Raw genomic sequence first — 144,179 nt, forward strand, 5'->3', positions numbered from 1 at the left:
TCAGTATGTTCATTTTCGTAAAATTTTCGGTCATTTTCATTTGCAGTTCTTGCATTAAAAACTCCCAATAGATATGTTAATTTAGATTCGTCTGAAAAGGATATACCCTCTTTCTATTTCATTAAAAGCATCCTCAGATGAATATCTGAAATAATTTTGAGTGGTGTTTATACTACACCAAAAGACACAGGTTGACCAGTTTTAAATAAGGATTCTATACATTTGAACCATGGAATATGTTGACTTTCGGTATTGACAATTTCAAAAAAATTATCCAAGGTATCTTTAATCCCAACAATAATACCTCCTGAACGTCTGTTCAAGAACCAAATCATTTCCCATCTCTTCCATGCATGTTAAAAATCCTCTTCACTGCATAGGTCTAAACAGATATTCCTGTTTGTTGCATAATTGCCATGTTTGGTCTGTTTGTTGCATAATTGCCATGTTTGGTCTGTTTGTTGCATAATTTCCATGTCTAAACAGATATTCCTGTATGTTGCATATTTTCCATGTCTGGTCTTTGTCCATGGATTACATTCTTTTGATTACCGCTATAATCTTGGTTCTCTTGATTACTCTTTTACCAAAATATAAAAAAATTGACCAATAGAAATAAAGAACAGAATTAATAGTATGAAAGCGTCGACAAAAAAAAAAAAAAAAAAACACCGATGTTTGAGTTAAACTCTAAAATGACATTGTCATGTGTACCACCGAGCGTTTGTTTTAAAACATATTGTTTCTCATTTCTAAATATATGAATGGGTCCTTTTGGAGATTTTTATTCACTCTAAAGTTAAACTCTCCTCGACGTCAGAACAGTAAAACTTTTTTTATATAAACACAATTATATATCTATTCACTTTACTCAAAATTAATCTAACTTATTCAAAATCAACTCAATAGGTTTTACCTAAACCCTTAATAGAAACTTCTCACTGAGTATGCTCAGTGAGTTACTCAATAGAACATTTTGTTGAAACAAAATGAGCAAAGTATCATATGTAATTTTATTTTTACTTAATCCTCATGAAACACGATTAACTTAATGGTATCTAGACGATATTTATCGCTTAATGCGAGTCTCTCGTCAAAAGATTACTAAATGCTATATACTACTTCTCTTTAGAAGAATCCTTAATATAACACAATAAACTATATCGCAATTAAGACGATGTCCATCGCTATGCGAGACTTTCGTCTAAGCTCCGTGACCACCACATCAAAATGAAGAGCGAATTACTAATGGCAACGGCTTTTATAGGCCCAGGTCACATGACCTAACCATATATGACTGGATCAGTTGTTTAACGCCAAATGGATGTTTACAAATTGTCGACCATACCATTGTATTAAAAATGGTGAGTTTACCCCCTGTAAAATAAACTAGTCTAAATTATCGTATGCAAACAATATAACTAAATACCAATTGAAATTGCCAAATACAAACGTACAAACTTTAACAATGACATCGAATCAACCATGTACATCATAATGTATTAGTGGACTTATCTCAAAATCGTGCACTATTCCTTTCAATGACTATATAAAGAATGAACTATATTTAAATCTCCCGTGATGGTCTGCGTAATTGTTTACTTTTCAAATTAAAGGGATTCAACTGATGTATTTTGTTCACAATAGCGTCATATAAGTTGTCTAAATCTGAACATAATATTTCAATATTTTATTTTTCAATATTTTTTATTTGTTCGCACACATTTACAGTAAATAGTCATAACACAAATAATAGAAACAAAGTGTGTAAATTCTGACAACAACAACAAAGAAAAAAGGAAGATATAAGTGCATATGGTCTACATCTAGTTTGATTAACATAGGAACTTGCCGTGGTGGTGACTCGATTGTGTAGTAAGAATATGCGACAGGTGACAAAATACAGCGCAAGTAGACATCATAGAAAGAGTGGTTATAAATAATTACAGTATAATTTGGGGTTTAATATTAAATATTTTGAAAATCGAGTGTCTTAACATCTCATTATTCCAACAATTTAAAGTTAGTGGTCTTGACATTTACTGATATATTCAATGAAAGCTTTGAGGACTATTATTGAGCTGCTATTCAAAACAAATTGTATTTTTTTCTGTTAATGAGTTAAAGTTTTCATTATTACTTTTAAGCTTAATAATTATTTCTTTTCTATATGAATTGTAGGCTGGGCAATGAATAAAGAAGTGCAATTCATCTTCTATTTGCCCAGTGGTACATTTTGTGCAAATTCTGTTCTTTTGGGGGATATTTTTATATAGACCTTTCTCTTTTGCTAAAGAGTGGGCACTTATTCTATCTTTACAAATTGTTGACCTATCAGACTTGTATCTACAGACATCAACATTGGAAGGCCTTTCGTTTCGTCTATAGATAGTTTTATAGAAAGATAATTTATTGCTTTCACCTATACTAATATTTTGGTTTTGTATGGTTTGATCATGGAGTCTTTGTTCGATATCAGATAACACATTTTTGATATTGCTATTATTATCAATTAAGTAGTAATTTCTTTATCCATAATTTAATTGTTGTTATCCATTTATTTGAATCAGGGATATATGTATATATTTTGTTTACCAATGTATTCGCTGAATTGGAGATATGTTTCCAAAATTTTATTGCTAGTATTTTTACTTTCTGTTGTACAGGGTGTCTATTAAGCTCAATTAAGATAGCAACATTTGTTACTTGACTATGTATTCCTAAAATTTCTTTCATAAATTTGATGTAGAATTGTTCAAATGGGTCAGTATCATTAAGATTGCAATATGCACCCCACACTTCACTTCCATATGATGTTATTGACTTACAACTCAGTCAAACAGTTTTTCCAATAGACATCTAACATTCTTAAGTTCAATGGTTTTTTTTAATTTTTAACCAATTCTGTCAAAGCTTTTACTTTAAAGCTGCAAATTCTTTGTAATAAGTCAGTATTTACGAGTGTGTAGTCGACAACGCTACTTCCATTGTAGGTGGTACATGTATATTTACCATTAAGATCCCCTATTGTTCTTCCATTTAATATACGAAGACTTTCTTCTTTACAGTTGCTCATTGGCTTTTGTTACTTTGTATGTATGATTTTAGTTACTTTATGTTCTTCGTTGTGTATGTCTGTTTTCCATGTCGGGTCTTTGTCCCTGGATTGCATTCTTTTGATTACTCTCTTACAAAGGTTAAGAAGTAGTTTACCACTATTATTTGGATGCTTTTTATCCATGTTATTTCTAGGGGAGGGGGAGTCAAAAATATAATCATGATCATCGGGATTGGGGAGTTCTGATTCGTCAGATATGACAAATTCAGGGTTTAAGTTTGTGTACGCGTTGAAATCTCCTTGGATTACAATATCACCTTGAGAGCTATAGCGTTCAATGTCACTTAGGAGTTTGGAGTATACAACATTCAAATCTTGATTTTTCTAATATTAAAAAAATCTAATTTGTAATATTAGAAAATGAGTTTTTAATATTAAAAAATCATTTTTTAATATTAGAAAACACTTATTTTCTAATATTATAAATTCATTTTCTAATATTATAAATTCATTTTCTAATATTAGAAATTCATTTTCTAATATTACAAATTCCTGATTTAGTAATATTATTATATATCGCACATTTTGTAATATTACAAATTGAATTTGTAATAGTAGAAAATGAATTTGTAATATTAGAAAATCAGTCACATTTTTTAATATTACAAAATGATTTTCTAATATTGAAAAATCGTCATTGAATACAACAAATCCATTTTCTAATATTAGAAAATCAATTCCTAATATTCAAAAATAGTTTTTTTAATATTAGAAATTCAATTGAATTTTTAATATTAAAAATTATTTTTTAATATAAAAAAAGTGTTTTGTGATATAAGAAATCTAATTTGTAATAATAGAAAATAAATTTGTAATATCAAAAAAATAATTTTTTAATGTTAGAAAATGCTCATTTTTGTCAACTTTGGCTTGCCATAAAAAGCACTATAATAAAAGCAATGCAGACTAAAATTAAAAGCAGCTGAAACATCCTGCAGTATTGAATATTGAGTTTTATTAGTTAAACATATTAAAAGCATAACTATAAATCTGAAAGGGACAACTCTAGTAGGATACGTTTTTTTAACAAATGTACATGTACATCTGTATTTATAAGCTACAGTTAAAAGTGGACCCAAACAAAATGTTTGTGATTTAAGATTCTCAATCCAAAGATCTTTTTAAGTATTGAGTTTTCTATTTTTCTTTTCAAAAAAAGATTGTTTAAAGTGCTAGGACTAGAGCTATCCATCTATATAAGGTAAATAGCTGGTTTATTGTAAACTTTTAAATTTGTTATTGGTAGGCCTAGAACTTGACTGCAATTGACAAAATTTTAATTGACAGCTGATCATAAATCAATTTCTTCACAACACCATCATCTGCTAAAATAGAAAAAGGAAAACAAAACAAAACAAAACAAAACAGAAACAGAAACAAACAAAAACGATATGTGATTTTCGGAGAAATCTTCTGCGCTCCGTGTTTGACTTTCTTTTATAATTTTCATTCTTTTCTATCTCCTGATTGGAGATTTCCAGACACGATGATATCGAACTCCACATGTTTAAGGATTTAAATCTCAAATAAATGATATACAAAATCTGAAAAAGATCCATTGCAATTACTTTTCAGTAGAATATTACCAGTAGCTTAGTTTGATCGTACTACGTTTATAGAAGAAAACTTGTGGAACCGGCGATTGCACAACCACCCAGCATGGCGGAACATGCGGGACCTTCAGTAAGAAAAATACTTAAGATAACATTTTCACTTTACTTTTGTGTCTGTCAGTATCACCTTTACTTCACACCAATTCTTTTTCAGAGTGCTGAAGTACTGAAGAAATTTGCCCAGAATGTCTCGAACCCCAGCACTAAAGAACGTATACAGGTTTTGAGTGATGTGGCATTGTTTGTGGAGAAATCGGGTTGGTTATCTTCTTGTATTTAAAATTTTTAAATTTTTGTATTGGACACTCAATGTTTCTGTTTTAAGACACTGAGTTACAGGAGCAATTTCCAAAAAAAAATTGCCGAACTCAGTTTTTTGTTGAATCAAATATCAAACCCTTACAGCTAGTGAATGATTTTGTCAGTGAAACTTAACATTTGCATGCAAGACCGTTTAGTGTCTTGTTTTAACACTAAACATGCAGTATGCCCTCTTGAAACTGCACACCCTGATTTTTTAATATTTGCGGTGCAAAGATTTTTTAAAGGAACCAATGATCAATTTGTTTGAATAGTTTATTCAGATTAATATTTCACTTTTGATTTTGATGTAAGCAAACATTATTCTCAAACATTGACATATTTTAACAACAAATGGTATAGAAGATACGAAATTCTTGGATTGAAACAAACATAGAATATTGTTATTGTATGTGCATTAGGCAAAAAAAAAGTGTGTTTATGGTTACCTGACAGACCCTCATTTTATCGCCACGACGCTAACTTCTTTATCTGCAATTTTCTGAAATTCTGGAAATTCCTGCTTTTACCGTTCCCAGTACCAGTATTTATCATATTTAATAACAAGGCGGCCAAAAAAAAAAATATCTGACCTACTGACCCTATTTTTTTTCAGCATGTGACAGGAAACACACATTTTTTTTTGGGCTTAATGTTTTGACTTTTGAAAATGTATGTATATGATATTTTTGATACAGGATAAATGTATTGCAGTATGTGAATGGGCATGTTGGCATGGTTGTGTATACCATTTGAAAGCTTTTTTTTTCAAATATATACACTGAAATGTATGATGGGTCCAATTACTTTCAATGTAACTGATTAAATTACAATTACATTGCCACATGTACAATTATATTAAATTAATGTATATATCATTTCTGATAGGCTGTTTGGAAAATATAAGGCTTTGTGGAAAATATTAAATAGCATAGACAAAAAAAAAAAAGATAAAAGCGATATTTCTGTAGATACATTGTACAAGTTTTTCCTAGAACTAAATGAGAAAGAAAGCATTAATGAAAATGAAACTATTGATTTTGAAAATTTTGTTAACAGCATACCAAGTGAATTGTATGAATTACTTAATGATCCGATCACTGAGGACGAGTTAGTTAACAATATTAGAAATGTTAAAAAACACAAAGCCTGTGGAGTTGATGATATTCTTAATGACCTGTATACTTTGAAGATTTAGTACTCCATATAAGTATTGTACCAGAACTTTGGTCAGAAGGAATAATTGTACCTATTTACAAGAACAAAGGTTTGGCATCGGATGTTAAGTTGACAGTAATTAATAAATTAGTTGTGAGGTAATAAATATTCTATTCAAAACAATAGACTGTCCATAAAACAATGATGTATCCAATAGACCTACTGACAGTATGTTCACATGTATAGAACACTAGAATAAGCACTTTTTGTCATATCTTTGGATATTGTTCATATACACAATTTGAGATTTCTTTCTATTGTAGTCATATTGTAATAAAAAGTAATCCCAATTACAAGGTATTTGAAATGTAATTAATAAGTAAATTACATGTAATCAGTTTTAGGATGATTAATAATTACCATACTTACTTGAGGAAAATAATTGATTGCAGCTGATTACTGATTACACTTATCCCATCTCTGAATGGTATAAATTATTTCTCTTAATTATAATTTAGTGTTGAAACCTTGTATGCAGAACTCTTCCGTAAATGTGAAATTTATTTTTATGAAATTTGTCAGGAAGATTATGAGTCATTTGTAGATGTACATGAGGGAAGTTAAATATTATTTTGTTTCTTTGAAGGGAGGTAATTCATTTTAAGTGTTTAATATGATGCAAGTCCACTTTATATGAGAGGTTTGTATTTTTTGTTAGCTTGGTGGCAATACTTGTAGTTTAATTTCTTAATCATTTATTGTATTGTTATTTAAGTAGTAATCTAGGTAAGAATCATGCAAAATGTGATTCTTTTGAAGACTGGTACTTAACTATTTATCATTACAGATTTACCAGAGACTGCAGTGAAGGGTATTTTAAAATACCTTGTGCTGACCATAGGTACTTATCAAGATGCTAAGTCAAGAAGATTGGTGTTGGATGTCATCAAGGCCTTAACAAAGAAATTTCCAGCTACTGTAATGAAAAGTTCTGCTTCTGTTCTGGAACAAAAGTCATTGTTTTATACAAAGATGGCAAATGCAAGGTATAATACTGAGAACTTGTTTCTGAAAATCATTAGTTTAATGTTCATTATTTGATGACATAAATGTATAACACATGTATATGGTCATATCAGTTTAAATAACATTTAAAAAAAAACACTTTTAAACTACCTTCAGTGATACTAAGGTGACTGATTGTTGTGGATATTTTTGCATCTTTTGATTCATTGCTAACTGGCTGTTTGTCTAGTCTGGTAGTTAACTTTCCAGTTAGTGTCCACAATTTATTATTTTGAATTAGTTATTTAATTAAACTTAACCTTTTGTACTTTGAGCTTTAACACACATTTTCACGGTTGGCATTCCAATGGGAACAAATTGTGCTCCTTTACTTGCTGACCTATTCCTTCACTCTTTTGAGGCTGACTTTATAGCTGATCTGATCCAAAAGAAAGAATATCGTTTGGCTAGATCCTTTAATCTCAGTTTCCGCTATATAAATGAAGTATTATCTTTAAACAATCCTAATTTTGGGGATTTGATACATTGCATCAACCCCAAAGAACTTGAGATAAAGGATACTTCAGACACTGTGAAGTCAGCCTTATATCTTGACCTACACTTAGAAATCGATGGTAAAGGAAAACTATTTACCAAACTTTACGACAAACGTGATGACTTTTAATTCAGCATTGTCAACTTTCCTTTCATCTGTGGCAACATCCCTTCAGCACCTGCGTATGGAGTGTTCATATCACAACTCATACGTTTTGCCAGAGCTTGCTGAAACTACATAGACTTTTTTGTATCGTGCTAGAACTCTTAACAAATAGGCTTCTGGAACATGGTTATGTTGCTAAAAGATTGAAATCATCTCTACAGAAGTTTTATGGCAATCACAATGAACTTGTGGATTGTTATGGCATATCCATTGTACCATGAAAACTGATTTATTCAATGGGTCATAGTCAAAAATCTAAAAATAAGTCAACTACTACAAAGAGTCACAGTGATCGACTATTAAAGTCAAAATTTAAACCAGAGTGGTCAAAGATATTTCCATGCATATACTACAAAGATGGGGCAATGTACTGCCATGACTGCCAAGATGCTGGACTTACCAATACATTTTCTATTGGAAACAACACATTCCTAAAAGATAATATACAGAAGCACATCAACACTGCTGATCATAAACGGGCAGTCCAGTCCAAATCCATGAAGCCAGAATTTGAGCAAGGAGTGACTTCAGCCAATAAAACACACGAGTCAGATGTTACTAGCGCACTCAAAAACATATACTGGTTGGCGAGCAACAACTTACCCAACTCAATGTACACCCAAGTGAATGACCTTCTGATACATCATGTACGTGGTAGTTTATATGAAGTTATATTATTTATTAATAAAATAAAAAGATATATAAAGTAAACGTACATGAGACAAAAAACACGAAAAAATGTGTAATTGAAAGAAATTTTAATTTGATACACATATATAGTATAAAGTAAATGTACATGAAACAATGTATCTAAAAATTATCTAGCGATATCTGATTCAAGAAAGAAAAGACAAAATCATTTAAATTTCAATTTATAAACGATGAAAACAGGAAAACAACTTAATGTAAAGTAAATGTACATGAGACACTTATGGGAAATGGCAATTTTTTTATGTTTTTGTTGAAATTTTAACGTTTTTCAAAACACAATATCTTATGTTTTGTTTTCTTTTGCAGAATGTGGAAAGTGTCACCAACATTCAGAAGGCAAAGAATGCCAAATACACAATTCCAGATGCCATATCAGACTTCCAAGAAGCTTTAGTTGGTGTAGTTGATGAAGAAATAAAATCTGATTTGAAAAACTCTACGTTCTTTAGTGTAATGTTAGACAAGTCTACAGACCGTTCTACAGAAAAGACTCTTATGATTTATATTAGATATTTGAAAAATGGACAAAGTGTAACACGATTTTTATCTGTCTTTGAACTGTCTTCTGGTACTGCTGATACTATTTTTGAATGTGTTAAGTCTGTATTTAAATTGTATAATCTTCCTTTTCAGAAAAGTATTTCTATTGCTACTGACGGTGCAAATGTCATGACAGGTATCAGATCAGGTGTATCTACACGTTTCACAGAAGTAAACCCATACATTATAAAATCACATTGTATAGCCCACAGGCTAGCACTAGCAGCATCACAAGCAGCAAACTCAGTTCCATACCTTAAAAAGTACCAGGGTACACTGAATGAAATATACAAGTACATTTGTACTACCATTATTCATGCAAACACATGGCAGAGTTGAAATCAATGGCAGTAATTTTTGACAAGGCAGAGAAGAAGTTTCAGGAGGTCTTTGGTACAAGGTGGTTGTCCTTTGAAGGCAGTGTTGAGGCTCTGTTGTCAAACTTTGACATTCTAGTTGGTTGTTTGTTGTCTGATGAGCAGGGTGGTAATATCATAGCTTGTGGTCTTGTTAAGTTCATTTCTACTTTTGAGTTCCTGGCAGTTTCACACTTTATGGCTGATGTCATGTGTTTAGTTTGTAGGGTTAGTAGAGTGTTTCAGAAGGAAGATCTTACTTTCACTGTTGTTAAAGAGGCTTTGGATCCTGCTTGATCTGCTATATCTGACATGAAAACTACTCCAGGTCCTAGGTTGAAGTCATTGTTGTCTCAGGTTTTTACTGATGTTGAGGAGAAGGGTCATGTCATGTTCAATGGTAACTTGATCAAGTACAGTGCAACTCAGAAGTCCAACTTTGACAATCTTAAGGTGAGGTTTATTGACCAGTTAGTTTCTAATCTTCAGAGTCGTTTCCCATCACAGGACATTTTCAATGCTCTTTCTATCTTTGATCCCAAGTTGATTCCAGGGAAGGGTAGTCAGGAGCTTGTTTCCTATGGCAGTGGTCATGTGGATTTTCTTTGTAGGCATTTTGGACAGGACAAGAGTGAGTACAGTGCTTTGATCAGTGAGGTGCATTATAGAGAGGAATGGTCTATGTTGAGGCATGTTCTTTTAGGGTATAGAGGTTTGAGTATGGCAGATACTCTGTCTTCTTTGTTATCCAAGGGCAGTTTTTCTGATGACTATCTTAATGTTTCTAAATTGCTCTCTGTTTGTCTTCTTTCTGCTGTATCTTCTGTGGACTGTGAGAGGGGCTTTAGTAGGTACAATCTGATCAAGACCAGTCTGAGGAATAGGTTGAAGGTGGAATCAGTGAACACTCTTCTTAAGGTTTGTCTCCATCCTTCTGATATGGGTTCCTTTGATTTTAAGAGGGCTTTCACTTTGTGGTGCATGGCTAAGGACAGGAGGTTTATGCATTACTGATCAAGTAAACAGTGCTTTACATTCTTAGACACATGCCAGCAATAGTAGCTGATATATATAATTTTTAGATTTTTACACACGATAAGTATGACACAGTAACAAAGTATTTTTTTGCATTTTTTATTCATGAATAGTTGCTAATGTAGAAACTGTATGTTGTTATATATTTTTTATTAATATGAATTATCTGTTATTTATATACCAGTGCTGAAACAGAAATAAACATGTTATTATTTATAATATAGTTGTTATAAGTATATGTATATACATGCATGCGGATAAATTTGCAACGCGAAAAGAAAAAACAGTATTGAGATTTAGTCTTACGCAAAAGTGACTAATGGGTTGAAAATCCTGGCTAAATCCCTGCTTGATTACTCTTTGATTACCACTATAACCTTGGTACCCTTGATTACTCTTTCAAGATTATATATTTCATTTAACTAACCACCTAACCACTAGTACAATGGTGTACCCTACCTAGATATGTTGCTGAATTAATAGCTTTGTAAGTTACATCTAAGGTTTAGAAGTTATTGTTCTTTTCTTTTAATGTTATTTCAACCCAAGGGTATGTGTAATCACCAGACTGACTCTCTCAAGTCTACCAAGGGTATATGTAATCACAGACTGACTCTCTCAAGTCTACCAAGGGTATATGTGATCACCTGACTGACTCTCAAGTCTACCAAGGGTATATGTAATCACGAGACTTGACTCTCTCAAGTCTACCAAGGGTATATGTGATCACCAGACTAACTCTCAAGTCTACCAAGGGTATATGTGATCACCTGACTGACTCTTAAGTTTACCAAGGGTATATGTAATCACGAGACTGACTCTCTCAAGTCTACCAAGGGTATATGTGATCATCAGACTAACTCTCAAGTCTACCAAGGGTATATGTGATCACCTGACTGACACTTTCAAGTCTATCAAAGGAATTTGCGATCACCAGACTGACTCTCTCTAGTCTACCAAGGGTATATGTAATCACTAAACTAACTCTCAAGTCTACCAAGGGTATGTGAAATCACCAGGCTTAACTCTGTCAAGTCTACCATGGGTATATGTAATCACCAGACTGACTCAAGTCTACCAAGGGTATATATAATTACCAGACTGACTCTCAAGTCTACCAAGGGTATATGTGATCACCAGACTTAACTCTCTCAGGTTTCTGTGATACTGTTAATGTAGAATATGAAAAAGAAAACATTTTGTTTTTATTATTGATTTTTTGTGTCTGTTTCAATGTGCTTAGTTCATACATATATATGTTGTTTTTATAAGTTTGCTTGGTTGCAAATTTGTATTTTCTTTTTTCAGCCACAGCTCCTCAGGAGAGGCTCTCTATGCTCTTACATGGACCTGTGTTGTACTGACAACTGTCTATGGTAGCAAGGCACAGATATCAGAGGATGATACCAAACAGCTGGTAGGTTAAGAATGTTTTTGCTTCTTTTAATTTCAACATCATAAATAATTTAGCAAGGCTAATTTGTTATGATGTTGAATTTAAATAACATGAGTTGATATTTTCCGAGAGTAATTAATCCTATAAATCTAGTCTTAAACTGGCTGAAGATCATTGTTATTATTTACTGTCACATTATTATTTCAAGAATATATGGATAAATGCCTTTTTTAGACCCAGTGTATATGAACATGTGCACAATTACTGATTTTTTTTTACATTGTTTGAATGGTAAATACGAACTATATTGAATTGCAAATCATTAATATGACACTTTAAAAATACAAAAGGTTGACTTTCTCAGTACATGTAAAATGTAAAAACAGTTCCATTATATACTTATTTAAATATGTTGACACTGATTATATAAAATGGTAAACCTGTCATCATTAAGTCACATGGTAAAGTCTACCACTTTAGAAGAAATTCTTTGTGGAACCCACAGGTTGTAGATTGTAGCTCTCACTTGTAGATAGAAAATGTACTTTGGCCTGAAAAGAACTACAGTCAAACCTCGGTAGATCGAACTCCAAGGGACCGTTGTAATGTGTTCGAATTATCGTTAGTTTGAGAAATTGAAGTTTGTATATTTCCTGTTTTTTTATGTTGCTGGTCTGAGTCCGACTTTATTGTTAGAAATTGCTTACTTCTTACGAAGTTTTGTCAGTTAGTGGATCTTTTTCATTCACTTTCGGAAGATTATGTTGATTTGTGGATATTAAAAATGCTGTGTTCGCTCAGTACATGTATTAGAATTGTTATGATATAACAAATCTGCAACCTCTGGAACCTCTTATTTTGATGACACTTTAAAAAAAATGATGTGGGAGGGCAGCCTTTTTTTTTGTCAGAAGCAAATTAATGAAATTTTCTGTAAAGTATTTCATGATATACTGCTCAAGCTGATAAATATTTATTATGCAGTTCAGATATCATGCATGTGGATGAAAAGTTGTGTAGGAAACTCCATGGCATCAAAATCTTCCCAGTGAAACAATTTTGCATGATATTAGTGGCCATGTTTTAATCTATGTAAAATAACTGCATTTGTTGAAGCGTTTTGAACCTTCCTGTCAAGTGTGGAATCAATCCAGATGACAAATTTATAAAACCAAAACTGTTTTTCTGTGTGGGTTGCAAAAAAATAAATCAGGATTTTTTAATTTTTAATTTTTTGGCCACAGAATAAAAGTCGCTGATATGGGAGTGTTTTTGGGATGCAGCGGTGCCTTAGAATCTACACTATTTTTTTATAGCCTAATTTATTTTTATGTCAACCATTATAGGTAGCTGTACAATGTGGACTTGTTTATGGAGCTTTAGCTGCTGGTCATAAGGTTATCAACAAAGCTGTTTATAGGAAAATGAACAAAGTTTTTACATGTGTAAGTTACAGCTAAAGAAGTGTATGTCATTGTCATAAAAGAGATTACATTTAAAAAAAAACTCAAGATATAGTATAGTGAATAGTGGGGAGTTTTCAGGGGTTACTTATTTTCATGTTTTAAGTGGTCTGCATAAAAACAGCATAATAAATTCTGTGAAATATATACTCTGAGCTAAAGCGCTTAGAACGACACTTATCATTCACCAAAATTACAATGCCAAATTTGTATACATTTTAATATAACGCTAAAAATTTGTGTTTGAATTCTGGTAAGGCACTGTCAAAGTTGTCTCTGTGTCGTTGTTGTCTGTAGGCACTTATTATTCATGCTTTTGTTTGAGTATTAGTTGATTGCTCTTTATAGATTTTTATAACAAGGTTCCAAACCACAAAAGGAATTTTGGTATTGGTTGTGGGGGTTATGGCCCAAACTGTTTTAAATTAGGGGACAAAAGGGGCCCAAAACAAGTATTTCATAGAATTTAACTATGTAACTCCAGTATAACCATAGGTATGTCTATAATATTGTTCCACAATATTCAATACCACAAGAGTTAGACTTGGATTAATTTTGGGAATAAAAACTTGAACTTTTCAGAAATTAGGAACCAAAACGTATAGGGCAGAAACATGCATTTTCCTTATGTCCTGACAATAACTTGACTACTAGTAAATTAGTCTCTTAGAAAATGTATTACAAGATGCAATACCCCTAAAGAAAGACTGAGAATGATTTTGGGGGTAAGGACTTAAACCTTGTAGTAATTAGGGACCCAAAAGGGGTCTGAAACAGGCATTTTCCATATGTCCATATTGTAACTTGAGTTGAAGGGAATGAATCTTACTACAAGGTGCCATACCACAAAGGATTACTTGGATCAATTTTTGGGGTTGTGACTTGAGTCATATAGGAATAAGAGGCCAGAAACAAGTTTTTCTTGATAATTTAGGTCAAAAAGGTATGAATTGCTTGGAAATTGTACCACAAGGTGCCATATCCCCACAAGGAGTTTGGGATTGATTTGTAGGTTTTGAGTTCAATCATTTAGAAATAAGTGGCCAAAAGGTGACCACTTAGTTCTGGTCAGATTTTTATCACGTGTCAAATATCTGATTGTAAACAAATTTTAAAGCTGTGTCAGGTTTGAATGGTGTGTACATACTTGCCCGTATTGTTCAGGATTGGACCTCTGTAGTCATATCAAGCTGCACACTGCCAAGCATTTAATTTTCCTTAAAAGTACCAAAATTCACACCCACAAGAAAAAAACAAAAAAAACAAGCATAGTGTAATTTGACTATTTGCACTATTAGTATCAAGGAAAACAGACAATATTTTCCATATCATGCTGGACATTTGACTTGTAATTTTATTGAAATGCACTGAAAATGAACATTTCATTGGCAGATTACTCTGTCAAAAACCTCATTTTTCTAAGATTATATTGAAAAAAAATTGGAGCAAAGCCAATGATGCAGAGATCAAATAATGGTCTTTTCAAATAGAAAAAGTATCCTTGAGTGATATTTTATTGTCAGATTGGTGGGTTTTTGACATGCATGTTTCTGATTTTTCCCATTTTGCCTGATTCTTACAAATACTTACACAGAAATGCTGAAGTGTAACTGGAGTGGATCTTAACTAAAAGTACAAGTTTTAAAATGATCCAAAATATTAAGAAAATGATTACTGATTTAAATACATATTTACTACATCATAAATGACATTGAAACCTGTCTAATCTGAACCCTGAATAATCTTAAAACCTGTCTATACCAGACACCTGTCTATTCCAGTCACATTTTAAAGTCTCGCACAGAAAAATCCAACTTCCTCTATGTGTACCATAATCATTGGGTATGTATTTATTCTAGGCAGATAAAATGTTGGAGCTGTATGGTAAAATATTACAGTCTGTGGAACCATCTATGTATAACCTAGCAGCTGCCAGTGTACTGATGAAATATCTGTATTACATCAGAAACCAAGATCTTATCTCTAAATTCAAGGTATATATTTGTTGTTGTATATAGGTGAATGGATAAGGTAGTGACAAGTACTTTGTTGTTGTATATGGGTGAATGGGTAAGGTAGTGACAAGTAGTTTGTTGTTGTATATAGGTCAGTGGATAAGGTAGTGACAAGTAGTTTGTTGTTGTATATAGGTCAGTGGATAAGGTAGTGACAAGTACTTTGTTGTTGTATATAGATGAATGGGTAAGGTATTGACAAGCAGTTTGTTGTTGTATATAGGTGAATGGATAAGGTAGTGACAAGTACTTTGTTGTTGTATATAGGTGAATTGATAAGGTAGTGACAAGTACTTAGTTGTTGTATATAGGTGGATGGATAAGGTATTGACAAGTAGTTTGTTGTTGTATATAGGTGAATAGATAAGGTAGTGACAAGTAGTTTGTTGTTGTATATAGGTGAATGGATAAGGTAGTGACAAGTAGTTTGTTGTTGTATATAGGTGAATGGATAAGGTAGTGACAAGTAGTTTGTTGTTGTATATAGGTGAATAGATAAGGTAGTGACAAGTACTTAGTTGTTGTATATAGGTGGATGGATAAGGTAGTGACAAGTAGTTTGTTGTTGTATATAGGTGAATGGATAAGGTAGTGACAAGTAGTTTGTTGTTGTATATAGGTCAGTGGATAAGGTAGTGACAAGTAGTTTGTTGTTGTATATAGGTGAATGGATAAGGTAGTGACAAGTACTTTGTTGTTGTATATGGGTGAATGGATAAGGTAGTGACAAGTACTTTGTTGTTGTATATGGGTGAATGGGTAAGGTAGTGACAAGTAGTTTGTTGTTGTATATAGGTCAGTGGATAAGGTAGTGACAAGTAGTTTGTTGTTGTATATAGGTGAATGGATAAGGTAGTGACAAGTACTTTGTTGTTGTATATAGGTGAATGGATAAGGTAGTGACAAGTAGTTTGTTGTTGTATATAGGTGAATGGATAAGGTAGTGACAAGTAGTTTGTTGTTGTATATAGGTGAATGGATAAGGTAGTGACAAGTAGTTTGTTGTTGTATATAGGTGAATAGATAAGGTAGTGACAAGTACTTAGTTGTTGTATATAGGTGGATGGATAAGGTAGTGACAAGTAGTTTGTTGTTGTATATAGGTCAGTGGATAAGGTAGTGACAAGTAGTTTGTTGTTGTATATAGGTCAGTGGATAAGGTAGTGACAAGTAGTTTGTTGTTGTATATAGGTGAATGGATAAGGTAGTGACAAGTACTTTGTTGTTGTATATAGGTGAATGGATAAGGTAGTGACAAGTACTTTGTTGTTGTATATGGGTGAATGGGTAAGGTAGTGACAAGTAGTTTGTTGTTGTATATAGGTCAGTGGATAAGGTAGTGACAAGTAGTTTGTTGTTGTATATAGGTGAATGGATAAGGTAGTGACAAGTAGTTTGTTGTTGTATATAGGTGAATGGATAAGGTAGTGACAAGTACTTTGTTGTTGTATATAGGTGAATGGATAAGGTAGTGACAAGTAGTTTGTTGTTGTATATAGGTGAATGGGTAAGGTATTGACAAGTAGTTTGTTGTTGTATATAGGTCAGTGGATAAGGTAGTGACAAGTAGTTTGTTGTTGTATATAGGTGAATGGATAAGGTAGTGACAAGTAGTTTGTTGTTGTATATAGATCAGTGGATAAGGTAGTGACAAGTACTTTGTTGTTGGGTTATTCTTATTTTAATGCTGCCATTTTAAGGTGACATTGAAACTTAAAAAAATGTCATTTGTTAACCTGAAATCAGTCAAACAGATTTTTATAAAATCTCTGTACTTATAAAACTAAGTACATGTATTTATTCATTTTTAGTCTGTATAAATTTTAGAGTATTTGAAATAAAGTCTTGTTCATTCTTTCTTTATAGCCATTTATCCAACCATCAGGACTACGGACTACCTCTTTTTATATGTTTTTATTTTTCAGTGCATACATTTTATTTTGCATGATTTTATACCAGTTACATCAAGTATCTTTTCTCCTTTTCAGGACAAATTCCTAGAAATGTTTGTAAAGCAGTTGATGGGAAGTAGAAGTAAACCACCTAAAGAATTATTGGTACGTACAGAAATGTGAAATTTTTAATTATGTGATTCCTTTGATATTCCTTGCTAATTGAACAAGGCAATGACAATATGGTTAATACATGTATGTAGTTTAGACATTCCTATTGAGACTTGACTCATCAAATTTACATGTACATTAATTATAATGTATAGTATAACCATTGAACCTCACAATAAAATTCTGATGAAGATGGAAGATGTAATTTTCAAGAGGATAGAGAACTCCCATAACCAATGAGGTCTTACTAGTTCCTTTACAAAAATGTACATAAGTAATAACCTTAAAACCATCACATAGTTATATTAGTACACATATTATTGAAAGCCATTTCAACAACCACTTGATAACTTGATACATGTGAAGGGGAATGTACCAGTCCAAGATTACATTTGTACTAATTGGTTTTAAATGTTAATGTTTTCCCTATTAAGGTCAACTGTAAAGATGTACTGAGACATTGTACCCATGAGGATATGAAGAACCAGATGGTACCAGCAGCTCAGAAGGCTATGTTAAGGAACCCTGAAATTATCTTACAAAGTAGGTATATACATGTACATGTACACAGAGAATTTCAGATATAAAGGCCAATATATTGGGATCTAACAATAAAGTAGAAACTTTACCAAGTAGCTGGTATCCAATAGGCCAAGAAAGTGGGGTCTAACAACTGAGTAGAAACTTCACCAAGAGGCTGGTATCCAATATGCCAAGAAAGTGGGATCTAACAACAGAGTAGAAACTTTACCAAGTAGCTGGTATCCAATAGGCCAAGAAAGTGGGGTCTAACAACTGAGTAGAAACTTCACCAAGAGGCTGGTATCCAATATGCCAAGAAAGTGGGATCTAACAACAGAGTAGAAACTTTACCAAGAGGCTGATATCCAGTATACCAAGAAAGTGGGGTCTAACAGTAGAGTAGACATTTTACCAAGAGCTTGGTATTCAATAGGCCAAGAAAGTGGGATCTAACAACAGAGTAGAAACTTAACAAAGAGGCTGGTATTCAATATGCCAAGAAAGTGGGGTCTAACAACAGAGTAGAAACTTTACCAAGAGGCTGGTATCCAATAGGCCAAGAAAGTGGGGTCTAACAACAGAGTAGAAACTTTACCAAGAGGCTGGTATCCAATAGGCCAAGAAAGTGGGGTCTAACAATAGAGTAGAAATTTTACCAAGAGCCTGGTATCCAATAGCCCAAAAAAGTGGGATCAAACAACAGAGTGGAAATTTTACCAAGAGCCTTGTATCCAATATGCCAAGAAAGTGGGATCTAACAACAGAGTAGAAACTTGACCAAGAGCCTGATATCCAATATGCCAAGAAAGTGGGGTCTAACAGTAGAGTAGACATTTTACCAAGAGCTTGGTATTCAAAAGGCCAAGAAAGTGGGATCTAACAACAGAGTAGAAACTTGACCAAGAGCCTGATATCCAATATGCCAAGAAAGTGGGGTCTAACAGTAGAGTAGACATTTTACCAAGAGCTTGGTATTCAATATGCCAAGAAAGTGGGATCTGACAACAGACTAGAAACTTAACAAAGAGGCTGGTATCCAATATGCCAAGAAAGTGGGATCAAACAACAGAGGGGAAATTTTACCAAGAGCCTGGTATCCAATATGCCAAGAAAGTGGGATCAAACAACAGAGGGAAATTTTACCAAGTAGCTGGTATCCAATAGGCCAAGAAAGTGGGATCTAACAACAGTGTAGAAACTTTACCAAGAGGCTGGTATTCAATAAGCCAAGAAAGTGGGATCTAACAACAGAGTAGAAACTTGACCAAGAGGCTGGTATCCAATGGGCCAAGGAAGAAGATTACTCCTTGTTTCTCCTGACTTTTTTTGTTTGTACTGATGTTCAGATATTGAGAGGGCACTGCATTAATCTTAAGACTCTATAACATTTTAGGTGTCCATTGCAATGAAATTTAATTTTCTACAGTCAATATCTGTTTTCCAGGGGGTACCAATGATAAGCCTTTGCTCACAATATATCTTGTGATTCTTGCAGATGTGTGTTAACATGAAGAAAAGTTGTTTGATTTAAGGAGGGAGACCTAGGGTAAGGGACACAACTTGTAAAAATCATTGGAATGTTTGTATTTAGCATTTTACATCAATCTCATGTAAGCATCAAAGTAACTTGGATTGATTTTATTGTGTTTCAAATGAAAGCTTGATAGGCTTTGGTGAAATTGAATATGATACAAAAGTATTACTGATTTCAAGAATTGTTTCCCTTACCCTAGGTCTACATGTACCTCCTAAATGTACATTTGTATACTTTCATTATGTTTAAACATTGTATTTGAAACACATTTTGATATTACAGGTGTAGATTACATGATGTCAGGATTGTCTCTGGATTTAGGACAATATGCTCTGGATCTATCTAAAATCATTGGTAGTAAGTATACATTTATGAAATTAGTTTGAGTGGTTCTCTTAGAGTGGAAACAATTTATGAAAAAAAAATAGCATAGAAGAAAATATGTTTGTACTTAAGTAATAAATAAGTAAAGTGTATTAGTGTTGACTGTTACTGAAATGGTATGTTATGTTATTGAACTTCTGAAAGGTTCAGTTTTACTTCAAAGTGATGAACGTTCTGAATTTTTGAAGGTTTGAATCAATGGCTTCTTTTAGCAAAGCCAAAAGTCTACAATGAAGTGAGAAAGAAAAGGGTTAAAGGTCCTTGGATAAAAATTTGAGAATCCTAGACCTTAGACTGCAACTAATTTGAACCCATGCTATTTGCTTATGTTAATACTTAGAATGTAGTAGAAATAAAAGGAAAAAAAGGTCTTGTATTTAACCAACATTTATTTTACAGCTCAGTTTAGCTCTAAAGATGATAACACCAGACAGGAAGCTGCCCTGGCTTTCAGAAGCTTGGCTGAACAATGTAGTGACCATGAAGCTATAGAGAAAATTGTTACCCATTTATTTGGAGTACTTAATGGTAATTATATTTATAATAAAAGGTGTGATGTTCAGAAAATGTCAATGAGAAAATGGTCTGACTTTGATAAAACATGATCCTACTCTTTGACTACCTCTCCATCCAGTGGTCACCATTCATAAAGACACAACACATCTACAATGTAATTTTCAATTTACCATTAACTGTTACACCTTATTAAAAAAATGTGTTATTGTGTTCAGTACCAGCCAAAAATTGGCTTACTATGCCTTTGATCCAGTCTATGATAATGAAGAAAACGTTCTCTTCATGCAGGTTTTTTTTTTTTCAATAAAAATTACAATGAAATAATAAAAAGAGGGCAAGCATATACATTTTTTAAAAAACATTAACTTATAAAAATTCTTTACAATGGACCTACACACAGTAGGGTGATAAACATGACTGTTTACAACCATAGTTACTTGGTAAATTCTTATACAGTTAATGATTAGTCTTTTCCAGAAAAAATGTCTCAAGGGGGGACAGAATGCAGTTGATTTATTAATGTGTTGGTGGGGGTAAAATTTGAATTTTTCTTATAAGACAAATGTATTGCATCTTGATTTTAATGTGTTGATGGTACCCCTAAATATCATGGGTGTTTTGCCCCAAGGACACACTTTTTTATGGAATAGCCCTTAATTATTTTGCACTCTGCTAGTCCTTTTTAATGTATACATGTTTCAAGGCTTGCCATCAATATTCTATAAAATTTAAATACCTAACATGTATTTCTTTTCAGATTACTTCTACATAATTTTTTGTTATAAACCTTATTTAAATCTGGAGTTCAACCTTGCAGTCTACATTTGTTTGAACTTTTTTAGGTTCTGAGGGAAAATTAAGTATGGCTGACCAGAGAATAAGTGTCCTTCAGGCAATTGGAAATGTCAGTAAGAATGCTGTAAGTGGTGCAAACACAGTACAGAACCTGAGTACCAATGTATCTGAGAACTTCCTGTCACTTCTCCAATCTGAAGGTAAATTGTTACAATCTTTTGTTATCAAATTTGGAATATTAAAACATTCAGTGTTTTTGTAGAAATAGAAACAACAGAAAATTAATGTCTATACACCAAAAAGTGGGAAAATTTACGAATTTATACATGTAAAATCCAGTAAAAAATTAAGGCACATGTAGAACAGATATTTTTATGTGCAAAAAAGTTGAATGTGTATGACTAGATGTAATATGCAGGGTCATTTACCTAATGGTTAAATTAAAGTACATTTATGGTGTTAAAAACAATATGCACATGTTGAACTTCAAATCTCTACCCTTTATTTATATATATTTAAACATATTTACATAAATGTACATGTATTTTTTATGTGATATGATTACTTTCGACAGTCCATGAGGGTACCTTGGTACATTCCCTACAGATGTTATCTTTGTGGTGTACTAAGTTCTATACCTGTGTTCCTGACAAACTCATTCAATGGTTCAAGGTTAGAGATTGTTTAGTACTTAGGAAGTCTTATCATTTATTGATTAATGTATAGAAGTACATGTAGATATTTTAACTTTAAGATTTGAATACTTTTAATAATGTAGAATTACGTATTGTAAAGTCAGAAATTATAGTGAAAGTTGTGAAAGGTTTTAATCATTCTATTGTATGATATAATATTTACCTTCGTTGGCGTAGGATTTTTCACATTTTGCAAGTTTTATTACCAATATACATGTAACTGACCTGATTATTGTTATTAATGTATACATTGTATTACCAATATACATGTAACTGACCTGAATATTTTATGCACTTGACCTATTCTGGCTTAGCAGAACAAGTTATTTGTTTAAAGAATATGATGTGTGCATACACAGCTTAATGATTTCATTTTCATTGTGAAAGATCAAGATAGTTGACCTTTATATTTTCAATGTAAAAAGAAACCCTTTAAGTAGTTTATTATATCCATTTCAGAAAGGAATGGGGTTAAGGACATCTACATCAGCAGTAAGAAATTCTTACCTTCAGTGTATGAACTCAGCCTTCCAAGGTATATTTACTCTACAGTATGCATGGTGATTTTGGGTGAAATTTAATTTTAAAATGTATCTCCAGGAAATGAAGATAAATAATTTTAATTTAAACATTGGTTGTATCTACAGTATTCTTTATGTATTCCACTCATTAGTGTAAAATATGCCCCCCCCTTTTATACAAATGTTTTCAAAAATACAACATGGTGTCAATAAGTAACAACTTCAGTTCTTATGATAACTTCTTCCAGAAATTTCACCTGAAAAATAATCTAGAAACTCCCTATTTTAGTGTGTTTCACGTACCCTCTTCTGGAAATGAGGAAAAATTTTGTTGAATACACAGAAGATTACTGTAGTAGTTTGCATTTGAGGCTTATGTTATTTTTTAGGTGATACTATTCCTCAAGCTGTTGAACTGATGGATGTTTTGGTCCAGACTATTACCAAGGCAACAAGTCAACCTAACCAATCAAATTTGGTGTCTGAAGCTGTCACTGCATCCTGTTTGTTAGTCAAGTTGTCATTAGTTGACATTCAAGCAGGTAAAACATTATGCTATGTAGGCTTACTTTTGTACCTTCATAACCTTTTCTAATCTTTTAAAACATCTCTGTGGTACTTTAATGTCACGTGAATGGATACTATTAGATTATTTAATATTTTTTCAACGAGAGGGAGTTTCTCATGCTTATCTCATCGAGCGGCTTTGCCGTGAGACAAGATGAGCATGAGAAACTCCCATGAGCTGAAAAAATATTGAATAATCTGTTTATTGCTGTTTTGCTGAATTGTAAGGTATTAGTTTTTTATTTTCCGTTTTCCTGACCTAAATATGTAAGTTTTATAAGCGTCACAAATTCCTTTCGGGACTATTTTTCGGTGACATGCTATGTGACGTCACGTATGTTGTGCAGCAGTGATACACATCATTTGAAAAAAAAATCGCTTAACTATGACGGTCGCGGTTAAAATTTGTGGAATAATTTTGGATTTATCAATTTTAATCGGGTAAGTTACTGTATTTAATCATTTTCCACTGTAGACTGGAAAATATTGTCTCAAATTAGCCATTATTTTATATGCAGTAAACAAACAGACAGTTATTTGGGTTGTCAAATATTACTACGCTGTTGCTTGTATGTCACACGAGGACATAGAAACTGGCAATAATTTTCATTCTCACTCAACTGGCGTGAGATTGAAAATTATCGTATAGCAAGATCAAAGGGATTTTAAACAAAATAACGATAATCCATCATACTAAAGTACAATAAAACTGGGTATAGACTTCTAGATCCATAACCTAGACACTTCTATAGTAAATGTAAAAATGAAAGCACAAGTTTCTGATTCTAAGTATGTACTGTATTCATGATTTATAATATTTAATCTTGTATATAAAACTTCATATGCTAATACATGTACATCTACTGGCAATGCATACTTATTTTGATGACATGTATTTAATGCTTTCTTCTGTTAAATGTTGATTTTTCTATTTCATCTTTTTAAGAGTCTAAATTAGGACCATTTTGGAATGTAGTTCTGGATACACAGAAGCAGCTTTTCTTGAATGAGAAATTCTTGTCACAGGTTGGAGATGATAGTAAGTATTACTTGAACAAAGAAGTTTAAAAACAGACTATACCCTCCTAAATTGGCTTTGATAGGGCTATTCCATAAAAAGATATGAGGTACCTGGGAAAGGCACTTCTTCTCCAGCTGAGTCACCTATAGAAGCTCTATTGATGTTTTGTATTAAACTGTATTTTTTGTCAAGAGACCTAAACACCCACCCATATACAAATAATAAAAGTGCCTTCCCCCTGTCCCTCATATGTTTTACTGGAACAGCCCACATGCTACAATGTCAGTTCTGTTTTGAAAGATTTGTGTAAATACCTCAGGAACAGCTTTAGGTAATCTTTTTATAATACCATGTGTATATTTTTATGTACAGGTAATTGATGTGTTGTGTGGCTGTTCAGATCCTCATTGTAATTCGTATATGATACATGTAAACGTGTGTAGGATAGAATGACGAAAATATCGTAAGAATTTGATCCATAAGAAAAAAAAGTACCTGAAAGTCATCATACAGCATATTTCCAAATAAATGAAACATTTGCATCCTTTTCTGCCAATTGAAAAAGACATTCTCTCCAGGTAGGTGAATTGTCTTATAAAAGCAATATTCTTTTATACTTTCTGTTTCTGCTTTCAGTTTTGATGAATGTTGTGACCTTGTCTGAAAGACTGATCCTAGAATACCCACAGAAAATGACGGAGGCAGTCTCAAAGTAAGCCTATAAATCATGTAGAAGTTGGAACTTTTGGTTAATATTCAGAACAAGATGGAAGAAGTACCATTTGTAAAAGTCACAATGTAGAAAAAGACTAAAGAAAAAGATAATTTCTGTGAAAAAAATCCCTCTGTTTTATATGACAATTTATTGAAGTGAAAAGAATCAAAAGATGAAACAAGAAAGTTGTAGTTCATTAATTTTATATTTACATTGTTATGATTAATTATTATCGTAGTACAATTCATGTTCTAATTTCAGACCATACTATCGTGCCATAATATATTGTTTGACCCATAAATCACGACCTGTCAGACAAAGCACTGAAGTCACTGTCAAACGTCTCTTGTCTTTGCTTGGTGGGACATCTATCTCATTGGCTCTTATAGCAGAATGTGATCAAATTCTAGCCAGTCAGAAAGTAAGTATCACTGTTTCCATGTATCCATTTATTCCCACAGTAAACTGAAATCTTATTTTTATTTTACTTTTGAAATTAGTTGTACTGATGGCCTAAGATACATTTTTCTGTGTATACATATAATAATATTCATTAAGAAAAGAATATTTACATACAAAAATGTCTTATTTTTAATTGACATAAAATATTTATATTGTGTTAATGTTCTGGTGATTTTGTTTGTGTTAGTTGACATTTAGTTTCAAAACAATAACTTCAACATGTATTAGAATGAAGGCATCTCTATGAAATTGTACTAAAGAAAGAATTAAAATCACATTTGGGAGTTATTATTTATGAATATGGGTCCAAAAACTACTATTTTTCTAATTTCAGTAAAATTCTTTTGATCCCTATGAAAGTATACCACAATTTTCTACACCCGAAAGGGAAGTTAGGATTGGTTACATGTAATCAATGAAACAGTAACTACAATAAACATCACAGAAAACAGTAAAACTCCCAACTACATGTACATTGATTTTTTCTTTATTTATAGAAATTTTTTTTTATTAATTCTCCTACAAACCTTAACAAAATATTGTATCTCTGATAAGCTGTTTTAAATCAGTGTAAAGATTACTATTATTTCTTTTATTATAGTTCATAGATCCTGAGTTAATTGATTCTGAGAAGGAGAACACCCCAGAACAGGCCAAATACATTAAACCTATAGTTCTATCTCGAGCATTAATGACAGTAAGTTATGTAGAGAACGCTGATAGTAAGGATGCTGACTCCATTGCCAGGGCATCCCTTGTCCCAGCTCACCATCCATGTATTGGTAGGTATTTGTAGTAGAATGTCGCCATGTTAAAGTGATCTTTTCAAATAGTATGGCTGTATGATACATTGTATAATGGTTTGAATGTTGTAACTGTCAGTATCTTTATTAAAATATGTGTAAATATTGACTTAACAGAAGGTGCGGCTTCTCATGTATGGAAACTTGTTTTTCAGTCTCAGTTTTGCAATATCTGTCTGGGTGTTAGCTCATATGTCAAACTTCAATATTGTTGGCCTCTTTCATTCTGGACTCTGAATTGATATAAAAACTGTCATAATAGTAGAATGTTGCTAATTTTTTTTTTTGGTGATCTGTGGTAAAATAAAATAAAATGATCTATTATGACCACAGAAGGAACACTGAATCAACTTGTCTTTGCAGTTTATGCTAATGCGGCTACATGGACAGATATATTAGCTCGGCTAAAACTTGATGCCAGAAACTTCATCAGAAAACATCTGTCTGATTGTTTGACTCCAGTGATGACAGGAAAGGAGCTTTCTGAGGTAATGACTGTTTTGAAATTTTATGTTGAATACATTTTACTTATCTACCAAATCAGAAATGTATCACATAGTTGGACCTTCATATATTGAACAGATCTTTCGTAATATGAATTATCTTGATTTTATTACACATGTAGGTTAAGATAAACTAATTTTCTAATTGACTTCTGACAATTATCATTAATTAAAAAAAATGTTAACATGGCTTTCATTTGCTTTCAACAAATGGTATACAGTGTATGATAAAAAAAACCAAAACTGATCACTCTTAGTAGCAGCTTCTCAGCTGCAAATCACAATAATCTAAAATATCATGTGTGCAAGAGTGACTGGGTTTTCTTTTTACATGTATATTGTACATAAATATGAAATATGATATAAATACTTCAGTTAAAACTAGATATGATGTTTTACTTTCAAGAGTATAAGGAACTCTTTAGCAACTCTTGTATGGATTGCTCCAGAAACAGTGCTGCCACCTATGATTCAGTATGTGTCACGGTTGCTAAGCAACAGTGAGATGTCGACCATTACTAGAGATGACTATGGGATATTTTTGACACCAGATGGAGAGCTTTATGATAGATCAATGCTGGAAAAGTAAATTATATTATACTTTTATTATTATCTTGTTATAAAGATTAAATAGAATGTTATGAAATATCTAAAATTTTTCAATAACCATTCAAAATACATTGGACATATTAATTTTTTTTATCAAATTTGTCCTTGATATGGAATGTTTGAGTTAGTATGTGTTTGATATTCCTGTTATATTAAAATGTAAGAAGAAATGTTTATATAGCATAAAATACCTTCAGAAAATGAAAACATTGATCATAGTTACACAACCATTGATATTTAAACTGTTCTTCTTCTTAAATAGATATACATGTAGATTTTAATCAGAAGAGTTAGTCATGAGGCAACACTTAAATGCACATTGAAGCCTATTGTAATAGCTGTATTTGTATTTAGACATACTGCTTTATTGTTAATGCTTTTAGTGTGTTTAGTTGTAAATACACATAAATCTTCATAATTTCGTAGAAAAAAATTCTTAATTATATATATTAACCTTAATTTCATTTAAATGGACAATTATATTATTGCTATAGATTTGAGAAATCTGAGGATGCTAAACAGTCTAATATCAGAAGAGAGAACAAACTTTACTCCTATGCTGAGCAGATGGCTGAGATCGAACTTAGAAAGGTTGGTTGTTCTCAATTTTCTCACAATGGTTCATGTTCAGTTTCTGAAAATGTAAGAATCAGGCAATGGGTGATACATGGTATGAAAAGAACCCACAATTTTGAAAGTTTGATTTGACTGTTTGCACCATCAAAATCAAGGATCAAAGATAATATTTTCCAATACCACTTTGGCAAATTGAGTTATAATTTCAATGAAATGAAGTGAAAGTGAACGTTTCAAGGGCTGTCTCTGTCAATAACCACATTTTTCTAGCAATCTATTGAAACCTATTGAAAAAACTTCTGATCAAATTCAGTAATAATGGTAGTATTAAATAGAAAAAGCATCCTTGAGTGAAATTATATAGTTAAATTATGAGTTTCTGATATGCATGTTTCTAATTTTTCCGATTTTGCCTGATTCTTAAAAAAAACTTAAACTGAGAATTTTGTTTTTAATTTCTGAAATAAAGATGCTGAATAACTTTTGTCTGACAAGTAAAATTATTTCACTATTTCTTTAATTTTACATGATTCTTACAATTTTAAAAGATGGAGATAAAATAAGGAATATAATCAAGAGCATGTAAATTTTTACCGATTCGAATAAACTTATTGAAAGATCTCAGATTCTTTAAAATCTTCAATGTCTATAAAAAATTTGATGCACTACCATTTTACAAGTTGCATCATTGGATTTTAAAGGAAAGAAAATACACATATCTGAGTTTTAAATGGTTGCTTTTCTCTTAGCATATCACAATTTGCCCAAATGTTCATGATACATTTTCAAAAATCACTTCCAAGCCTCTTAACATGGACAATAAAACATGAGGTCCCAGTCCAGTATTTGGGTTATAACAAAACATTACTAAGATAACTGGTAGAGAATATGCTTCTACAAAGTGTTATTTTGTTATAAATTCCTTATTCTGGTTGTTTTTATAAGGAGTTGGCCAAGAAGAAAGGAAAGACGACGAAAGAGGCACCAAAATTAACGAAGAAACAGGAAGAACAATTAGAGGCACAGAAACAAAAAGAGGCCAAGATAAGGGCTAAACTTAAGGAGGTAATATTTCAATTCACAGTCCAGTTTTATAAAACTTTAATTGAAGGAGATAGTGTCTTTTTCTTTACCTTAATAAAGACTGTTTTTTTTCCCCATTCAAAATGAATGTCAAATGCAGTTGTTATAGTAAATGTGATACATTAGGTAAAGATTCTAGAATACAAAGATGCTCAGATCAAATGAATGTTAACTTAAGAAATTCAACTTTAAAAATTATAAGGATTTAACTGATAATTTTTTTTCAATAGAATTGTTGTTATACAAACAATTGTATGATTATAACTTTAAACAACATCTAACTTTTTCATTCTTATGCTACTGTCAAATTTTTTTTCGTGTACTTTTGCAGTTGAACCATGAGTTGTGCTGTGGTTGTCAGATATTAGAAGCAGCATTATCTGGAGATCGTCAGTCATTGTGTCGATACATGAAGGACATTTGTAAGATTATAGTGCCATTGTTGAAATCCCCTCTAGCTGCACCTCAAATCAGTGATGTATTCCTCCATCTTGGCCAAGCTTCATTTGATGATAAACAACTTGGTAGGTAAAGATAAGATTCTTGTATTATATTTAACAGATTTGAAGGGTCATTTTGTATTCTGAATACATGTCTTTTTGAAAAATTAATTTTTGACTGCAAGATAAAAAAAATCTAGTATATACAAATGAAATATCTAACAAAATACATGTTATACATTATACATTTTATATGTATGCATTAGATAAATTTTAAGCGAAGATGTAGTGTGAGAAGAGCCATTACCAACATCTACTGCAGTTGTCAATCTTACAGTTCTGCTGACTGAAAAAAATAAGAAACATCACTGTCCGAATGTCTTATCATAAGTGTTTGTAACAATGTCTGAATGTCTTATCATAAGTGTTTGTAACAATGTCTGAGTGTCCTATCATAAGTGTTTGTATCAATGTCTGAATGTCATATCATAAGTGTTTGTTTGAATAAAAAATTGTCAAAGGAATAAACATGCATTTCACTGTGCTTAGATTTCTATGTAAATATAGGTGATATTAAAGTATGGTATATTTGTAAACTATAGGAAACTTAGTCAGCAATGTGACATTGAGACTTCAAAATCCTGAATGTAAAGTCAACCCAGAATGGACAAGAGAGGTACCAGCAGCACAGGGAACCAGAGTTGTCAACCATCTTTTTGACCTATCAGTTTCTGATGATGACGATGATAACAAACTTTTCCCAGGGTTTACCTTCACATTCTTTTACTATTTATTGAGCTGTGTGTTGAGGAATGGAGGAGAGGTTGTATCCAAGGATTTGGATTGTCAATCTAAGGCTATTGTTCTGATATCAGCTCATTCTGAAATGAGGAGTGATGGAGATAATGAAAATGTAAGAACTAAGTTCCAAAGTTGGCTGTGTTAATGAACAAGTCTTCTTAGTGAATGTATTATATGATACTTGTTAGATTGTAAAAAAATGAAAAATCAGAACTTACTTACAGCTAGTTGAAATTGACCAGCTCCAACTTCAATACTAAAAAGACAGTGTCCTTAAGATTACACAGGTGTTCTGTGGCAATGAATTAGGATACATTGTTGTAATTTAGGACATATTTCTACCTAGAGAGCTATTTTAATTACTCACTAGCCTAGCTAGATTTGTATTGAAATTGGAACTGGTCTATTTCAACTAGCTATAAAGGTGTGTTTACACTTTTTATCATGTATAGAATCTCGGTTAAATGTCAGACACAATGTTTCTTTGTTCTTTTGATGATGATATTTTATACTATTGAATAAACTTAACAAAGTATCAAATTATTATCTTGTATTTATTTTTAGATGAATCCAGCTTTATTACCACAAGAGGACATGTTGAGACTCCTCCTGAATGTAATCTCCACTTCTGTATCAAAATTACAACAAATGGCTAGTGTTGGACTAACTGAGGTAGCAGACAGTATCTCAGGTGATGAGGGGTGTGCTCGAGCTACAGACAAGGAGGTAGAAATCTTGCTTGAGGCTATGAGATCACCTTGTACTGCTGCCAGAGATGCTGTGGTTCAAAGTCTGAAGTATGTGGCTGGGATATTACCTAATCTGGATGATAACTATGAGTTAGGTTTGAAGGTTGCTCAGCGAGTTTGGGTAGCGTGCTATGATAGTGATGAAAATGTACAGAAATTAGCTGAAGAGTGAGTAAATATTCTTTACAGTGCTAAAGGTATTTTAAATTGTTTTATCTGTAAAAATGATGCTTTTTTCACCTCATTTCTTACTTTTTAAACAGTTATTGAAGTAATTTTCTTTTGTTTTGATTGATACATTGTTATTATTTTTACTTCTCTCTGTTAAGTTGACAATTTTAAAAAAAAATTACGAAAAATTGAAATTGCTGTGAAAGTAATTATCTATTTTTTAGTTGTCACTATAATATTTCTAAAATGAACAATCTTCATGTAATTTTATTGACGTCAAAAAGTAAAGTATATACAGTTAAGAAATAAAACTCAAACATTGACATAATCAAAACAAAACAAAATGTGAAATTAATACTCATTGATTTTAATGTTTTACTGTAGTTAACACGTTTAAATGTTTTGATGTTTTGTACAGATTAAGAGAGAAGTTGAACTTAGAGGAGCCCTATGAAGATATGTGTACTCCACTGACAGATGATATTGTACACCCAGAGGAAACTATTCAGAAAGCTGCAGCTAAAGCCTTGCATAAAACTCTAGAGTGTCACCAAGAATATGTTACACCTACCATAGAACAACTGAAAATTAAATATGAAGAGAAACTCTTTGTAAGTTTTTTTCATTGACTTGGAAAGTAACTTTGGTTATTGCTTCATGCTTATTTCAGATGAAGGTAACATTAACTTAAACATTCAGACTTAAAAATCAAATTTTTGAGTGAAACATACAGCAGAGCTTAGACAGATTTATATCCCCTTTAGAGATTGTAAGAAACTGCTGGAAATTTCTTGTAAAACAGGAAGTCCTTAAGTAAGAATTAGCTTGTAATATGTGTAAGCAACTGAGTTAATCTCCCCTTCAAAACAATCTTGCATGAAGCTATGACGTTATCATGTACTGTTGAAAGAGACACCTTGATTCAGAGTCTGAACTAAGTGGCTGGGATATTACCTAATCAGAATGGTTACTTTAAACACATGATACATATTTTTAAATGTAGGGAGACATTAATTGATGGCAAAAGGAAAAGTTTTAGTGGTAGTGTTGCTAAGAAAAATACCATTGTAATGAATCAGAGTATCAATTTTATTACCTCTTTCAGTTGCCACCTCCAGAACTAGATACCTTTGGGCGAGTGATAGGTGAACCACCTCCGGACAACTGGCAGTCACGTTGTGGTATTGCATATGCCCTTGAAGACATGGCCCCATTAGTCCCTGAAGAGCTGATAGAAGATCTGTTTTCTTTCTATGTACCAGATGCTCTGGGAGACAGGGCACCAGGAGTAAGATCTAGAATGAGAGAGGCTGCATTGGCTGCTATTAATACACATGGAAAGGTAAGGGACAAGCTTTATCAGACCAATGAATTTCTTATATGAAAACATGTACATGTACTACTAATCTGTTCCTTTTATCTTATGTTTCTAATATCACAAAATTAATCTTCTCTGTTAACATTCTATATTAATGGAAATTAAAGGGTCAGATCAACAGATCCTAGCTTTCTTAAGATTCTGTTGTGATATCTTAGAACATGAATTGATTTTTTGATTATATTTATATACTTTATTATATTCAGGAGCATGTGAACAAATTATTACCAGTATTCGAAGAATTTCTGAGCAGTGCTCCTGACACTGCCAGTAATGATGCTGTCCGACAGAGTATTGTTATTCTGATGGGATGTCTGGCCAAACATTTAGACAAGGACAACCCTAAGATCAAACCTATTGTAGCACAGCTGATTGGTGCACTGTCTACACCATCTCAAGAGGTAACTTTTTCTAATACCAATTAGGGCTGTTTCATTAAAGCTTATAAGGTACTGAAGGGAAGGCTTTTTTTTTGCCTAGTATCTTGCCTATAGAGGCAATTTTATGCAACAAGGTAGGTGTATATTTCTTTCAATTTATGAAGAGTTTTGACAACCACCAATATATAAGCTAAAAAGTGCCTTCCCCATCTGACACTACATTTGTTTTCATGGAATGCCTTTTAAAAATATCACTATTATGCAAGAATTGAAATGATAAAGTACATATAAATGAGAAATGATCATGACATTTCCTAATGGCCTTGCTAACAATGTATATGTATAATGAATCATAAATTTTCTCAGCAAAAAACAAGGGATATGAAAACCTATTTTTGAAATTTTGCTTGGATTAGCTCACAAGGATTTTCAACACTTACATGTAAGTATGGTTATGGAGTCTGTGAAGAATAGTAATGAAACAACAAAATTCATTCATGTTATTGCCCTTTTTACCATTCTTTTGGCTTTTTAGGTACAACAAGCTGTAGCCAACTGCTTACCTCCCCTGATCCCAGGAATTCGTGCTGATGCCCCAGAACTGGTACAGAGACTTATGCAGTTGTTACTGGACTCTGATAATTATGGAGAAAGGAAGGGAGCAGCCTATGGTTTGGCTGGTCTGGTTAGAGGTCTGGGTATCACGGCACTGAAACAACAGGATATCATGTCACGACTGGAAGATGCTGTCAAGGACAAGAAAAATCCCAGGAAAAGAGAAGGTAGGGCCAACTTAGATGAAGTTTGTGTTTCTAACTCATAATTGCTATTGGTTGGGAGGTAATTGCTATTGGTAGGTAGGTAATTTCCCCAATTCACATTTTATTTTCCATGACAAGGAAGTTAAACAAAATACTTGACTTATTTTAAAGTATTATTTTTTGTTATCAGACATTGAAAAAGGCAATAGAAATCTTTGGGTAACACCAATTTTTCTGGTTATGTCCTCATTAAGCAATGTTTAAAGGTTAACAAAAAGACATTTTGGGGGGGTTATGACTTGAGATGGGGTTACAAAATGTGGGTACTTGCTTCTAAAAAAATTCTTGCTTTTTATTCGTTTGTAGGTATTTTCAATATTGTGAAGGTGAATAATTTACTTAACATGATTTGTGTAAGATGTTGGGAAGTACAGGTAGAATTTCTACGAAAGATTCAAACTTGTGGTAATCATGGTCAAGGAAAGCTGAGAACACTAACAGGACAATAGATGAATGATAAGTTAAACAACAAAGAGAAACTAAAAACTACACTCAGAATTAATCGGCATGAAGTCCACTTAAATTGGCAGGTGAAGTGCCTTGTAAGGGTGAAATGTTACTTTATATTAAAACACTACAAATATTTAAATTACAGGTGCCCTATTTGCTTATGAGATGATGTGTACCATGTTAGGGAAGCTATTTGAACCATATGTTGTCCATATTTTGCCACATCTCCTGCTGTGTTTTGGTGATAACAGTCAGTATGTCAGAGAGGTAAGCTGCAGTTACTTACAGATATAAAACACATCTCATCTTATATTGATTTATGATTTAATTTGAACAAAATTGAATGTTAAAGTATATTGCACATATACTTAAAATTGCAGATAGATATCCATTTTATGAACAATTATATGCACTATTCAGATCAATACTTACCTGTGGAACTAGATGGTTTACTGTCCAGTTATCCCAGATAGTGGCATAGAAGGCAATCTTAGAAAAGTTTATTTTTTCAATTAAAAAAATAGATACATTTCTCAGGGTTCCTTATAAAATTTTCAAACTGTCAATGTTAAAAATAAATTTCACTATGGCTCTTCAGATCCTAGGTTGGTTGGGATGAGTTATACATTGATTGTGATATTTCAGGCAGCAGACGACACAGCTAGAGCAGTTATGGGGATGCTTACAGCTCATGGTGTCAAACTAGTACTACCATCTCTACTGAAAGGTCTGGAGGAAGATGCTTGGAGAACAAAAGCAGGTTGGTATTTGGTGTCATATGTTGTCTTCTGACTTAAAATGTCTGATGCACTTTGAAGATAAAAATCTTTTTTGTTTATACATTGTGTAACACATAATTTTGATAAAAGGGGTACTAAATGTCTCGGCTTTAGAATGACAACTGTTATGAATGGATATAGACCATCCCCTACAAGAATGAACTTTTAAATCAGGGTGAAGAATGTTCCATTCCAATAATAAGGTACAAATGTGAATTTATTTACTCCTTTGTTTTCATGTGTGTATAAAAAACGACTTGATATTTTGTGTCATAGTCAATTTAATGTATTCCATTGTTCAAAGTTATACCAACAGGTTCTATACAGGGTATGCAGTTTTTTCAGCTGTTAGGTCTCCTTTTTCAGACATTGTGCTTATATACATGTAACTATAATAGCCAATTTTGATATACAGGTGCTGTAGAGTTGTTAGGTGCCATGGCTTACTGTGCCCCTAAACAGCTGTCTGCCTGTCTACCCAGCATCGTACCTAAACTAACTGAGGTACTGACTGATTCCCATACTAAAGTACAGAAAGCTGGAGCACAGGCTCTCAGACAGATTGGGGATGTCATCAGAAATCCTGAAATTCAAGGTTTGTTGTCTTTAAGTTTCATGTTTATCATTTGATACAAAATGGTGTAGTATTTCAATCAAATGATACAACTAAGACATTTCATAAAATACAGTCAAACTTCACTGGCTTGAATTTGGATGGCTCAAGCATCCGGATTTGTCAGAGTACGTAAATTCTCTCCTACATGATGTAAATAATCTTTGATTTCTCAAACACACCAACTGACTCGTCAGCCATTTTGTCAGTTTGGGTATTAAAAGGTATGAAAACAGAAGCCTTATCATTAATCAAAGTATCATTTTAGTTTATCACAGATAATATTTATGTCCACACCTGATGAAGTTGTTTTAATTTAACAAATAATACTGATTGAAGCTAAATACTGTGAAAGTACTATTGTTCGTGGGGTACCAATTTTCTTGGTTTTTGTGGATAGGCCAAACCACAAAATTTGGTTCCCAACTAACAGGAGATTTCCATTGATATGTATTCTTAAAACCTCAAAACCATGAATTCAAGAATCCATGAACTTGTGTTTCTTTCTTAGTCCACAAAAATTGGTATCTGCGAATTAAAGTACTTTCACAGTAATATTCCGACTCGTTGTGATGGAAGCATCAAGGATGATAAAATGAAAACAGATTACAGTCGACTCCACTTAATCGCATATCGCTTTATTGCATATTTCGGTTATTAGCATAATTTTCTCCTGCACAAAACCATTTCCTATTATTCTATTAGGGAAAAAATCGCTTATTTGCATAGGCCTTGCAGGTGCATTTTGGTTTATTGCATAGAGAATTTTGCCTCATCCAGGTAAAGACAGGTTTTCCCAATTCTATTTTAAGCCTTTGGGTCATAAATATGTCAATCATATTTATTGTTGTGCAAACTAGATTATCATCAATCAGGAGGTGTTAATAATGGATTAAAAACATAATGAACATAAAAGACAATTTAAATCCTTTCTAATTACATTGAAATAAACAAGCACCTAGGTGAACAATGACTTCTGACGACATGCCAAACATCACCTTATGATGCAGCTTGGGGTATTTTTTGTCCCTATTTAAATTCTTTCGACTACAAATGATTATCGATGTAAATTTAATTTTCTTTAATGAGCTGAACAGTTTTTAGTGAGCTTGGGTTACTAGGTATAAATATCAACTGAAAATTAAAAGTCATCATTCATTCAGTACAATGTCTAATGAAATTCAACTACCCTAAGGTGCCCCATACTATCCACACTTCATAGGAATATATCGAGGTCAATGACACGTATAATACATAACTATCAGTGTACAATGGTGATTGAACAGAGGAATAAAAACACACAGACCATTTCAAAAGCCCACAAACTGCAAACATTGATGAATATTACACTGAATCCTAGCTGAAATATGAAATGTGGGATTTTCTTTCATAGAAAGGTCAGGAAATTACTTGACTATTTATAGATGAGAAACACATGATTTTACTTATAAATACACACAACGTAAAGAAGGTCAATAAACAAGACAAACACAATATATATTATTATTTATTGATATAAGAACAATACAATGAGAAGGTCTATAACAATTAAATACCAGATCAGAAATGTTGAATAGTGATATCCCTGGTTGATCCACAGTATTGTCGTCTTACCTGAACTCACACTTCATGTAAAATCGTAATTTCGGTTATAAGAATAGCCCGGTTATTTGCATAATTTTTACTGACAAATAGGCTATGCAATTAAGCGGAATCCACTGTACTAACCTACAAACTTGAGCTCTAAAAGTTCTTAAAAGCAAACAGTATTTCTTGTGTCTACAAATCAACATAACCTTCTGATAGCAAAATGAAAACTATCTTAAAGCTAACAAAACTTTGTAGGAAGTATGCCATTTCTAGTGAACAACTGGGACTGATGATAAAATAAATCTGAAAATCTTATAACTTCAATTTCTTGAACTTCCAATAACTCAAACATATTTCAATAGTCCCTTGGAGATACTATAGTCTACATGTATATCTTGGAGCTACTGTAGTCTACATGTATATCTTGGAGATACTATAGTGTACATGTATATCTTGGAGATACTATAGTCTACATGTATATCTTGGAGCTACTGTAGTCTACATGTATATCTTGGAGATACTATAGTCTACATGTATATCTTGGAGCTACTGTAGTCTACATGTATATCTTGGAGATAACAGTATAAATGACAAGCACTGATTAACCTCTCATGCTAAAGCATATTTATAAAATGAACCAAACATTAAACCAGGAAAGATCTGTCATAATTTGTTCCAAGACCAGTGGTGCATGGCGATTTTTATTAGCCTATACTACTCTTACACAGAATGATGATTGTATTTACACTATGTTATTCATACTTTCAGTGATTGTACCAACCTTACTCGATGCTCTACAAGATCCAGCTAAGAAGACCTTAAAATGTTTGAAGTCCTTACTGGAGACTAAGTTTGTACATTTTATTGATGCACCTTCACTTGCTTTGATCATGCCTGTCGTAGAGAGAGCCTTCCAGGATAGGCAAACTGAAACCAGAAAAATGGCTGCTCAAATTATAGGAAACATGTCATCTCTTACTGATCAAAAGGTAGGAAAACCTCTTGAGGGTTTGATTTTTATTTTTTGAAAATGTTTTTCCTAGCCAAAAAAGTTTGTGTAACTGCCTGTCATACATGTAGGTTTTCAAAGCTTTAATGAGACTGGAGTGACCTTTATTTGAAAATTATGACAACTTAACCTCTTAAGATGAACTTTTGAAATTCTTGGTAAGGCAGTTTGGCATGAACACATAATTTACATGATTTCCTGCTGATGTTTAGATTAAAAAAAAAAGCACATGAATTTCTGGTTGCCTGGACTTTTTTTATTGAACTGTTATGTGGTTAATACTTGAAGACAAACAAGTTTCTTAAACTTCTTAGGTAGATTCAATATCAGAACCCATTTATTGTATTACAGGATCTTGATCCATATATAGAGAAGGTAATACCAGGCCTGAAACAGTCCTTGTTGGACCCTGTCCCAGAGGTCAGATCTGTATCAGCCAAGGCCCTTGGTGCTATGGTCCGAGGTATTGGTGGGGCTAAGTTTGATGAGTTGTTGAAATGGTTGATGGATACACTTAAGTCTGAGAGCAACTCAGTGGACAGATCTGGTGCTGCTCAGGGTAAGATAAAAATAAAGATGATTGATTAGTTAAGAAGTTGTTGTTTTAGTCACAGATTTGCAATAAGATAATATAAATTAAGAAAGAATATAAAAATTCCTAAACATGTACATACATTTTCATGGCCTAAGTTATTTTGCTGTCCATACCTTTTTTTATTGATGTCTGTCCCAAATATTCTGCGAGCTAAAATTATGAAGCTATAATTGGGAATGATTTACATCAAGATAATTATTGTGCCGTGTGTGTGACTTTTGTCTTTATGACACATCAAAATGCCCTTATCTATACATGGTCATCTATGCTTACATTTCAATAAGTCATTTGTTTATATTTTTTTATTCCTTTGGAATTGGTTTTCTTTTTTTACCATATTAGAAACTTTAAAACGTTGTAGAGTGTTCTATACTTGTGTTATTTAATGTTTCCAGGTATGGCAGAGGTCATTGGTGGGTTAGGTCAACAAGAACTAAAGCGACTGATGCCTGGTATTATACAGACAGCAGAGAGAACAAACATTCCACCGTTCGTCAGAGATGGTTACATCATGTTGTATATATATCTACCCTCAGTGTTCAAGGATGACTTCTTGGAATATATTGGTCCTATTATACCTTCTATTCTACAAGTAAGGGAAAGTTCAATCAGGGAAACAGTTCAGAAAATAACTATATATTACACATGTACTTAATATGTATTAGATAGACAAATTTTGAGAAGACTCACTAAAGAAAAATCATCAGTTGGATCATTTCTTCTTGCAAGGATCTGCCAATAATTATCTCCCTTCATGCACATCTACATAAGAGACCCACTTCAACCATCATATGAAGTTTCCTCAAAATCAATTGAATATTTTGCATTCAAAACTTTGCCCAACTCTTCCCACATTCAAACAAAGATACAAACAGACTTGGAGACACTTGTGAAATGTTTTCATCTTTTCCCTCCATTTTTATTAAATCTTTTTGGATAGAAATCAGCAGAATGGCCATATCTTCTTTGAATCAAGGAGCTGTGTAGAAAAGTCTGTTTGTCATTTTTGGAACTGTGAATTGTCAGTTTGAATAAGAGAATAAGAGTGCCAGTAGAAAAAAATCATGGTACGATGGGCCCAATCCCCTCCCTATGTGGTTACTATGTAAATTTACAAACTATTATAGCTTTGTTTTGTATATTTATTTGTATTTCTAGGCTTTGGCTGATGAATCTGAGTATGTTAGAGAGACAGCCTTGTTAGCAGGACAGAGAATCATTAACATGTATGCTGATACAGCAATAGAGCTCTTATTACCTGAGCTGGAGAAAGGACTGTTTGACGATAACTGGAGAATTAGATACAGCTCCGTACAGTTGCTGGGTGATCTGTTGTATAGGATATCTGGTAAGTATTTATTTTCTGAGAGATATTGTATGCAAACTTATTTTCAATACTTTCAGTAATAAGAATCAAAATCATGCAAAATAATTGGCTACAAATAAAAGGTGTATTACTAAACACAACAGGAACCTCCATTTTATTTACCTTAATAAGTTTCTTATTAAAGTCATTTATTATTTTCCTGAATACAGGTGTGACAGGTAAAATGACAACAGAAACTGCTCACGATGATGATAACTTTGGAACAGAAACTTCATCCAAAGTAAGTAGTATTTTGTACCATATTTTATTCTCTTACCAAACTGGTCTGTTTGTAAGAAATTATTCACTTAATAAAATAATACCATATGTATAGTATAAATTATTCACAGAAAAAAACCTTCAATAGTCTTATTGAGAGCAAGTTAATTTATTTTTACTTTTGCAGTGCACTATTTTCATTGGAGTGCATTTTAATTTTCACAATATGAAACATAAAATGTCATTTCCAGTTGAAATGAGAATAAATGCCTATATTTCCTTACGAATTGTTACGGAATTTTGTTCAGAATAAAAGTCTCTAGAAAGATTCATGTGTTGAACATTTCCTTCCAGCTGATCATGCAGGCTTTGGGTAAAGAAAGAAGATCTAGAGTCCTGGCTGGTCTCTACATGGGCAGGTCTGATACTGCTTTACTTGTCCGTCAGTCAGCCCTCCATGTATGGAAGATCATTGTGTCCCATACACCACAGACTCTCAGAGAAATCCTTGGTGTACTTTTCCAACTGCTACTGGGATGTCTTGCCAGCACTAGTCATGATAAACGTCAGGTAAGACACAAAAATCATATCTGATGGGTTTTAATATTAATGGCATCTGTCAGGATAGAATAAATGTCTAGTGGCTTATGGTTGACAATACTGTGCATTTTTTTTTAGATTTAACAACAGAAAACTGATTGCATTAAAAGGGAACTGACAGGTCAGAATATTTTACCCCATTCTATATATGTGCATGATGCAGCATATCATTTGTACTATCTGATGAGTTTTTTTTAACATGGACTACTTTTGCTTCTTTATGGAAATGTAATTTTCACACAAATGTGTAACACTATGTTTTACATGACAGGTAGCTGCCAGAACTTTGGGAGATTTAGTAAAGAAGTTAGGAGAGAGAGTTTTACCAGAGATTATGCCAATATTAGAGCGAGGTCTGGATTCTGACCAGCCAGACCAGAGACAGGGTGTCTGTATTGGTCTGACAGAAATCATGGCTTCTACAAGTCGAGATCATGTAAGTCCGAAAAAATAAGAATTTCTGTAAAGATGATTTTAGAAAATATAATCAAAGTTTCAATTAAATGGATTTGTATGAAATTTATATAACAGTTCCTTTAAAGACTGTTCTGACTTATATTGTGAGTACTTGCCCTAACTCAATATGTATGAAAATAATAGGGCAAAATAGTACATAAAGCTTAGCAAAACAATTTAAATTGGAATGGTGCTACTTTAACAACAAATCTGGATAGACTTGTGTGTGATTTAGATAGCTCTCAAGGTCGATCTCTACCATGCATTATACAAAGTATTCTTGAAGATGGCAACTAGAGATGAAATATCAGTTATAATAGAGTTTGTCATGTGACTCTGTGGTATCACGAGAATGGGTCCTAGTCTACCATTCAAATGCATGTGTAGTTGTCATTTTCAGAGCGTTGAGTTCATATTTAAAAGAAAAATTTTAGCTCTTGTTGCAATTATTATTGATCTGTTGAAGGTGGCAGTATATGCAGAGAGTTTGATTCCCACTGTGAGGAAAGCCCTGATTGACCCCTTACCAGAGGTCAGAGAGGCAGCTGCAAAGACATTTGACAATCTCCATGCCAACACTGGACCTAGAGCCTTGGATGAAATCCTGCCACATCTCTTATCTAAACTGGTAATTCTAAATCATTAATGATAGTATGTTAAACATACTTGGCATGTTTTGTATCTTAGTGTTGAAATAAAACCAAAAACATATCTAACAAGAATAAAACAGACATCTCCATTATACACAACCAAAATTTAATGTAAAAAATCCAATGTATGAAAAGGTATGAAGGAAGAATAACCACTCAAATTTGTACATGGTAAGTTACAATGAAAGAAGGTGGTATGTTACCCCCCTACACACACGCACACACACACACACACACACACACACACAAAAAGACTTATAAAGGATCTAAATTTGACAATGATTTCATTGTTTTTATACATACAAATAAAGTTGTTAGATGAGAGGAAACTCTAAAATAATTAACAATTAATATGTTATTGACAGGATGATGATGATATGGCAGAACAAGCTCTGGATGGACTCAGACAAGTGATGATGGTCAAAAGTTATGTTGTCCTTCCATACCTCATACCACAGGTAATTTATACATATACTAGAAATACAAAATACAGATCTATAGACAGTAGGAATACTTATCCTTCATCTTTGCATATTACATATTCTTTGTAGAAATGTATGCAAACTAAAGTTATTTTCATGGATGCTTATTTTTATGTTCTAGGATGCCAACTCAGTTTCATGGTTATTTTATTTTGTGACCAACTGTCTCCTTAAACACTTATTCCATATCAAAGGGACTTATTCTTGGCAACTTCTTTTCACATTTTTATCTTGCTTTAGGGAAATTAGGGAAAACTAGATGCTGATGATCAGAGGTGTTGGTGTTCTGCAAGCATATGTTCCAATTAAAAATTTAATGAAGCAGCAATATTTTAAAATGGAAAATATATATTAACATTGAGGAGGGTGAAAAATTTGGCTCAGATGGACGTGAACAGAGGTACATCCTTAAACCCTGGTGTCAAATTGGAAAAAAGTGGTGGTTGTGGTGATAGAGTAGTCTGAATTGAGTTATAGCCCCTGGGCTATCTTGCAAATTGTACTACAGAAGCTGGCAATGGGCTACTTACAACTAGAGCAGGGAACATAGCATCAGTCTGTAGACCTCACATGCTGAAAATTCCCTATCTAGCCTGTTTCTGTTGTCCCACTCCTCTGTTCAGAGGACCTCCTTCTAGAGGGTTTGCTGCCTATGTCTCAGACCTTCCCAAGGGTAGTACTTGGAGCAACCAGGTGCTCAGTTTGGTACCCCTAAAGCAAGCATTACCACCACACCAGTTGTATAACTTTTCCAATGATATATATATGGTGGATATCTCTGAAAATCCTCCCTCAAGGTTTTCCTCCTTTTTAAAAGATACAAAGTTTAAATAAAGTTTCCATTTGCCATACACATTTTACTATACTACTAGATTATATTATTTTTTAACCCATTTTCTTTTTTATTTAACACCATGGTCATACTAGAATACTTAAAAATATAATTTTGATACAAAGTTCAACAAGGGAGATAATTTAAATTTTTCTCAAAACATTATTGATTGTTAGTCTCTTTTAAATTCCTTTACTTCCCTTGGAAGGCTGTCATTTACTGAGTTTTGTTATGTTACAGTTAACAGCCAAACCTGTGAACACAAAGGCTTTATCCTTCCTGTCATCTGTAGCTGGTGAAACATTGACTAAATATCTGCCAAAGATTTTACCTGCATTATTGTCTTCACTTAGTGAAAAGTGGGGTGGACCTGATGAATCTCAGGTAAGTAGAAATTTTGGAGGATCTATAAAAAAAAATCAAATGTTGATATACATTCATGGCTGGAAGTCTTTTTTGGTGTAATTTTTATTAACATTTTTAACAAGATTATTGTTATTTATAGTTGTTGGCACCAAAAATAAGGAAATAATTATATTGTATTAGAAGATTCTGAGGTTTCGATTGTGGAGTTGATGGTTGTGAATTGTTTGGCTGATTACTCATCACTTGGGGGGCAGTCAGTGACTATTTGTGGCCATCAAGTCAAGATTGATGATGACAATCTTCAAATACAATAGAATTTTCTCCATTGGGATGCATTTGTATAGTCTATATGTGAAAATGAAGATAAAAAAAATGCCGGTGAGAGTCTCAGTAATTTGAGGGCAGTTCTGTTTTTTTTTTCACTAGAATTAGGTCAAGGTTGGTGAAGTTTAGGTAGTCAACTGGTATTGAGACCCAATACTTTTATTATGAAAAAACTCCTACATAACAATTATTTTCATTTAAAATACCAATGCTAATAAGATTTTCATGGTAATGTTATAAATGTCAAGGTACATACTCTATGATTCACCTAGTCTGTACTGTAAATTATGATACAGATAGTCATGTACTATTGTTAATTAGGAACCTTCACCTCTACTCTTCCAATGATTTCATTAACCTTATTGTATTTCCATTATTTTAGGAACTAGAATACTGCAAGAAGGTTGTGCTGTCAGTGAAGGATGACCATGGTGTCAGAATCATTGTTACTGAGTTACTATCAGCCTCTATTCAGAAAGATGAAGCCACGTGTTGGGCAGCCATTACAATACTCCACCAATTCTGTGATAATTCTGATGTAGACTATAGTGACTACAGAGTTCAGCTGTTTAGAGGTCTCATTGCTTTGTTCATCAGAAAAAATGATAAGATTCTCTTGGCATCATGGGAATGTCTTTCTGCAGTGACTAAGGTAAGTCAGGTGAAAACAAATAGGCATCATGGGAATGTCTGTGTGCAGTGCCTAAGGTAAGACATGATAAATACATTTACAAAGTTAAAAGTAGACAGGTTTTTTTTTTAAAGTTTAAAGTATAGTTCAAAGAAAACATAGAAATGCTTAATCCAAGCAAAGTTATGAAATTGAAACACTTCATAAGACCTCCACCAAGGTAATTTACATATTTTAAATACGTTGAGAGAGTGCCTTTATCACAAAAGTAGGAGCATTAAAAGTAACTACATTTATTTACTGACCAAATGAACTTGATATTTATATCAGGATGAATTTTAGGAAAATTTTATCTTATTTTATAGAAACTAGATGCAACAGAGATGTTACAGTATATATCTGATGTCAGACAGTCTGTCAAGTATGCTGTGTCTGATATGGATGGCCCTGAGTTGCCTGGGTTTAGTATTCCTAAAAAGGTGAATATAGTTTCTTGTTTCTATCGTCATTTGCATAAGCAGCTTAAAGTGATTTATTACATAGTTATTTACTTTATGTAATGATTCTTCCTAACAATATTAATGTATGTTTTGTAAACTGTCTTTAATACATGTTTGAAAGTCTTGATTTAAAAAAAAGTCACCCAACAATAGCTTTTGGAATAGTAAGGATTTATTTTATTGAATGATACTTCCTTGCAATGTGCAAATGATTGAAAAATATTATACTTCAAATGTTGCAAGTTACATATATGAAATCATATAATGATAGCTTTACATGTAAAATCAAGTGCAAAAAATATTATGATTTAATGCAATGGTCAGTAATTTTCTTGACTATTTGCTGAATTTTCAATTTGAAATATTATTTTTTCATGTTCCCATTGAACTCCAATAAATATATCTATACTGTAACTTTAAACAGTTACAAAACAAATGATGAGACAAAAAACTAAATCTGTATTTATTTTGTTTTACAGGGTATAACCCCAGTATTACCGATCTTCAGAGAAGGAATATTGACAGGAACACAAGAGTTGAAGGAACAGTCTGCTATTGGTTTAGGTGAACTGATTGATATTACAAGTGCTGAAGCACTGAAGGTGTCGGTCCTCAACATTACAGGTCCACTAATCCGTATCCTTGGTGACAGATTTGTCTGGAGTCTAAAAGTAGCTGTCTTAGAGACATTAACTAAATTATTGACCAAGGTATACCTTATTAGAAAATTTCTTTGACATGTGATACATGAGATTTACAATATTAAGATTTGAAGATCAAAAGTAGTGACTTAAAATCTCTCAAGTATATTGAATAAATTTCAGTAGTTATTTCTTTTATTTTCAACATTTTGAAAGATTTTACAAAGTTTCCATTTATGGAGTGGAACAAACTATATGTGGTTGTCTTTTATTGTAATCTTCATACGAAATCTAGTCTATAATCTATACAAACGTTTTACAGGTTGGTGTACAACTGAAGCCATTTTTGCCACAGCTCCAGACAACATTTTTGAAAGCATTAAATGATCCTCAGAGATCTGTCCGACTTAAGGCTGCTGCTGCATTAGGGGAGCTGATTGTTATTCATGTCAGAGTTGATCCACTCTTCACAGAATTACTTAATGGTGTCAAGAATGCCACAGAAAGTGGTGTTAGGTAAAAACAGTTCCATTATATACTTATTTAAATATGTTGACACTGATTATATAAAACGTTAAACCTTTCATCATTAAGTCACATGGTAAAGTCTACCACTTCAGAAGAAATTCTTTGTGGAACCTACAGGTTGTAGATTGTAGCTCTCACTTGTAGATAGATAATGTACTTTGGCCTGAAAAGAACTACTATAAACCTTTTCAAAGTTTTGCAATGTGTTATTTGACACAAGAATTATTGGATCTGATATACCGATAACAAACCCTTGTTTGAAGTGTGATCTAATTTTTATCTTCTCTTACTTCTTTATTATCTTTAGGCTAGATCTTAGGTTACCTTACTTTTGAAGCCATCAGGTTAGAGGTTGTAATTGTACAGGATTACCAATACATTGCATGTTGGAATAAGATATCACAAATAAAACAAGCCAAAATACAGAGGGAAATTTTATAAAAAATACATGTAGTGAGGTGTAGTCGTTGAGTATTACTGAAATGGATGATTTGAATTGTTAGAAAAAGCATTAAAGGGAAAGACTACCTTTGCATTAAATTGGGCTCTTATGAAAAATCATACCCACATAAACGAAAACAAATAATCCTTCATGCAAAATGTGCTTTTGTGAAATGCTCATGGTTATGTAAAATTCAAAATCTTTGAAATATATGTGGATAGCCATTTTGCAGAACTATCCTATCTGAAGGGAGATCATGAGCAGATTTTATCAATTTTTACCGATAGCTTCTGATTAGCTCATGATATCATTAAGTCGGTTTGGTATTAATACTAGTACTGCAAATAATATGTAACCAAAAAATATTCTGTAAATATTTCTATGATCCTGTTTATTTAATCACCAAAACATGCAGTCTTGTCAAGCTTACGATTGCACAAATGATAAAAGAGAAATATTCAAAAAGTTTTCTAACAGGTAACACGAACACATGGAAGTAGCCATTAGATTTTCCTCAGACATACTAGTCTTCTGGCTGCAAATCCCGTTGTTCGTCAATGTTGTTTGACATTTGCTTACATGTTGTGCCTCAATCTGTTCTGTTTATTTTGGATTGAAATTATAGGGGAAAGTCCCACTTTCTTTGAACATCGTAATCAATTACCTATTTACTTTCACTTTACAAACCGACTTTGTGACGTCACAGCTTAACCATTCATGGTGGTGCCCATAGGCACGGGAAATTCAAATTCCCTAATTATAAATCACAATTAATTAGTTAAGAAAAGGAAATTATTTCGTTTCAATTTAATTTTCATGAGCATTTAACAGATTAGTTTCAATATTTATGACTTGCACAATAACATAGTCTTCTCCTTTATGTTGTTTTGTACTGATTTAAAGGAGGTAGACCTAAGGTAAGGGAAACAACTCTTACAAATCATTGAACCTTTGTATTCAACATTTTAAATCAGTCTTTTGTATGCATCGAATTAACTTGGACTGATTTCAGTCTGTCTCAAATGAAAGCTCGATAGGCATTGTTGAAATTTAATATGATACAAACATATTACTGATTTTAAGAGTTATGTCCCTTACCCTAGATCTACCTCCTTAATTGATAATTACCTAAAAATAGAAAATGAATATTAACAATTCTCCAAAGTATGTTGATAGATTTAGTATATTGAAATATTAAGGTTCTTCTTTCACTTCTAATTTTTAATTCTGAATACTATTCTAGGGACACTATGCTACAAGCTTTGCGATTCTGTATCACTGGTGCAGGAGCAAAGATGGCAGAGCCATTAAAAAAGCAAGTGATGACTGCATTACTAGGACTGATGGGAAGTCAGGAGGAGACAACTAGGAGTGTAGCATCAGCATGTCTGGGAGCATTGTGTAAATCTTTGCCTGACGCTGATCGTACTGATGTCATGATCACACACTTATTAGGTATGTTGCTACTAAACACATTTTTTTCCGGGCATTTATACTGTAAATGTAAGTACATGTATATTCTGTATACCAATAGTTAATTGAAAAAAGAGTACTGTGAACCGTGAAATTTTCGCGGCTTTTTTATTTTTGCTATTTAGGGTTAAGACCTTTTACACAAAAAATAAACTGTCATGAATAGTTTCTTTGAAGAACCTACTTGTACTGGTTGAAGTTGTAGACATAGATTTTACTGGAAACCTCATACATTAAACCTAGTAGTGACTGCTATAGATTTGTTGATACTTTATGAGTAACAGTTTGTATCATATTTTTGTCTTAGTATGCTTGAATGATTGTTTAGGTATTAAACTTAGTAGAAGGTTTATCAATACTTTGACTATGTTTTAGATACTGACCCAAGCCAGGACTTTGCTGTTCGACATGGTCGAGGTATTGCTTTAGGTGTGGCACTGAAGGAAGCAGCTGAGAAACTATATAGTCAACATAGCAGTAGCCTGACTAAAACAATACAGGATCTTACTTCTTCTGATAGGGTAGGTTCTTTTATCTTGTGTATGTATCTGTGTATTATATACTTTTAATTTCAAATCTTTACCTCTATAGCCTAGCGTTGCTTAGCTTAAAGAAAAAGAACTTGTGAATTTGTAGGAAAACATTTGGCCCATTCTAAAATTATTTGTTTGAGGGGTTGGAAGCCACTTCTTTTTAAATTTGATGGGTGGTGGTTATTTCTGGAGGATTTACCTATAACAATCATAGGAAAAACTTGTTTGCATGGTGGGGTAGAATTTATAGTGCTTTCCTACCCCCTATACATTTATTTCTGGCTTAGCCCTCAGAATGAGTTGCTGTTATAGTTTGGCCCAAATGTACTTTAGAAAAGGATGCATTGAATTGTAAATTTGTGTTTTAATCAAACACACAAAATTGTGGAAATTGGTACCCAATAGCATTATTGTTTTTCTGAACATTAGTATTGACTTATGTTGATTTATTTTGTTTTAGACTCCACTGTGCCTGTGTGGTTATAGATGTTTGGGGTATTTACTTATCTACCAGCAGTCTGTAGGTGAACTGGACACCGAACTTCTCACTAGTCTTATAAAGGTAAATATTTAGTGCTATAGTCTATTTTATAGGTAACATTTCCTTCTTTATTAAAACATCTGAGTTTTGATGGAAAATTTACATGCCAATGTGAATCTGATTTTGTTATTTGAAAAATCATGAAAACCATGTAAATTGATACTAGAAACAATACTTCTTTAACAGCAATATACAGTTGAATATTTGTTCTATCTAAGTCTCTTTTGCACTGAGATATGATGAAGTATATATATATATATATATATATCTATTCCCTTACCCAGTTAACTCTCTTAACATGGGTAAGTTAATAAACAAGACAAAAAAATAAATAGATAATTATAGTTTTGTTTATATAAAACCCATCTACTTAGCCTCTCACTTCTCTAATATTATGAAATAACTGAAAACAAAAAAGTCCTCCAGTCACTGATAAATCAAGATTTAGTTACGACAGATTACTAAGCAGTGCAATACACCATGGATAATATTCACCCTAACAAAAAGTTTTCTTCAAACATCCTTTCCCCACTGTTTGTACAGTATTTTCATTAAGGTTTAATCATTTCTAAATTATTGCTTTTTTTTTTTTTTTAGGGAATGAAAAATGACTCTAATGATGTTAAACAGTTGGTGACTCAAATTGTCCCTCACCTGTCACACAAGGGAGATCTCAAAGAGGATTTTGTTAAACTTTTTGTACCTCCACTTGTAATGGGAACCAAAGAGAAGAACACTATAGTCAGAACTAACAGTGAAATAGCCATTATATCTGTGTTACAACTGAGAAATAATGATTCTATTTTAAAGGTATGCTATAAGTTTGTTACTACTTCTACACATTCCCATTACTTTGTATGGATTTTCACTGCAAATTACATGTAACTGGTATAACATACATGTACATGTATAGATAAAAATGTATATATAGTGTAGAGAACTAGAAAGTTTGTGATAATTACATGCTTATATTCACCATTTAAACTTCAACAAAGTATTTAGATATTGTGCTACTTAGTTTTTGAAAATAAAAATGGCTACTCAGGCATAATCATTTCATGTGAATTTTACATGAGCAAATACTTACTTTTACCTGAATTGAGCAAAATTCATGTAAGACTGACATAAATTTTACATAACAATATTTGTCTGTGTAACTATCAAATACAGATATTAAGTCACACAAGATACATGTATGTTTAATCTGTTTACAAAAGAATTTTCCTATGAATACAATCTAAATCATGGATTTGTTTTACTTCTTTGTAATCGGGCAGATTTTAAAAGATTGATGACCGAGTCATTCAGTCATAAAGGTAGACAACTCTAGATAGGATTTGGATTATTCATATGAAATATATCAATAAAAACAGCCCCTGAAGAAACATGATAAAAAAATGTCTCTGTCTATCAGAATGTGCTTGGTGGTTTAGATGCTGGGATGAGAGAATCTTTGAATAAACTATTATATAAAAAAATTGTTTTTCTGTCTTTCAGAATGTGCTTGGTGGTTTAGATGCTGGGATGAGAGAATCTTTAAATGAACTAGTATATAAATCATTGGTAAAATCGTGTAAACAACCTGAGCCTCCACTGGAATCATTAGATGATACCATTCTCAAATAGTACAGACTGTGACTGTATAAACATGTTATTTATGAGTTATTATTGTTCGACCGTGTGCATTATATTTTCATGATGCATCATATCTATATCAAAAAAGTATTGTTAAACTGTTCTTTTTCTTCCTTGTTGAAATAACTATATATATTTCATATGCTTTATCAACCAAGTCCAGTATGATTTCTGACATCAAAATAAATTTTTTTTAATTAATTGATATCTCCCATTCTAAGTCGATGATTAAAAATGCTAGTGACTTTTTAAGCACTGGATGTTGATTAAATTCCCACCATTTTCAATTTTACAGTTTTTCTACAGATTTCCTGTGAGAAACTGATTCTCCTGAAGCCTATTCTTCATATCAATTCTGTCTTGACTCTATGGTAAAATTAAGTTTTTAACATGCTTTCTAAAGCTCACATTTTGAAAATGTTAATTTTACCATCTCCAGTGGAGTAATGATATAAACCATTTATTACTGAAGGAGAAATTTTATTTAATCATGATCAGAATGATGCAGATTTAATTTTTAGAGAAATTGAATGTTTCCTTAGCTAAGGCCATTCTTAATACATTGACTCTCTGATCACCAACTCACAATTTTTTTTCTTTAAAATGACCTTATTTTAACAGAAATAAGCTTAAAAGATAGAACAAATAATATCTTTCATGGGAATGAAGCAAATAATTTCTTGAGTAGGTTTTTTTGTGGGTTCTTAATAAACAACAGAACTAGAAATTTTAAAGATGGCCTTCAGTTATGTTATACTGTTTATTATAAGTACATTATGGCCTGGCATTACTGTCAGACTTTCACTTGAAAACCCTGATTTCCCTCTGTTATTTTTAGTTATATGTAAGTGGTTGTCATTTCAAAAGCTCTTCCATGCTTGATTTTTTTGCTATTAGATCACTCATGATATGTAAAGCTTTGAAAAACTTCTATTTATTTGTTTTCTTTTTATGTTATTTTAAAGTGGTTTACGTCTCCATAGTGCTACATATGTTTTTTTTTTCATTTACTGATACAGTGCTTAACTTGTTCTTGTAGAAAATGCTGTGTGATAAAGTAATTCTTTCATTTTGCCTGGGTAATGTCACTAGACTTAATAAAGTCTGGTCATATCCTTGTATTATCTTTGTATTTGAATAAATGACGTTTCATAATTTTACTGAATATAAGTATACTAAAACCACAGTTTTAGCCTAACTCTCATACCATTGAAATATTATGAACCAATTTTTGGTAAAAGAAAATGTTACTGTGTTTTCCAGTATAATCTTTACATTAAACATGAAAGTTAAACTTTCTGTGTTGTCACAAAAGTAATTAGTGGGGTTACGTATTGTTTTTGGCCTGTCCGTATGTTAAACAGATGGCCAATTAACTTGTTGTCATGTCACTGATAATTACCAAATTTTATTCTTGAACAATCAATCAACTTATAGATTAAGTGAGGATTGAAATGAGGATTGCAGATTTATTTTTTTTTAATGAAGGAAAATTCAGAACATGCCAAATAGGAGGTAACTATGTTTTGAATTACTAATTTATAGACTAATTCAGATAAACACTTTTTCTCAGGAACTATACAGTCGAAATATGTAATGTATCCCTCTCAACTTTCTCACATATGATCAATAAAACAATACAGAAATATTTGGTTTCATATTTTTTTATGGCTATAAAGTTTTGGTTTGCTCCTTCAACATGTAAAACTTCACTTTTTACACATTTTCAGCCTCAGAAACCTTCTTGTATTAACCTCATGGATGTATTACTCTAAACCAGTTGATTTAACATAAATAAAAGCTATGAATGCCTTATTGGCTACAGTATAGGGTCGTCAACACACATCTTGTAAAATTGTGAAAATTCAAGTTGTCATGGTACATCAATACTGAAGGATGGAGCATCAGCAATGTCTTACATATGCAGAATGTAAGACCAGAAGTATAAATGGCTAAAAAATATTATTACAGAAGTGAAGAAATTTGTCAACATAGAAGTAGACCATTGCGCAAGTGCAAAAGCCCTATTTTGTCTAAAATATGACTCCTTTCATCATAGGCATAGCCTTAAATTATATTATTCTGTGAAGTTAAAGCATTTTCTTCTCAATACTTCTTACAGAATAGGGTATTGGTGTTTTAGATTTTTTTTATTGTTATGTATGATTTCGGCAGTTAAACTATGAAATAATTAAATTATAACCATTGTAAGTTTTCATCATGTCGTGAAATTACATGCAACTTACAGTCTAACAGTGTTTACTACATACTGATACAGCTTACGTGTTGTTTCACTGTCCTGTGAACTGTAAAGTAATACTGTCAATAGTTACAAATAAAGTTTGATGCATTGGTATTTAAGTAGCGGTCTTTGTAAGAATCATGCAAAATCTGAAAAATGTGATACATCCCAAAAAGGCTACATATTTTTATTTTTGTCATTAAGTTGTTTTATGGGTCTATACAATGAAATGTGTAATTATTCATTCAAAACTGCCTGCTCTTAGGAGATAATCAACATTGAAAATCAAATAGATTCTATTATATTTGAGTGCCATTTACAGAGTTATCTCCCTTAATTTTGAAATCTACAGTGCTTTCTATATAATTTTTATCTCATAAGAGCACGGGTTATATGAAAAACCAAGTGTTAATTTCTGTTTACTAAAGCATTTTAAACAAAATATCAAAAATAAAAATATGTAGGCTTTCCAACCTTATATCACATTTTGCATGATTCTTAGCTGGAGTGCTACTTAATGTGATTATAAATTATAAATTAAGATGGAAATAATTAATCAAGTTGTACTCTGAATATTATTGATAACAAAAAAATTATTTTGGTTTTTAATATTTTAAAAATTGATATGGAGGATTGATGATGTGTGTGTTATTTAAGTAATGCATTGAAGTGAAAATGAATCAGCAGAAGAACAGATTTGTGGGTGAATACCACACTATGACCACTTTTGAGTGTTCCTCATTTTCGACTATTATTATCCCACACAATGTTTTTGATCTGTCTGTTTGTCAGTCCTCTTTTTATCATCACAACTCTTCTCAAACTACTAAACAGAATTCTCAAAACTTGGTATGTTGATATTTACAAAGGACACAATATGTGGTTGTGCATATTACCAGAAAACTTTGACCTCTCTAAGTTATTTGCCTTTGAACTGAGTTTCCTGAAGCACACTACTGAAGCATCTTGTCATTGCTACTCCTTCTGAACACAAATTCATGCAACTTGGTATGTAGTAAGGGCACACAGCATGTAGATCTTCATGTTACCAATTTTTATCCCACAAATTTTGTGAGAGTGATGCCCCTTTGAACTAGTTTCCTGAAGTGCACTAGTCACATCAATTTGCATCAATTCGTCATTAAGCTCCTCCTTTAATGTGCGGGGTACACAGAAAAAATGTGACATGATTTCATTGAATTGAAATCAAAATATAGAGTTTTGTGTCTTTAAAAACACATCGAAACAATTTTTTTTCTAAAATCATATGAAAACAATACTCCTTTAAAACATTAAGACCTATGGAAGACATTTATTTCCCATATGATTTATTTTCACTTTTTTGTTTGTCAAAACATTTTTTTTTTCATGGTGGTCTTGAGACTATGAGAAACATATTTATCAGGTGTTTTTCAAACATATGAAAACATGTTGCAGTTTTTTCCTGTGTATGTAAGAATTCCTTTCTCTGCCATACATGTAGTATCAATAAAAAAGAAATGGAAGAAGCCTTTCCCGATACTCTGAAAGTACTATTGTTCATGGGGTACCAGTATTTGTGGTTTTTGTGGAGAGGCTAAAACACAAAAAAAAATGGTTTCCAATGAAAAAGTAATACACTGAAAATCTCAAAACCACAATTTTTTTGTTTCTTCCCTAATTCACAAATTTAAGTACTTTCACAGTATTTTGTTCTGTCTATGAGCAGTGAATAAAGCACCAGCATCACTTTTGGGGGCAAAAAAATTAAAAAAGAAAGGCTTTCCTCCCATAAGGGTTTAGATGCCAAATGGCCAGAAAACTAAGAAATTAACGTTATAGGGCCTATTGCACCCTTAAAATTCATCATTTTGAACCATAAAACTGTTCCTTTCTTATAATAAGTTTTATGATGATGTAATTCATTATCACGTAACATGTAATGTATAGGAGATAGAGTTGGTCTTAAATGACAATAACCTATTGAAATGCCTTTCAATCTACATGTATATCAGGTAGAAAGTTTAAATCTCCTTGTCAACTGTCCAGTTAACTACTCAAAAGGAAGTTCATCATGTAAATTTTATTTGAATAAGGAAAGAACAATGCTATTCCACTAACATCATCGTTATATAATAGAGAAAAAAATAAGGGTACAGACTCAAATCTTAATGCACAAATATTGTTGCCATTCCATAAAATAAATTATATAACTAACTCTGAATTTCATGTTTGATTTTTACAGTGTCTTAATCCAATCTTTGTGAATACAGTTTTATTGCCGGTGCCATCCTTATACACTTCTAACAATAGGGTTTCGTTTTACTAGAAGGAACAATTAAAAAGTGGTTGTAGTAAAAAAAGACACTAAGGTCTTATGCATGCAATTCAAGGGCCTCTATGGGCTTATAATGGAAACTGAGATGTTGATACATGTACTTCATTTTTCTACATCCACAAATCAGAAAAGGTCACTTTGGGCCTTTCTATGCCTTCCTTAAATAGCAGTTTCAACGAAAGAGTAATCGAGGGAACCAAGGTTATAGCAGTAATCAAAAGAATGCAATCCAGGGACATAGACCAGACATGGAATACAGACATACACAACAAAGAACATAAAGTAACTAAAATCATACATACAAAGTAACAAAAGCAAATGAGCAACTCGGACTCCACTAAAAAGTGGGAGCATGGACCAGGTGCACCGGTAGGGTAAGTGTAGAACTCAACACAATATTCCCCCTGAGATGTGTTGGTTTTGATATTGGAAGTTGTGGCCTCCACTGTTTTAAGAATTCTGGGTCAAAACAACTATTTCATTGTTATAAATTGCTAATTTCTTAACCACTTTGGCTGAAGTAAACTATAAGATGTACCAAGTACTTCACCAAGAACTGACAGACTTGTCTTGATTGTGTAGTCAAAGTCGTGTAAATTCTGATATCATACTGTCTTGGTGGCATTCCTTAACCATTGTACATTTGTATTCTCCTTGTTAGTAATGAGCAACAATGCTTGACAACAATACTTGACAACTATCCTTGACAACAAGCTTTGACAACAAGCTTAAGCTACAGTCATTCATACATAAAAAAACAACTAACCTTTTAAATTTTATTTCATTATAAGGTTTATACAATATGACTCATTTTAACCAAATTCTTCAAATTTCAAAAAGTTCAGTAAACATACATCCATCCCTGGTCTGTAACTTTTGACCAGAAACTTCATCAATACTGCATCTTGAGGAAATTAAGAAAAAATTGAGTTGGCAAGAGCCAATTTGTCTCCTGTCATATAATATCTCAACAAAACACTGACTTGATTGGGTTCTAAAAAATGGCATCTTTAAATCATGTTTTCTTAAAATATAAACAATATAAATAAAGATATGTAACACACATATTTTACACAGTTAAAAATGTTGACATTCTCAATATAAAATCTAACAAATACATGTATCATGTTAATATCAGTCATTCAACTCAATGGATTTCTATTCATGGTCACTTTCCCTTTTAAATAACAGTGAACAATGTTTGATTAACAATTTTGCATAGTTTTTCAAAGACCAAATTATATAAGTTTAATGAAAAAATATTTGTACAAGTACTCCTACACTGATTTTCTATGCTTTATTTATTCCTAAAACAATCTCTTTACAAAAATATTAAGGGATTTCATAATTGAAATTTTTTAACAATAACAAGGGTAAAATCAAAATCCAAATTTTCAAATTATTGCACAGTTAATAACTTTTAACAAAATTTAAAGTTTGCCTTCTGAGAATTAATTTTTTCCACTGAACAGTAACTATTTTCAAGTTCACAATGATGTGGTTGTGCAATAAGTAATTAAAATATCTTCTCGGTTTATAATTCTTCTTTAAATTCATAAGGACCATTAGCTGTTTCTGGGACTTCTTCATCCCTAGAATTCTTTTTGTAAAATTTCCAACTTTTCAGTAAATCATTGCACTCATCTCTGCTCTTATCTTCCAGGTTGATCCTCTGAAAAACGTATCATATACATACTGGTATACTGGTATATTGTGCATCATAGATTTGTTTCTTTCTTTTTTTTTAAAAGAAAGTTTTTAGTGGAGTACAAGTTGCTCATTTTCTTTTGTTACTTTGTATGTATGATTTTAGTTACTTCATGTTACTTGTTGTGTATGTCTGCTTTCCATTTCAGGTCTTTGCCCCTGGATTACATTCTTTTGATTACCGCTATAACCTTGGTTGCCTTGATTACTCTTCCCTTGACTGAATACTCAATACCTGATAATTGGACAATTGAGAGAGAAGGAAACTTTCTATCAGATATCAATCAAATACCAATTTATCCAGTAATGGTCATTCAATAATAATAAAAAAAAAAACCAACTCTATCCCCTGAAGTTATTGTCTCACTTGCTGTAATATGTATGTTTTTCCTCTACTAACAAGATAAAAACAAACCTGAACATCTTGTCCAGCAGAATTCTTGAAACAGAGTTCTGGAGGAGCACCTGGCTTCTTAACAAAATCTACATTGTGACTGGTTATAAGTTAAGGTCAGATACATGTGAAACAGATTAAAAGTGCTATTAGCATTGCTATTTTTATTCTTGTGAAAATTCTACCATGAACAAAATTTAAAAGATTATATGATGTAAAATATAACTATAACCATACATTTGCATTTCCCTTATTATTTAAAACTGTTTGTCCTAATATGTATAAACTGAATGTCAATCAATACTATTGATTAAACGGAATCCAACTTCACATACATACAAATTTTGTTCTGTTTCACCTTGTTCCCAATTTTTAAAACCTGTCCAAAAGTTCATTTGCAATCACATTCATACATGCCATGCCTATCCTCATTATAAATGTTTAATTTTAATTTTACCAAGGAAAGGAAAACTGATATAATATCTGTGATTTTATTTTCTATACCCCCATGTAGAAAGCAGAGGTACATACATGTAGATAATGATCCTGGTACCTGTTAAACTGTTTGCAAGCCACATTTTTATTAACTCTCTCCACAACTGCTTATCATTGACAATAGCTCTATATAGGTAGGCCCTATTGTAAGATTTGACTTCAGACTTTAACTTCCTGTTCTATTTTTTTATATTTCTGAGGTGGGGTCACGGAGCAAGTGCAGGTAGATATAATTTTTTTACATGACCTTTGCTCACAGTTTTTCTTAAAGTTTATCGTATTAATTTACAGGAAATGAAGTTTCAGTCAAGGAGGTAACAGCTTTAAAAAAATAGGGTACTAACTCAAGTAGGAGATTCTCTACAAGACTGAAACTTGTAAAAACATAAAATTGCCCTAAAGCAGGTAAAACATTTTTTCACTTGATAACATTATCATTCATCAGAACAGAGAATGTCATGTGGAATCTCAGGTTGACAACTGCAACCTTATTTCATCACTGTTAAGGAGGAAGATCTTGCTCTGTAAATGAACTTTTTATGAATTAAAAGGTATTGAATTGTGTTAAAATATTTTCAAATGAAAATCTTTTCCAGTTATTATTTATCTATAAAAGGAAATAGAAAATGCAAAACTTATTCAAATTCATTCAACACCTGTTGGCATTTTGTCAAGTTAGTATAAATTACTACTTTAATCGATACACTTCTTTACTGATGGGATCTTAAAGCAAAATTTCACATGCAAATGATGACTACATGATAAGCTGTTACCTTTAACACAACAGATTTACAACAAATCAATCTCAGTAAAATCATCATTTATAAGAGTAAACTACAGAAAATACATACAATCAATATATATATATTTCTTTACAGCATCTTAATGAACAAAATAATTGAATTTTTTATACCGAAATTAATGAAATATTAGATTAGAAAAGCTCTGAAGTGACTGTTTCACAAAAATTCAAAGTAGTATTCTGTATTAACATGAAAGAAACCTACAAATGACATCAATGATAGATTCTTAAACATAATAATTGCTGCATAATTTATTTAACATGTACTTAGATTATATACATATTCAAATAGAATAATGAATTCAACAAAAACTTTCTTCTAAGTGAACAAGACTGCAATTTTTGCATAAGCACTACCGCATATAAAATGAAAACAAATGGAAAGAACAATTATAAGTTTAAAGGATACAACAGAGGGATATCATCATAGATGAATCTCTTGACCTCTGGTAATCTGTTCAAACGTCATCCACCACAGCTCTGCAAACACAAACAAAATCAAGGCATTAAATGTATTCAACAAAATTATGTAAGAACTGCTATTCCTGTAAGGCACATTTATATACATGTACCTTCATTAGTCTTAATAATTTCACGAACTCCCTCATATTTCCGTAAAATATATACAAAAAGAAAATCATGAATATTACAATGGGTAAAGATACAGGAATGAGAGAACGGAAGGGCACACTGACTGACCAAACATGGAAACATACCACCATTTTCTTTCATTTGAACCAATTTTTCCAAAAAATTGAAGCCAACATAAATTTGTCATACTAAAATTCAATCAAAAGAGAACAGATTACAATAGAAATGCATGTCAATAAAAACAAGAAATTTGTGCAATGGCTCACAAGTCATATCTCTGCTTTCAATCATGATATAACATGATGAGAATAATAAAGTCCTCAGTTAACAGTCAGTTGTTGGATTTTCCTGATAATGGATCCCACTACAAGACATGCATTACACCTACAGGAAAAATGTACTATAATTTCAAGCTGATGTGATGATTAGTTGCTCAGAAAAGTGTGTTGAAAAAAATGTTACAGACTGAATACAGACAAGGGTTAAACAGTAGACCATCTGCATTTAAAAAAACAAGTATATATGTACATTCAACTATAACATTTAAAAAATACTCCCTGCACAGCCCTGTGCGGGTCTGGATGTCAAAAGAATAGACCCGAAACAGCGCTAAGCATTTCATAAGACACTAGTAAATAGTGCTCAGAACCCTGGCCTGGGGCTAGGGTTGTGTGCCCCAGGTGGTGGCATGCTGGGGTCGTCAGGCCATAAAAATGTAACCGCAAACCATAGAGGTGCAACGTGTTCGGAAAGATGCCTAGTATCTCACACATTAAAAGACCCTTCTGTGGTATTCTCTCAGAGTAGGAACCAGTGGGCTCTGCCACAGGAGGCTAAATCAGTGTAAATTGTCCAACCCTAGCAAACTCTACCAATTTCCAGTGGCAATCAAAATTTGTGGAGCCCATTATCATTGTGTCCCATTCGAATTTCATTTCATCATCGTTTCATGCTCATTTTATCATCCATTTCATGTTCATCACCTGAATATAGCTGAAATATTGCTGCTCCGTCATTTAACCTCAACAATCAATCAATCATACACATTTTTCAAAGACCTGTGAATGTGAAATACTTGAGGTTATGGGACGCTTTATTGGCATGCGAAGCTTTTTAAAATCATACCTCCACAACTGCTCTGACAACCACCTTATCCTCAACGTCGTCACCGTTTACAAGACTTAATAGAAGACAAAACGCTGGTAGAACCAGCACCCCTCTCAAATCCATGATTGCAGTCGACTGAACCCCTGTTATCTTCTTAAGGTGGAATGGACGTTGAAATAAACAGGGAACTAGTCATATGAAAACGTGTTGCTATTACGTGGACGAACTGCATTTGATCACACCTGTGAGGGTTTCCATGCGTGTTCATTAATAAGTCATGTCCCCGCTTTAAGACCATACATGAATTACATGAAACAAACAAATAAATAAATAAATAAATAAAATTATATAAAATAATGTAGGGCGCATACATGTAGTTAAAATTTTTTTAGGTTAATTTCTTGAAATATTCTTCTAGAGTGAGTGCAGTGTAGATATCTTTTGTGGTAAAATTAGCGAACATTAAAGTTTCAATCTAAAACTGCCTAAATCAACCCCTGACAACCCGTGATTTGCAAATTTTAGGGGGCACACGCCCGCCACGCCCCCGCCTAAATCCGCCTCGGAGTCGTTAAAGTTTCCATGAGATGACAGATGTGGCCGTTATAAAATATGAAAAATACTCATAGATAAATATTATCAAGTAAACGATCCAAACATACAATGTATATAATATATCATAACATCAAAATATACATTTAGAAAAAAATGCTATTATATAGTAAGATAGCGTTAAATCATTTGTGTAATCAATTTAACCTATTACATGTAAACTACAATGCATGTGACCGAAAATGTGTACATTGATGTAAACACTGAATCAACGATCAAATTATGTCTCATAAAATAAATCAATAATTCACATAAACATCTTAGACATTCATGGAAAAAATATATTGATCTACATTGTTAAGTTATGGGGAAAATTTCTGTCCATGATCGAGAGAACAAAAATGCTCAAATTAAGAATAATTTTATTCTTTTTCAAAATAATCTCAGCCCCTATCCCTCAACATAAAAGAAATGATAGGTGATTAATCAGCAAACTCATGCAAAATAGAAAGTCACAAACAAAAAATGAATAAAAATTAAAACAATTAATACCTTATTTGCGGGCTACTCTCATGCTGTTATACTCTATCTTGGTTACACTCTAAAGTACTAAGGATACAATGTATATAGTACTTGGACTGAGGTAACCCTCGGCGTATACAACCCCACTCATCTACCAAATAATAATTTTCAGGTACCCTTATACACGTACCTCTCATTAATCGAATCAATTATTCGCCATGTAAAGAATATATTCTCGGTTTCTTTTACAGTGTAAGACTAATATCTTTATACCTGCTCATATCAGGCGCTTCTTTCGCAGTTTTAAAATGACAACAATTATTTCATTTTTTAAAGTAAATTTTCTGAATATCATATTTTCTTTCTTTCATTTCACCATTTTTTCAAACACCATACTTCAAACATGCTTTTGTATTTTCAAACACACTTACACAGCACCTTAGCTTTCTACAGAGCAAAATTAATGAATAATTGTACTTATTCAAGGCCATTTAGGCGAAAGAATGGTACACCCTCTACCCTGCTAAACTTTGCCTCATTCTGAAAAATAATTGATCGTTTAATGCGCACACAAACTGCTTATAATTCAAATGTACCCTTGTGCATTTATGAAGAAGATGTCTATATCATATTCTCCCGGACAGTCGTTAAATCTCCACTTTCTGGTCACAATGATTATAAAGTCATAAAGAGGGAATTTTTCATGATTTCAATAACTTTTTGTCAGTGATTTGTGATTTGTTTTCATATAGTATTGTTTAAACATGATTGTATGTGCTAATCTTACATATTGATAGTCTCGTATAGATTTAATTTATCACATATGATGAATGATTGATAAATATATTGATAATACGTCATATAGGTTGAGAAGTGTTAAAGTTACCCAATTAGAGTTATGATTTATCATGGAAAAGTTATATTTTGTTTATTCAGACTATCTAAAAACTTTCACAATGGTTAAAATCTTCGTGTTGTTGTTTTAAAACGTCAATGGAAATGCATTTACGAACTTCTAAAATTTGATTGGAAATAAAAAGATGTAAAAAGTTTAGGTACTCTGAAATTCTAAAAAAAAACCATTAAAATGTTTATTCACCTGTTTTAAATAAAAGACTGATTTTCTGGTTGTGTACAGTTTTTATATGCATTTATGCAACAAACGATCATTTTCGTTCATACTGGGGTAGATTTTAGTGGGGTAGGAGTTACCATTATTTCTCCGAAATGGACTTGAATAAGTTTAATTTTTCAGTACTCTGGCTCTGTGGAAAGCTAATATGTGCTATTTGAAAATACAACAGCTTTTTAAATTACGGTTTTTGAAAAAGAAATTGCCAATAACAAGTCAAATAAAAGAAAATATAAAATTCCGGTTTTTATGAAAATGTCATTATTGTAACCTTGAAAACAGAGAACGTAACGCACGAAACGGGCAGATATATAGAAAAATAGGAACATAGTTTCTTTCGATTTTGATGCACAATATCATGTGGAATATCTGGATGAGCACGTTAACGGGAGTTGAGGAGCTAAACATGTTATTGCCAGTAAGAAAATAATAAAAAAAAAGAAATCATTATTCTGTTTATCGGTAATCTAATAACTTCAATGTACGTTAAAAAAAGCTAGTAGTGCGACTACAAAATGTCGGTGCGTGACGTCATTTTCATTAAAAAGAGTTCTACCATACCCAACAAGGCTATATAAATGAAGGTCACATTTTACATGCTGATTATAAAAAAACAAGAATAGAATACTGTGTCAGGAGAGGATTAGGCAGATTTTCTTATATTGTTAATACTGCCAATAATTTCTACAGATAAACAAAATGAACCTACAGTAAAATATCTTAGTTGTTTTTATTCTTAAATCTTTGCTATTGTATTTCTTCGCCATCTGTCATACAGATTAATTTCTTAAAACGATGTTGTCTAAAAATAACAAACAGACAACGATGATTTTATTAAAGTCCTTAGAAGCCACGTTACTTAATCATGGAACTGTATATAAGGCAAGACCTTGTCCTGGTTGGTCACTTACGTTAGTGTCCAGACTAAATCATAAATATCCCTGAAAAATGGACGGAGTGGTAATCTTAACAGGCGTCGTTGTTCTCTGCTTAACATGGAGCGCGGCTTTTGGGTGTTCATGCTTTCCACAACACCCACAGAGTCAGTACTGCAGCAGCGAGTTTGGTGAGTCTTTAGGTCAGAGTGAACGATATTAATAATACAAGCTAGTTCGTTCTCGTCATTTTGTGAATATATATATCTATTTTTCCATTCATTTTCTTCTTTATATCTCATTCATTGGACATACGACATAACGATTTGACCGCTGTTCCTTGAATTAAGTTGCTATAATCTTATATTTTTATTGTCTTTTTCTATACTCTCTTCCGTAACATTGAACGTTTTCACACACGCGCGCACGTGCGCATACACCGGTATTAAAATGCATTTAAGGTAAACGTCTTTCAGAGAATTTTCCTATATGATTTTTAATGTTGGACACCATGATTAATTATGCAGACATGTTAACTTAAATTTAAATTCCCTATCAAATGTGGACAGTTTAACTTTTCTTCTTCAATTTCCTCAATTTAAACTGTAGCATTCAACAAATTTATTTTTGTACAGTATTTTGTGGGAAAGTGGTAAAAGAGAGACTCATTAAAGGACCCCCTGATGACTTTGCTTTAAACGAAATGATCAGGAGATATAAAGTACAAATTCTCCATAAAATGAAGGCAAGTATTAGTCATGCTTTTTCCGTTAAATTTTTTTCTTTACTCATTTGTACAATATGTGAGACAAGGATTAAGATAAGTTGTTCTCGTTCATATACTGTATATACAAATAAAGGAATAAAGTAAGCCCATGTACTCTTGTAATTAATGGTCATAAAAAGACCCCCAGTTGAATTGGAAACACTATATTACGATCTCGTCGCACTCACGTATTTCTAAAATATCTTTATTTTTGAGCAATTTATTGCACGGGTATTGAAGTTATTTCAGTTTTAATTTTAGATAACAGCGCAGAGAAATTTTCGTTTTTTTAAGACAATTGTGTTCATAGTCTAGTCTTTATAGTGTAATGTTTCCCAATTTTACCCCTTAACCTCAGGTTTGAGACAAGTGACGTTTTTGGGATTTGTTTTATATCCTACTAGTATAACAAAAGCGGAATGAATGGAAAGGCAAAAGTAATATCTAAGATAATATACAAACCTAATAAAGTAGTTTGCACGCAAAAAGATAACTGAAAAGTCAAATAAAAAGTGAAATACAAATTATTTAATGTTTTTCCCCCTTACTCTTCACATAATGGCTGGTTAATTCCCATATCATAGAAATACAAAACATCCGGCGACCTGTTACTCGTGCCTCTCGTGTAGTGTCTTAGGCATTTGACAAAACACATCTTACCATATCGGATTCAGAAGACTTTTGAAATGTCTACTTTATAAAATGCCACGTGTCAAATATTTTAATTGTAGGGTATTGGGGTAGAATTAATAGTTACATTACTATAGAATCGGCTGGAAATGGTGCAATGTGTGGAATGAGTCTGACTGTCGGACAATCATATGTTATAATGGGTGAGTTTGACAGTCATATGTTGAATAACTGTGGTATACATTTGCCTTGAGTTTGTCATTTGTTTATTACCATTCAGTATCTCGTACTTAAAAGAAACATTTGCGTCATAAGGACATAAAACGCATTTGACAATAATGTCATCATTATCATAATAATCACAGGGAATATGAATTGCTTTCATGAAATACCGAAGCGTCAGTAATGGGATAATTTTGTTGAGCCTTCTGTGTATTGTTTTGGTTAATTTGTGCTGTTTATTGTGTTTGTCTGTTTTCCATATTTGGTCTTTGTCCCTGATTACATTCTTTTGATTTCCGCTATAATATTGGTTACGCTTTCAAATACGTAAAAACCCCAAAACATGACCTTAACGAGAACACATGAAACAGAAACGATCTACATCGATTGTTGACTGAAATATCTGTATGTTTTATAAAAAAAGCATTGTTACTTCTTAGTCAATAATTCAATAGTTATATTCCACGTTTTTTGCAAGACTATATTTTTCACCCTTAATGTACATCAATTATTATCTTTGATTTAAGGATATAAAAGTGGAGGAAAGAAGACCATCAGTTCATGTGGCTTGGTAGAAATAGACTCATCGTTATCATTTGAGCAACTATTTTATCTGTTCACCAGAGGACCTTACTCATACCACAAAAACTGCAAGTCTGGTTGTACGGTGGGTTGTTATACAAGATTTGATTTGAACGTTTGTAAATGATGTACATCAATTAAAATGTATGAAATTATAGGTAACCAAGTTCTAAAAACGATATTCACAAATCAAAGACCAGAGGAGAGAGACACAGGAATAAAAATATCAAAGAAATAAATAAACGAATAAACGAATAAATAAAGAGACCGGAACAACCTACACTACATGAAGAGTCGTAGACGCCTCTTTAAAGTGTTAAGCGCGATACTGTACAATCGAATATGGGATGTTGTTTACAAAGATGTTGCATTTTTAACTAGGGGTGCATCTGCCAACATGGATAATAGAAATTTCATTATTGATGTTATTTTATGGTTAGGTCTGACAGTCTGTGGCCTGTAGATAACTTGTAATTTCATGATCTATGACCAGTACGATGATTATACATGTAATTTTATCATCGAATCTGACATTAAGTATGTAAAAAAATTCTCGTGAAGTTGGTAAAGTTTCATGGCACTGATTTGTTTATGTTTGCTTCACTTTAGAATGTTGACATTGACTCCAAGTACTGCAGACTCCCCGAGAATGACTACGACGCAATGGACTGTTTATCCTTGAAGTCGGTTTGTATGAAGACAAAAGAAGCTTGTGGCTGGTCTAACAATGAGGAGTGTCGTACAACGACCATTCCAACTCTTATGACAGCTAGAGACTAAATTCTGGAAATAAAACTATAAAATTAGAATTTGTATTGTTGTTTTTTTTGTTTGCTGATGTTGTAATTAGTTATTTGTGTCATCAAAATTCCCAAACTCTAAAGAATTATTTGAAACAATGACACGCTGTCATTTTAATTTCCCTCTATATCAGTTTGATGACTTTTTTGTAATATTACGGATAATTACACTTAAAGTGCTTGGCTCTATTAATTCTTCTTAATATAGGTCTAATGGAAGCCATTTGATACACATACACGCAGTTTATTTCATAAATAAATGTTTCTTTTATGAAAAGTAGGAGATTTCTTTATCGGGCGTTAAATAGTAACACATTTTGTAATTATCTCTCGAAAAGGAAATATCAATCGTTTCTATTTTCTGTTTTCACTTTCAGACCGGCCGTATATATTTGTATTTGGGGTATCTGAACTGTCCTGTTATTGACGCCCATATATTTTTTGCCAATATTCATTGTAATACATCAAAATGTTTGGCAATACTTTGCGTATGCTTTCAGCTATACAAAAAACTCCTTACATTATCGGTTTGGTTAGCTGAATTCCGTTATCCAGGTAAGAAATGTGTCCGTTCATCTTTGTATGTAACGTATTTCTCTTAATCCTTACCTAGACACTGATTTGCTGAGGTTTGGTCCATAATATCAATATGAAGTTTAATCGGTATTAAATAATTGTGTATTTAGGCAAGTTCTTGATTAACGCAAATTTATAACTTGGTATGAGTGAAAATCGCATAATTAGGTGACGAATTATTACCATAGATACAAAAACAAGCATAATCATAAGCACGTAGAACTGACTGGCATCCCCACCCACAACATATTATTTACATGAAAAGTGATATTATAGGATTCTTCCAAATGCCATATTTTTCTTATGAACAAACTCACTTCATAGGATAAAAATAATAATAATAATAATTGAGTTTTACAGAGTTTGTTCAAAATGAAGCGTTTTGATAGAGTGCATGGAATTGACTACATTTAAGGACAAATTATGCCGAACTGAAAAAAGACAGATTGTGACACTTATTATTCTCTGTCGTTCTATTGGTATTGTAGGTTAGAATTAAGTGAGACTTACATCGTTCTTATTTTGCAATAGCATATCTGAGTAGAGGATGGAGATATATTAAAAATTAATATCACAATAAATGTTCGAAATTCAATAAAATGTTTACTCGTAGTTTAAAAAAAATACCACATTTACCCTTGCCGTCCTATATTTTTGTTTTTAAATTACACCAAACCATGCGACTTTGTTTCATTGAATTTTGCGAAGTTTTAATAAAACTAAGAGGAATGTAAAAATGAAATAATATTCCCATTTCTTCGTCTTTGCTGCAAATTACAGGGAAACAGTATTAAGGCTAAATGGGAATTTTCCTTTTTTTTAAATCAAAATTGTAAACTTTTGATATGTTATAATGATTAAGACAAGACAATAATAAAATCAATATTGTGTTGCATCTGAATACTTATCAAGTTGTATTTTTGTAATAAATCGAAAGACTGACTAAGAGTGATTAAAAAATATATTAGTTTAATAAAGAATGTTAATATATATATATATATATATATATATATATATATATATAGAAGGGTCTGAAAAATTCCCAACGATGTTAGAACTATCAAATTTGCGATGCAAATTTTTGGCCGTTCCCTCCGCTTTCGCTGGCCGGGTCATTCCTCCTCGTAGGATTAATCTAGGGCTGTAACTTAGTACACGATGTATGGTAGTACGGGACAGTTCATCTAGGTGTTATTATGTAGGATAGAGGATGAAATTAATGATGCATGTCACAACAAATCAATATTATACAACGTCGCAGAATGTGACGACTCTATTCGCTAAAAAAAGGTTTTAAATTAATAAGCTTACCAATATCATGAATTGTTGATTAAATGAAACGAGATTACCCAAACCATTGATAATTATGATGATACGTTAAAAATCAATATCTAATTAACTAACATTATAACAATAAAGTTGAAAATGATAGCACTTTCCGTATATCTGTTACTTCCTTCATTTCGTTCATTATAAAGCTATACCAAGGTAGCTTCAAAGATATAATTTGACTATCTTTGCGGATATAAACCAAAATAAAAATCCCCAAAATCATTTTTCGTTCTAAAATATATACTCAATATTGTGTACTCATTTGCGGTAATATATGATCAGGACCGACATATGGATTTCTTAACGTCCTTGGCTATTATTTATTATTTGTTCATGAAAGTAAGCGAAACATTTTTAATTATCACAATAGCACCTTTTTTTTAAACGGATGAAATTTACACCCCTGCGTCACCTCTCTCTCTATGTCGTAAAGCAGTGTTAAGAGGGGTTATTTTAGTGGCGAAGTTTTGTTGTTTTAATACCTTAGTCGACAGCTTTTTCATGAAATTCATGTATGTACTTTTAAAAGTAAGTGAAACCTTATATAATGATCACAGTAGCAATTTAAAATTCGGATGAAATGTATGTAACCCCGCAGTATCCTCACTCTATGTTGCAAATTATGCAAGTAAAAGGCGTATAAAAATGTGACTTCTATATTTTTATTATTACGTTTCATTATTTGAACATAATTTCAATTCGAATGATTTACCTTCAAAAGTAGTTGACAACTGCGTATGGAGTGTTCATATCACAACTCATACGTTATGCCAGAGCTTGCCGACACTACGCAGACTTTTTGTATCGCGCTAGAACTCTAACAAATAGGCTTCTGGAACAGGGTTATGTTGCTACAAGATTGAAGTCTTCACTACAAAAGTTTTATGGTCGTCATCATGAACTCGTGGATCGTTATGATGTATCCATCAGCACCATGAAAACTGATTTATTCAACGGGTCATAGTTTTCCTTTCCTCGTTTGTCTACCCCAGACTTGACTTTTTATGAGCAACTAGGCGGGTGTTTCTAGTTTTTAGGGGAGTCCGAGTTGCTCATTTACATTTGTTACTTTGTATGTATGATTTTAGTTACGTTAGGTTCTTTGTTGTGTATGTCTGTTTTCCACGTCTGGTCTTTGTCCCTGATTACATTCTATTGATTACCGCTATAACCTTGGTTCCCTTGATTACTCTTTCAGTGTTATACATCTGTTATACTATTTACAACATGTTAGTAAACACTTTTTCTATTAAATGAAAAGTTGGGACCCGCGGTACCCTTGTCCATCTCAATTCGAAGCGGTTAAAACAATTCTGCGGAGGGTTATAAGTTTACCCTCTATGTAAATACCTTATAAGAAAGTCGAGTATTTATATTTATATATTATATAGTCTCTTGGGCACTTGCATATAAATAATACTTTTTTTATCTGAAGCATCTTTCGTGACATTCGCCATACCCAGTCATATTTATTTTTAGGGACATGCAATTATGTATCGAGGGAACAGGTACAGTTTTGTAAAAATGGTAAATTTCTTAACAATATTTTCAGATTTACTAGCAAAGAAATGATGCCGGAATTTAATATTTCTTAACATTATTTTTTCTGTACGAAGTATGAAGTAATGAATCATCAATTAACTATGCAATCTTCCCTTTAGCTTAGATAGAGTGGGAAAAGTTCTAAAGGCAACGAAAATATTAGGATTAGGCGATATAGAGTCAAAATATGCAATAAATCTATAGCTTATTTTGAACGTGAAAAGCTTCGTAAGAATGAAGACAGAATAATAATAATTAAAACATAACTCGAACACGAATAGTACTTGCTTCTTTTGATCTCAAGAGACCCACAGTAAGGGACCACAATGACATATTTATTAAGATAATGAATTACATGAATTAAATTATTTTGGTGACGGGAAATTTGGAGTTTCCTATCAAAATTTGTTAAATATCTTTTATTTTGCTGTTTATATTTTTGTTAGGTCTCGGGCATTCAGAAGTATAATTTTGATCCTATTTTGACCATTGAATTCGGACAAAAAAAATCTGTATTGAGTTTAGTGTCGTGGTATCTGGAGAATTTTATGTTGTGTCATACTTTTTAAATGATAAATACAATCAATTTAACTTAATAAATAAAATCCATAAATAAAATTCACAAACGTACTCTGACTTGATACTTATTTGACGCCTTTTGACTTTTCTATCTAATTATGTGTATAGCCGACAATTATACATTGTTGGCAAGGTAATCAACAATAATAGCCTTCCCTTAGTTTAACCATACGGGTCTATGTACAAAAAATGGTTTGTTGATTCTACAACTAATGTATGATAAACCGTAGTTTTTGGTAACGTTTTTCTTACGGACAAACTTTGACATTAATATTTTAATTTTTGCACTTCGATCTGAGGCGTCAAATAAACCACAAATTGAACTTCAACTAAACATCCCCAGTTTATCGAATTTGAACATTGAACATTGAGTAAAATTGTCATCAAATTGGGTTATTTTTTCTGTACATATCTCATTCTATGTTGATAATACATATCGAGTTTTATAAAAAATATTGACTTCAGCACGCAGACTAACAGATTCTTAAAATACACACATTCTATTGAGCTGATTTTATCAACGGTATTCAACAAATATGTTGTTATTTATCAAAACCATTATACGAACTAATATAAAGCAAGGGTTGAGTATGTATGGTGGCAGCTGAATCTTGTTACGTTAAATGATACATACAATTGACGTTTACATAATATTAAACACTTCCAATAATATATATCTATCAGGTTTTCTGTTAGTTTATTGTTTTCGCGAGTACTTATACATTTTTACAATATTTCATTCATACCAAACTTTTGTGATTTTATATAAAAGTCAGCTTTGTCATGACTTGAGTGAATCTGAGAATAGGGATACACATTATAATAGATCAGGAGATAGCATTACGCGTAACTTTCTATTTCTCATAACCGTTTAAATATCCGTTGCTATAATTGATTTTATACTTTATTTGAATTTATAACGCATGACTAGTTTGTTCTTTTCTCCTTCTTCTTCTATATTCTTACCTAGTGGCGTGTCAATAATTTTGCAATAAGTATATTTCTGTCTTTGAATGGTTTTAGGTATACAGAAGTGCCAGTAACAGAACTTGTGTTCCAAAAAGTAATGCATCATGTTACGCCAATCTAGCTATCTGTAGCTACAACAGAAAAACAAAAAAACATTTATGAATCACTGATGATACTAGTTTTGATCCTTCAGACATTTAAAAAAATGTATTTTATGTTAAATACAAAAGTTTCTCGAAGACATGATCGTTTATTCAAACCCTTCGCGGGACTCGAACTTGTACCGCTGTGACATCTATGGCAACACCGCCTGCACAAAGTCCAGCGCCCTAGACCACTCGACCAGCTAGGCTATATAAAAATATATCTTTCGCTGGCTAGGTCATTCCTCCTCGTAGGATTATTCTAGTGATGTAACTTAGATGTCACAGCGGTTCGAGTCCCGCGGAGGGAACGACCAATAATTTGCATCGCAAATTTGACAGTTCTAACATCGTTGGGAATTTTTCAGACCTTTCTATACATTTACATATTTTTCCTGTAACAACTTGATCCGATTGAGCAGTGTCGCGAATAGAGTCGTCACATTCTGAGACGTTGTATTTATATATAACTCAGACACTTGTCCATGTTATTTCGTACTAATGTGTAAAAGAATACTCGTATGCCAATCTTTCGCAAGTGCTATTCTCGGTAAGAATTCGGCAGCTAATGAATCATACTGAAAAAAATACACTGATGTCTTAAATTATATTGTATGAAACGCACGACTATTTCACCATCAAAGGGAGATAACTCACTGTTCCTCTTAAGGTGGCTCCCCTATTTAGTAAAATTTCAAAATGTCTAATTTTTTTATTTCATGGAATGTGAAAACTATTTCATGTTAGATCGTCATGGTAATATGACGAACTGTGAACAACTCCATTGTTTTAATATAGGTGTTATAAAGTACAAGAAAGCGCCGAAAATGGGAGTTAACACCGTTTAAAGAAAATAATCAAATATCACATACATGGCTATTTTTCAAGTGTTTTCAAGTTTTGGCCAAAAAATTTATTTGGATAGCTACTAAGTTTTAAAATGCAAAGCAATTAATCTTGTTTGAATAGTTTTTCTCTATAAAATGTTTCAATTTTGCGTCTGTGAAACATATTTATAAGTTTATAAGAACATATAAATTTGATGATTTTAATTAATTTTAATTTGTGTGTTAATGTTTTGGCATTTTTAAGGCAAACTATAGGCCTCAATAGCGGGACAAACATTCAATTTTACTAAATGCATTATAGAATGGTATCAATTTTGCCACTATACTACAGAAACTAACGTAAATAGTTTTTTAGGGCAAAATTCCCCATTTATAAGAAAATGAGTCTGGTGACCCCCTATTTCCTTTTCATTTTTTGAATAAGGGTTAACAATTGTACAACATATATATATATATAGGCCAGACCGGAAATGCATTATCGGAACGAATGAGGGTACACCGTCAACAAGTCAGAGATTCCGCATATAGACAAAAACCGCTGAGTGCACACATTGAAACTTGTGGCGGTGGAAATTTTTGTATTTTTTCATTTTATAAAATGAAATCTCCGAGAGACACTTTAAGGGAGTTGAAAGAACGAAAGTTTATTGAAAAATTTAAACCTATCTTAAACGGACGTTAAATTCAATTTTTATTATATGTATTAGCTTACACTCTCAGTTTCATTTGAACTCTATTTATAATGTTGAATCTATTTATAACGTTACTAAGTCGTTCTATATCTGTGACGTCACTGAAACGTTACTTAGATACTATTGTAGTGTTTCACCTGAAGATCGTCTATGAGGACGTGAAAGTACTAGCGAATTATAAATATGGAACTCCTGGTTGTGTTGGATCTTTATTTGACAAATATATGAACTTTTATATATATAAAAGGAAATTAAATTAGGGTTTGTTAGATAATTGAGTCCCCTTAAGTCTATGGTAGCGTTGAACTCGCTTTCCTGTATCCTCTAACAATTCTAACACGAAAGAATTCGTCTTTAATAAATCATGTGCCTACATTTTCAAATTCGTGTGTTTTCTTCCGCTCATGATTAATAATATATACCAATTCTGCCTGATACTTATAGATTCAAGCACTGAAATGTAAAGAAATAGTAACAATAACTTCTACTTATTTTTCTATAGGGAACAGTTTCACAACAAACGTGATAGTAATGACTCTATCAAGATCTTGTTTAACATACAAAGTCGATAGACCTAATTTTATATTTTCTGTATGGCCAATTCATTCATTAAATACACTGAACTTGTTTTCATCTTACCTAGTATGTGCTTAGTCCAAGGGCAGACCACATTCATACTCGAGGTAAGCGTTTTATTTCTTGATGATTTGTATTGCCATAACACAGTTTGTGATGTTCTTACCTCACTGACTGCTGTTTATTGTATTATACAGAATATGAATGAATCCATGGTAGTGAGAATTAGTACCTTATTGGTTATGTTATAAATTTTCTAAAGAGTGCATGCTGACTTCTTCATCATGAAGTATTTCATTGAACAGGTTTTCAACAAAAACACACCTTGAATTTTAGTACTATTCTAATTATAGTATGACATACCATATCAGATAAAGTCATTGGAAGGGTTTGTTTTCATTTTATCATAGACAGTTTTGACAAAGCACAAATAAACTGGCATGCGTCAGAACCGGATTACAAAGATTTATAACATTGTCATAACTGCCAATAATTCTAACGGATAGTTACAAGACATTTACAGATATATATCATGGTCGTATTATCTTAAATACTCGTCTATTGTACACTGTAACCATCTGCCATCCAGATTAACTTCAGATGTTGGCTTAAAAATCAAAAGAAAACAAACAACGATATTTCGTACACAATCTATAACTGTTAACACGTTCTCAGATTAAAATCTGTATTTAAATGCGGATTTTGTGATCAGTTTCTCTGTTTGGCCAGGCAGAGTCAAATATATAACTAAAATATGCCAGGAGTTGGAGTCTTAGCGCGTTTCGTTATTTTTTCGGTAACTTGGAGCGTTGTGTTTGGATGTTCTTGTTTCCCACAACACCCTCAAAGCGAATACTGCAGCAGTAAATTCGGTGAGCATCAGTTGAGGGTCTGTAGAGTTTAAACTTCGATGAGTATGGTTATATAAAGTAAGCCTTCTTGTTGGACGATTTTGTGTTCGTCTCGAGCTTTGAGATTTACACTTTTCCATATTAATGATGGTCATTGGTCATAATGCAATGAACAGACTTTAGAAATCACTGTACTTTCTCATTTTATTTAGTTTAACTGAACTCATTCTGATTTGAATTAAAGAAAAAAATCGCATTGAATTCATCTACGCAATATTTTGTTTTCAAATCAAAGTTAATGTTTTCTTACGGTAGATAACACCTATTAAACGGAGCATTATTTTATGTCTTCTTGCAAAATCTTACGGGCAAATATATTTTCATTCAAATACTTGTGTTTAAATGATGTAAAATAATATGTGCAACATATTTTTTTTTATTGTGAAATTACATACATGAATTTTAAAAATCCTTTTCCAAGGGAAATAATTGGCGAAAAATTCTTTCAAAGCAAGGATAATTGACTGGAATATTTTCAATAAAAATGTAACGGGCGTTTTAGTTTTTTATATTAAAAAAAAAGAGATCGGTGACCCCCAATTTTCTTTTTGAAGTATGAAATAATATCTATTAATTGTTCTTCATATGTATTGAAAATAAATTTCGTCTTACATTTTTTCTATATAGTAGACACAATAGTGAAAATTCCATACAGAATCCATATAAAAAATTGCCTTCTTCGCGACCTATTTTTATATCAAAATTCTAAAATATGTTCAATGAAATTCTTCATTGAGCAAATTAAGAAAATATATCCCCTAAAAATATACAATCAACCTTAAGAATGTTTGTGTTCATTGTCCCATAGAATGTATAATGTTTGTCATGTCGCTTATACAATCTGGTATAAACCTGGTCTAAATTTTCTAAGCATTTTTTTCCAACAGTTGCTAAATTTCTGAGGTCGTTACACAGCCAAATATGCGGCTTTTGAGAATAATATGGTTTGCAACATACGATTATCAAATGAAACCGTGATATGATGAACATATGGGTCAGTTTCCAAATGGTCAACGCATGATTATTGTATGATAATCATATGACTTTCATTTAAATCCGAGCCAAAATTAAAATATGAGAATCCTATGGTTATCATACGGTTTTCAAATGTAAATTATTTTATGATTATCATATGTGGCACATTTTGTTGTTTACCGTGATTTATTATAAACATCTTCGTGAACGCATTTTTGAATGTAAACTCTTTATACAATGATGTACGTTTTAAAATATATTGTTTACTTGTTTATCTCAAAATGGATTGATCATATTCGTTCTTTTTTCACAGTATTTTATGGAAAGGTAGTAAAAGAACGAGTTATAAAAGGCCCACCTGAAGACGTCGCTAACAATGAGATGGTCAGGAGATATAAAGTGCAGATTCTATACAAAATGAAAGTGAGTCACTGAAGTTTTATGACGCATTTTCTTGTCTTGTTAGTTTATTCACTTGTAAATAAAATAGTCAAAAGAAATACAGTTATGCTATAACGAATAATTACATTTCCATGGCTTTTGAACCCCCCATGTTAATAGTTAAGGTTACAGACCACCAATTCAACCAATGAGCATTTGGAACGTACGCAAAAATAGTCCTACGCAGAAATTACCCCTGTTCCTCATAGTGCTGTGAAAAAAGTTCTCATCTTATTTAAAAAATTTAAACAGTTTCTGAAAGGGAAAACATTTCTGTACATTGTATAGGTGCATTTTGCTTCTTGTGATGTGAAGTCTAATCTCCATAATGATTTTTAAATATACACCTATCTTGTGAAAACACTGGGATTTCCCATGCTATTTATAGACCCTTCACTTCCGGTGATCAGTACTGCACTGCAAGTCTGCTAACCCCACATGCCATTCTGAGGATTGTGAGCTGATATATGTAGAATCATGCTGATATATAGTCCTCTGCAGGTTATAGTTAAGGTAAAGTCCAGAGAAGCCATTGAATATTGTGAAATTAGCATAGAAGCCTATGGGAAGTGGAATTAGTGGTTTTTAGCCTTAACAAGTACTTTAACTGTGCATATACTTAAAATACGCTAAACTGGCTTTACACGTGGTGTTTCATGAGTGGATGAAAAGTATGTTCGAACGATTGATGTAGGCCACGCCCACAATTAAATAGACTCTACTTTTATTGACCACCCTGTGTATTGCCATTTTATTTGCATTATGTTAAATAAAAGAAAAAAATGATGAGCGAAATATATGAAATGTAGTAACAATGATTGAACGTTTCATACTTGATGTTTCCTCTTTTACTTTTACTTTACTCTTTTTACTTGTAAAAGTGTTGACCGGTCGCACATTTTGGACACGAAGCACTAACGGTTTATGCTCAAAATGTGCGACCGATCAACGCTTTTCCACGCCGACGAAACATTGAAAATGAAACATTCAATTCTCAGATAAATAGTTTTACAAAATCACGTTTTACAAGCTTGAACGTATTGTTGTCACCTTCATTAACTAAGTTATTTATACTTACATTCCGCCATATTTTTAAAGTTTTACCATTGCATATTTGATGATTACCCCTCCAATGTACTTTGTTTGCCTCATACCTACTCTTAGAAAACGAAAATTAACGACCAAAATGAAGTTTAATTTGTTGTTAATATTATCAAAGTAAGTGAAGATAAAAGGCCTTGCCTATATTATTAAATAAAGACGCAAATATTTCTGCAATTACAAATTGTAAGAATGATCAAACTTCAAAATTAATGAAAATTTAGTATCAACTGTTCTTGGATAATATCATCTTTGTTTTGTTTAGCGGGTACATGTATATGTTATTTGAAGATACATTTGCTTGATTTGATACTAGCAGGAATACCATTTATTTTGTTAATGTTGATTGTTTGACAATATTAGGTTCTGTGGTCCTTTTCACAAAAAAATCGTAAGTGTAAAATTAGTCGTAAGTTATGACGTCATAGTAAATCAAAGTATTGTGACGTCATAACTTACGACTAATTTGCTAAAAAAGATTGTTATTTTGTGTGTCAGGCTCACTTTTTGTTGAATGTTAAATGATACTCTGATTTTAAAACATTTGGACATTTACATTTATATGCTTCATTTCTGTGTTGTTCATTAATGAATATGTATTTTGAAATAGAAGTTTTTCAGTCGGTTGCTGTAAGTTCGTTGGATTATGTCCCACTGCATGATATCATTTTTGGGGATCACTCAAAGATAGTATCTGAGAATATTTTTCACGATCGCTAATAAAGACACTGTATATATTATAGTGTTATTTTTAGACACTTATTAGATTTAAAACAATGTGTAGCTAGTGTGATATTAAACTTTTTAATTTGAAAGATCACTAGAAGTTTTCGTGTATATTTTTCAAAGCATTTCCAGACAACGACTGTACCTCGGTTACTATACAATAATCGAAATAAAGTTCCTGAAACATGCTAAGAAATTATACAATAGTCGAAATAAAGTTCCTGAAACATGCTAAGAAATTGATGATTTTGTTTGATTGTTGTAGGGTATTGGTGGAAAAATAAATAGTTACACAACCATAGAAGCTCCGGGGAATAGCGCCATGTGTGGAATGACATTGACTGTCGGACAATCATACGTTCTTATGGGTAGGTGAACAAGTCTGAATACTTAAGAATATGTATCATTCCTGGTCTGACTGTGATATAGAAATGAAATATAAGCGGACATCTATTTGACAAATGCATAATGAAAGGGATGTTCACTTCTAGATCGAAGTTGAATTAAAAGAATGTCAGAATTTGTATTTTAAATCTTCGTTATACTTTAGATAAACATTTCATTGAGCGCATTCATTATATCATTTGAACAAAACAAAAAAAAAAACAAAAAAAACAAAAAAAACAAAAACAAAAAACAAAAAACATGTAGTCCATATCTTCTTTAAAATTAGTATAAATTCTTATTTAAGGATATAAAAGTGGTGGGAAGAAGACTATCAACTCTTGTGGGTTTGTGAGAGTAGCCTCCTCCTTGACATTTGAGCAAATATTTTATCTGTTCTCCAGAGGACCTTACTCGTACCACAAAAATTGCAAGTCTGGTTGTACAGTGAGTTGTTATACATTAATATAGCAGACATTGTTAGGCTTAACCTAAGAATTTCAAATTTATAAAAAAAATATCACACTTGAATTATAGTGAGAGTTTCACAATTCTTTTAATATCTTAAATTGTAATATATGAATCACGTTTCGAGAAGTGCTTGCACAGTGGTATAAATAAATATTTAATACCAATAAATTTAACTTTTGAAATGCCCATGTTAAGGAAAGCAAAATGAATTGATTTTATTTTCATCTTTTTATTTTCGTATGATATGTGCAAATGTCAGATTGCGAAAGTAATGGGAGACACTCATAGAAGGAACCAAATGGCAATCACATGTCCGTTGCTCATGGGTTCCTTTCATAAACTGACAAATTGACAAAAGAAACTAAAACAAAAAAAAAAAAACAAAAACAAAAACAAAATCCCAAAAACAAAACCCCCCCCAAAAAAAACAAACAAAACAAAAACAAAAACAAAAACAAAAACAAAACAAAAACAAGCAAGACAACACAAAAATAAATTACGACGTGCGGCTCGAGTCGAAAAAAGCAAGATGCTATGAAATAATGAATCGTTGCTTTGTTTTCCTACAGAAAATCGACATGAACTCCAAGTACTGCTTTCTACCCCAACATGATTTCAGTACAATGCACTGTTTGTCCAGCAAGGCAGTATGCATGATGTCAGACGGAATTTGTGGATGGGCTAATCACGAGGAATGTTCTATCTCAACAACTCCAATCAGGGATAGTACTATCCCAATTACACTGCCATTCTCACCTCGAGAATAAACCAAATTATCTGTTTAAAATATTAAAGTGTTTTTCTTTGAATTTATTTATTGCTTTTAGTCCGGTATATCAGTTTTTTTGTTCAAAACGAAGGCGCCATTAGCGTTAATATGACATAATATGTGGAATTTAAAATCGGTGTCCAAATTTTATCCTATATTATAGTATATAAAAATAGAAATCGTTCATGGAGAACAAATCACACAACACAAAATAATCACACACACACACACACACACACATACACACACACTCACGTATACCACAAAAGTCATTCATTTCAACAGGTGAAAACAGACATCTTACATTAAAGGCATGTTATAAATAGTACTAACTTTAAAAAAATAGCAAACGCAGTAAATTTTTGTTCTTTTTACTTCTAAATTTCTATATTTCTTTAAAGAAAATAAAACATGGCACGCAATTTATCAAATTTTCGATACAGTTTTTTTCGAACGCCACTAAGTTATCAGTATTTGACCAATCGGGAAAGAGAACTGCGATCAGGTGACTTGCGTTTCCATGGAAGAGCGCCCTTATGGTCAAAGGGTAAAAACCAAAGCTATACCGACTGCGTCGGCAAAAAAAGAAACATTGAATTTTGAAGCATCTTAATCTATCCGAAGAGTATGATGTTTTTTTGTAAAAGAATCTGTACTGATGACAATATGACTTTGAGAAGAAACACCAGTGGCTGTCATTGGTTTTATAAATAAGACTGATAGACTAGAAACCATTATTCAAACTAAGCATATAATAACACACAAACCTAAACAAAATAATTTTGTTCTTGATCAATTTTATGACGCCACAAAATCCATCGCTTATTTTACCTTATTTTACAGTATCGTTATCACATATTGTTTTAAAGATGTATTGTTCATGTCTATTTTATGAACACCGCATTACCAAATCAGTTATTAGAAAATAATTTTTTTAAATCCTCTATAAATTAACTGTAATTTACACGGAGCATGATGCAATATTTCTTATTAAGCCAATAACAGCACGTATAACACACATTCTTTTGTTTTAAACAGAACGGATTATTCTAAGCTATACAAGGAAGGCTTTTGCAGCAGCTGAAATAAATAAAACTGATCACTATTCAAATTACAATGTGCACTGTGTAAAAGTTCTACATTGTATTTATTTGTTGACACATAATGACATTGTCTGCTAGGAGGATAGCTATTCTGTTAGCACTGGCAATATTCAAGTTGTCGGAGCAATGTAGTCCTCCAGGCCCTCCGTTCGTCGCACATCCTCAGAATTTTTTTTGTGATGCAAAGTATCGTAAGTAAAAAAGTATAGTGTTAATTTTCTTCATTTTATATTCATGCTGATTTCAAATTAGGAATTTGACGACCAATATACTTTTGTTTTAATGATAAAGAAGCTCGAGTTTTGTTCATGTAAACACGTAGAATTATCATTTCATTGCGACTTTCTTCTTTATTATTTTCACATAAAAGTTTATATTCAACAAAAGGAAAGAGCACAGACAGATTGAATGAAATTGAGTGTATTTGCGGCATTATTTGTTTAGATATTTGAAGCAAGGGTAAAAACAAAATTGCCTAACTGATAAACTTAAGGCAATGTTTAAAAGCAAAAGAAATAAAGGAAGAGTTGTATAACAAATGGCAATATCAAGGGAAAGCGGAAGTTGGAAAATACCGCAATGGTCATATTTTGATACAAGTATTTTCGATGGAAAAGGTGGGTTTAACAAGGTTTTATAGCACGTTTACCCCCGCTTCAATTTAGGTTAAAAAGTTTCGGTTTATAAAGATTGAACGGGCAGAAAACAATTGCTTCGGGTCAAAATTGGTAAAATAAGTAGTCAAAAACAGTACAGAAGATATAAACAACAAATAAGTGACAATAAAAAAAGTATTTTATTTTTTTACAGGTTCATTTTCTGTAATATCATAATTAATAGAACAATATTTAATCAGTGTAACTGTACCACCTTTGGAAGCAAAATTTATTTTGCCAAATTATACAAACATTTTTTTCTAACAATTACATGTTCTTATGAATATATCTCGCTTTCTTTATAACTTTTCTTCAAAAGTAGGACTTGACAAAAAGTCTCTGTGTTTGGACCAGGTGCATTGTATGGGTAAATGTCTCTTGATTTTGTTTGTTTGTTGGGGTTTAACGTCCGAGCAGCAATATTTCAACTATATTCAGACGATGAACATGAAATTGATAATAAAATGAACATGAAATAAAAATGAGATGGAACACAAGGACAATGGGGTATACAAATTTTGATTGCCACTGCAAATAGGGAGAGATGGGTAGGGTCGGGCAATTTAGCCTCCTGTGGCGGAGCCCTGTGGTTCCTACTCCGGGAGAATACCACAGTAGGGTTCTTTAACGTGCGAGGAACGTGGCATCTTTCCCAACACGGTGCACCACTATGGTTTGTGGTCAGGTTTTCCGTATTATAGCCTGACAACCCCAGCATGTAACACGCCAGGGGTACCCCATTCCACCACCTGGGGCACACATCCCAGTTGCTCTGTGGGCAGAGCGCCCTAGCCCCCGATTAAGGTTCTGAGCACTATTTGATCGCCTTTTACGACAAGCTTAGCGCTGCTGCAGGCCTATTCTTTTGACATCCGGCCCTGCACGGGTCTTGAAGAATGTTTTGAATTCTTTAATAGCACCTCCTTATCATTTTGTAGGGTAACGAAAACTTACGGGTATGAGTCTTTTATAAATTTATGAAAAATAATCTTTTTATAAAATCGTTGACTATTTGAAAGAGCAATCAAGTAACCAAGATTCTAGCGGCAATCAAAAGAATGAAATCCAGGGACAAAGACTAGACATAGAAAACAGACAAACACAACAAAGAATATAAAATAACCAAAATAATACATTAAGTAACAAAAGTTAATGAGCAACTCGGACCACTAAAAACTGGGAGCATGGATCATGCGTACCGGTAGGGAGTTAGTGTCCTCTGCTTTTCTAGAAACACCGCCGAGTCAAGTCTGGGAAAGACAAAAGAGGAAGGGAAAATTATTACACGTTGAACAAATTGTGCATTAATGAAAAGACTTGCAGACAAATCAATTCAAAATTGGTGATCAATCTTATGTTATGACATGTGTATAAGCACTTCTCTTTTGCTAAATGTGCAAAATAATTTTTTTCGTATCATTTTCAGTTATGGTCGGTAATGTTCTAAGCTCTAAGGTCGGGACCATCTACACAATATACAGAATCAGAGTATTAGCTGTTATAAATGTAAATTACATGTCAAACAATTTACACTATACGCCAGAATATACCATCTGCGCTATGTTTTAATATCTTTCATAGACGAACAAACGATATTGTGTTAGTTTCGAGGAACGATACTCTCGCTAAAATGTCAAAGCAGGGTGAAGGAAAAACGAAAATTTAGAAAACAACGTGATGTGTCAAGAGTAGTAACAACAAAAATATTTTGACAAATAAAAACTTAAGTATTTATACACAGACCAACATGCTCTGATTTTACAGGTTAAACATAAATAAGTATTATCATTTTACCGAAATTGATATACACATTAAAGCAATAAGAGTCTAGAGGATAACACGTTTTAAAAACAAGTGTTTATACAAAGATATTATTTTTGTCATATGGAAACAATAATATGGTCCTATCATGCTCGTTTACCATGTGTTGTAAACCATATGATTCTCATATATGACACATGTAACTTTGTCTGTATAGTAAGAGTGTATATAGTAATATTGAATATGCAACATGTTTTACTTATTCATACAAGTCTTAATGATGACGTTTTATACCAAAAGGGATTCACAAACTCAGATGTCGGAAAAGTTAAAAGTATATATACCCCAAGTAGTGGTGCAGCATGCGGAACAACATTTCGTATAGGGATCACTTACGCCTTTGGAGGTAACTATAATTTGGTGGTTCTGGTAAAGAAAGATATCACATGTTACTCCTTTGCTGCAAACCTTTATTCAATATATTTAAGTGGTAATGATAGAAATAAGTTAAGTTTGCGATATGCAACTGATGAGTTCAAAATGGATTATTTAATCATTTCTTTAGAAATACTTGACTCTTAAATGGAGCTTAGATACATGAACAAGAAGCGAACTAAGTTTATTTTCATGAATCTTATTATACATATTGAGGGAGAGACAATGTCATATAAACCATTTTAATACAGTAATCGCTGTATTCTAAAAAACTGCAGTGATTGACGAATTAAAAAATATTCCTATATATTACATTTTCATTCATTCGTGGTACGTCCTTTATAAACAAGTTAATCAAAAAATCTTTTTAAACATCAAAAGAGCAAATTAATTAACCAGACGAAAGCTTTTATGGTTTTACTAAACGAACTTTCAGCTTTTTTTTTCCAGCAAACAAGAAGAGGGATGGAAAATTTGTTATTCGACTTTCTATGTTCCAATACCAATATTTCAAGATGACCTTTCAACAACAAATGTATATGTGGTTAAGGCGTGGGAAGTTTTCGTATAGAGCTAATTGTAGATGCAGGGTAAAAAAGAATTCAATTGCCTAATTTGTATTTTCTCATCTACTAGAACCATCTCGGTAGTCTCATGGTTGGTTGGTGAGAGTCATGGGTTCGACCATAAGAAACATATTGTAATCTTACATACAAGTATATTGCTTCTTCATTTCAAATCCGTGGTATTTCGGAGACAGAGTGATGACTGAACCGTTCGAAGTCAGAATAATGTCTCCCAGTTGGTAAACATGCTCACCTGTGGGCTGTTTTGTCAGTGAGCTAGCGCATAAATCGCACGATCAGCTGGTTTGCCTAGTAAAAAGTAGAGTTGTCAGAATGATAAAACATTCTATGCAAAAACATGTTTGCCATATGACGGAAAGCTTACCTCAATTTACTCAATTTGTCAACCTGCTACTTGAATCTTGTAAAAAAAAAAACAACATTCTTTTATTGAGAATTTGTCCTAATAAAAGATCTTCTCCTTTTGTTTCTCTGTTCACGATTATATACGTTTATTTCAAATACGCAAGGGAAAACAGTGGTAGCTATTCTTGTACAATATAAGTAATTATTATGCTATATAGAACCAACGAATACGACACAACAAGCATGCTGGGAACAAATGTATATATAAAAATATACATATATATATATATTTTATATGTGTATAAAAAAAACAAAACTTTCTATTTGTTTGTTCTTTTTTTAATAAACATAATTTAGCTAAAATCAATTACATGTACAAGAATAAGATTTAATAGTACCGGTATACCTTAATTGATTGCGATTTTTGGCATTTCTATTTCTTTTGATGCAACTCTATCTACAAATTAATTGCATGAAATGTTTTTCCTCCACTCGTTTACCATTAAACACGTCAAACTTATTTACTAATGTTGTTTTATTTCAGGTATCAACTGATGCCAGTGACAGAACATGCGTTCCAAAATCTAATACTTATTGTTATGAGAAATCGGCCATATGTAGCTACAACCGAATATCACAGAAATGTGGTTGGGTGAATGACGATTTTTGTTATGAATAAATAATTCTAAAAGCACTTGCCTTTCTATATAGTAAAGGGTTCATTTTGGTCGCAGTACAAATGTTTGATCAAACGGAATTGTCAATAATAATTTACGATTGTCGTTTTATTTGCAAAGGATCAGTTTTAAAACGAATTATTACGAGTATTATTACGAGTATCGCTGTAAGTCTGGCTATAAGCAAACCTGATATCGCCTCGTTTCGTTGACACCAGTTCCAATATGATGTTTTGTTTTTACCCGACATCGGTGATATGCATGCGATATTGGAGAGAAGTACTGAAGCGTAAAACAATAGGACAACTCAGGTACATCAAGATCCAAGTTTATACCCTTAACAAGAAACATACACAATGTAGCGAACCTAATAGAATACAAGGAGTAATCGAGGGAACCAAGGTTATAGCGGTAATCAAAAGAATGTAATCCAGGGACAAAGACCAGACATGGAAAACAGACATACACAACAAAGAACATAAGGAACTAAAATCATCAATACAAAGCAAAAAAAAGCAAATGAGCAACTCGGACTCCACTAAAAACTGGGAGCATGGACCAGGTGCACCGGTAGGGTAAGCGTCCTCTGTTTTTCTAGAAACACCCACCGAGTTGCTCATACATACATATGGAAACTGAGACATCGCAAAATAAACTAAAGAACTAGCAATATGAACTTCATAAAAAACCGATAATAATACCGGAAGGGTAATCTTGTCCTACGAGCAGCACCAAAACCACGATAATAATACCGGAAGGGTAACCTTGTCCTGCGAGCAGTACAACACACACGATAATAATACCAGAAAGGTTATCTTGTCCTACGAACAGTACCGAACACACGATAACAATACCGGAAGTATAACCTTGTCCTACGAGCAGTACCAACCACACGATAATAATACCGGAAGGGTAATCTTGTCCTACGAGCAGTACCAAACACATTACAAGTAAAAACCGATAATAATACCGGAAGGGTAATCTTGTTCTACGAGCAGTACCAAACATACGATGATAATACCGGAAGGATAACCTTGTCCCTCGAGCAGTACCAAACACACGATAATAATACCGGAAGGAAAATCTTGTCTTACGAGCAGTACCAAACACATAACAAGTAAAAATCGATAATAATACCGGAAGGGTAACCTTGTTCTACAAGCAGTACCAAACACACGATAATAATACCGGAAGGTAACATTGTCCTACGAGCAGTACCAAACACACGATAATAATACCGGAAGGGTAATCCTGTCGTACGAGCAGCACCAAACACACGATAACAATACCGGAAGGATAACCTTGTCTTATGAGCTGTACCAAACACATTACAAGTAAAAATCGATAATAATACCGGAAGGGTAACCTTGTTCTACGAGCAGTACCACACACACGATAATAATACCAGAAGGGTAATCATGTCCTACGATCATTACCAAACACATTACAAGTAAAAACCGATAATAATACCGGAAGGGTAATCTTGTCCTACGAACAGTACCAAACACATTACATGTAAAATCCTTTACGATATTAAATTGAATTATATAGCTTCGCTACATACTACAAAGGAGCAACTTCATCTTCGATTTACGCATGCTTGGGCTATTTAAGTGATGCAAATAATATGGAAATGACGGAAACCCATCCAAAATGATACATTAGACTTAAAAGATCAAAATCCCCTCCTTTTTGTTTAAAGCGGTTGAAAGTTTACATTCGCTTAGTAGTGAAAACATTCCTTAAGACAATCTGCATGAACACAAATGATATTTAAATTGAAATTAAAACAATATTTAAATTATTACATATGCTTATTGAAATTAAATATACATATGTTATTATCAAAAAATGTTTTATCTTAGAAGAAATACAAGAATGCAGATATGTTATATACAGTTAAATGGCATGCCTCTTTAGATAATCGCCCGAAATTAGAAAGTTCTTGTAATAATTATTTGTTAATTTGCTAAAGTCAACATAAATAATTGAAAGCTTTTACAAGTTAGTTTATAATAACATATTTGAGTTTTATTAACGAAGAACCATTTGTCATCATACTTGTAGTCATTAGAGTCTCCAATTAGAAAAAAAATGTTATCAACATCCAAAGAAATATTCTACAAAATATGAAGTACATTATAGAACTGAAATTATGTAAGATTGCAGTACATTTAATCTGGTGGATGGATAATTTAAATGAGCATAGTGACTGATAGTTTTTTTTCAAGTTAACTGAAAGTTCGGATGACCAACATGCTCACACCATCTTCTCATGTTATGAACATGACAATAATACCAAGACATACAACTATACTTATTGTGAACAATGTGTTTGCTGTAACCACAAATTTGAGTGTCAATGATCTGATGGATTTTAACATATCATCTCATTTTACACATTTCAGAGCTAAAAAACAAGGTAACTGTTTTCTGATGTAATGACTTAAGTGATTTATTCATAACGTTATTTGTCTAAAATGGAAAATCATTATGACACAATCGGTAATAAAAAGCTTATTATAATATATAAAGTGTAAAATGTCAACCTCAACTTGACAAAAATATTCACATATATTTTTGCATTTTATTCATTATCCAGCAACAGTATGACACAATTAAATTTACTTATAGAAACCTGTAATAAGACGTGTAAAGTGATTTGAAATACTTTTGTGGCAGCTGAATGAAATATCTTCACAATAAAATGATATATAACTGCATAAACGTAGAGTACAACAAGGATTTGTGAACAAAAAATGGCTAGGACAAATGGGCTTGGACTTCTTATTCTGATATTAGTTAAGTTCTCTGAGGAATGCAGTATACCTCCACCCTATATATTATATCCTCAGAACTTGTTCTGTTCCGCAAAATATGGTAAGTATTTAGTGTTTCATTTACAATTCAGTGAAATTAACCTTCAAGAGTTGTCAATCAAGTTTTTTTCCATAATACAAGTTCCAAGAGAAGAAATATTACAGAATAAATGCGATGGTAATAATTGTTCGTAACGGAATAAATCCAATATAACAAGTGTTCCTGAAGGAATTTTCGATAATCAATGAGATATCAGAACATGTTTAGATTTTGTTTAATCGTCATATTTTTCGTAACTGTTTATATTTTTTAGATTGATTATTGTCTTCTTAGGAAATTAGCTCTGAAACAAAACATTTCATAGCTATAACAAAGTCGGTGAATTATACCTTATGAAGTATTCTTCAAAATTTGATTGTCAGTTCAATCAATGAAGCATACATAATACCTAAGAAAAATGTTAATGCATTTGAAATTTACCATTCAACTCCTTCAATTCTTTTCAGTTATGGTGGGAGAGGTGCTCAGCTCTAATGTCGGAACCACCTTATATAGAGGATACAGAGTCAGAGTGCTAGCAGTAATTAAAGTAAATCAACATAAACTTATCAATATTATTTAGATAAGATTCTTCCACACCCAGTCAACATCTAGAACAATTTTGACTTAAGCTGTTTCATTCAAGAGATCATGGAATTTAATAATCATAAGAGAACAAATAAATGAATTAATAATATAACAGCAAATTTACCAATCATGTGACGACTCTATTTGCTACACAGCTCCATCGGATAAAATTGATACAGGGAAGATAAAGTAAACATATGGAAGGGTCTACGAGTAAGAATGACACGGCCAGCGAAAGCAATGTTTTTATATAGCCTAGCTGGCCGAGTGGTCTAGGGCGCTTGACTTTGTGCAGGCGGTGTTGCCATAGATGTCACAGCGGTACGAGTTCGAGTCCCGCGGAGGGAACGACTAAAAATTTGCATCGCAAATTTGACAGTTCTAAGATCGTTGGGTATTTTCAGACCCTTCTATAAAATTACGTTATCTACCCTGTATCAATTTAATCCGACGGAACAGTGTAGCGAATAGGGTCGTCAAATTTTGAGACGTATATATATATTGCTTTTTTTTATTTCCGCTAAAATCTTGGTTTCCTTGATGACTCATTCCTTTATTGAATGTCATGGCGTATAATTAGATGTTACAAATAATTATTTATGAACCTTTATTAAAATAACATAGATAAATGACAAATTTGTTGTAACGTAGGCTATAATCGAATTCAAAATTGGATGTTATAAGAAATAAATGTATCGTTTGTTTTTTTTTAATTCACAGGGATTTAAGGCATCGAATGTTGGGAAAGTAAAAAAAATATTTTCCCCTAAAAGTAGTGCAGCGTGTGGAACAACATTGACTATAGGGAAAATAATTGTTCTTCAAGGTAAGTTTGAAGAGGATTTATTTTGTTTTTATGACGTTACAGTAATAACCAAAGTCATATTCAGTAATTTCTATTTGAATTTTGTAAATACAGGTTGTGGTATAAACCCTGCATATACCTGTTCTTTAATTCGAACGTTATTCTCTAATATATATATTCATACATTTGAATGTTAGCAACCATGGACAATGATGGAAGACTTATTATCCGAACCTTCATGTTCCGGCGTGAGTATTCCCAAATGACGGTTCAACAACATATGTATATATGGTTAAAACGTGGAAAGTTTTCCTACCAAGCAAATTGTAGATGCAGTGCAAGTATTAGTATTTACTGTTTATATAGATTTTTCAAACACATAAAATACAAGATCGATAGATTAAGCAATCACTTTATTTTAAAACAAAAAATACAAAGAATTACTTAAAATCAACTTGTAAACAGAATTTGGATTTCATTTTTGGGGTTAAAATCTTTATTATTCTTAGCTGTCGGTAGTCTGATATTTGTATTAATGCGAGAAAAAAAAGAAAAGAAAAGAAAACAAACAGCAACAACAACAACCCTTGATATACACGCATTTTTTCGCTACTTATTTAAATATTCATTTATTATACCTTACTCTGTGCAATTAAGCAGGTATTATTAACCAACTTTCTACAATATGTATAGAAATGCCCATCCTTTATTAACCGAAAATTTCGACTACTAGTCATTACGCCCCTGACATTCCTACAGTCGGTCATTAGGAAATCACAGCCATGCATTACGAATTTCAAAACAGGGCATCAATACGGGACCATTATGAACTAAATCAAATTGGCGTACATTTCTTAAAATAAGTGACAACTTTAATTAAGAGTGACCTAATAATTCAATTAATTAGATTAGGTTATTCAAAGTTGCTGAAAGATGGTACCGAGACTAAGTATATCAACGATGGGGGGTTGGGTGGGAGTTACAGAAAAGGCAACAAAAGTGAAATCTCGAGGCGAGAGCACATACTTTTCTATACAGAAATGTAAAAGAAAAAGGGCGACTTTCGTTATTTAGTAATATTCAAACCTTGGTTCCCTTGATTACGCTTTAACAGAAGACATGTGCAGTCAAATCGCATTGTTTTGCACGAATCTAGGTGTTGAAATTAATCTTCAAACTGCATTTCCTTTCTCATTTTACTCACCTAGCTTGTGTGCTCTGTCAAAAGAGTTCCAGCGACATTTGAAAACAGCTTGTTTCCAGATCAAAATGCACTTAAAAACACTTCTTTTAAGTAAAAAATGGCCAAATTGTTTGTTTTTTTTTATTTTCCGGGTCACATACTAGGACAGTATCAATGAAAATAAAAACGATGACGGAAAGAACCCAAATATTCCGTAAATTATGGATATCTGAAAAGTCGTGGTTTTTGAAATGTCCGGTATCGGACGACTGGTCACGTTCTTAATTAGCTCATGAATATTCATTTTTGTTGATCGCAATTTCTCCATTCAATAATAATAATAATAATGATAATAATAAACTATATACATCATTGAAATGACATCTGCCAAAATAATGATTTCAGGTGTCATCACAAGCCACTGATATAACATGTGTTCCACAAAATGGCACATCATGTTATGAAGACAATGCAATTTGTAGTTACAACAGGAAAACAGAAAAATGCGGCTGGGTCAACGCCTACACATGTAGAAGAAAATAAGTGTTAATTGTCAGTCTCTGTAAGGTTTAGACAGAGAGTGAAACATGACGTGAATATGGTATGAAAAAAAAACCACCATTATGAGAGTGTTATTTGACTTTTTGCACCATCAGAATCAAAAATAAAGGATAATTTTTTCCATATCATATGGTTATTTGAGTTATCATTTCAATAAATTGCACTAAAACTAAATATTTAAAGGGCTAGTAATTCTGTCAAAAATTTCATTTATCTAACATTCTTTTTAAGAATTTTTGAGCCAATCCTGGGATGCAGAGATCAAATAATGGTATTTTCAAATACAAAAAGCATCCTTGAGTGAATACACATTGCCAAACTGGTGTGGTTTGGACATGTATGTTTTTGATTTTTCACAATCTTCATGATTCTAACAAAACACTTACACATGGGTATTGGATTATTAAACAATAAATGAATCAAGCACGTATGTATTTATTAGCTTGCCTTTCAATTAATTAAAACAGAACGTTGATTAGAATGAATTTGTTGGTCGAAAACATCCCGAATGTATGTTTTCATTTTTCAAGACATGCAATCAAGAGCGATTTTGCCTCACATATGACTAACACAACGCTAAGTTTAATATTTTAAGCATGTATTAATTCTCGTTATTATTTCTATACATGCATTTCTTGAATTGGCAATTGTTTTGAATGAAAACAATCCTACATTCAACTTTTCAGAAGCTCTTATTTGGACATACTGGTTTTGGCAACACAGTTCAAAAGTACTTCTACAGCATTTGTGATCCCAATCTATATCACGGAAGTAAACAACCAAATCTCATTTTAAATAGCTAAAAAAAAACAAAAACAAAAAAACAAAACAAAAACAAAAACAAAAAAAATCCCCCAAAGCAAAACAAACAAACAAAACAAATTGATAAAAAAAAAAAGAAAAACAAACAAACACAGAAAAAATATCCAACAAAAAACAAAGAAATAAAAAGAAAAAAAAACAACTAAAAACACAATATACTAAAAACTAAAACACAATTGTGTGAAAATTGAATATTGCAAAAAATAAACTCGCTAACTTAATTTTAGATCATTACAATTAACACAAAATCCCAGAGACTCGTTTGTTATGATTTTGACATTAGATAAACTTGAGTTGATATTTGTAATATTCAAATTTAAGATTTATGAAACTCTTTTCCTCAATGATTCCTTTGAAAAATTTGGATGCTTGACATTCAATATCTACCGTAGCCAAAATTGTAGCGATCGTCCGTCTATGATATCACCAGTTGTTACAAGAGCATAAAGTAAGAAATCATATTAACAATGCTATGGATATAACAATGCTATGGATACGGCGAATTTTTCATATCATTAGTTCCTATGATGTGATATCACAAAATATCAGCCGTACAAGAAATAGATACAACGACCAAACCGAAGAGATACAAATGTTTATAAAGTTGAAATTGCCCTGCTTCATTTATATTGATTCAAGAAATATATATATATAAAGAGATACATGTAGCATATACATGTCATACTATTTGGTATATCTGATTGATATACTGATTGATGACAGCAGTGTGAATTGGTGAATCGTAAAACAAAATTAATATTTGCATTTTTAATTGAATTCTTTAGGTTTACTTTTCATTCTTGTCAATTATGATCACGTCTTAGTCAAGGCTTAGCTACTTACTACACAGTGTACTGTACAATAACAGTCAATGAGCTATGATAGTTGTAATTATATGTAAACGAATAACCGAAATAATATGTTTAATGGTATTTAAACGATTTTGCAACAGCTGAACAAGAAGGCAATGCATTTTTAAGTATTGTGGGCAATTATATCTACAGTCTACACTGCTGAGTTGACACAAAATGCAGCTTTTTATAGAGAATGGAGTAGTTTTTCTGTTCTTGTCACTATTTAGATTATCTATTGGTTGTGGAATTCCAGGACCACCGTGGGTTGGACATCCCCAGAACTATTTTTGTGATGCAAAGTATCGTAAGTAACGTGCATTTAAAATTGACATACATACAACTGTATTGTTAAACATAGGTAAACTGATCGATACATGTAGTTGTAATGGCTTTGTTAAATTTTTGACATAACGTATAAACAATTCTCACTTTTGTAATCTTGTATTAATCACAAGAATGATATGTTCAAACACAATATCTTTAAAAAAAAAAAAAAAAAAACCAAAACAAAACAAAACAAAACAAAAACAAAACAAAACAAAAAAAAAAAACAAAAAAAACCAAAACAAACAAACAAACAAACAAACAAACATACAAACAAAAAACAAAAAATTCTGAACACTACTTTGATACAGTTTTGTAATCTTTTACTTCAATTCCAGAAAATCACACAAATATCATTTTATCTTGTAATTGAAATTTAATTTTCGGATTTTAATTTAATTCTTGCTGTAATTCCTATAACATTTAAAAAGTTACTGTTTCATGTTAGTTAAACTTGCAACATAGGTAAAGCAATGTCACTTTCATTTTTTATCGAATAATTACATGCTAATTTAGTAATTTAAAAAAAAATAAATCTGTTTTGCTACATTAAACACTTTGTCATAAAAGAGGAAAGAGCAGAATTAATGAAGTGCCAAATAAAAGGATTAGACGAAATCATAGCCTTCGTTCCAATGAAATAATGGTAAACTTGTAGACTAATACTCTAGTTTAATAGTCCATAGGAAAGGCGATTACTTTGGTTACAATTTTCAGTTATGTTTTAAAGTTATGACGGGGGATGTTCTCACTGTTAAAGATGAAAAACTGGATAGAGTTTACAGCATCAGAGTTCTGACTGTGATGAATGTAAGATTTATATGTATATTTACATTCATTTTTATGTATTTGTTATGTTAAGCAGTAAGTCTGAATAAAAAAAACGTAAACTCTGATTCTCTATAGAATGTTTCACCATATATTAAGTGAACATTTGTAACTACAACAATAACAATATTGATACGTTATTCAAACATTTAGAAAGCACATATAACTAATTTCATTTGCATACAGATCTAAATGATATTATAATAATTTCATGAATGGATCACTACGTAAGATCTGATTAAGGCTTTGGTCAATGATTCGCAAAAGTTTGAAACTTGGAGTATTTAAATTGTGATTTGAAATATTAAAACTCCTTTTATCAATTGTTAAATCTAAAGTCCAGTATGTATCACTTTGGTATATGTAGGGATTTAAGCAGTCAGATGTTGGAAAAAATAAAAAGTGTATATTCTTCAAGAGTTTCTTCCTGTGAACATTGACAGTAGGGAAGTAAGTTAAACAGGAAATATTAACGTAATGAATTAAAAAAAAAAATTAAATTGCTTAAGATGTCTAGACTGACTCGGTCATGTAACACACCATATTTCAGTCGCCTTTAAATAATGTAAGCATTTCACTAGGAGCATTTTCATTTATACAAACTAAGACATACTAGTAACAGCATAGAAATAGGGCAACCATAGTTTAAGGGAAAGCAACTCACATGAAAGAGATGATTGGACAGGAGGAGGAAACTAACATCAACGCAAGCATTTGAAATGAAGATATTGTGCCCATCTACAAATCAGAATGAAAACATCGTTAGATATAAATGAAAATAAATCATCTGTTTTGGTATATGAAGAAATACACAATACGATTATGTACAATGATTTAAGTTATATAAATATCTATTGTTTTGTTGTCGTTTTTAATAGTGCATCTGAGAAATGGACAACTTAGAATGCGGATGTTTATGTTTATGTATGAGTATTTCAAGATGACCCCCAAGCAGCATATGTATATGTTTTTAAAACATGGAGAGTATTCATACAGAGCAAACTGTAGATGCAGGGTAAATATGACAATAGTGCTATCTGATATATCCTTGTTAATAAAATTTGACAGTGTTATTTGTGTTTAATTTTTACAAAAAATCAATAATCCGATCTATAGTCAAGTCAAGTCCAAATAAAATAACACAATGAATATCACACCACCGCAGTAGCTTGTATCGCAATGGTCATGACTTGGTAGAGTCATTTCAAACGAACTGGTGGGTTACCAAACCTCCCTTTTCCATTACGAAGTGAATATAACGGCAGTAATTACATAAATTAAATAGCGGTTGCATGCTATATTGTCATAATCGGTGAATTATGGATCGTATCAGCATAAAGAATACCCCCCCCCAAAAAAAAAAAAACAAAAAACAAAAAACAAAACAAAAAAAAACAAAAAACAAAAAAAAAACATACCCACTGTTCCGAAGAAACTGAATATTTTTCAACCAAGGACTGTAATCTGAAAAAAAATGGGTAACAGACTTCTTTGGGTGCATTTCCTCATACCGTTGATTCAGGAGTCTGTTACGCAGATATTTATAACGTTCAAGGAAATCTGTGTAGTTAGTACTTATTTTATCGTAGCAAATACATTGTGAATTATAAACACTATACACAAGGGATTAAGGATTACTGCTGCACAGGTAAAGGGAGTTTATAATTTTAAAACTAACGTCGTCTTTTTTATCATTAATCTTTGGACTATGATGACTCACTGTTATCGTATTCGAGATGTAGGTAAAAAAAGGATTTTAAAGAAACACAGTTTTTGTTAACCGACTTCATTTTTCTTTTTATCGTTTATTGTACAGATAAAATTATCTGATCATTTTAAACACTGTTTATGTGTGGATCTGATGAACGTTTGAGCGTTTTAGTATATTTTTTGTTAATCCCGATCCAGTCATACATTGTCTACTATACATACGTTTTCTGCAAGAGACATTACATCAAATGCTTGAGATAGAAGTAGGAAATAATAGTAATAATAATACATATACTTATACTACTACCACACTCTCCAAAGAAGATGGAGTGGAAAACCATAAATCCGAGCTGTCCTCTTTTGGTCTCTGTACTGAGGGCCATGATTTTGATCTTCCATCCATGTACCGGATTCCAAAATTCCACGAGTATCCATGGAAGAAACGCTTCATAGCTGGATTTGCACAGTGTACTACTATTCCTCTTCCAAAACTTTTAACTTCCGAACACACAGCTATCAAAGATGGTCTTCAATCTTATCACGACACCTACTCCCGTAGTAGTATTAATTCAATATGGACCCTGAAAATTTAAATGCGAAAAGTCTTCTGGAAAATCTCAAATGCCAGATTTTTGTCAGCATACAATTATATCGAGGCCTATGATTTTTCGACTACTGTTCCCCATATTTAGTTAAAATTCCGACTCAAAACATTATAAATAGTTGTTACTCCAGAAAAGTCGCTAAACATAGATACAGACACATAGTGCTTAGTACAGATTCCTCATACTTTGTATAAAAAATATTTCAAATCTTCTACAATGTCTATCAAAGAAGATGTTGTAAAAAACACATATTTGTGCAGTTATCAAAATAAACTGTCTGAATTCCATGGGAAAATTTTGTGCTCCGCTCCTCGCTGAACTATTCCTTCATCTAATGTGACTGACTTTTTAACTGATTTGACCCAAAGGAAGGAGGATCATTAGGTCAGATCCTTTGATCTCAGTTTCCACTGTATAGTAGACGCATTATCGTTAAATAATCCTACTTTCGGGGATTTTATACATTTCATATTCTTCAAAGAACTCGAGATAAAGGATACAGAAGATACTATAAAGTCAGTCTCATATCTTGACTAACACTTAGAGATGGATGGTTAAGGAAAATACATGTCCTTTGGTGTGTGTGTTTGTTTCCCCTGTCTAGTATTCATCCTTGGATCATATTCTTTTGATTTCCACTCGAATCTTGGTCCCCTTGATTACGTTTTCAGATAGTTGAAAGAAAAAAGGTAGATCAAAATTATATTTGGCAAGTAAAGTACAGAAAAAATCTGTAAAGTACAGTTCGTTTTGTATTTGTAATTTTTTTAGGAAAATTAGAATGATGCAATGTTTAATATACTTTTAAGGTTATATTATATTCTAGGTATCACGAGATGCTGGAGCCAGAACATGTGTTCCTGATTCAAATGAGTCATGCTATGATAATAATGCTATATGTAGCTATAATAAGAAGACTAGAAAATGTCGATGGTTAAACGACGACACTTGTTAAAATATTGTTACAATAATTGAATAAACAAGGTATGTTTTTACCAAAATTCTTTGCAAGAGTATTTCATTTTAAGCAAATTGTATGATATAAAATTCGTAAATGGTATTTTTCATTTACCTTATAGGTTGATTACATAGACAATTACATTTTGCGCCACTGTATAAGAAGTAAACAAAATGGTAAAGATGAAAAGTGAAGTATTTGATAAGTATAAAAAATGAATGCAGCAAATTCGAGTAAAAAAAGAATAAATTGCATAGAAATATGAAACTTGTACTAATTGACTGTCATCGAATCTGATATCCTCGTTCATAACTTAATATGCTTCCATACATTCTAGAATACAGTATTTTTATATCGATGACTATGATTTGTGCATCGTATTTCGTGAGAGATGGCGACATTCCCTTTTTAGTTTAGTATTCTGGATACAAAATGCATCTAGGGTTGAAATAATAGGAAAATAAAATTATATACAAGTATATATTGAGTTAAGGTATATTAAAATGCTTCTAAGAATTTGAATAACATGTAATAACATAAATATCTTTAAGATAAGATGTTACATGATCTGATAAAGGAACTACCTAATACTAAAAAAAGATTCAGTATCCACAATAACTATTTCAAAATTAAATCCCAAAGCAAGAAGACCATAAAAATAAAGCACATAACCATGTAGCGTTCCAAATAAAATATATTACAAATTATTGCTGAATATAAGGGCAATAAAGACGTAACACAGAAACAAGAACCTAAAGCACTAGCAATATAAAAAAGGGAGTGACAAAGAGGCCCGGATCGGTTAGCATATCATGCTTTGCAAGCAGCAGAAGTCATAACGAAAGTAAGTATAATAAGGTAATGGTCTAGCAATAGTAATGCAACTCTCAGACACGAAAATAAAATTAAAGGGGTCTCCATAAAAAGGAGGATTGATGTCTTAGGTGAAATTGTTTGTTACTGATTTGCGTTTAAATTGTATGTTTAAATTAATGTTTTTGCCCATAGTAAAAACAGTTTGGAAGTAAGTCATATTTTACAGTAACTTACTACTTAAAAGCAAAAAAAGTTTTTTTTTCTACAAAAATATTTATCAAACCCAAAAGTAAAATGATCACTTCTCTTAACAAAAAAACATGCCTTTGTACATATTTCTTTTCAATACTTTTACTTCTTTATCTCTCCTCCTTATCTGACTGTATGATGTTGATGAAATAGTCTATTCACTTTTCGTTTACAATTCAGAAATGTGGCGATCCCTGATCAATGGCACTACCTTTAAACGGAAAGGGGATGGGTAGTGACCTACAGGATTGCCATAGGTCTGTTTCATTGTAGAGTAAAAAAGACCGCGGATATCTTCGTCAATTCAGATTTTTTAGAACTAATTAAAATTAACTTACATTGTACAGTTTTTATAATACTTTGACTTTACTCCAGTCAGGGTTCCCAAAAAATTACATCGTTTTCCTGCTGTTTGAAGTCCACTTCATTTTAATTATTGGTAATGTGGAACAAAATCCAGGGGTCTGTTGTTCAACTTATCGAGTAATTAATATTAAGGAGTCATTAAAACTTAATTGACTGATCAGTAAATCAAATGATTAAATTTTGTTGTTCAACTTAATTTAATCATTGCATTTGTTAATCATTGTATTAAATTTTAATTGCATGATTAAAATACAAGTGTATCCCATAATGCACTTTAAATATCAACTTCTGGCACTTCCTGTTACATTGATATAACCAAATATTGATAATGTAGCATATCCTTCTTAAATATTACATTTCTATGTGACAAAAATAAGTTATAAAGTAAAATAAGGTACCAAGAGACAAGACTCATTTCTGAATGGTTTTGTAAAAACTTACACTTTTTCATAGTCTTGCATTCAAGACAAGCGTATTTCATATTGTGGTACCTAAGTACATGTTATTGATATTACATTCACTTTGACTTACTAAAAGTAAAACTGTTAACTTTTCAAACTTTGTTTACATTGTTTCAAGGTCAATGGGAGATAACTCTATACCTGGTCCTACTAAAAACATGATTTCGACTCTGACTCATTATCACAAACTGTGTAAATGGTGTTTTAATTATGTGATTAAAGTTTTAATTCAGTGGGTGAATTAAATTTAATGACACGATCAGCATTTTAAATGATTCATTAAATTTAATGACAAGTTGAACAACAAGTTAATTACATAATTAATTTTAATCAATTGATTAAGGTATTTTAATTACTAATTAAGATTAATGACAAGTTGAACAACAGACCCCTGGTCCTTCAACCGAAGCAAGTAGTTCTGACGATAAATGTATTTCTATATGTAATATAAATATCCGTAGTATCAGAAATAAAGTTGAATTCCTAAATGACTTCTTTGAGGAGTTCGACGTATTAACGATTATTGAAACACATTTAAATCCAGCAATAAAAGACACTGATATCCAACTGGATTCATTCAGTTCAAATATAGAACGTAAAGATAGGAACACGTTTGGGGGACGTCTTCTCGTTTATGTTAAAGATCACGTGGGCATCGATCGTGTACCCGAATTAGAATATCAGACTGATGAAAATTGTGGGTAAAAATCATGACAAAAGGCCAGACATTACTTATTTGTAATACATATCGACCAGAATGGACGGACGATCTTTACTGGACACGGTTAAATCACTCATTAGGTATTGCAAGTCAAATATGTAATAATATTGTGGTTGTCGGAGACCTAAACTCAGACTTATTCAAAATGAATAATAATAAACTGCTTAACAATATCAATCTCTTCAATTTAAATAATGCAATAAGAAAGCCAACAAGGATAACTGATTATAGTAGGACTCTCCTAGATCCAATAATTTTAAACGACTCTCTCAAATGTATATACTCAGATGTACTAGAAATCCCCCGAGTAATAAGTGATCATGATGCACCTGTCGCTTTTCTTGAATGTCCTAAAACGGAATCAAAATCGTATAAACGTGAAATATGGGTCTATGCCAGAGTTGACACAGTGAAATTTAATGCTGAACTACACGAAGTTGACTGGGCAACACTACTTCCTGACAGCATAGATGTTGATAGCGCAAGTGACATTGTTACCGATAATTTTTTACAAATTGCCCGAAACTCCATACCCACTAAATATGTAATTATTAGAAAAAAACGATAAACACTGGTTTAATAGTGAGTTAAGGCAAAAAATAAAGAAAAGAGACCGATTACGGAAACGCGCCCTCCTTACAAACAAAGACAATGATATTACAAAGTTCAAACAGCAGAGAAACAAAGTAATAATATGAAGAAAAGCGCAAAAGAAAAAATCGAGCAAAACTTAGATAATATTATACTTGATAATGCCGGCAACCCAAAAACTTATTGAAAACTAATTAATTAATTAAATGTTAATTAAATCTTTCAAAGGGAAAAGTCAAATGCCCCCACTACAAAACATTATAAATGATCCATGGTTTGGAGATTTTGTCTTTGATGACGATGAGAAATCAAATCTTGTTAATGAATATTTTTCAAATTTATCACGCGTAGATGACATTAATATTTCTCTTCCAGAATATTGTGATAGGACAGAAAACTTTTTATCGGAAATTGATATTGAATCAAATGAGATCATCGATATTATCAAGGTCATTGAGCCAGATAAAGCATCTTGTCAGATATCATTAGTCATAAAATGTTAAAAATATCCCCCGAAAAAAATAGCTATTCTTCTAAAAATAATCTTTAATAAGTCATTGCAACAATGTAAATTTCCTTCCCAGTGGAAGATGGGAAATGCTATGCTGTATTTAAGAAGGGGGACCAGTCATTGCCCTCAAACTATAGGCCGATTTTGTTGATAAGCTGTGTAGGAAAGGTTATGTAAATAATTATTTTAAAACATGTATATAATCATTTGTACAATAATAACTTAATTTATAAGTACCAGTCAGGCTTCCTTTCAAAAATATTCCACAGTTCACCAGTTATTAGAAATGTACAATTGCATATTGAATTCATTTGAAAATAGAGAAATAAATTGTTTTGTTTTCTGTAATTTGTCAAAAGCGTTTGACAAAGTATGGCATGACGGATTACTACTTAAACTGAAAGTCGATGGGATAAAGGGCTCATTATTCAACTGGTTCAAAAGTTACCTCTCTGAAATAAACCAAAAGGTATTAATAAACCAATCTTCGTCTTCCACCTGTAATATTCAGGCGGGTGTTCCCCAAGGATATGTACGTGGCCCTTTGCTCTTTGTAATATATATCAACGATATAGCAGATACATTTACTCCACTGTGTAGATTATTTGCCGATGACACTTCATTCATCTTTTTCCAGTTAAAATCATGAACAAATTAAACCTGTAATTGATCAAGATCTGGCATAGCTGGATGAATGGTCCAAGAAATGGCAAATGTCCTTCAATCCTGATGAAACAGAAATTATGCTATTTTCCAATAATGCATTACCTACTCTCAATTTTGGATTAAATTGAAAAAAAAGTATTCCAATTACAAACCCATAAGCACTTGGGTATTACCTTTTCTAATGATGCAAACTGGCAGAAGCACATTGACAATACAATAGTAAGCATATCCAAACACTTAAATGTGCTACGTAAATTACAATATCAATTAGGCAGGAAAACCTTAGAAAAGTTTTATCTGGTTTTTATTAGACCTATTTTTGAATATGCAACTGAAGTTTGGGATAACTGTGGGGTTGGTAATTCTAATAAATTGGAACAATTACAATTAGATTGTGCAAGAATAGTGACTGGTTTGCCAATTTTTACAAAAAAAAAAAAAGAATTAATCTATAAAGAAGTTGGGTGGGAAACATTAGCAAAAAAAAAAAAAAAAGAAAGAAAAGAAGACTACAAATGCTTTTTAATATGACAAATAATAACGCTCCTAATTATTTTTGTAATCTTTTACCTCCTAATATACAAAGTCCTACAATGTACCCCCTAAGAAATGGGGAAGATATCATTGTACCTTTTTGTAGATTGTCTTCAACTATAGATTCATTCATACCTGCAACAATTAAAGAATGGAAAACTCTTGACCTCTCAATACGCCACTCAAAATCATTTGGACACTTTAAAATTGCATTAAAAGGGAGAACTGTCAAAACTGAAATTCCAGAATACTTCTCATTTGGTCCAAGAAAACTTAATATTATACTTACACAACTAAGATGTTCTGCCTCATTTTTGAACAATGATTTATGTAAAGCTAACATTATCTCAGACCCGGCTTGTCGCTGTGGATATTCAATTGAAAATGCCCAACAGTATTTTTTTTAATGTCCTTTGTACAGGGAATACAGGGAATTACTTATCAATTATCTCATTTGGCTACCTAACACCATCCCGTTTGATATTAATTGATTATTAGTTTCTGGGAATCAAGAGTGATCTTTAGCTGAAAAAAAAGAGTGTGTTTAGTCACGTTTTCGCTTTCATAAAGCGGTCTTAAAGATTCATAATAGCTTATGTACTACTAGCGAACATGTCTTAAATGGGCTATGCTCATCAACACCGTCAAATCTGTACAAATCACTTCTTCTCCTTTGTAGCTAACTTCTTACTTTTTTGTCCGTTTCAACATGCGGTGGACAACATTTCTAGACACATCAACTTTGTGTTTAACCACCTTCAAATGTTCAATGATTTGGGTCAAATAAGATGTCGAATGATTATGTGAAAAATGTGTTCATGGACCGATAAAACAATACAAATGAAGATTAAGTAAATAGTTAATCTTCATTTGCAAAACAAGTACCATTCTGTTGAAATGTAGAACTATTATTGACATCACAATGATAACTGGTTTAACTGAGTTAACACCTATCCTAAAATCTAGAATCTTGGTTCCTTCTTGATTACTCTTTAAATGAGATCACAAAGCTTTGCAACGTTACTTTAATAACTCTAAGTAATTCTTTAAAAAAAACTATAAATTTAAACTACGAATTATATTTAGTTAGAAACTGACAGGAATGATGGCGATGCAAGTTTATGTTGTATAAAATTTCGTACTTTGTTTCACTAAGTTTCATGAGTATCTAAAGGTATAAAGGGAACCAGGATAATGACATAGAAATTAACCAAGGGATTACACAAGACAAAAAAGTGGAAACACCCAATACAGAACATGAAATAACCAAAATATATAGCACAAATATTAGTGGTGAAATTGATTCCTTTATTGATTCCTTAAATTGTCTTAAATATATAATATTGTTTAAAAAAACTTAAGATACAACTGTAACTATGTCGAGTATTCATTATAATCACTTATTGTTTTTGGAAATATTAGTCTGCTTACAAATCATGTAATGTTTATTTTTCCCAGTTTATGCCAAAATTGATTAGATTAGACATGTTTAAAATGTAATGTACCGGAAATACTTCCGGTTGTAAGCCGGAACTGATTATCAAAACTAAAAAGTTTTACAGCAGCTGGTATGAATGAATTTCATATCAAATGCTCCATACATTAAGCATATACGTCATGTATTTTTAGTTATGGTAGGAGAGGTTTTTAGTATTGCAATCGGGAAAACAATTTATAGGAACAATGTCAAAGTATTAGCAGTTTTCAACGTGAGGTGATCCATGTACTTTATGACTTTTTATCAGATAATGTTTTTATTGTATATGAAAGCTGTAGCGAGAAAAAAAGACCCGTCATATTAATCAGTTCATTCTAGATGAAAAACAAGTTATAGATCCATGAAGTTTTCTTCCATGAATGGAAATGACATACAATTTGATAGACATTGACTTTGAAATCACTTACACTATCAAACAGTTATTATGAAAATAAACTGGTATTAATAATTATATGAAATAGAACCATACAAAAAAAGAGATATGATCAGGGAGGTCCCTCGAACATCGCTTTAAGAAATAATGATCTGATAATAAAATGATCAAAGTCATTATAGTTTTGGAATACGGCAAAATGTCCATATATAATAGACTTCCTTCTTCTAACACTGGCCTTGACTATCGAAAAGTATCACAGTTGGTTTCTTACAAACAGCAGGAACTGTCCAGTCTTCCAGAGCATCTGAGTTACAACTAGCAATGCCGTTCATTTGTCTGTCCTTACTTAGTGTTTGTATGTATTTTGTCATTTGTGTCTTCCCTGTGTTGTCTTCTGCTAGAACTGTTGCTTCACTCTTCTTTGCAATACTTCTAAAGTGTTTTATATAAACATAAAAAAAGTAAATAAAAAAGATTGAATTAAATAACAAATTGGAAGTGTTGATTGTCAAAATATTGTCGTTTCGCTCAACGTTGATAAAAAACCAGCTGTATTAAATTATTGTATTAATGGTTACATACTGTAACAAGATAAATATAAAGATTATTTTCTGACAATTCGAAATGTTTGTGTATATCAATAACCAAATCATTATCCATTAACATTTAACAAAGGGATCAAGAGAGTCAGACATTGGAAAAACCTATCATGTATATACCCAAATCTATGGTGAGAAGTGTGATCGTTTAAGGAAAGGGACAATTTAGGCAATTGGTGGTGAGTAAGAAATGCAAGTTGAAATCATCATCAGACCTCACTATTTTTTCACTTTTTGGTTTTTTATAACTTTACTGTTTTAATATTGGTGCACGAACATATTGACTATTGTCAATATCGTTACCAAGTAAAGCTTGAATTATTGATTTTCCGTCATTTATTGAATTGTTAAATCTACATTCATTTTTAAATTCAAGACATTATGCTTCAAAAAGTTATACCAATATCATACTCTACTTGCGTTTTCAGCAAAGAACAGATATCTTTTTATTCGACCTCCAGCGTTTCAATACCAGTACTCATGAATGACAGTTCAACAACACATGTGTATTTGGTCAAAGCGTGGAAGGTTTTCATACGGAGCAAATTGTAGATGCAGGGTAAATACAAAAAGAACGTTTGTTTGAATATACATATTGCTTGTTTACTGTCTTTGAATGTAGTTATTGGAAACTGCCAGGTTTTAAATTTCATTTGGGACTTTTTTTAATGACATACCCCTACTAGACAAAGTAACGACTGACATGGCATTCCACATTCTTTTTTGTTATTAATACAAAGATGAAATGTCTCAATCAAAGCATTATCGATCTATGATAAATACATTTGGTCTACTGCATTGGTAAAAAATGCTGCATTAGATTTTTTTTTCAAAACAAAATTAAATTTTTAAAGAGACATTTTCGGCTATTACAACACTTTATAGATTCTTCTAGTGCAAAATGTCGATGTCATCGCTTGTTTGGTTGAGTTAGACCAAAAATGTATATGTTACATGTACCAACTGTTGCAATTAGGTAGACAAAATATGTCCAACTCAACGTACAAAAAAGTTGAATTAGACAATTTGTGTCCTATTCAACAGTACATTTGCTTTGTTGTTTAAAGACAACGTATTTTTGTGTTGAGTTTGACAAATTATGTTTTTAATGAACATTTTAAGTGTTGATATGGTAAAAGTATGATTTAGTGAGCGTTTAAGTAGACAGATTTTTTTCCTCGAGTTAAATTTTGACTTTACATGGTCACTACAGTAACTATTTTAACCAGCAGTGTACAGATTTGTACTGCATTTAAATATGATTACTTAAAATGAGTTAGACACAGCCAAAAAGCGAACATCGCACCTAAACATTTGCCTTAGATTGTAAAATCATTGAAAAAAGGACGATAGCTGAAAGGGCCGAGATTGGATAGGTCAGCTTTTTAAAAATAATTCAGCGTACCGGCTCTTGATTGTGTAAATAACTTTTTCCTCCTTTGTTTTTGAATTGCATATTTAGATTTAAATCAATTTAAAAGCTACTTTTACTTGGAGTACACTTCTCTGACATATTTCTGCGGGCCTGTCTGGTACAGTCTTTAAACTTTCATTTTTGTTAACTGAGATACTATGATTGTTCATTAAACGTGTTTATGCTAATAAATGCTGTCAACATTTTCTCTCTTTTCATACAAACCGTTTTAACATATTATCAACTGACTGATTTTAGTCAGTTTTATATCATGCATTGATACAAGAGTAATCAAGAGAACCAAGGTTATAGCGGTAATCAAAAGAATGTAATCCAGGGACAAAGACCAGACATAGAAAACAGACAAAGAACATAAAGTAACTAAAATAATAAATACAAAGTAACAAAGTAAAAGAGCAACTCGGACTCCACTAAACACTGGTTATCATTTCGTCTCCCTGAGTGCAACATGACAACCATTTTTTTTTAAATTTGATCATACTATTTCTGGTGTATTATTCTCACAGTTTCGTTATTTACTTTCTTCAGTGAATCTTTACTGAAATTATAGTGGCATCGGCTTATACATGTATGTTCTTATTCCTAGGTGTCAACCGGTGCTATTAATATTGTTGGCGTTTCAGTAAAGTAATAAGGAACTTTATAATTTTTCTTTTGTTGAGGAAAGAAATCCATCAACTGATTTTTTTTTCTGATTAGTATTATTGTGAAATAGTTTGCAACAATATCAAACAATGTAGTTTTGAACAATAATTATGCATATAATCAGGTGAAAAACTACAAATTTTAATACCAGAAAAAAATGGAATCAATTCTTCCTCTGTTGTTTTAATATTTGTTCTGTTGAACGATTTCGACGGTTTTCTCCCCACGATATAGCATTTTACTGATTAGTAAAGCATTAGGACCGTCACAATCTCTATAATAAGAACCTAGGACACGTGTTGGCATATGCTTCATTTCATTGACTTTCGCAAAACAGGTTAAAGAGGGGAAAATGATCCTATTGACATATACGGAGTCTTCTTGTTTGTAATACGATCAACGACCTGTCACCGATTACTCATTACTTGACTTGATCCCTAAACCAGCAGCACGGAAAAAGAAGCAAATGCTTATCCTCCCTGAACACCTGCGTTCACCTCTGTGGTTCATATAATTATAAGGGATGGTTGCTGTTTACGTTTCTGAGTGTACAGTTTTGTTTTTGTTACTGTTTGATCATGTATTGTGTTGCTCCTGATATTGTATTGTTTAATGGTTTTCCACAAGTTTACATTACCAGTATTGCTACTCTTTATTAATCGATTGAAAAGTTGTGAAATTGAAACTAAATATATATCCAATCTTTTGAATGATCAATGGTATTTCGGCGGTTGGATTTTCATGCTATTTCTGACAATGATAAATTTCAACAAGTTATAAATAGAATGATAATATATATATTCATGTGATCAAGGTATTTATGAAAAGTAGAAAATACTTACGATATAAACGTAAATAAAGACTTCTTCAAATGAACTGCATTTGTAACATAACAAGGGATCTATAGAGAAACTATATTGATGATTAGATGACCTTACATATTACCTTTATTATGTAATAATAAGCGAGCTAAGCAAGCTTGCTCTTTAAATGTATATTTGATCACTTGAGAAACTTTCGTCAAAGCAAAACACTACATCTTTATCAATTAAAGCTTTGAAATGTATTGAAAACAATGCCTAGACAAAACATTTTAAAGACGTTTATGTTATCTGATCAGAACTCCCCGGCCATTTAAAAAATAAACCTACTGCCGATAATGCTAAAACCAGACATTCCACGCCGAACCCAGGACTATTCAAACCGATAAAATAAAACATATTTGGAATATCTTTTGCTGACTCCCACAGATAAAAAAAATCCAAAATCAAATTTAACAGAAGTGGAAACTAACATGAATTTCACTTTATTTAAAAGGAATCCTACTGAATGCCTCGCTTGCTTTTAAGGCTAATTCCTTCCTTTTATTACATATAAATTGAATATTATACTAAATACAGCTTATACAAAACAAGACGTGAAAAGAGATTTGGAGCGGATTAAGCACCAGCTGAAAGTCATAAGTGTAATGTGTTAACGTAATATACACTGCTTGATGAACAAAAATGACTATTTTTAAAGTAGTTGGACGTTTTCTTCTAATTTTGACTGCTGTAAATTTGTCAGAGGAATGTAGTCCACCAGGACCTGATTATGTATTTCATCCTCAGAACCAGTTTTGTTCTGCAAAGTTTAGTAAGTGTCTTAGCATGTTTGAATTTTGAAAAATAGAAAAATAAAATTAAATAAAATAAATAAAAATAAATATCCTTTGTTTTCTTTGGACACGCAGGAATGTATTGTACTTATTTGTAGAGAGAGAGAAAAATCATAACCATTTTCTTGAATTGAAAATAAAAAAAAAAATCAGTATCATATACTACATATAGATTTGTTTTATTGTATCTTCATTGTAATGAACAATATGCAAGAGTTACCAAAACATTTTAACCACCATTACGTTAACTTTTACGTGATGGTAAAAGTGAAATAGTAAAATAAACATTATGTTACTTATGTTCAAACATTTTTATAAACATTTAAAAAAGAAATGTTTTTGTAATGTCCCACCTCATACTTTAGTATTTTACTGAAGCTTTTTATCAGTAAATCTACTTTATATATATTAAGTGACAGTATTTCAAAAAATTGATTTTAGTGGGAGATGCAATTATATTTTCTCAAAAGTGCAGATCTGAAAATGGAAATCATAATTGTTATGTAAAAATATAGCTTAACTAGACTGAAAAAAAAACATCGTTTGTTAGGTTGGTTTTTCTACACCATTGAATCACTTTATCAGTGACAGTGTCTATATTTTATATGGACTAATATTTGAGTGATGATTTTAGGATTTTGTGTTATTTATTTATCGTTTTTATCATTTTTTTCAGTTATGGTTGGACAGGTACTTAGTACTAATGTCAAAAACGGCGTTAGGAGATACAGAGTCAGAGTTCTGGCTGCTATAAATGTAAATATAAACTAATTAATCAAAATATATGTTATTCGAATAAGCGTTTTGGAACATGTAGACCAAAATTAAAAATAAATTTTTACAGGTAAATGCATACATTTGTATTTTTATGACAATGAAATCTCGCATGACAATATGTGATTAATAAGTATTTGAAAATAGTTACTGAGAATGCATTTTTGAAAGAATGTTTGAGCAGTCAGTAAAACCATAAATGCTTAAATAACATTTTTTATTACAAAATCAGAATTATTTCCTAAAAGAAAGTTAAACAGTTTCTTTTTGTCATGTTCAATATGCATTAAGCAAGTTGACAAATATTCCAACGGAAATCAAAAGAATGCGATCCAAGAATTAGGACGAGACAGGAAAAACAGATACACACACGTCATCACCTGAAATAGCTAACAAAACACGTAGAGAGATTACCATAATAACATAATACAGAAAACAAGTAATACAATTTACATATATACATAATATGCATAAGCAGTTGATTAGTGTATATGGATTGGAAGAAATAATATTGAATCACATTCGTGATGAATTTCTATATACATAAATTTTGAGAACTACCATGGAGACAACGTCTTTGTAATTTGTCTCATAAATTTACACAAATTGTTAAGAACAGAAGGTGATGAGCTATTCATCATAGCTTTAAATGTAGTAACATTTGGTCTCTTAACAATTTTTTCTGCGAGAGGCATTTTTCTGCTACTATCAAACGATGTGCGCTAAAAAATATCATCCCCCAATATCCCCCGAATTGCATAAATGACATTTTCTATTTTCTCTACTTATATTTTGACAACCCCACTTTAAATGGGAAGGTTATTATTCAAGGTTCTAAATCTACAAAGAGTAACAATATGTATGTGATCTAAACTTTTGAAATAGTTTTCAGTTTCAAAATCGTCTTTATACAATCTATAATTTAAAGATTAAGGTGAGTTTTTCAGTTTTGAGTTCCACGGCTGTTGAAATTTGTTTATAAGGCTTAGCTTGCTTGTAAAAAATATCCAAGATGCATTATGCTCGTGTTGTTCGTTCCAAACAAAAGACAAACCATACTCATCAAGTATTTATTTAACCTTTTTTCCCCAGAAAATTGTATCGCCATATTTTAAGAGTAAATGAAGAACTCGGACTCCTTTAACAATTTGGAGCAGAGACCAAGTGCACCCGTAGGACAGGCATCCTTTTATTTCCTACAAACACCCACTGTATTGATAAAAAAAAAGTCAAATTCGGGTAGACGAAAGAGGAAAGAAAACTGCGTTATTGTGAACAAATGGAGCAGAAGGACAAGCCATAACTATCCAAGAGTTCATGATGTCGTCCATCCAATTTATGTAGTGATGACTTTTATCATGAGCAACATAACTGTATTCCTGCAGCTTTATTGTTAGAAATCTAGTGCGGAACAAAGTCTGTTTTGTTAAAGCAAGCTCTGGCATAACTTGTGATATAAAAAATTCATACGCATGTTGCCACAAGTGAAAAGAAAGTTGACAATATGGAATGAAAAGTTTGTCATGTAGCTTGGTTGATAGTTTTCCTTGTCGATTTCTAAGACTAGATAATTATATAAGGCTATGTCTTTGTGTCAGTAGTATCCTATATTTGTGAATAAGTGGTCTAGAATTTGCAGTGTACTTAATATAGACTCTCTTGAATTGTAAAGGTGAAGATAGTCTCAGACTTAGCATTATTCAGTGACATATTAAGCGGATGACGAAATGAAAGAAGAACTATGTCAGTGTTTGTTCCTATCATAGAAGTAGATAAAATCTAATAAGGGAATAGAGTATGGTTTAAAAATGTTAAACAGTGTTGGTTCATGCCGTATAAACTGAAAAGTTCAAATTTATTGTCTGTCAAAACGTTTTGATAATAATCAATGGTAATGTTCATCAATGATAGGTTTATTGAACACGATTTAGAAATGAACTAAATAAGATTTAATGGTAATAAGTAAATTTAAAAGAAGACGGTTAAATATTATATCAAATGGCGGCTTATATTTACTGATGTGAAATGCTCCGATTTTGAGGCAAAACGGTATGCAAAAATGTATTCCTTTTTTAATCTTTGCGGCTGCTAAATGGTGCATTAATTTCTCTAGCATAGACTAAATATTTGTCGATACGTATTTTGGTGTTTATAGACAGACTGCCGAAATACGTCAACATAAGCACCCCGCGAGAAAAAAAAAACAAACAAACAAACAAACAAACAAACAAATAAAAAAACAACAAAAAACAAACAAACAAACAAACAACCAAACAAAACAAAACAAAAACAAAAACAACAAAAAATACCGCTACACTATAATTCGACACCTTTTGCATTTTAATATCATAGGGATTCAAGAGAACGGATGTTGGGAAAGTGAAAAACATTTATACTCCAGATAGTGGTGCAGCATGCGGAATAACGTTAACTATAGGGAAGGTGTATGCCCTTGGTGGTAAGTGGAAGACGGTATATTTTGCTTGATACGCCTAAAAAGTACGAGTATACATATTGACAAAATAATTCAAAGAAGTGATTGCGTATGTTTTTGTATGTTTTCAAGTTTTTGTGCATTCATCAATTTGCTTATCACAGAGCTCAACATGACTTACCGCCGCTAAAAAACGTCATCAATTGACTGAAAACTTGCGTGTTTTTATTTCCAAATAACCCATAAAGGCACAAGTATCGGGGATTCCTTTGGATATAGACAGTTGTAGACTCTGTTTCTTTTATTTTTTCAACGGAATCTTAGACGTCATCCGGTATATGTGTAATGGCGGAAATTACAGCTATTGTCTGTTTATGACGTCAACATTTGTGGAGGGAGAACAACGTAAGACACGACACCACGTTGCTTTCGATCAATGAAATTTTATAGAAAATGCGAAACAATCAAACAAAGACCGATTGTCATTTTCTACACCAGTCCATCAGCGCCTGAGATTTCGAATCTCGACAGAGATGTGAACTGTTTTCTAATACCGGTTAAAAGATGTGCAACCGATTAAAATTAGAGAAATATTATTTTCTGTATGACTTTTATGATTCGTCAGAACTCTCTTATTTTCCACTAACGTGTAGATTTTTTTTCGTTGATATTATACACATATTGCCTGCAGTAGTCGTTGATATTTTTTCTGAGTGTGTTGCTCGGTGTATCATCATCTGCCGCAGGCAATATGTGTTATATTATACTGAATACCCCTTTTTATTACTTCACACTTTCATATAAATGTGCATAATCTTTAAAACACAAAAGAGACATAAATAAATAAATTTAAAACAGACGAAGTAACAAAAGTAAATGAGCAACTCGGACTCCATTAAAACCTAGTTCCTCAGATTTAGTAAAAGTCAATTGAAATAAAATTTGCAAATATATTAACATTTATATAATTCAGCAAAAGCAAAAAAAAATCAAAGAAGTAAACGATAATGAGAAGGTAATATTCCACGGTGATATATCCAAACTACCAGTAATTTTAAGGGGGCAGAGGTAGAAAGGAATAGCCCAAAATAACGCATTATGCTTATCCAATCGAAATTTGTGATGTATGAAGTATAATCTATAATTATCGCAATTCTAAACTTTATGTTAAATGTCTACTTGAACATTGCATCTTTTGACTTATTATACCTTTGTAATGATTTCAGCACATGGTGGTAATGATGGCAAGTTTTCTATACGTGCTTTCATGTTCCGGCTTGAATATTCTAAAATGACGGTACAACAACACATGTATATGTGGTTGAAGAGGGGAAAGTTATCCTATAGACAAAACTGTAGATGTAAGGTAAATATGTGCTATGAATAATGTATATAGGTACATATGCCATTTGTACATAAAGCCCAAATATGAAACCAAATGTCAATGCTTATTTTTTGTGCAAATCTTTGTTCTAAAACATCTGTTTTAAATAACCGTGACATTACTTAGGTGTTTTATTGGCCAAAAATTGATAACTACAACTTTATTATCATAGTTGGATTTCACGTTATTTCAACCAGCAAACATATCATATACATTTATTTTTCACTTGAATCGCTTGATTTGACGTGTGAGGAGTTTTTTGCAACTTCGATTGAAACATTGCACATATATAATTTAATGCAATCTTTTCCTTTACTTTTAGGTGTCACGTAAAGCAACTGATAAAACATGTGTTCCAAAATCTAACGATTCATGTTATGCAGACAATGCAATCTGTAGTTACAATAGAAAGACAAAGACATGTGGCTGGGTCAATGACGACACATGTCGTGAATAATTGTACTACTTGATAAGGATTTTTTTTTCGAAAATGTGTCACTCATCAATTTTTTTGTTTATTTTTTTGCGACACATAAAGTATTTGCAAGTATTCGCCTGATTATGTGTGGCAAATACTTAGCCAGGTACAACACATCTTGTTCAGTTGAGTGTTCTCAATATAAACCTAATGAGCTTTATCAAAACTGTGATGTGTATTGCATCGTCCACAATGAAGCGTAATTCATGTTTTCATTATACACAAATTACAGGACCTGTTTTTAAAATTAAGTAAGATGTGTGATTTCTAGCGTATATGAATCTCGCATTTGAAAATTAAATCATAGATATGCACATTAATAAAAAACGGGTTTTATAATTTAGCAAAGCACAGAATTTACTATCATATAAATAGGACTTTAAATGCAAAAAAAAAATATCATGCTTTGTTGTTACATGATATTGCTTGGTGTTGCTTGAATAACTGGTATGAGTACGGAATAAAATATCTAATATAATACAACAATACTCCTTGGATTGGAGTTTCATATCCAATTTTGTTCTCTATTTGCAGAGGCAAAGTCTTGTAGAATGCTTGATTTTTTAACAAACTAGTTAGTGTTGCCACATTACGAAATTCATCCTTTTTTTCAAAAATTTATAGCTTGCATTCTGAACTAGCAAATCTTTGTTGTGTGGTCATATCCATCGTGAGAAAAGACATGTATTTATTGTATATCATATGTATCTATAATACAGGAATCGATAATTCATATTCGAACTTAACATTTTTCAGTTAAGATCAAATCAATATCGTTATGAGTTAATGATGGCTTTTCAGTTTTGATTAGACCAATTCTAAAGCTCCAAAATCTCTTTTTGATTTAACTCGTTCATCTAAACAACATTCCTTGTGAGAATATCCCAATGATGATTCGTCCTGCTTATTCCAAATCGAATCATCTGTTACACATGATGCTGGTCGATTTTTTCAAAATTTCTGTTGAAAAAAGATAGTTTCCCTTAAAAATCTTAAACAAACATATTCGCTAGGTACATTCAGCTGAAAATAGATTTAAGAAAATTTAAGCTTTGAGATTTAGTGGTTGTATCGAGCAAAAGTAATAACTAAATTTGCACTAACTGACATGGCAAATATTGGATATCTTGAATAAAATGGTAAAAAAACAATGCAAAAAAAAAAACTAATAAAGACACACAATTGCTTTTTCAATAACAAGCTTGAGTTAGGCATTGAAGAAATAGAGAAGATAATTCTAAGCTACGAAAATATTTTTTTTCAAAATTTCCATTTTATAAAGCTTGGGAAGATTTTTTTATCGAACATATCAGAAGTGGAGTTATCGGTAATTGAGATTTCCCTAAATCCTAAAGTATTAAATCATATTTATCACAGTGGACGATGAAATTTAATCTAACCCGAAAGTATCTACTTGATTGCGTTTAAATCCGCGAAAGGTATTTCATGCCCCTGTGTATATTTACATTGATTTATTTATTCCTGGTCCTGACATAATGTAAAAGAGTAATTAAGGGAACCAAGGTTATAGCATTAATCAAAAGAATGCAACCCAGGAAAAAGACCAGACGAAGAAAACAGACACACACAACAAAATTTACACATGATGTAAATATACATATGTATGTATTTGCATTGACTTGCAGTATTTACACACCCATGTATTTTTACACACGTGTGTAAGACTATATATATAAGTATATAAAATTATGCATGTAAATGGTGCTTTAGGTAGTCAACATGCGATACAGTAACAAGAATAATAACAAAATTACCAAACTGATAACAAAAGAAATAGTCAATATGAAATTCCTGTTTAACAAATAGTTTTATCAGGGTAATAATTGGAAATGTTTGGTTCAACAAGGTTTTATAGCGCGATAAATATTCATTGCGGGTCATTATTTCCGGGTATTTTTACACTGATAAACAGCATAAATGTCCACCTGTCAAATTCGTTAAAATCGGTATTCAGATAGTACAAAAGATTTGAACGATAAATTAGTGAAATAAAAAAAATCTATACTCAGCTTCACATACAGAACATAATGTTCAAATTTGAATTAACAATTAATACATGTATACAATATCATTGACCCTATTGAATTTGTGTTGAATGTGTCGCTCATTCATTTCACAGAACAGATTCTCCGTAAGATGTAATTGTTCAAATAAGATAACATTTAAATCCAGTTTCACAATGATTACAATGTTACATTTGCCCTGATTTTGCTACCAAGACAATTTTCTCTTGTTGGTTATTCATCCAAAACAATAATTTATCGCATAATTATGTTTTTGTTAACACAGACATTGAACAAATAATAATAAAATAAATAAATTAAAAAAAATAAATAAATTAACAGTATTTTGTATACAATCAGCAATTGGCAATAAATAATGGCGGAATTGCCATCAAATTTTTCGAAAGGAATGATGAAATGTGTTTTGATTGGGCTTATCAATCATTAATCCTGATGTTTGGTTTTTATAAACTGAACAACGCAAATCAAATGAAAAGTTAGACAACATTGCCTCAATATATGCAAAGGAATGGCTTAGGAAAATTATGATTAATAATACATAGAAAAAATTATCAAATCCAAGATAAGTTTTAAATTATGTAGGGAAGGCCCGTCAAGTTCAAGATGAACAAGATATTAGTATATGTATACACGTAAATACTACATATAAATAATATGTAGACATTATGAAAATCCAGCATCTATATTCTGTTTGTCGAAAGCAGAACATTTGTCAATAAAATACAGATATCGGATTTAAAACTTTTTAAGGCATAGTATGAGACGTATTTTTTTTCATATAACCTTGTTCTAAAAACCTGTCTCAAAAGTATCGTTGACATTTTAAGAAGTCAGAATAGTCTCCACCTGCTTTGCCATACTTAACAAATGAGGAATATAAACAACATATGCAGGGGAAGCTGGTTTATTTGTGCACAAGACAAAACAAAATAATCAATTTTAAATCACAGTTGTCTCGTTTGTCATATGTTTTTTTAATGAGATTCAATGTAAAAGGGTAGCCGCGTCAGTTTCACAATATCTCTCTTAAACCAAAACCAAGCCAAGCCAAGCAAAATATTTTACGTATAACTTCATGTTACTTGTATCACTTCTTATTATTAAATTACAAATATAGCACATTAAAGTTATCTAAAAAAAAGATACCAAAGAATTTATATTCTTAAAGTTTTATTTAATTTAATGGAAAAAAAAATGTAAGCTTAAATTCAAAAGATTTTGACACTACAAAATTTAAGTTGGTAATGTAAAAATATAACAAAGAAACGCAATCGTAATTACATACGTTATGGACATTTTTCTAAGGGAAATCGGGAGTTTTCTTTGGGAAAGGGGGTTATAGATGTTGTAAATGAGAGTTTTATACGACTCAAAAACTGTATCTTGAAATTCTTTTTTTTTCCTATATGATTTGCTATTGCTCAGGGACTACATGACTCAGTGCCCTTCTATAAGAACAATATCCAAGTTGTTATGCAATCATATAACCCATGCATATTAATGCAATTATAACATAGAGGATTAAATTTAATTATACGTAACAAAACTAAGAAGGTTTAAGCAGCAGCTTATATTAACGCATAATGTATGAATTCAGATTTATCATTTGTCACAAAATGGCTTTCTATGTAGGAGGATATTTGATTCTTCTGTTATTGTCAATGGTAAAAATATCTGAGGAATGTGGATTTCCGGGACCACCGTTTGTGATACATCCACAGAACTATTTTTGTGATGCAAAGTATCGTAAGTACCTTAAGTTTAAAAAATCAAATGTGTTTAAAATAAAGAGTTGAAGACGAAAGGGTTTAATTTTTTTTTCATAAATGATACTTCGACATCCAAAAACATTATTGCAGACGATATTTCAGTAACTTTTCTGTCCTTTCGTAGATTTAAATACTAGAAAAAAGGTTAAATGAAAAATTTACCACCGTATGTTATGAATCATTTGTGAAAAAAGCTTGATTAAGTATGCAAATGTGTCATTCATGATCTATCGTAAACAGCCATAAAGCCGTAATTGTAGTGACATTTTGTAGCGTAGTGCGTAGGTTTTTAATAATCACGATTTCTTTACGAATAATTACAATCGTAAGGTGCAAATATATGTAAACATTCTCTAACAAAGCGAACAATGTTCCGAATAGTTGTTATTTTTTTTTTATTCCAAATGAGTTGTTTCGTTTTCGTACAGAAACACCCTTCAGTTCTTTACGTAAAAATATGCTTAGTGTATTTGTTACAGTAACTTTATTTTCAAAAACAGGCACTTTTCGTTGCATTTTTGCGACATTTTGTAGCCGAGAAATTGAAAAATTTACAAATAAAAACCCCTGGGTTTAGTTTATCTATATTTATTTTTCGTTGACTCCAATGTTATGAAAAAGTAGCACGTTGCATCCTATCGTTTACATCACAGTGCATTGGTCTCTTTGACATATACGCCATATCTATTCTCATTATATATGTGCACAATTGTCATTGCAGCTATAATTTTTTCAGACTCAAAAGTAATACAATAAAATTTAAAGAAAAACTGTTAGTGCAAATAAACTACTGTACATTGATTATTCATCTAATATCATACATGACCCTTCCGGATGCACTTCACTTTCCAGGGATAAAAATTCCATCAGAGGACTCGCTTTATTTATCCTGTAGTTTCTAATGAATATGACAAATTTTGATTTCCTTATGGCACAGTAACAGTAGACAAACGTGTTGTACGAATCATATTCTTTGTTTCAGGTATGACGGGCAAGATTATCAGTTCTGACCAGGCGAACCTTCAGAAAATATACAAAGTCAAAGTGTTAACTGTTATGAATGTAATTATCTAAATTTTAACATTTAAACCAAAGTTTGTCTATACATTCATTTAAAAGAACATTTTTTCCATACAAAATAAATAATTAAGGGATACCAACTCTTTTATTCATAAGGCATCATTGATGTTATAAGGTAAGTTATTTGCATATTTTGATTAAATAAATTAAGGTGGTCAATATTTGATACATAAATTCCCTTTACAAATATTATTAAAACATACCATATTGAAAAGTGAAACATCTATTTTATCGTGCAATTTCATAGTTAATGTTCTAATGAAAACTATCATCGGACAACACCTGATTTGGTGATCTTCTACTTTGTATGGGTTCCATTTAAACTAGCCGGTAAAGATGCACACTCTGATAAATCTTTATCATATCTTAACTTATTTTTACAAACATTGACCACTAGGCATTGCAATTATATCATGGGTTTATTTTTCATTCGTTTTTTTTATTCTATTGATTTTGTATTCTATTTGAGAGTCTGGCCATTGTAACAGATGCTTAGTTTTTGGTACCATTTATTGAATATAGGATTTGTATAACTATTTAAACCATGAAAATATTTGTTTCTTTGTAGTCCGGCTATCAGTCATTTTTTTTAGAGAGGAGCTTATTGTGTCTGTTAAATGTGTAAATCTGCAAAAGCAATAATCAACGCAACATATACGATTTTAGTTTCGATTTCAATGAATATACTACCACACAGCTGTCAGTTTTTAAGGTAGAAATGAAATTGATTCTAATGATTGAAAATAAAAATAAACAGCTAATTAAAATATTTCCAGGAAATATTCATTTCTAAAATTTGGCTTTTTCCTCAAAATGCTGAAAACGTTGCATCGTGATGTAGATTTGTATAATCATTGGTTTCTGAATTTACATTATATTAAGATTTTAAGGCAAACTATTCTACATCTTCGTGTCTTGCTCACTCCTAATAACAAAATAAAGAAGATATATCGAACAAAAAATTAGTCAGACGTTGTTACTCACTATGCGCACTAAAAGTTGAATAAAAAGAAATTAACGTCCAATCCTTGTTTTTTTTTAAATCTTGAATACATCACAAGTAATTTCTGTTACAAAAATTAACTCTTTAAATTTCTATTATTTAAATTTTCATGCCATGGTTATTCCACAGTTGACAGTTTCCAACATTGCTTTTGAAATGACTGACAGATTAATGGAATGCATCTATAGATTTAAAATGTTTCCTTCAATTATTTGTTAATATTATGTTTTGAGTACAAGTTTTGACACTTTCGAATGTAACTTTTCAATATATATTTTTTGAAAATACAGGGATTTAAACAGTCTGATATTGGAAAGGAAGTAAATATTTATACTCCTAGTAGTAGCGCAGCTTGTGGAATAACGTTGACTGTGGGAAAGATTTACGCTCTTGGGGGTGAGTTATAAAGAGTAATCAAGGGAACCAAGGTTATAGCGGTAATTAAAAGAATGTAATCCAGGGACAAAGACCACACATGGAAAACAGGCATACACAACAAAGAACATAAAGCAACTAAAATCATACATACAAAGTAACAAAAGTAAATGAGCAACTCAGACTCCACTAAAAACTGGGAGAATGGACCAGGTGCATTAAACATCAAATTATAAACATTAAATTTTGGATTTAAAAAACATACCCCCGCATTAGCAAATTAATCTGTCACAATTGCAATTCAAAGGAACATAAATCTTTGACATGCTGATTTAAATAGAAAAATGCTACTTTAATCCATGATAAAATCTGGCATCGTGTGTCAATCCAAAAAGGATGGAATATATACGAGTTCTAACTACGAACGTATTATGGTCGTCATCATGAACTCCTGGATCGTTTCTGATGTATCCATTTGTACCACAAAAACTGGTTTGTTAACCCTGTGTATGGTATTATTTCCTCTTTTGTCTATCCGGGCGTGATGTTTGAAGACAAAGTGGATGAGTGTATCTCTAACGGCAAAATATTCTTGCCCTACCGGTGCAACTAGTACATTCTTCAAGTTTTGAATGTATTTCAGGTTGCTTGTATACTTTTGTAAGAGTAAGTTTACCCTACCGGTGCACTTGGTCCGTTCTCCCAGTTTTTAGTGGAGTCCGAGTTGCTCATTTACTTTTGTTACTTTGTATGTATGATTTTAGTTACTTTATGTTCTTTGTTGTGTATGTCTGTTTTCCATGTCTGGTCTTTGTCCCTGGATTACATTCTTTTGATTACCGCTATAACCTTGGTTCCCTTGATTAATCTTTGCAATTATCTACTTACAACTTTGGTGGTTATTTTATGTTCTTCATTGAATGTATCTATTTGTATCCATTTTTCTTCTTTCACTTGTTATTCTTGGATTGTGTTATTTTCGATTTATGGTTCCCTTTATTACCCGGTTTAACATTTTTTGTCATGACATTTCTTTCCAACATTTTGCTGCACAGAACAAAACACCATACTAGACGAATTTCTCCCTTTTTTTCTGTTTTACGGCGAACCTGAATGTATAGTCTCCGTACAGTGCTATCCATTTTTAAAGAGAATGTATTTTGTTAAAACTTACTATGACGACTTTATCATCGACGTCTGAAAAGTGGATGTGTTAACCATAGACACATTCGGTCCAAATAATGATAACACAGAAAGGAAAACAAGCAAAATAAAACAAAACAAAATAAAACAAACCAAAACATTTAAAAAAATCATAACAACAACAACAACAACAAAAACAAAACAAAAAAACAAAACAAAACAAAAAAACTAAAAGAAACACAAACACAAAAACAAAGCAAATTCGTATACTGAAGTTATATTTACCTGATTTCTCTGGTTACAGCAAATAAGAAAGACGGAAAGCTTGTTATCCGTATGTTCATGTTCTACTATGAATATTTTAACATGACTGTACAGCAGCACATGTACATGATGAACAAACATGGAAAATTGTCTTACAAAGCAAATTGTAGATGCAAGGTAAAGGTATTTTAAATAACTGTTTTTTTTTTATTACATCAACAATATTATTAATCATACATTGATAGAGGCATGATAATTATTCAAGTTACAAGAATACACTAATTTCTATATATTACATGCGAGAGAGATTTCTTTTTTCACATTAAGACTTTTTTTTAAAGTATATATTAGTTGAAGACATCTCATATTGTGTTTAGACAGGTCAACAAAGATTTGTCAACTGACATATAATTGTTTCAAATATTTCAGGTATCGGCCGATACCAGTGACAGAACATGTGTTCCTGGAGAAAACGCATCATGCTATATAAATAATGCAATCTGTAGTTACAACAGACAAAGAGATAAATGTAATTGGATCAATGGCGATACTTGTTAGGATTTACTTGTAGAATATCTTGAATTAAATGTGCACGTAATTGCATGTGATTGTACATTACAAATTATATTTACCGTTTACTCACTATGAAGAATTTGTTTTGTACCCTACCATATTAAAATACTGATCAATAAATTCATATGTTTGAAATATGTAAATGTGGTCAAACATTATTATGTGTGTTTGACAAACTTTCGATGATTGATCAATGGATTGATTGTTGGGGTTTAACGCCCGAACAACAATATTTCAGCTATATTCAGACGATACAAACCTTCAAACCCATATGCTTTGTTTTATACGTTATTCCGCGCGTCAACCTTTAAAACAATTTTTTCTATCATTTTATCTTCCAAAAAAAAAAACAAGATATGTTATCTTTTTCATTGAGGTCATGTGTATTTTTGAAAGGAAAATTCATTTTTGTTTTTTTGTTTGTGATATATATTTCTATTTATTCATTTAATTTGATATATTTTTCTGTAATACTTTGTGTAACAGAAACTCCAACAAATAAACATACAAAACTATATGAAGAAATAAACACATAAATAAAAAATGCATACAGAGAAACCATTGTTAAATAAACTATTTTAGTTAACATTCAATCCACAGAAATTAGTTGCCTTTTAAGTATTTCATTAAAAAAAAAAAAACAAAAAAAAAAAAAAACAAAAAAAAAAACGAAAATATAAATGAATAATGAAATCAAATTTATATCGTTTTGTACATTTCATGTAAATGAAAACAAGAGGCTCCCAGGAGCCTGTCTTTCAAGGGCAATATATTTAAAAAGAAATTGTCCAACAATTCTTCACCAAGAAGACTTTGGTAGCACTTTTCATAAGGATCATTTCAATTATGAATGTTTCTTTATATCTATTATAATTTGCAAGATATTGGCTGAAAACTATGAACAAAAAAACCGTCATTTTTTTTACTTTCAAGGGCAATAATAAGGAGTCGAGTCATTTGACAACTTTTATGCCTGAAGACTTTTGTAGTCCTAAAAATATGGATCATTTCTATGCAGGATACCCCAAGGAACTTTCATACCACGTTTTGGTTGAATTATTAAAGTAGTGTCAGAGGAGAAGATTTTTGAAAGAAATAATATAAAAAATAGCAAAAACCATTGGAAAAGGGTAATAACTCCAACATGGCTTAATGGATTAAAATGAAAATTTAACCGCAGATAGATCTCATCATGGTAAACGCTTTTGTCTATGCCAGAATTAGCTAAACCTAATGGTTTTGGAGATATATGCAAAAAAACTATTGTCTGACCCCTATGTTCTATTTATAGTAACAGCGGCCATGTTTTCTGACAGATCAAAAATCCCCACATCAGTTCTTTGCACGATACCCAAAGGAACATTCATTGTAAGTTTGGTTCCAATATTCAAGTATTTTCAGAGAAGAAGAGTTTAGAAAAAATGTTAACGACGACGGACGACGGACGCTAAGTGATAAGATAGCTGAAGTGGCCTTCGGCGAGGTGAGCTAAAAAAATCCCCAAAAAACAACAACAACAAATTACCGAACACTTACCGAATCAATAATTAAGTACAAAATAAATCTGACAAAATATATATTTCATGTAGCTAGTTCCACAATAGTCCTGACTTTGTACAGGCATTTCAAGCGGAAAAGTGGGTCAAATCTAAGTTTAACAGCGCGCTAAACCCCCTCCATAACAGTGATTATATAGCATTTGCATGCTATAGAGCTATAATCAGTGGTTATATCAGTAGAAAGAAAATTTACGACAGGCAATTGTATCTTATTGGTTTAAAAAAAAACCCCGAGTATTTTTCAATCTAGGACTGATATCTGAATAAAGATTATGGTAAGAGACCCTTTGAAATACATTTCTTCATGCATCTAAATCTTTTAAGCAAACATTTATGGCTTTCAGAGTAAATCAGAGTAGTTAGTATTTGCTTTACCATAGCGAATCGATTGTGAAATATTAACATCTTATGCAGGAGATGAAGGTATATTGATGCACAGGTACGGAAAATTCATACTTGTAAAACTAAATTCGTCTCTTTTTATCATGAATATTAGTTCTAAGAATACCTCTTTTTGTGGCGTAAGATATGTAGGTTCAAACACAAGCTGAACAAGCTGTTTCTGTAGTGTCCTTTATCTCGATCTCTGGTGGATATATTGAAGGTAACCATTTACCAAATGAAGGGTTGTTAGTGGACAATACATCATCAATATGCATTTGGAACTATAGTGATTTTATTAGTGGTGAAAATAAATCCGGGACAAATTACTAGAATGCATAATGTTGCAAATATGCGTTCGAATATTTTTTAAAAAGAAATTTCATAATGACATTTTTCTTTCTTTTTTGTCAATAACTAATCCTCGATCCGATCTACCAGCTGTATGCCTTATCATCACTTGTGGATAATATGGAAGATATTATTATTAAAGTTTGAAGGCCCTGGAAAACGCCTGTGAATAATGGTTTATTGGGGCACTAGTGAAAGTTCCAAATTATTCAATTATCAAGTGTCGAATCATACTCAAGTCATTGTACACTTTTATTATGCATTACAATCCAATACAATAAATGAGTTAGTTAATCTCATCATACAGGCTTCAATAAAAATAACAATATAATAATAAAAATAAATGTAAATAATGAGTACATTGAAAGGTATTAAAAACGCTTTTGCAACAGCTGAATAAAAAATAAATGATATATTATAATTAATTAGGGAGAAACATTAAATCACAACTTCACTGTTCTGTTTAGAAATCCTTGAAATCAGACAATGATGTATATAGAGGAGAAAAGTCCTTTTTCTGTTTAATATTGACTTGTCGGAGTATGTGGTCCACCCCCACTTTACAGTGATCATCCACAAAATCTTTTCTGTATTGCAAAATATTGTGAGTACGTTTAGACAACAAGGCAAAAACATGTTTTGAATATTTACCTTTTCTTTGTTAAAAAAAGTATTTTTCATTTAATTAATTTTAATGAATAAGTACAGTTTAGGTAAATCTTGTGTGCTAGTTTTATTAATTTACAGATGTATTTGTTTCTCTAGTGATGCTTATAATAAATTCATACAGTTGTAGCTCTTAACATGTCATAATGTGCTCAAATTTATTTTTAAATCATACCTTTTACACGGAAGAATCTGTTTTGCCGAATCATACAGACGTTTGTTTATTTAATAACATTTTAAATGGCATAAAAAATATGATTTTCGTATCAATTTTATATACTATATATATGGTAAAATAAAAAATTTGGTTTAAATAAAATGCTTCCCAGGACCCAGCTTAATACGACCGCAGAGATCGAACCTTAACAGTTTAGATAAACCATTAAAACTTGATACAGCTGTGAATTCTGATTAGGATTATGTATTTACTACAGGATACCAAATTGACCAGAATCGTAATGATCACCTTTTGGCTTTTATTCTTAATTAGGTCAAATTTAAACCTGAAATCAACTCATTTTTTGCTCCTTATTCTTCATTGGCTCTACCCACCCCAACCCCTAAATTTGAATCCTGGACTTCATTTCTTGGTATGGCACCGTATAGTAAAATCTATATGAGATTCATTCACTTCTACTCAAATTGTGATCCGGACATCCAGCCCTTTTTAACCTCCAATTAAACAAAAGGTTCAAGTCTTTACCTCAAATATCAAGTCCAGTCTTCTTTGGGTGGTATAGCAGCGTGTAATGCAATTTCAAGGAGATCATTTCATGAACAGTTATGTTAATATCTGGACATTAGGAAAATGCAAGTTTCTGGTCCCCTTTATGACTCCTAATTTCTAAAATTTTCAAATTTTAAACCCAAAAATCTATACCAGTATTGTTATTTTGAAATTGAATATTGTGCAACAATATCATAAACGTACATAATCTTTTACTGGAGTTAAACTTAATTAAATGCTTGTTTCTGGTCCCTTTTGGCCACTAATTTAGAAACGGTTAAGGTCATAACCCCAAAGATCAACAAAAACAAACAACAAAAATAAACAAGCATTAAAAAAAAAAAAAAAAAAAAAAAAAAACAGACTGACGAACAAAACACACACAAAGCGGAATGTGTTTTATAACAGTTTGTTTCCAGCTTTTCCTTACTCATTGAAGCACGTGTACAGCATATCGCTGCTGATGAGAAGTTACTCATTGAAACCCGTGTACAGCATATCGCTGCTGATGAGAAGTTACTCATTGAAACACGTGTACAGCATATCGCTGCTGATGAGACGTTACTCATTGAAACACGTGTACAGCATATCGCTGCTGATGAGAAGTTACTCCTTGAAACACGTGTACAGCATATCGCTGCTGATGAGAAGTTACACCTTGAAACACGTGTACAACATATCGCTGCTGATGAGAGGTTACTCATTGAAGCACGTGTACAGCATATCGCTGCTGATGAGAGGTTACTCATTGAAGCACGTGTACAGCATATCGCTGCTGATGAGAAGTTACTCATTGAAACACGTGTACAGCATATCGCTGCTGATGAGAGGTGACTCATTGAAGCACGTGTACAGCGTCTAAATTGCAATATTATATGATTATTGCTATTCTATTTAAAAATTACCGTCGATGTCCCTGGTAGTGGACCAAAAAGTATTCACCAACCAAGTAGTGGTCTCGAATCATTTCATGTATTATTAATCGAAATTTGCAACAATGCAAGTTTTAAAATTCATTAAACCCCAAGGCTTCATTCTCTGTATTGTACATGGTAAATCTTCGTGGAAGTGGATTAAGCCCTCTATTCCGATAATTTTGAGTTTGAGATCTTCATGTTTACCATTGTTTGGTGATTTAAACTTTCGTTTATGTATGATTTTAATGCTGCTGATGATAGTTTATTCCTTGAAACGCCTGCACAGCATATAAAAAACGTATATTATTTGATTTGTACCTGTGTATTTGTGCAGTGATGATAGGCAAAGTTCTGAACTCAACAGACATCAGCGGAGAAAATAGTGGAAAAATATATAGTGCCAAGGTGTTTGCTGTTAGAAAAGTAATTCATTTTCATATTCTCATACAATAGAAATTACATCTTCATTTTAATCATTATCAATTTAGTTTTTATTTTATTTACATTATGACTAGTTTATGTGACAATACAATTAATGCAAGATGTGATATTTATACTTGTTGATAAATATAGTACATATATTGAACATACACAGACGCAGAGCTAACGAGTTACGAGAATAAATCCGAATGACGTGTTTAAACAAGAAATTAAGGTACACAATAGATGTTCCTATATAAGACAACAGAAACCTCTCTTGAAGAGGTTGGTGTATCTTTGCCTTGAAATAAAATAATGCAAAATCTATGTGTTTGTTTAGGGATTCAAGCTGTCTTTTGTTGGTAAATTAAAAAGGATATACACACATCCGCATAGTTGTGGTAATATACCATTAATACACGGAGAAATTTACGCCATCGCTGGTACGTCTTTACATATCTTGACTTTATTTTCATATCAGTTATTCAAAACGCTGCAAACAGTTATTTTTCAATCGAAGGTCAAACAGGAACAATCCACTTTAAAGTGAAGGTATTAACTGATAAAAATGTCTTAGAAATAATTTTCATTGAGAACTACAATCTTAGAGTTAGAAGGAGACATTAAAACAGCAAAAATTGATTACATTTTAAGAAATATTGCATCACGATCAAACAAGGCACAACTTATTATGAACCATGACGTATTTAGAATATAAATGGCATATACACAATTATATGATTAGCCGTACGTGTGCAGATTTATCTTCAAATGCAATACTTGTTTTAATATGATAAATTTATAATATGACACCCAATTTATAACATTAGAGAATCACGGAAATTGAAGAAAGTGTTGCCTCCGTGCTTCCTTATACTAAACTACATCTTGCAAAAAAATGTAATATATGTCATCCGCATTATTGAACTACACATTTGATTTTAATCGTATACATATTTTCTTGAACGCGTCTTGTTGTTTCTTGTTGTTAAAAATAGCTTAAATGATCGGCTAATATCCTTTTTCATTATACTAGTTATTTGAATGAATCACAATTACTTACATTTCATTTTGTCAATGTATCTTACCATTTGATTTACAGCAAGGAAAAACGGTAATCACTTTGCCACAGAAGAGAATATGTTTCGTTTTAAGTATTAAAGAATGACCATGCAAGAAAATATGTATATGTGGTTAAAGCGAGGACGTCTTTCCTACAGAGCAAACTATAAATGCAAGGTAAATATTTATAAAGTGTACGAATATTCGTTACCATGTTTTTCTCCACGACCCTTAAATCTGAAGTCATTGTCCTGTTGTCGTTCTTGGCGAACATATGTCGTCGTTACATCACATTACATTTAAACTGTCGATCTGTCTCTCTAAAACTTTCAAACGAACTTATACTATAACAAACAATTTGAAATACAAATTATTAGCCAATTATACACTTTTAATCCTCCAGTTATTTTGTTTTTACATACACTGTTACATAAAGTTTTAAAATGGACGCTGTATATATACCTGTATAAAGGTCACAAAATTGTGAAATTTCCTTCTTTCATATTTTAATGACTAAAGAGTGAAATGATTTTATAAGAAGTTGAGATCAGATAATAAGAAAATAAATGACAAGAAATTAATTAAAAATCGTCAATGTTTGGTATTTTTTCGTCTAGAGTTAATAGCTAGAACTACGAAATAAGAAATACGCATTTGTACTCATATCATATTGGCTGAGTTTTTATATTTGATTATTTTATACCAAGCATTAGCGGTGTATAAAATCCGAATTTTAAGGCTAACACTAGACACTTATGAATTATTTCTATCCTTATTTGACAAAAAAGGACGATGCTTGCATACGTTCATATGACGTCATATTATTTAAAACTTTTATCATACGCTAATCGATTTGTTTCCACACAAATTTTCTAGCCCAAATATTATCTATTGGATGATATAGGTGGACAGTCTAAGGTTGGCCAATGAAAGGACATGTATTCCTAAAAGGAACCACTTTTGTTATTTCAAAAATGCCATCTGTAGATACAACAAGCGTGCGAAGAAATGTAGTTGGCTCAACGATAAACCTTGTTTGAGGGTTTAAGATATTGCTGTAAATTAAAGTTTCCTACCCGGTCTGTGCTACCTTTATTTGCAGTCAGATCTGTGAAAAGGAATGAACAGAAAAAACAAGGTTTATTACTTGATTTGTCCTACTGGCCCTAAAATTAAGGACAAATAACATTAATTTAACCTTGAAGGGCATTTTAAAAAACATAATGATAAGTAATAGCAAACTTTATTATTGCCATGTTTAAGACTGTTCTGTCTACGCTGAGTTTAGCGTTTCCCGTCCTGACGCAAATACATTTTCCACGGACTCAGTTTGTGTGAAAAGTCAAGATCAAGAAAAACGATCATTTCTTCCACTACCGTTTGTCAACAAAGGTATAGATGCAATTAATTTGGCTAACATCCTCCATCACAAAAACGTTACCAACAAAATTCCCCTATATTTCAAAGACAAATCCATACCAATTATTTCATATTCTTATACTTCGCCCATTGCATCCAAAATTTTTAATTATTAAAGGCTATTGCAGAACCTCGAGATCGAGTACTTCAAGGCTAAACCACCTGACTGTTCTTGCAAAAACTCTCCATTCAAATATGGTTCGTTTGTTCACGTCGTTACGGGAGATTTGACCATCATTGGAAACGAATCTCTGCGCAATATCCTTTCTAAAGGTCCCAAGTACGAGAAACACGCTCCATAAATTGGAATTATAACTTTAAAGTTCTTATGGATGCCGTCGAGGACTATGCAACAAAATGGCTAAAACAAGAACAAGAAGACATTGATTTTCTGTCAGAGTGGTTAAAGGCCGTGAAGTTTCCAAGGATCTCGATGTAGCAAAAACATTGTCTACTATACCTGATAAGTATGTTGTCGTACCAGCAGACAAAGTCCAAAACAACATTTTTTTTGTCCGCAAAACGTTTTACATCCAATATTTGTTATCAGAGGTAGACGTAGAAAATAATAGCAGTGATAAGACATATACTGCTACCACACTCTCTAAAGAAGATATTGTGGAAAACCATAAATCTGTGCTATCCTCTTTTGGTCTCTCTATCAAGAACGATGATTGTGATTTACCGTCTATATACTGGATTCCTAAACTCCACAGGAATCCATGCAAAAACGTTTGATAGCTGGAAAATGTACCAGCAAACCTCTTTCAAAAATTTTAACTTCTATACTCACAACTGTCAAAAAGGGTCTGCAGTCCTACCACAACACTTATTACTCCCGTAGTGGTATTAATTCAATGTGGATCCTGAAAAGTTCGAAAGATCTTTTGGAGACAATCCATTCAAACTATTATCTGAATATAATAGCATTAAAACCTATGATTTCTCCACCCTGTATACTTCTATTCCCCATACTCAGTTAAAATCCAGACTTCAAAACATTATATATCGTTTTTTTCCAAAAAAGATGGTATACCTAGATACAAATATATAGTTCTTGGCAGAGATTCCTCATACTTTGTAAGAAATAATTCCAAATCATCTTCTACAGAGGAAGATGTTAACAAAATGCTGGAATTTTTAATCGACCACATATTTATCCAGTGTGGTAGACGCGTTTTTCGACAAGCCGTCGGCAGTCAAATGGGGTGTTCATATCGCAACTCTTACGTTATACCAGAGCTTGCCGAAACTACGACTTTCTGTACCGCGCTAGAACTCTAAAAATAGGCTTCTGGAACAGGGTGATGTTGCTTCAAATTTGAAGTCATCACTACAGATGTTTGATGGTCGTCATCATGAACTCGTCGATCGTTATGGTGTATCCATCTGCACCATGAAAACGAGTCATAGTTTTCCTTTCATCGTTTGTTTACCCCGGACTTGACATTCGGGGAGTGTTTGTAGGAAAGCAGAGGACGCTTACCCTACCGGTGCACCTGGTCCATGCTCCCAGTGTATAGTGGAGTCCGAGTTGCTCATTTGCTTTTGTTGCTTTGTATGTATGATTTTAGTTACTTTATGTTCTTTTGGCCATAATAGTGTTTTGGAAGCAGAAAATAAGTTAACATACACATCAAGGTAAATATATGTATACGCGTCTTTTACTTTAATTTCTTTGTTCAAACCTTTCATAGAAATCTCCTTGTTTAATTTCATTCACAGGACGGATCAGCTTGGCCAATTTTATAAACGCCCTTTGTCAAGCGTAGAAACATATAGCACTCTTTCACTATTATTCAAATACTGTAAAAGTGCTATTATTCGTGCAGTACCAATTTTCACGAGTTAAAATGCCCTAACAGTATACTGTTTGACTATCATAGTCTCAGTGTCACTAAAATTTTGACTAGATTTGGCAAGACTTGTTAAGAGGTGAAAGGAATTACCTTGGCAATCGGTTATTTTTCAGCCAATTGTGTCTACGAGTACCCACTAGGATCGACAAATGATACATTATATATGTATGTAATTCCAACATTCAATAAAAAATATGCGGATCAGCATTCGTTCTTATGTTTGTCGAAATTCTTTTTTTCGGGGCCATGGGAATTCATTTAAAGACAGCTCCACTAAGCAGTACCAGTTTATCAGAAGTCTACCCGTAGTACGCCAATGCGTTTATCGTAGTATTTGTATTTAATACAGCCTGACCTGACTTGATCTTACTATGAACAGCTGTTTTACTGTATTTACAAATCAGCACTTACTGGTTTGGCTTTATAAATTGTTGAATTTATCAATTTCTATTCTTAATATATAATAAAGTTTACTTTTCAAAAAGAATTATGTTGGTTCGTACTGCAGTGGATTTTGAATTAATCATGCTTTAATAGCAGAGATGCAGCCGTTCAAAGTACAAGTTTACCCTTAACACTAGTTCGCTTTAGTGCATAACAATATATATATTTTTTAAATCGGCTGCCGTTTTTATGAGAGTTGTCAAACACATGAAGGTGTATTGATTACATCCTCATATCACATATGTAGGTCGTCATGACTAGAACACCGACTTTATTTTGAGTCATGTGATAATACAACAATATGGCGCAACTTTCTTAATAGTATAGAAACGATTAAAACAGTAAGTATCATAACATTGATTACGGAAATACACATATCTAGCGATATTGATGGCAGACGGAACATTTTACAAAAGATGTGACACACAAAAACACATATACACCTTCACGTGCACCAACGTTTACTAGTCCCAAGTTTACTTTCGTGTTTAAAATCTTAAGATAAAATGCACCACGAAACACAGGAGCTAGCTATGTTACTGTGTACAATAACACTGTAAAATACATTATTGATTTGAAATATCTTCAAATATAGCATGTCAGAAAAGTAAATATACACAGACAGTTATATCACTTGAACTATCTTATGATGTACTTGAAACATGATGAAAAGAGATTAAATGAAGGACAACAAAACAAAACAAAACAATGAGTTTATCAGAAAGGCTTTTTCAATTCAAGAGCAAATTTTCTACGGTTTATTTATATATTGGTGTATAATTAATTTCGATTTATTTTATCTTGAATTATGCGATATTCATATGATCACTTATTGCAGTGAGTGAATTGGATTGGAATAATAACGAATATTATACCTAATGTTGAATGAAAATGAGTTTACTCTAGTCGCAATTACATGGCTTGTTACTCTTGGAATGCAGTCTTTAAGCTAGTTTTGCAGGGATGTGTAATATTTGTATGTTTATTTCTGCTGTTCAATTTTATCTATGGCAACACAAATAACAAAAGAACAGACGAACTATATGAGAACTATGAACTCAGTTATGCAAAAGGGGAAGGAAGCCGTAAAAATAAAATTTGACAGTGAATTTCATCCTGTGCTGTTGCAATCTGAATTAAGGCGTAAAAGATCAAAATGAAAAGACTTGAAGAAGAAACGAGTGATTAATAGTGAACAGTGGAACTATTTGTTTCCACATTCCGGTAGGTGTCAATTCTTACACTAGTTAATCTAGAGGGAGAGTACAGCAGTATAAGGAATGAAATAACCATGATAACGCAGGTAGGAACGGACATGCCACGAATCATACGACCAATCATAACTGATCTATTTAAACATATTTCTTATCTTTGACATTTTTATACATGTAATGGGTTGTTTAAATTTATGTATTGTAGATTATTAATCACGTATGACACTGAAGATAAACCGAATAAATCTAAAGTTTTTTTTTACTGAAAACATACACACATTTATTAATTAAACGGTTTCACATTTGAAACTGCAATTATGCTATAACTCAAAAAATGAGTGGTTAATTGAAATCATTTTATTCGTCCGTTCGTTTTTCAGTCCGCCAAACAAAATTTGTGTTTAAAAATCTAGGCTCCGAATAGACAGATTGATTTCAAACTGTACATGTGTATGTGGCTTTATATACAATGCTAATATGGCATTCGTTTTAAGTTATATAAGTCTTTATTTAATTCCTATGCGACTTTACGTATACCTAGCACAACAGAGAGTTCTACTTCATGCTTTAAGTGTGCATATTTGGTTGTTACATTATACCTAAATACATTTTTACCGCACTCTTTTCATACATTTGTTAGCCTTTAATTAAAAAAAAAAGGTTTTACTCTTACGGGACTACCTTCGTCAAACATGTTTGACATAAACTTGATGGTATGCTTATTAAGAAACCTTACCAATATCTTCAACATTCAAGACAGTCTACCAGAGGCAAACGATACATCGGAAAGTGCGGATGTGTCCAGTGTTAAATACTATAGAAATACCGTAGCACATTACAGCACTCTTTTCATACATTTGTTAGCCTTTAATTAAAAAAAAAAGGTTTTACTCTTACGGGACTACCTTCGTCAAACATGTTTGACATAAACTTGATGGTATGCTTATTAAGAAACCTTACCAATATCTTCAACATTCAAGACAGTCTACCAGAGGCAAACGATACATCGGAAAGTGCGGATGTGTCCAGTGTTAAATACTATAGAAATACCGTAGCACATTACAGCAATGCTGAACTTTCCGAAAACGACTTTAATGTTTACCGGGATGACATAAGCAAGGTATATGGCCATGCGCTCCTTATTCGCACCCAAAATGTTTTTATTGCATATATCGAATGAGTGAAAACTTTCATCTGTGAAATCAAGATATGGATACAATAGCATTCTGATAGGATTACATCTTTACATTTTTACATTAGAAAATAAAAAAAAGAACAGCTTTCATTCGGTGATGGAACTGTACATATATAACCAAAGTTTGAAGGAACCCCCTAAAATTTAGCCTCTGCATTTATGTTGAACTGCATTTACAAATGGTAGAGATGGATGATACTGGTGTTTAAATGTAATATGTTTTAACTCTTTTTTCAGGCGGTAGAACGACTAGAGGGTAAACATTTTGCTAAACAATGTACAGATTTGAAAGTTGCATTATTGGATAAGAGAATTATTGATATCATTGTGGAAGTCAGGTCTGGAAACACCTTCAATATAAATCATTACCAGAAGGAATAGAAGGTTTGTTAATTGGTCAACAACAAATATTTCTTATGATTAACTTTCACGGTATCATATTTATACTACAAGGAAAAATGATCCGTTGAATTTTAAAAGACCTTTTTCTCTCTCAAAATTTGACTATAGCGAGATTGTAAATCAAGAAAACAGATGAAACACTGAAAATCTTGAAAATCTTGAAATCAATACACATACAGACACTCCCTAGGGGTAAGAAACTATAAAAGATATGTCAAATGCCCCCTTTTGATTTTCTACACACACAAAAAGTGACCCTTTAAAGTGACTTTCTTCTTAGAAAATTATCCCAAATCAGAAATGAGGGACCCACCATCCTTGCCGGTAAAAAAATTATTGTAAATGTTAAATCCTGGTAAGTCGGCTGTATAATTCTATACCTGTTTTGAACATGGCGCTCTATTGGATTGTTTGATGGTCCAGTGGAATGAAAAAATAAAGGAAATGTTTCTTTATTCACTCGTTACATATGGTAGCATATGAAAAGCCAAAACGTATTCAAAACTAGATTGACATAACATGGGGTCACGTGACCTTTCATGCCAACTGGAAGACGTATTAGCAGTTTCGTTTTCTGAATGTCATATTATACATTAATCTATGTAATAAGGTCTTGTCTTTTAATGCACATTTCACATATACTACTTTTTAAAATAAAATTCCATCATTATGCAAGAAATCAATAAGATTGACGAATTGGTTATATCTTGTACAGTAAGAAACGGGCACTACTCGTTATGATGAAGGATCTATAATAGTATTTAACGTTTTGGTATTGTCTTTCCAATGAAGATATGATTTTTTTGTCAAACAAAATATGTTCAATTCCACGTCTTACCGGATTGACAAACTACCGCACTTAACACTCACTAGCTGCAGAGGTGTAGCTCATTTGACATACATGAGTAAATGTATCGAAGCAAGTCAAAAGAGCTAGGTCGAATGATTCGCGACGGTATTTTTTAAATTGCAGTTCCATGTGGTAATCACACTATCATCATGTGATGACGTTGAAATTACAAAAGATATATTTCATACATCAAATATGTATTTCTTTTGAAATCTATAACTAAATTATTAACTCGGTGTTATTTTTTTCGCATTATTTATGGCTATGTAGTATCAAGTTCAAGACCAAGTTTTCCGGCGTTTTTATAAATATAGTTTATTTTGTCCCATGTTTTATGGTGATTTTGGATTATCTGAACTTAATCTGGGTATTTTGGATTATATGCCACTATTTTCGCATTATTTACTTTATTTACACCATGACACTTTGTGCCCAAATTTAAGCATCCGATGACACTCCGTTTTTTGTATACGTTCAAACTGTTAGTGCTTTATTAATCTTAGTATTAAATCTTGTTTCCATATCCTCAGTTGTTATATATATATATATTATTCGGATTGCTACATTGTGTTTTTGTGAATTGTAATTTGTAAGAAAGCCTCCATTATAGTTTTTTTACTTTATTTTGGGCTAGCTTCTATTCTGTTTTGGTTAATTTCAAGGTAGGGATATGGATATGCGTTTAGCTTTGACTCAAACTATTGAAATAACCTTGACTTACCAGTGCACAGTTTGCAACAAACAACACTGTCTCAGTTAAGCAAGTGGGGTCATGTGGAATGTGCTTCAAAACAAACAAAAATAAATAAATGAAATTGAGGTTATTCACGACACGTGATGAACTGTTAAACTTGTTTTACTTACCTATATGGTTCTTTATATATCAGTTAATCACGAAAGGATCATTCACATAATATAGTTGGTACTTTTAATAGTTTGAAATATTTTACATCAGGGTTTTTTTATATTTTAGTTATATACGAGAGCATATGGAAGGAGTGGAAGGAACAAGAATATTTAATAGTTCTGACAACAGCATTAGGTTGTGGAATACAATTGGTAGAAGCCAATGATATTGTTTTAGTTAATGGTCCACCAGGTTGCGGAAAATCTACCCTTCTTAGTCATATTGATATGACATTAGATAAAAAAGATTACATCGTCATACCCTGCTGTCATTCTCCCGAGGAAATAATTCACTATTATAACTCTGATTTCAAGCAACTCTTCATATTTGACAATGTTGTAGGAACACACGCTGCGGACTCAAACATGATTAGACAATGGCGTCATTACACCAGTGATATAATACAAATCATAGAGAAAAAAACATGCAAGATAGTTGTTTCATCTAGGAGTCACTTATCAGAAGAAAGATGTTTTAACGCTATTGCACTCTTCTCTAATCCTAAATATGCATCAACATTAGATCTTTTAAGTGGATCATATACTTACACTTGAAGAAAGAGTTCAAATCGCTGAAAATTATTTGGAGCCACGTGATGTAGATGTCCTTAAACAGAACAATTTACTTGACAAATACACATTCTTTCCATTACTGTGTTATTTATATTACAAAAAACAAGGATAATTCAAAGGCTAGTATAAAGGACTTTTTTCAAGTCCTATACAGACAATTTTTAAAGAGTTAACTGGCTTCATGAATGAACCTGACCAAGCACTCTAGCTTCATTGTTTGTTCTTGTTGTGTTTAACAACAATTTCAATTCGACTGAAAATCGAGGTAACCTTAGGGGAGTATTGCGTGAAGTAGGTGAAAAATTCGTGACCACGTCAGTATTTTCAACAGCAGCGCTGACAAGTCAGCTGGATTGTTTAAATGACACATTTGTAAAAAAAGTCAGGATCTTATTACTGCAACAGATCATGACAAGATTTATGATATTCTTGTCAAATTTTTAGGCAATGAATATTTAGATTTACTCATCGAAAAAGGTCATTACATGATAATACGAGATAGATTTTAAATTCAGCATAGTGGTCATGAAGTTGAAAGCTTCACTGAGTTAGATATACAAATTTAAGTTCTTCAATAGATTAAGAAATGATATACTGAATGATCAAATGATGTTTTCAGAAACACACAACTCAAGTGCACCCAGTGTTTGTCGAGTTTTATTGAATATCTAAATCGGGATTCTGCAATTTTTGAGCATCTTCTACTTTTGTCGGAGACGCCTAAAAGTCCTTTGATCATAGCAAATGAACTTGCTTCAGCACCGCTTGTTAACGTTTTGATAATTAAGGGATTTCGACTGAATATACGAGATGACACAGGCAAGACACCATTGTATACCGTTTGTTTTTTTTAGAAAGTTTGGATATTGTTAATGTGCTTCTGTCTAGCAATGCCGATTCTGACTTAATTGGTCCAAAAGATAGATCCCCACTTTATGCTGCAGTTATGTCTGGATGTATTGACGTTGTAAAACTATTATCATCATACGGTTGTGATGTTAACAGAAGCGACAACAAATGTGTTTCGCCGTTGTTACTCGCTATAACCTTAGGCCACTTCGATATTGTTAGTTTTCTACTAGATAAAAGACAGTGTAATGCAAGAGCTTTAGCTGAAAGTAAGATATCACCTTTACACACTGCAGCGCTATTTGGAAGAGAAAAATGCACTGATTTGCTACTGCAGCATAACTGCGATCCAAACATTAGTTTTGAGTTAGATGAAACCCCCTTGTATATTGCATGTGGAAACGGTTGTGCACCTATTGTGTGGTTACTTCTTGACAATAGTACTTATCTGTAGCCGACGCTCTGAACATAACGACCAGACCTTTGCTTGGCAGGAAGTAAGCAATCTGGCAATACTGTATGATCCGATATTCGAGTATTTCGGTATGAAAAAAGAAAATGTAACTGAGTTTATCAAAAGAACCCAAACTTTTGGAAAGTCTGAGGAGAAATTCCGAAGATTGTTCGATCCAAGGAGATTATTTACGACTGAGATGCTTGACGAATCTCCTCTTTATGTTGCTGCTAACAGCGGATATATAGAAGTAGTTAATATATTACTTAGATATAATGCAGATATAAATTTGTGCAATAATAACGACGAAACACCACTGTTAGCCGCAATACTAAACAATCATAAGGATATTGTAGAGTTATTATTAGAACATGACGCAAATCCTAATATAACAACTAAACAAGGCCTATCCCCTCTCCAATTCGCTTCCGTTCATGGCCATTTTGATTTAGTACAAATTTTGATAAAGGCAGGTGCATGTTTAGATCACCGTGATAATCAGCTTGAAAAATCCCTCTTTAAAGCGTCGAAAATTGGGAATATCAGTATTGTGAAATTACTATTGAATAATAAAGCCAATCCGAATATTTGTAATCAGTTAGATGAATCACCACTAATTGTGTCTTGCGAAAATGAATTTGATGACATTGTCAAGGAACTGTTGTGTAACAATGCAAATCCAAATTTATACAATGATAATCTTACTTTACCAATACACATAGCGTCCCAAAATGTTCGGGATTTAATTTTCTTGTGCAAGATGTTTCGAGAAACATCACCAGAAGAAGTTCAAAATTACACTGAACAGGCCGTGGAAGGAGTATGTGATAATGTAAAAAAAAACACGAGAACATTGCGCGAATTCTTACATACAAACGTCAAAATAGTAAAAATGTTATTACCGCTTACTCATTTAACAGATGCATTATATTGATAAGTAAGAATAAGATTTGTGGTATTATTTTTGTACCTAGCCTGAAGTAGTTTGACAATTAAAATTTTTATCTGAATCTATTGCATGTTTGAATGCCCATCCAAATATTAAGTTTGTATACAAAAGCTAAATGAGTAAATAAGTAATGATAAACTGTACAAATGAGTTAAAATCTGTAGACACATATTGCCGAAAATAGAAAACTTGGCTTTAATTTATAATTCGTCTATGTATTTGAACATTGCAAGTTATATGGTTTTAAACGTGTATCAAATTTACGACATCAAAAGAACTTTGTTATACGAAAGACCTCTAAACAGATAACAAAATTCCTCTAAACAGATAACAAAATACCTCTAAACAGATAACAAAGATGTTTAAGAATGACAACGTAACCAGTATTCTAGCGGAAATCAAGTGACAAATACCAGATATGGAAAACAGACACAAACAAGAAAGATTATGAAATAGCCAAAACAATACATACAAAGCAACGGTCTACGAGTTCATTATGACGACACCGACACTTTTGTTGTGATGACTTTAATATTGCAGCAATATAACCCTGTTCCAGAAGACTAATTGTAATAAGTCTAGCGAGATAGATGACAAAGATAAAGCAAATTTGACAATACGGAATAAACAGTCATCGGGTTTGTCGTATAGTTAAGTCAATAGTTTTTCTTTACCATCGATCTCTATGTGTAAATCAAGATATGAGGCTGATTTCACAATGTCTGTAGTATCCTTTATCTCAAGCTCTTTTGGGGTAGATGCTATGTATAAAATCCCAGAAACTAGATTGTTTAACGATAAAACGTCATCCATGTAAAGGATCTAGCTGAACGATGTTCATTATGTTGGATCAGATCAGCTATAAAGTCTGGCTTATAAGAGTGAAGGAAAAGGTAAGCAAGTAGAGGAGCACGATTTGATTCCATTGGAATGCCGACTATTTGTTGAAAAAAAAAAAACAAAACAAAAAACAAAAAAAACGCCCACCAGCATTTTGAAAGCATCTTCTTCGGTATATTTGGGAGATGATTTGGATTTTCCTTCAAAGTATGAGTAATCTCTACCAAGAACTACATATTTGTATATAGGTGTACCGCCTTTTGTAATTTAGAGTTACGACGATGTATACTTTTTTGAGTCGTAATTTTACGTGAGTATGGGGTAAGGAGGATAAGGATTAGGAAAATCATAGGTTTCAATGCTATTGTATTCTGATAATAATCTTGAGTTGAGGGTTCCCAGTACGTCGTTCGAATTTTTCACGGTCCATATTGAATTAATACCACTACGGGAGTTGCAAGTGTCGTTGTAGGACGGGAGGCCCTCTTTACAGCTGTGTAAAAGTGAAAAGTTTTGAAAGAGGTTTGGGGAACATTTTGAAGATCCAGCGATGTAGAGTTGTTTGTGTGGATTCTTGTGGGGTTTAGGAATCCAGTTCATAGACGGTACAGAGACCAAAAAATTTTATCTTCTTTGTAGAGTGTGGTAGCAGTATAAGTCTTATTACTACTATTATATTCTACCTCTTAATAAACATTGGATGTTATGCGGTTTGCAGACAAAAACAATAGTTTTGGACTTTGTTTTCTGGTATGACAACATTTTTGTCATGTATAGTAGACAATGATTTTGCTACATCTGGGTCTTTGAAAACTGATGTAACATTGACGACACATTGATCTACTAAAATTTTCGTACGTTTCAAAATAAATGACCTCACAATCTTTACCCACTTTGACAGAGAATCAATGTCGTCTTGTTTTCAGTTTATCTATTTTGTTGTGTAGTCCTCCACGGCATCCATAAGAACTTTAAAGTTATAATTGGAGAAGTGAAAATGATAAGAACCCCCAAACTTGCACTATAACAATGAAACTGTATAGACATTTAATTTTTGCTGTCGACAGTTTTAGTGTAAATATATTTCGCATATTAAACAGTCAATATTTTTTTAATCAAACAATTGTTCTTGTGCTATTATCATCTTGTTAATGCTTTATACATATACATTGCTGAAATGTAGTCTGTCTGAAATTGATATTTTTTAACGTTCTTTAACGTTTAGTCTTAACGATTTTGCACTATCGACAATTGTTAACACATTGTAAAATAATTTTCAGTATATTTAAAATTACATCGACAGAGTGAGGTAAATAACATATTTTTTTCAAAATCAAAAATCTTAAAATCAAAGGCAAAAGGTATTTTAGTATCAAATATTCTTTTTCATTATTAGAGTTAAAATGAAATAAAATAATAAATGTTGTTAAGTAACAATATCATATCTTACAGATGAGACAAGATATCGTCAATACGATGAATAGTTGAAGGAAATATTTACATATACTGTCGAATAAGCTTCTCAGACAGAGTTACGTACAGATTTGTTAATATGATCACTATAGTTTTACAGTCTTCGTCTCAATTTAATTGACCGATATTACGTTTTATCTCTCAGATGAGACAATATATCACTTGATTCCACGTGTAACCGCATTGACAATCTATTTAACTTGACATTTTCAGCTACAGTAGTAGATCCGGAGCTCCTTTGACATAGTAAGTTAACGTAGCTACAAATCAAAAGAGCTAATTGCTATGACTCATGCCGTTTTATTCAATTGAAATGTTTAATTAGGCTAAAAGGATTTAAGGGTGTTTACATATTTCATAGACATATTTCGGTCCTCTCGAAGTATTCAAAAACATTATTGACACAATGCTTTATTCATCATTAATTGCTATGTTATATCAGTTCAAGCTCAGCTCAATAATCTACTGTTCTTACAAGTATAGTTGATGTTTTCCAATCTTTATTGTAATTTTTTATTATATAAATTACATTTAGTTCATCCAGATATAATTTTGTAATATATCCGAATTATTTACTCCATATACATCATAATAATTCGTAGACTTATATTATTTCACTTATTTAATTGTGAATAGCTCCGATGTTTTCTAGTGGACCCCTTTGTGCGTAGCTGCTGCATTATAATTTCAAGACTATTAACATGATATACTCACTTGCAATGTTGCGAGACGAGTGCCACTTAACATCAAATGTTAGTCTTTGTTTGTAGATGGTGATATTGATGGCGTATTTTGTGTTACATCCTGTTTTCCATATTTTCAGTCTCCAACTTATCTATTGTATTATGTGCGGTAAGTTGTGTATCGTATATTGTAGATCGTCATTGTTTCCTATTCCTACTTGTAGGCCATGGATTTTGTTGTATCATAATCGCCCCATTATTCACGCTTCGGTGCTTTTTTGCTGTTGTTACTCTCCCGCTATGTGAAGAATAAGACATGCTTATCCTGCTAGATCAATGGATTCTCTTCCCGGTTGTAAACATTTTTATTATTAAACGTTCATTTTGATATGAAAGATCAATAGCTTGGGCTTGACAAATTCTTATTATGATATATTATATGCTTCTTATCTACATTTGGAAGAACGCCCTATTTTAAGCCTATAAATAACTGGAGTTTGGAAAATTATTCATTAAAATTGAAAGTATTTATTAGTTTTTACCCATTTTGACATTTGTTTCACACATTATTATGAAATGTCTAAAACACAAACATATATCTACCTTTTTTCTTAATTAGTCATAGTTTGTTTGAAAGTCAGTAGGAGTAATAGACATGATAAAGTTATAGATGTTCAATCCTCGAATATCATTATTTTAAAAATAGGTCTTTGTTTTTGAAGTGAAAAAGACGATTTGATTGAATCATCTAAAGTGATTGTTTTTATTGCAAATTGTTAACAGTATGGGAATTTACAAACCATCCATGTAATATATTTAGGTAGTGCGCATACACCAAGACTGGGAGACAGTGTTCGATTGCATGACATACAATTCTTTACAAACCAACCTAGCTAAAAATAAATTACGCTGTTATAAGAATATCATACTTCTTGGAAAGAATGATTAATAGTTTTTAGGCATGACTAAAAATCAAATTAAAGACTAAGAATTCTATTTTATTTTCAAGATCTCTTGGGTGAGATACCCCGAGGTCCCATGTTTCCAATAGGTATTCCACAACTGAGACCAAATCAAACACACCTCTTCATCTTAGAGTCATAGCGGTAGACGCCAATTTGCTATACCGGGTATTAGATATACTCCCCTAACACATGCACTGGCTTGACACGTTATAGGTCATTAAAACACTCATGACAAAGCTTTGAAGATTACAGGTAAATAATTATAAGGTTTTCTGACTTGTTATACAATTATATCTATATATATAGATACCAAAATCAAAATATATATTCCAGGGGGTTATGGTTGCAGAATGCAACATGTTAATGAGTTCTGTAACATAAATTAAATAAGTAATCATGGCATATTCATACTTCGTGCACGATCAAAAAATATTATAGTGTAATTTGTGTCACAACACCTTCTTTTTATGCTTAGATAATCATATAATGTACTCTATAATTGTAATTGTACACCTATAATTATTTGTTTTCGGTCAATAAAGATTAGATTAGATATAATCTGAACAAAAGAAGAATAGGTTCGTGAACAAGTGAAATAAGCTATCAGTTTTTAATGTACATTTGCTTTTCATTTAACGAAAGTAGGCGTTATTAAATCAGTTTTTGCTAATTTGGCAAACCACTCATCTTACCTTGCAACCACAGTTGGCCCTATACGAGGCCTTCCCATTGCGAGAAAACATGTAAATCTGTTGTTTAGTGGTCATTTCTAAATATTCATATTTAACATAGACTGTTGAATGATTCGCTTGGAATTTAGTCTGTTAGATGTAAAATAAGTATTGATACGTAGTTTTTGGCTATTAATCTGATAATAACAAAATTACAGCAGATTGAAAGTATTTATTTCAATATTTGTTTTTTCCCTAATCAATTCAAAACAATGCTTCTTTTGTTAAGTTATTGTAAGCAGTGAGGGGTCTTTGGTCCGGTGACACATGTTGTTACGGTAAAACAACATAATCACGATAATGTAATGTATAATACCTGAAAGAGCATTATCAGTTCCAATGTCTAATCTTGTTCCACATTCTTTAAAACTTTTTTTCGTATACAGCTTTGTTATTTTTCCAACAGTGCTGTTGGAGTATCCCTTTGTAAAAAAATACAGATGAATTTAAATATATAATTTGAAATAATTTGGTAAATTCAATACTGGAAAATGCTGTACCGAAAATAGTGAACTAAAAATACCTTCGTTACTTTTAAAAAATGTCATTTTGTTTATAGTTTGATTTTCCATATGTAGTTTCCATCAAAACAGGTTCATCATAATTATGATTCTGA

General features: G+C 32.1%; 9 protein-coding genes, 1 long non-coding RNA gene, 1 other non-coding gene and 1 pseudogene across 14 annotated transcripts; 10 read left to right on the plus strand and 2 right to left on the minus strand.

Annotated features, from left to right (window-relative positions):
* The first annotated feature begins 4,583 nt into the window (after positions 1–4,583).
* Positions 4,584–52,443, plus strand: LOC148608424 (stalled ribosome sensor GCN1-like). Its single transcript, XM_088546990.1, has 51 exons — positions 4,584–4,801; positions 4,886–4,988; positions 7,037–7,235; positions 11,866–11,974; positions 13,300–13,398; positions 15,276–15,410; positions 17,420–17,488; positions 17,929–18,037; positions 19,833–19,907; positions 20,334–20,462; positions 21,293–21,445; positions 21,820–21,917; positions 22,400–22,475; positions 22,851–23,003; positions 23,975–24,067; positions 24,686–24,761; positions 25,026–25,185; positions 25,828–26,008; positions 26,393–26,517; positions 26,939–27,117; positions 27,636–27,732; positions 28,663–28,782; positions 29,132–29,324; positions 29,843–30,153; positions 30,606–30,958; positions 31,380–31,572; positions 32,067–32,303; positions 32,546–32,740; positions 33,255–33,501; positions 34,136–34,257; positions 34,636–34,750; positions 35,185–35,364; positions 37,741–37,961; positions 38,333–38,540; positions 38,972–39,168; positions 39,735–39,924; positions 40,113–40,183; positions 40,516–40,731; positions 41,033–41,197; positions 41,684–41,845; positions 42,233–42,325; positions 43,422–43,565; positions 44,254–44,523; positions 44,868–44,981; positions 45,482–45,712; positions 45,966–46,159; positions 47,857–48,068; positions 48,462–48,607; positions 49,080–49,181; positions 49,758–49,970; positions 50,658–52,443. Exons 1-51 carry the CDS (start codon positions 4,778–4,780, stop codon positions 50,784–50,786), a joined length of 7,986 nt encoding a protein of 2,661 aa, XP_088403116.1. The 5' UTR covers positions 4,584–4,777; the 3' UTR covers positions 50,787–52,443.
* LOC148608425 (zinc finger protein 862-like) lies at positions 8,014–10,669 on the plus strand (annotated as a pseudogene). The gene is made up of 2 exons (XR_015915538.1): positions 8,014–8,562; positions 8,933–10,669. The product of XR_015915538.1 is annotated as a zinc finger protein 862-like (transcript).
* On the minus strand, positions 42,795–43,082 carry LOC148608426 (Nuclear RNase P). The gene has a single exon (XR_015915703.1).
* Positions 52,444–56,116: 3,673 nt separating the features above from the next.
* Positions 56,117–60,629, minus strand: LOC148608427 (selenoprotein M-like). The gene is made up of 4 exons (XM_088546991.1): positions 60,469–60,629; positions 59,162–59,232; positions 57,477–57,555; positions 56,117–57,026 (listed from the first exon to the last, which is right to left on the minus strand). The coding sequence occupies exons 1-4, from the start codon at positions 60,571–60,573 to the stop codon at positions 56,889–56,891; spliced, it is 393 nt and encodes a 130-aa protein (XP_088403117.1). The 5' UTR covers positions 60,574–60,629; the 3' UTR covers positions 56,117–56,888.
* A 2,899-nt stretch (positions 60,630–63,528) lies between these two features.
* On the plus strand, positions 63,529–66,514 carry LOC148608428 (metalloproteinase inhibitor 3-like). The gene is made up of 5 exons (XM_088543586.1): positions 63,529–63,722; positions 64,167–64,280; positions 65,029–65,130; positions 65,677–65,816; positions 66,341–66,514. Exons 1-5 carry the CDS (start codon positions 63,605–63,607, stop codon positions 66,509–66,511), a joined length of 645 nt encoding a protein of 214 aa, XP_088399712.1. The 5' UTR covers positions 63,529–63,604; the 3' UTR covers positions 66,512–66,514.
* Positions 66,515–74,475: 7,961 nt separating this feature from the next.
* LOC148608429 (metalloproteinase inhibitor 3-like) lies at positions 74,476–79,606 on the plus strand. Its single transcript, XM_088544788.1, has 5 exons — positions 74,476–74,660; positions 75,988–76,097; positions 78,208–78,310; positions 78,634–78,773; positions 79,367–79,606. The coding sequence occupies exons 1-5, from the start codon at positions 74,543–74,545 to the stop codon at positions 79,562–79,564; spliced, it is 669 nt and encodes a 222-aa protein (XP_088400914.1). The 5' UTR covers positions 74,476–74,542; the 3' UTR covers positions 79,565–79,606.
* A 977-nt stretch (positions 79,607–80,583) lies between these two features.
* LOC148608430 (uncharacterized) lies at positions 80,584–85,147 on the plus strand. Of its 2 annotated transcripts, XM_088546312.1 has the most exons (5): positions 80,588–80,860; positions 82,752–82,831; positions 83,387–83,492; positions 83,972–84,111; positions 84,998–85,147. In XM_088546312.1, exons 1-5 carry the CDS (start codon positions 80,731–80,733, stop codon positions 85,130–85,132), a joined length of 591 nt encoding a protein of 196 aa, XP_088402438.1. In that variant the 5' UTR covers positions 80,588–80,730; the 3' UTR covers positions 85,133–85,147. The 2 variants fall into 2 exon arrangements, with proteins under 2 accessions (XP_088402439.1, XP_088402438.1); XM_088546313.1 differs by lacking the exon at positions 83,972–84,111 and having other exon boundaries at positions 80,584–80,860.
* A 2,614-nt stretch (positions 85,148–87,761) lies between these two features.
* LOC148608431 (metalloproteinase inhibitor 2-like) lies at positions 87,762–91,251 on the plus strand. Its single transcript, XM_088545994.1, has 5 exons — positions 87,762–88,010; positions 88,457–88,539; positions 89,298–89,403; positions 89,580–89,719; positions 90,971–91,251. The coding sequence occupies exons 1-5, from the start codon at positions 87,890–87,892 to the stop codon at positions 91,106–91,108; spliced, it is 588 nt and encodes a 195-aa protein (XP_088402120.1). The 5' UTR covers positions 87,762–87,889; the 3' UTR covers positions 91,109–91,251.
* A 1,347-nt stretch (positions 91,252–92,598) lies between these two features.
* LOC148608432 (uncharacterized) lies at positions 92,599–97,702 on the plus strand. 2 transcript variants are annotated; one of them, XR_015915325.1, is made up of 5 exons: positions 92,612–93,106; positions 93,857–93,936; positions 94,322–94,404; positions 94,833–94,969; positions 97,096–97,310. It is a non-coding gene; the product is annotated as an uncharacterized LOC148608432 (long non-coding RNA). The 2 variants fall into 2 exon arrangements; XR_015915326.1 differs by lacking the exon at positions 94,322–94,404 and having other exon boundaries at positions 92,599–93,106; positions 97,096–97,702.
* A 10,424-nt stretch (positions 97,703–108,126) lies between these two features.
* Positions 108,127–113,494, plus strand: LOC148608433 (metalloproteinase inhibitor 2-like). The gene is made up of 5 exons (XM_088545432.1): positions 108,127–108,330; positions 109,029–109,108; positions 111,479–111,584; positions 112,787–112,926; positions 113,267–113,494. The coding sequence occupies exons 1-5, from the start codon at positions 108,201–108,203 to the stop codon at positions 113,399–113,401; spliced, it is 591 nt and encodes a 196-aa protein (XP_088401558.1). The 5' UTR covers positions 108,127–108,200; the 3' UTR covers positions 113,402–113,494.
* A 3,459-nt stretch (positions 113,495–116,953) lies between these two features.
* On the plus strand, positions 116,954–121,821 carry LOC148608434 (metalloproteinase inhibitor 2-like). Its single transcript, XM_088545431.1, has 5 exons — positions 116,954–117,213; positions 118,219–118,298; positions 119,610–119,715; positions 121,142–121,278; positions 121,531–121,821. Exons 1-5 carry the CDS (start codon positions 117,051–117,053, stop codon positions 121,657–121,659), a joined length of 615 nt encoding a protein of 204 aa, XP_088401557.1. The 5' UTR covers positions 116,954–117,050; the 3' UTR covers positions 121,660–121,821.
* Positions 121,822–133,573: 11,752 nt separating this feature from the next.
* Positions 133,574–138,932, plus strand: LOC148608435 (uncharacterized; the record flags this gene model as incomplete). The annotated part of the gene is made up of 4 exons (XM_088543587.1): positions 133,574–133,813; positions 134,126–134,267; positions 136,114–136,385; positions 137,840–138,932. Coding segments are annotated over 4 exons (1,671 nt in total), but the record flags the coding sequence as incomplete, so codon positions are not given.
* Positions 138,933–144,179: the final 5,247 nt, after the last annotated feature.

Source organism: Perna viridis, chromosome 9 (genome assembly GCF_037379345.1).
Source record: "Perna viridis isolate PV_CMFRI_1.1 ecotype Kerala chromosome 9, ASM3737934v1, whole genome shotgun sequence".
NCBI lineage: Eukaryota > Metazoa > Mollusca > Bivalvia > Mytilida > Mytilidae > Perna > Perna viridis.

Bases quoted from the DNA above. Each gene is read 5' to 3' on its own strand.
- LOC148608424 (XM_088546990.1), top strand. From the start codon at position 4,778: ATGGCGGAACATGCGGGACCTTCA. The intron at 21,446-21,819 runs GTAAATTGTTAC...TACTTTCGACAG, and splicing joins GTCACTTCTCCAATCTGAAG to TCCATGAGGGTACCTTGGTA. The intron at 40,732-41,032 runs GTAAGACACAAA...TTTACATGACAG, and splicing joins CTAGTCATGATAAACGTCAG to GTAGCTGCCAGAACTTTGGG.
- LOC148608428 (XM_088543586.1), top strand. From the start codon at position 63,605: ATGGACGGAGTGGTAATCTTAACAGGCGTCGTTGTTCTCTGCTTAACA. The intron at 64,281-65,028 runs GTATTAGTCATG...TTTTAATTGTAG, and splicing joins TCTCCATAAAATGAAGGCAA to GGTATTGGGGTAGAATTAAT. The intron at 65,131-65,676 runs GTGAGTTTGACA...CTTTGATTTAAG, and splicing joins ACAATCATATGTTATAATGG to GATATAAAAGTGGAGGAAAG.
- LOC148608429 (XM_088544788.1), top strand. From the start codon at position 74,543: ATGCCAGGAGTTGGAGTCTTAGCGCGTTTCGTTATTTTTTCGGTAACT. The intron at 76,098-78,207 runs GTGAGTCACTGA...TGATTGTTGTAG, and splicing joins AGATTCTATACAAAATGAAA to GGTATTGGTGGAAAAATAAA. The intron at 78,774-79,366 runs GTGAGTTGTTAT...GTTTTCCTACAG, and splicing joins ATTGCAAGTCTGGTTGTACA to AAAATCGACATGAACTCCAA.
- LOC148608430 (XM_088546312.1), top strand. From the start codon at position 80,731: ATGACATTGTCTGCTAGGAGGATAGCTATTCTGTTAGCACTGGCAATA. The intron at 80,861-82,751 runs GTAAGTAAAAAA...TATCATTTTCAG, and splicing joins TTTTTGTGATGCAAAGTATC to TTATGGTCGGTAATGTTCTA. The intron at 84,112-84,997 runs GTAAAAAAGAAT...GTTTTATTTCAG, and splicing joins GAGCTAATTGTAGATGCAGG to GTATCAACTGATGCCAGTGA.
- LOC148608431 (XM_088545994.1), top strand. From the start codon at position 87,890: ATGGCTAGGACAAATGGGCTTGGACTTCTTATTCTGATATTAGTTAAG. The intron at 88,540-89,297 runs GTAAATCAACAT...TTTAATTCACAG, and splicing joins GAGTGCTAGCAGTAATTAAA to GGATTTAAGGCATCGAATGT. The intron at 89,404-89,579 runs GTAAGTTTGAAG...TTTGAATGTTAG, and splicing joins GAAAATAATTGTTCTTCAAG to CAACCATGGACAATGATGGA.
- LOC148608433 (XM_088545432.1), top strand. From the start codon at position 108,201: ATGACTATTTTTAAAGTAGTTGGACGTTTTCTTCTAATTTTGACTGCT. The intron at 109,109-111,478 runs GTAAATATAAAC...TTAATATCATAG, and splicing joins GAGTTCTGGCTGCTATAAAT to GGATTCAAGAGAACGGATGT. The intron at 111,585-112,786 runs GTAAGTGGAAGA...TAATGATTTCAG, and splicing joins GAAGGTGTATGCCCTTGGTG to CACATGGTGGTAATGATGGC.
- LOC148608434 (XM_088545431.1), top strand. From the start codon at position 117,051: ATGTATGAATTCAGATTTATCATTTGTCACAAAATGGCTTTCTATGTA. The intron at 118,299-119,609 runs GTAATTATCTAA...TTGAAAATACAG, and splicing joins AAGTGTTAACTGTTATGAAT to GGATTTAAACAGTCTGATAT. The intron at 119,716-121,141 runs GTGAGTTATAAA...CTCTGGTTACAG, and splicing joins AAAGATTTACGCTCTTGGGG to CAAATAAGAAAGACGGAAAG.